Source organism: Aplidium turbinatum, chromosome 11 (genome assembly GCF_918807975.1).
Source record: "Aplidium turbinatum chromosome 11, kaAplTurb1.1, whole genome shotgun sequence".
NCBI lineage: Eukaryota > Metazoa > Chordata > Ascidiacea > Aplousobranchia > Polyclinidae > Aplidium > Aplidium turbinatum.
Genome location: NC_137482.1, coordinates 5874645 through 6018823, shown reverse-complemented (window position 1 = coordinate 6018823; position 144179 = coordinate 5874645). Strand labels below are relative to the sequence as shown.

General features: G+C 37.7%; 7 protein-coding genes and 1 long non-coding RNA gene across 9 annotated transcripts in view; 6 read left to right on the top strand and 2 right to left on the bottom strand.

Moving 5' to 3' along the window:
• LOC145779977 (chondroitin sulfate N-acetylgalactosaminyltransferase 1-like) overlaps nucleotides 1-12752 on the top strand; it is a 14962-nt gene extending 2210 nt beyond the window's left edge. Inside the window, exons 2-12 of the mRNA XM_082591669.1 lie at nucleotides 526-575; nucleotides 1349-1438; nucleotides 1740-1835; nucleotides 2874-2950; nucleotides 4343-4527; nucleotides 5015-5225; nucleotides 6244-6428; nucleotides 8301-8417; nucleotides 8654-8827; nucleotides 9280-9432; nucleotides 9841-12752. Of these exons, the coding sequence (XP_082447795.1) occupies nucleotides 526-575; nucleotides 1349-1438; nucleotides 1740-1835; nucleotides 2874-2950; nucleotides 4343-4527; nucleotides 5015-5225; nucleotides 6244-6428; nucleotides 8301-8417; nucleotides 8654-8827; nucleotides 9280-9432; nucleotides 9841-9953 (1451 nt within the window). The 3' untranslated portion in view covers nucleotides 9954-12752. The remainder of the gene's footprint in view (nucleotides 1-525; nucleotides 576-1348; nucleotides 1439-1739; nucleotides 1836-2873; nucleotides 2951-4342; nucleotides 4528-5014; nucleotides 5226-6243; nucleotides 6429-8300; nucleotides 8418-8653; nucleotides 8828-9279; nucleotides 9433-9840) is intronic.
• Nucleotides 12753-18248: 5496 nt separating this feature from the next.
• Nucleotides 18249-20111, bottom strand: LOC145780118 (uncharacterized). The gene is made up of 2 exons (XR_014290602.1): nucleotides 19623-20111; nucleotides 18249-19366 (listed from the first exon to the last, which is right to left on the bottom strand). It is a non-coding gene; the product is annotated as an uncharacterized LOC145780118 (long non-coding RNA).
• Nucleotides 20112-24865: 4754 nt separating this feature from the next.
• LOC145779687 (uncharacterized) lies at nucleotides 24866-42505 on the top strand. The gene is made up of 15 exons (XM_082591323.1): nucleotides 24866-25037; nucleotides 26357-26611; nucleotides 30221-30350; nucleotides 30944-31073; nucleotides 31460-31594; nucleotides 31762-31925; nucleotides 32136-32265; nucleotides 33191-33377; nucleotides 33863-34041; nucleotides 36147-36336; nucleotides 39187-39322; nucleotides 40092-40228; nucleotides 41151-41316; nucleotides 41742-41877; nucleotides 42100-42505. Exons 1-15 carry the CDS (start codon nucleotides 24892-24894, stop codon nucleotides 42279-42281), a joined length of 2403 nt encoding a protein of 800 aa, XP_082447449.1. The 5' UTR covers nucleotides 24866-24891; the 3' UTR covers nucleotides 42282-42505.
• Nucleotides 42506-54150: 11645 nt separating this feature from the next.
• On the top strand, nucleotides 54151-58044 carry LOC145779255 (natural resistance-associated macrophage protein 2-like). The gene has a single exon (XM_082590795.1). The coding sequence runs from the start codon at nucleotides 54487-54489 to the stop codon at nucleotides 56311-56313; it is 1827 nt and encodes a 608-aa protein (XP_082446921.1). The 5' UTR covers nucleotides 54151-54486; the 3' UTR covers nucleotides 56314-58044.
• Nucleotides 58045-61646, top strand: LOC145779256 (AP-4 complex subunit mu-1-like). The gene has a single exon (XM_082590796.1). The coding sequence runs from the start codon at nucleotides 58070-58072 to the stop codon at nucleotides 59381-59383; it is 1314 nt and encodes a 437-aa protein (XP_082446922.1). The 5' UTR covers nucleotides 58045-58069; the 3' UTR covers nucleotides 59384-61646.
• A 20762-nt stretch (nucleotides 61647-82408) lies between these two features.
• On the top strand, nucleotides 82409-88500 carry LOC145779565 (NEDD4 family-interacting protein 1-like). Of its 2 annotated transcripts, none has more exons than XM_082591181.1 (7): nucleotides 82409-82445; nucleotides 82693-82783; nucleotides 83701-83776; nucleotides 84842-84996; nucleotides 85782-85979; nucleotides 86344-86413; nucleotides 86747-86887. In XM_082591181.1, exons 2-7 carry the CDS (start codon nucleotides 82763-82765, stop codon nucleotides 86848-86850), a joined length of 624 nt encoding a protein of 207 aa, XP_082447307.1. In that variant the 5' UTR covers nucleotides 82409-82445; nucleotides 82693-82762; the 3' UTR covers nucleotides 86851-86887. The 2 variants fall into 2 exon arrangements, with proteins under 2 accessions (XP_082447307.1, XP_082447308.1); XM_082591182.1 differs by lacking the exon at nucleotides 82409-82445 and adding an exon at nucleotides 87529-88500 and having other exon boundaries at nucleotides 82650-82783; nucleotides 86747-86898.
• An 8468-nt stretch (nucleotides 88501-96968) lies between these two features.
• Nucleotides 96969-121786, top strand: LOC145780131 (protein diaphanous homolog 2-like). Its single transcript, XM_082591840.1, has 21 exons — nucleotides 96969-97067; nucleotides 97461-97568; nucleotides 99734-99879; nucleotides 100704-100848; nucleotides 101189-101319; nucleotides 101656-101938; nucleotides 102229-102347; nucleotides 102646-102762; nucleotides 102991-103068; nucleotides 103238-103343; nucleotides 103472-103597; nucleotides 103679-104195; nucleotides 105038-105231; nucleotides 105731-105867; nucleotides 105974-106076; nucleotides 106597-106738; nucleotides 107570-107694; nucleotides 108462-108626; nucleotides 109039-109177; nucleotides 109524-109622; nucleotides 118879-121786. Exons 1-21 carry the CDS (start codon nucleotides 97062-97064, stop codon nucleotides 119142-119144), a joined length of 3252 nt encoding a protein of 1083 aa, XP_082447966.1. The 5' UTR covers nucleotides 96969-97061; the 3' UTR covers nucleotides 119145-121786.
• Nucleotides 121471-122212, bottom strand: LOC145780132 (uncharacterized). The gene has a single exon (XM_082591841.1). The coding sequence runs from the start codon at nucleotides 122180-122182 to the stop codon at nucleotides 121721-121723; it is 462 nt and encodes a 153-aa protein (XP_082447967.1). The 5' UTR covers nucleotides 122183-122212; the 3' UTR covers nucleotides 121471-121720.
• Between the last annotated feature and the right edge of the window lie 21967 nt (nucleotides 122213-144179).

Below are 144179 nucleotides of genomic sequence, written 5' to 3'. Positions count from 1 at the left end.
TAAGTTAAAGAAAGGATAAATATTTTCCATTTACCAACTGCTGTTGCTAGACGCTTTTTTGATTTCCTGCACGAGTGTCAAAATTTAATTCATTATTTGAATGGTAACAATAGCACGTAAGTAAATCAAAATATACACAAATACTATATATATCATATTTATTAACTAAGAGTAATACTCAAATTATCAACTAATACTAGCGATATTGGCTACTAACAGATCGGCTTTTAGTCAAATTTTAACTGCACGTTGTCATGGCCTGTGTATAAAGGTTGCCATGGTTTGAAATAATAAGCAATAAGATTTTCCTTTTCCACATGCTTCATCTTATGTCTTTTTTTTGTAATACCATTGCTTCCATATCTGATTATTACCCAGACAGCAAAATTTGTCATTTTTATGTTGATTCAACATCTGCAGACATTGCATCAATGTAAAAATGATAGTGTGAAATGAATGCATGTCTGGGTATTGGTTATTAAAGCTCTTTATATTGATTTAAGGTATGTTGATGTGTGTTTTCAGATGTAATGGATCAAGCAAACATTCATTTAAATAAAGACAATGCTGACAGGGTGAGAAAAATAAAGTTTGTTTTTTTGTTTCAAATTTGATAATGAATTTATGTCGTGGCATGTATCAGGGATATCTAAAGAAGGGGATACGAAGGCTTTTATTATGTCTGACAATAGAAGGGCTTTTGTTTATCGTAAATAATCTGTGTTTATCGTAAAATGACAATTGGCACCGATAGTAATTTAATAAATCTTGTTATGATAACTTGCATTGCGCTATTAGCATCAGGCCTGGATATTCACAGCATGCTCATGGTTGCTTGATAATTCAACTACCCATATACTTGCTTTACATCCAGCCTACTGCAAAGGCTTTGTTTAAAAAAAACAGCTTACTGGTAACTTTTCAACTGTCTTTGTAAACAAGTATTCTTTAAATATGCTCTACGTAACATTTGCTAACTGTCTTCTGTAGCTCATTATACCAGCTGCACTACAAAACTTTCTATGATTTAAAAAAAAACACATGTTTAAAGCACTGCAAACTACCGCCCTGGTAGTGTCATGAGAATAAGGCAATCGCTGTGAGCCTTCATATCCCCTTCTCTAGATATCCCTGGCATGTATTGTATATTTTAATTTTGGATTAAAGTTGGCAATACTGATGATGAAGAGATATAGTGATGAACTTACTTCAAAATATAGTTCTCTATTATTGGCACATAAGCATAATATACGTTTGTGATTGAATGTAAATTGGCAGTTGAATTTGATGTATTTTTTATGGTTGCTAGTTTTTCTAGCTTTTTATGATTTTTCACTTGACAATACAGGTGGTTCGAAGTTTGCAACATCAAGTCAAAGATTTACAAAAATTGCTTGATACAAAAACTCAACAATTGCAAGAAGTTAAAAAGTGGAAGGTGAGAGAAATATGAACATCTTATGAGACAAACTTAAACTAAATATGCCTGGTCTTTGTAGGCTATGGAATGATGGTCTGTAGTGTATACACACATTGCACCAGTTGGATTGTGTATAAACTATTTCATGAAGCTTTGGCAACGCTTAATCGCTTCAAACAATTGCAGATTTGCTTTGTTTTAAAATTCGTGATCACTATGATTGATTCTGATTGTGTTTAAAGAAAACTGACTTACTGCTTTTTGTGAACAAATTTGCACAGTTTTTGTATTGTTACTAAGGATGGTTACTTATTTGCAGTCAGACATGGTGAATGGAGCTACAGTCGAGTTACCTGAAAGCATATTGCATCTTGGTGCTGATGGGGATCACATTATTCATTTCTTAAATAAACAGGTAAAATTTTTATTCAACGGTGAAGTGACATTGTGCAGCTGGCTCTTACATGTGTCCGAGCAATTTTTCCAAAAATCAAAGATTTGCATCTTTAGAAGTCCCTTTTTTTGAAGTAGATGAAACTGACGTATTTTGAATGATATATATACGTGATTACGTATGTTGGTCCAAAAGTTTCTTTTTATCAAGGAAAGACATATCTTATGTATATATATAGGCTATTTAATATTATGTAGGCTATATATTTAGATTATATTTGAGTTTTTATTAGATTCTATTTGAATAAGAACTTCTGATGATCTGTATAGGTGAAACAGGCTGTTAAGGATTCAGATAGGATTTAACTATATTTGATGTAGGCTATATAAATGTTTAATACTATTTTCCCAATGGTATGCTTGCGTTGCAACGAAATATTCCAGACAGGTTAAGTTTTATGTAAGTTGCCATAGATTTCTCAGCTTGTTATGTATGGTTTGATTTAAATGTAGCCTAATATCTTTCATAGCTTTTTATTACCATACAGATTTTATCGTTTTCTTCAAATGTCGTGGATATTAAGTTCTGGATTTTTTGCATTACTACCGTATTAGTTTTGTTAGTATCGTATTGTTTAATTGAATCTCTATCCTCGGACTGGAAAAGCTTCGTTGAGAGCTTAATCCTGGCAGTTGCGCATTCTTGTGGAGGCTTTGAAACACTGACGGAGACCCGCTCACCGAGATTGACAGAATGAAGTTTCCGATTGTTGAAGCGTTGTTGCCGAGAAATTAATCCATCCATTAGATGCCGCTGAATGGAAGCAGTCCTTAACTCTTTAACGTGCGTTTCTCAAGCGCACATCCCGAGGGTCGAACCAGCGCCGCTTGGTATTGAAGCTTCTTCGTTCACGAAGTCACTGAGTCACTAATCAACTGAGCTATTGGGGCGGATTGGGATTTTGTTAGAATTTGCATTTGTTAGTAGCCTATTGTTGTTTAACTGACCAGTGACCAATTATTTTGTTGTCAATCGTTTGTATATCTTGTTTTGTCTTAGCTTCAAAGCTCTGATGCATTGAAAGGAACGCCATTGAAAAGTGAATACGATGTGAACCACTTCTCAATGTTTGACAGGTCAGGACATGTTTGAAAGCCGCAATTAATTTATTGCGATTCATCATGGGTTGCTTAATTGCTGTTGTATTATAGCCTAGAGCTTTGGTAGAGAGTTTGTCTTATTGAACCATAGGCACACGAAGCCAAGTAACGTGAGCAAATTTAACATCTTCAAGTTTATGTGTATTACAATCGTATTTTAAAATATATGTAGTTGAATGAGTTTCGCTTTTAGCAGCATGATCGTTGCTTACTTCACAGTGTAGATTCAAACGATCTGTTATAGCCTGATGCTGCGGGTTCTTTTTGGCAATATCAAATTACACTAGCTTTCGGAACACAGTTCCCTAGTCATAGCACATGACTAGGGAACTGTGTTCCGAAAGCTAGTGTAATTTGATATTGCCAAAAAGAACCCGCAGCATCAGGCTATAACAGATCGTTTGAATCTACACTGTGAAGTTTTAAAATATAGTTTATTACAGAAGACTCTTCAGGAATAACAGTACGCTTCCATCTTAACAAAATATAATTGACCATTGGACCGGTTGAATATTAAATTTATCAACAGGAAAAAAACAAAAACTGTATGTTACAGTGCTTCTGACTAGCTCAACACTCAACAATAATCACGAGAATCGCAAAGGTCACTGTAACCGGCTCACATGATGTGAAATCATGATATGTTCCCATAGGCAAGATGCGAAAAGCTAATTTTAAAACACACAGAGTAGAAAAGACTAGCCGCAAGCATACAATTGTCTGTATAAAGGTGATTTATTGCGTTTTATTTCCAGGGCTTCTAAAATCTTGGTTTGATACTCAGACCTGAATTTGAATTGTATACAAAGAAATGCAGTTAAAGATCACATTTTTTCGTGTGCAACATGTCGAAACAACGTTTAAGCAATTTGAGATCATGTCCAGGGGCAGGTCTGAGTATCAAAGCAAGGTTTTGGAAGTCTTACAAATAAAACGCAATAATCCACCTTTAAACAGACAATGGTATGCTTGCGGTTCGTCTTTCGTTTCTTAATTTGTTTCAATGTAGTTTTCTTGTTTGAATTCTGTAAATATGTTAAACTTGATAACGTTGCTGGGCTTCGTGTGCTTGTTACAGCCTAGATCTGCCAATTTGTTGATGTCATTAGTAAAAAGTGTATTTGTATGATTCGTCACTTTGAATATTTGTGGCCCTTTCCAGAAGGAGTCTATCTGTATAGTGGCATTGTCTAGAGTAGACAAAGCACGAACTGATAAAGTCTATTCAATTTGTTGAGCACTGATTGTGGTTTTAAGATAAAAGCTTAGTTTTTAAAACCTTGGTCATTGCTTACGATTTTATCTTAATTTTACCTTGCCGCTTGTGTTATTGCGCATCTCACAGTGAATACTCTATTCATCCGCCAGGCAATTTATCTACCAAATCAATGTTGGGTTGAAAATGAGTCCGCGAGATAGCATTGCCAATCGAAAGGATTTGTCCCAAGAATTAGTTGAAGTTGTACATGAAGGTGTCAAATTTCTCAACGCTGGCCTCAATAATCTCAAAGTCAGTCCCACCTACCGTTTTACCAGCAATGATTTCGTTTACGGTATGACTGTGCTTTCATTTACTAATATGGTGATGTTCTGCTGAAATATTTTTTGATAATTTCAAGCTCTACTTTATTCTATTGCGTACCTGGGATTTCTTGACTTCAAAAACACGACTTTTCTAACTAACAAATTTTGCGTTTATCTACGTTGAAGCGATATAAAATACAAAGTATTATCGCTGTGTGAATTAACAATTGTGAAGTGACTTCAATGCTTCAACCCACGTTTTTTGCTATCCCCAACGGATGTCATTCTAGAAAGTGATTAATGCAACGATTGTGGCTTTCCGACCTGTTTTGCCATAATTGTATAAATGCAGTTCACTGAATAAAAGAAATAATTATTTTTCTGGAAACCTTTCAGACCTTTGAAAAACAAAGCAAGTGGTTTAAATCGGCTAGTTGCAATTGATTTTAGTGCATGTCAAGTATATGCAATGCATGGTGTCCGCGTATTATGTAGAGTGCCGGTTTATTTCCAAAGGGTTGAAAAGAACAGAGAGTGGCACCGGGACTCACTACGAAGTTGTTTATAAACCAAGATCAAGCGAAAACATTGTGAACAAGGGACAGCTCTTCAGACTGACTTTATTTCGTCCGTTTGCCCCGCTTCAATCAATAGCAACCTCTTCACTGCATGAAACTGAAACAATACATTTTATCGTTCCTCTACGCGGAAGATCAGATACTTTGAGGTAAAGCCTGCGATAATTTGTTTTGTGAGTTTTTCATTTTGTTTTCATCATTAACGTCCATGGAACGACGAAAGTGCACCATTTGACTTCCAACTCGCAAATGAACGAGGAAAGATGGCAAAACTTTGTAGGTTTAAAAAGTATGCGGTTAAAACCTAAACACCTTTGCGAACATTGATTGGGCAGGTAGAATGGCGCATGTATGGTTTCTGCTCGCGCAGCCACAAAGTCTTAACTTTGTTGATACAAAACTTGGCCATTGAATAATCCGCAGCCTTTATAATTAGGTAGTTTTCTCATAATTGGCCTACAACAGCTTGGGCGTTTCATTGAATGTACATGTCATTGTTTTATGACGTGTTTACGACGTATATATAGTTATATACATTACTATCCCGACTTATTACCAGAATCTATAATCATTGTCATTTTAAAACTATTTTCCATGACCAAAAATCGAACGTCGATCTAGCAGTCCCCGTAGTAGGGAGAGACACTAGCCTGGTGTCTCATCTAGAAAATCAGTTTTTGTTTACTTATTCTTTCAGCCGTTGAATCGATATATAATTTAGGCTAATTTTCTGAGTGGGCATTTCAGCCACTAAGCTGCTGGCAAGGCTCCATTTGTGTGCGTGGTTTTTAGTAGCACACCGTTATTCCAAGTGATTGTTTCGTGGATATTATACAGTACAGTAGATCGAGACATCCGTGAGTCAAGATAGTCATCTTTGTTGGACAAAGTTTGCTTTGTTCTGTAGCCAGCTTACTGTGTGAAAGCGGATGAAATGTGTTGTATACGGGGCCATCTATATAACGATTGACAGAGCTACGTGTAGCTTGTGTTTCTATGTGAAAGGAAGTTGTTTGCACAGCCGTCCACCGAACTTTTTCGATTTCTGTTATACCAGCAGAATGTAGACTTCATTGCAGTCATAGTAACATTAACTGACCTAAAAAACCTAAAAAAATCAACGGCATTTGCTATCAACATACATTTTGGTAAACTTTATGATTTCAGAAGTTTTCTCGAATACTTCAAAGACTTTGCAGTGACGGACGGTAATGTCCACCTCACTGTGGTATACTACGGCGTAGAAGCTCTCGCTGAAGTTGAACAAAGTCTTCGATCATTGGAAAATGCGCTGCACTTTCATAATTACAAATTAATCAAAGTTGTTGATGAAGTGTTTTCAAGAGGTCGCGGTATGTAACCAAAAAATGTGATAATCACCTGAACGAATTTGTTGCTGATTGTGCATTTTTTATTTTACATGGTGCACAGTTATGTAAAAATTTGTCAAACGAAAAAGCACAAACTAACTTTGTGCTGAGTGGATGCACTAAAAGTGACTTGCAATTTAAATTTAAACAACTGGTAAAATCATTTCCACTTTCACATACACCAAAACAGTAACAAACACCGTTTAATGTTCATGGCACACTTAAACTTGCTTATTGAATATGATCAGGTCAAGTTGTGGTTTAATGGGTGACAACTCACACTGGAACTGGAGGGCAGCATTTAGAATTTCAGTTGTAAGCCGTTTTTGGGAATTCAATTTGTTACAGTTGAAAAGCCAGACCCACACATGTATGTGACTTCTGGCACAGCGCAAGGCAAGAGAATTGCGATGACATGCTCTGATAATGAAGGGCATTCTTTGCTAGTCTGCGACAATTTGGTGCAGTCGATTCGGAGTGATCTCTATTCGGCCATGGCCTTTTTTTGGAGACAACCGATTCGGTGTGGACGGCTTCTGTTTCTTTGAAGAAACTGTAGTGACCATTTAGGTAGGCGTTTTCCACGTTTCCTTCCCATAGCCATACAAATGAAACGGTTTATTTTGTAATTATTTCACAGTGAGGTAAATGGGAATTAGCTCTCCCTGGTATCTTACGGGTATGTCTAGCAATGATTATAATAGGTTAAGTAATTAATGAAATCGTAATAGTAGATCATGCTAGTAACGTTAAGGAGAAGGGGCGATTTCATACACCTGACAAAGAAAAGTAATAACGGTGAATAAGTTAATTTATTACATTTCAGAGGCGCTTGCCGGATTTGCCTCTGTTATGTCGTCCGCGGTGATGACTGTGTTGTTATGCTTGTGCTTTGTGCTGTTATAATCTTAATTACGTTGCAAAACTTTAATTTATAAAGGTGCAAAATACGGCACTTTACACTACTTGAATAACTAGGTTTAACTTGCGAATGAATTGTTAGAGTGTAGACTGTAGATCAGTCTCCTGAATAATTTTTAAAATTCTTTACTGAACAGATACTGTGTTGGGATTTTCGAGAACTTTTGTCTGCATGCAGACAATTATGTTCTATAATCGTGAAGCGTTGTTTGACAGCAATATCATGGAACTAGGTCTTTACTTAGTTGATGACTCCCTTGAATAATCTCTGGTTATAATTTCTTAATATAAACGGATGCCGCCGTAGGATTTTAGAGAGCTTCCATCTCTATACAAATAATTGTTATTTAATCATGAAATGCCGTTTGACAGCGCGTCCGCACTGAATCCGTCGTCTCCGAATCGCCATACTCGGGTTTCACCCTGGTTTGGAATCATCAGTGCTACATTCCCATTACCCATGTGGAATCATCAGTGATACATTCCCATTACCCTTGTGTATTGGTTTTCTTCCATTTTTGTTCGATCGGAACCTTTACGCTTTGTAAATCCCCACATTCCCTTAATTCTTAACATCTTGTTGGAGCCTGGTTCGTAATCGTCGGAAGAACGCAAAATCATTCTCCAAATTCTCTTACATATTTTGTATTCAAATACCTGGTGAACAGACTTATTCTCTCTTAACATGCTCAGCTGCGTATTATACAATTATACAATTTGCGCATAGACCAGGATGAACATGCGAGACAAAAGTTTTCACTGATTCCGCTATGCCTATATATTTCTTCTTTATTAAACTCGTGATTTGTCTTTCTGTGTTGAATCTTAGCATCATCAGCAGATGCGATTCAATTGCATTTAAACGTCTTCACAGGTGAAAGTTGCCTATTTCTGTAAACAATACTTCCGGTTAAAACAAAATATTTCATTCAGCTCTTCAGCACGGCGTTGAGTCGCTAGATGGCGCCAACCCACTTCTATTCTTTTGTGACGTCGATATCGCTTTCACGGGAGAGTTTCTAAACGAATGCCGGGCCCACTCAATTGCAGGTACGTATATGGCGGCAACAAACATTAGCGCTCGATATATTAAGCAGATTCAGCAGACTTGGTAAAACCAATAAATCTGGCAAAGAATTGAAAATCTTCGATTTCTTGCGTCAGGGCTTATTGACGTTCGAATCATGGTTCTGACGACAACATGGCTTATGAAATGCAATAAGTTTCGTTTTGGTAATGTATTGGTATAGTTTTTTCTGCACAACAGCCATGTTTTTCTTCTTCAGGAAAATCTGTTTTTTACCCAATCGTGTTCAGTCTTTACAACCCGTCTCTGGTTTACAAGAACGCGCCAATACCATCTCTTCGTGATCGGCTTAAAATTAAGAGAAATTACGGCTTGTGGCGGGACTTTGGCTTTGGAATGTCGTGTCAGTATCGTTCAGATTTCAAGTACATAGGTAAGATGATGCCAAAGTAATAGAGTCGAAGTTTATTTCCTTTTAAGATGAATCATATTTATGATGAAAAGAATGGTTTTTTTATGCAGTAGGAAGACCGCGTGTAGCATTTGGTTATCTAAACTTTTCTTGCTTGAATACGTAAACTAGTTTTAAAAGACGCTTGACAAGGGCTTAATGTATAGCCGAAAACGTTCATATTTTTATATCATGGCGCGTTGCTGCTTGATTTTGTTTGCTTAGTGGCGAAAGGTTTGCAAAAGTGTAGAATTTTATCTTGAAAATTGCATAGATAAGAGGCATGAAAGCTAATCGAGAATTCTTGTACATTACTTGTTCAAAGAAGCATTTTGCACGAAAGTTCAATGTCCAACATGTACACTTAATAAAGAACCAAAACGTAACGTACTCTGATAAATTACATCAATTTGCTCAATGTCTTTCCATTGTAGGCGGATTTGATCTTAATCTGGACGGTTGGGGAAGCGAAGACACGGACTTGTATCGAAAGTTCGTTCAAAGCAGAATCAAGGTTGTTCGGACACCTGTGGATTCGCTCTTCCATCACTGGCATGAAAAGTTCTGTGATGCGTCCTTGGCTGGAGGTGTGTTTTTCTTACGATAGTGTTCCGGATAATCTCAAAAATTTGAACAAAAGTTGTTTTAATTTAACATTTGTAGCGACATGCTCTGAAGAGGTTTGGTGTTGGTGAGGTTTGCTTGACAGCCAGAGCGAGCATCTTCGACTAACTTTATCAATTTTATGCAAGGTTTTCAAGCTTAACGGAATTTAAAGCAACACTGTGTTGTTTGCAACAAAACAATTTAACGGAACATTTTTGTTTCAAACTACTTCTACTACAGTATCATAGCCGATGCGGCCTTTGATGAACTAGATGCTCAGTTCTTAAATTTTTTCAATGTTTTCTTTGTTTCAAATACTTCATTCTAAAGATCTCTAGTCGCAATATATCACTGACTTTGTCCAATAACATGTTGGCTTTTTTTTACAGAGCAATACAAGGCTTGCTTGAAATCTCGTGCGAGAACAGAAGGTTCTCAGGTCGACCTTGGTTTGCAATATTTTAAATTAAAAAAAAGCTTAGAGAGTCGTGAAAAGACGTGACCATGATGATGATGTACTACAGTGATGTACTGGGCGCCAATCAATCTATATAGAGAAGAGTGCGTTCAATAAGTGTTGACAGGTGTTTCTTTTACGCAGTTTCTTTTTCTTATAAATTACACAGCTAACTACAGTAAGTGACTACCTTTTTTCTGAACAATTGTTTCCACTGTGTATTTGCTTAGTTTTTGCGAGAATAACCTGTTCAAGTTTACTTTCATGCTGTTAATGCAATAAGGTATTGTGTGTTTTTTCAAGATCAGCAGACCGAACCGGTACCTCTAAATGCCCATTGTCAGGGTTGCCAGCTATAATTGGACCGGTTTTGAGGATTACTGTTTGGGTTCTCGATTACGGGCTAGGTTAAGATTATGGTGTAATAATCTTTCAAAAAAATGCCAATTTCTGAAAATGCCAAGCAATGCCCGACAATTCTCAAGGGTTGCCAGATCCGCGAGTTTTGCCCCGAAACTGGCTACATTTTCTTCCCAGTTGCGAGAAGCGTTTAGCAGTTGCTGGTTGTGTAATCGTAGATTTCTTTGATTTTTTATTATATCAAATCAACTTTAATAGAATAAATACTATCTTCAGTTAAAAACATCCGGCAACGCTGACAATGGGTATGTAGAGAGGTACCCGATTGAACAAATTGTTATTCTTACAAATATCTCAATTTCGAAAACGGTTTTATTTTTCTTGTTCTTTTTGCATTGAAACGGTGTATGTTGCGTTGAATCGTAATGTGATAACTTTCTCTCAAAACTGGCGTTGCTAAAAGTGGTGTCTGCAAACATCAATGTAAACTATTTCTCTTGATGTGCCGTTGTAAAATTTATTAAGTGTAAATTTATTTGAAAGGCCAAAAAATGTCCTCACGACATCTTCTTTAAAGACAGCAACGAATGATGAGGTTCGAAAGGAAGCAGTACCGCTCTGTCTAAACTCTAAAGGGTCTACTGTACAGTGTACACTCTTAGACTTGATTTGAAATCAGGTTTTTACCTTACCCCTGTTTTCAAAAGTCTTCACCCCCTTGGTCACTCTCGTTTGAAAACCCTTATTCTTTTTGGGCAGTAGTGGTAGTAGTCCAGTTTTAATCCGGTGATGTCCCCGTTACCGAGGGTGGCCGGATTCACCTTCAAGTGCCGCAAGCATATTCACATCCTGCCTTCACATCGTTCTGTCTAATGCGTCCTCTCTTGTCAAGCTCACCTTGCTGCTTTCCTCCTCAACTTGCCTTTTTCAGGTTTTCTTAGATTTTCCTTTTTTATCTTCGACCTTCCACTTGCAACTCCAGCGCTCTTCGCAAAACACCATCTTCATTCCTTCTCAAAACATGCCCATACCACCTCACTCCATTCGCTTTTGCCAATTCGATCAGCATTCTCATTCAACCCAAGCAACTTTATAAGTTCTTTGGTAATCATCTTGTCCATCAGCTTCACACCACACATTGTTCTCACCATCGCTCTCTCAGTTCTTCTTAAAATCTCCAATTTGTTTTTCCGTAAGCACCATGTCTCACTTCCGTACAGCATTACAGATCTCACACAACTAGTATAAATTCTTCCTCTCATTTTCAACGGAAATCGTCTACCACATAACAACTCTCGACACTCTCTGAATTTCACCCAACCAAACCTTACTCTTGCACTCACTGTCGCTTCACAACCACCACTGACATTCAATCTATCTCCTAGGTAGCAAAAGACATTCGCTGATTCACTTCGTCATTCAGCTTTTCAACAGGACCAATCAATCTTCTTCAATTTTCTTGCATCTTTCACATTTAAAATCATCTCCGGATCTGCATGTCACTCTCTTCATTTTCGCACATCTTTCATGCACCCACTTCCCGCATTTCGTACACATAACAGAATTGTCCCTTACTCTTTTTCCACATACACCACATGGGTCAATTTTGCTCATTGTGGTTTCCCCTCTCGTTCCACTTATTGCAATCTTTGTCTTTTTGATGTTGACACGCATACCTTTACATTGAAGCGACTCCTTCCACTTCTCAAATTTCTCTCTCAGATCTTCCGTTGAGTCACTCAACAAAACCAAATCATCGGCACACAGTATGAAAACCCTTATCCCTTTTGGGCATGAAACAAACTTGACATTGCTATAACCTATTTGTTTACTGTTGACACAAACTGATAGTTCCGCTTTTCACTGTTTATTAACAAAGCTTTCTGATTTCTGTGAATTTGCGAATTATCTGTTTAGATGTGCGTTGTGCATTATATAGAAATTTTATGTTTGTATGCGTTTTGGACCTTTCGTGTGTTTTGTAGATGCGTTTCATTGAACATTCGCCGAACATTTTAATGTAAATACTCCTACCAACAGTGTAATCTGCACTTTTTATTGCAAGCAATATTTTCTAAACGCACACAACCTGCAGTAACCACAATCATCAGCTTCTGTTAATAGACTCACGTCTAAATCCCGTGTAACGTACGGTTTTTGTACTGCCAACGTCTTTGTATGTATGCTTCTACACTGTAGATTGGCACAAAAGGAAACTTTCATATTGCTTTTGATTGTAAAGATGTCCTTGTTTGCTTTTAACGACCTGCGCGGAATTTGTACTATTTTCTCTTTTTTTTGAGCTTAGTATTGGTGGCATTTTTTGACGTTTAAAGCATTGGACACATGTTTGGAAAGCTCTTTGTGTCTTACCTGTAACACGGTATAATCATAATCGTTGGTCTACAAACGTGTTGTTGAATGAACGTGTTTATTCTTGTTTTGAGGTAAAAGCAAATAAAAGATGTTACTCATGTAGATGAACTCTATTTGTCTTCACTTCCAGCTACTGTGCAGCAGTGTGGTGCCCATACCTACTTAACTGTCTGGTGCCCATACCTGCTTAACTGCCTGGTGCCCATACCTGCTTAACTGCCTGGTGCCCATACCTTCTTAGTGCTTAACTGACCGCCTTATCACTGGAGTATTGCGTTCACTGGATTTCTGCATTCTACTCCAACGAACTATAACTGTAGGCCAGTTACCAACTCATGTTGACATCCAACCTGCTGAGGTTTTCAGAAGCAGCCCATTGCTCGCCATGGAAAGGAACTGAGGCCAACCAAATACATTACCGGTGACTGAAGTCAATACCCTTTACCAGCTGCTTTTGAACTGATGCATTCAGCCAGCGGTCACGGCACTGGCACACAGGTTGATGCAGCAATTGTTGTTTCTACCCATAGCTTAAGATACACATTGAATACTCAGAAGTAGACGCTGATGTCTCTTGACCTTCGTTTCGATTTTTTGATGTCACTGAGAATAAAATTTCAAAACCAACCAAACCAATCACTTCGCTGTGCTCCCCGCGCAAAACGTGTTGAAGTTGCTCCGAAACAAGACCATGGATTCTTCCAAGGCTGTGCAGTCGGAGTCGTGAAGTCGGCGAGATTTTGATGTGTCCGGAGTCGGCCAGTTATAAACCAAAAAGTCAGAATCGGATATCTTTCGCTGGACTCCACGGCCCTGGATTCTTATAGTTGTAAGATACCTTCCAATACCAAACGGTACATAATCCTCAGAAAAATATTGCTGTAAAATTTTTAGCTGAAGTTTAGCTACAAAATTTGCAGATAGAAAAAATTTTTAAGATGGAATGAAAATTTTTATGATAGAAAAAATCTCAGGATGGAAGGTGGAAAAAACGTTTTCTATTTCATTCCATACGCTGTATGCAAGGACAAGATTACAGAATTTTTTTATAAAATCAAACTTAACATGAATCAAAAACACTTTCGAATTTTTGAGGCTTTTTGTGTTGAAATTATTTCGGCTATAGGCTAGGCTAGCCTACATGGTAATTTGTTTGTTTTGTTTGTTTGTTTTATTATCTTTATCCTGCATTGCGGGAAAGCGGACTTGAGCGCTATGCATCGGTGTACGCCTTCCGACGTACACCTGACCCACGCTGCGGCCGACTGCAATGTCTGTTTCCGGTTGTCTACTCTACTTATGACTGAAATTTGGTAGGCCTACTATCCCTTCTTTTCTCGTCCCATCATATATAAAATTTTTATGGATTAAGCCAAACATTGGAAAAATACACCTGTGATCAGGCTTCGATGCATGCATTTTTCATTTTCATTGGTATTCGACAACTGGACCCAACTACCGTATCTTGGCTGCACGAGGAGGCATTGCCAATCTAAGCTACTACAAGTCAAACGAGAAAAGAAGAAGATGCATGTACTCTGAAATGGTAGTGGGAGGACATGCTTTGTGAAATTGATGATTAAATTGTCACTGACAGTTAGCCCATCATACAATTGGATTTTTTACAGTTTAATATTAAACACAATCACTACGTTGCATTTGATTAATTGTAATTTTTGCTTGGATTTTGTAGTTCAGGCTACTATCCTCCCCGGATAGCTCAGTTAGCGCGTGGCTTCTGGGACGAAGAAGCTTCAAGATCAAGCGGCACTGGTTCGACTCTCATACTGTGCGTTTGAGCAACGCACGTCAAGGATTGCTCTTCATTCAGCGGCATCTGATGGATGAAATAATTCCTCGGCGACAAGACTTAAACAATCGAAAACTTCACTCTGTCAATCTCGGTGACCGGGCCTACTTCAGTGAGTGATTCAAAGTCTCTACAAATATGCGAAACTGCCAGAATTAAGCTCTGCAAGAAGCTTTCCAAGTCCGAGAATAAAGATTCAATCAATCAAACTTTATTTATGTGGGGTTAGACATAAGCTACACAGGTCTATTACTATGAAAATAGTTTGAAATCAAACCACCAATTTATGCCTGCCACCAGAGATGGAGGAACCATTTTAAAAGTAGGTGGGCCCAAAGGCGTAGCAGTCAAAGTTAATTAAATTTCTGGGGGGCTTCGCCCCCCAGACCCCCCATAACATTGCTGCATTCCTAATACTTCAAATCGCTTATACATTGTGATTTCATGATTGCCTTTTGTGCCAACTAAGCGAAAAATTTCCGTTTTTAGGTCCGATTTGGCCAAACAAGTCACAAAATTGTTAAATTGCTCTATATGCTAGCGCTGTACAAAATATGGCGATGTAGCCTACACACAAATAAAAAGGCAATATACACACACAGTTATAATTCCAACCTGGGAAAAATAATCTGCAGCATTATACAGTAGGCCTACGTGCATGCACTGCATAGTATGTAATGATATCATCGTTTTAACTTTGGAGAACAATTAGATTGATTTATAGATTACTCCACCAATCACACGCAACCACACCCACACGTGCTTCCCATCAACAGTGGGCTCAACAGAAAAGTTTGAAGATTATATTTCATCATTGAGCTATCAAAGATAACACAGCAAACAAATTTTTTTTTTTTAAAGGCACGGCATGTGAGAGTCAGTTTAGGGTATTTCGAGGCTCCTGATTCCGAAAATGCACATTTTTTTCGAATTGGCTCTAGTTTTTAAGATAGCCTACAGCAAAAAATTTTTTTGCAATTCTGAGCCCCTATAGATTTAACATCGTGTCGTTTATTACAAAGACAAAACTGAAAGTAATCCCAGGCACATTTCTGAGTTGTATAAACGCCATTTGAAACCAATCACGTTGATTACAACCCAAACAAACGGCTATTTAACGTTTACTGGCCTAGTAACAATCAAAATACGACGTGAAGCAAGCCTTATGGGGTACAAGATGTAGAATAAACAACTTGTCCTTTGCCTTAATATATTTGTTGACTTCAACAATATCAGACTTACCAACTAAGCTACTAAGTACAAATAAAATACATACATTGTTTTTGCCAAACTAGACGAATAAGCAAAACAAAGCCATCGATGAACAAACGCAAGTCTTTATTATGGTGGGCTTACTCAGGCCCGGATTTAGGGGGGGGGCAGAGGGGGCAGTTGCCCCGGGCCCCCCGACTTTTGAAGGGCCCCCTTATGTGGAAAAAAATGTGATTTTGTGTAATTTTTTTCTTTTGGCCTTTGAAGTTTCTGCAAAATGCTGTGCAGTAGTGGACTAATGCTACTGTAGACGTAGAGATGGTTTTTCGCGCCGTAGGCGCGAAAAAAATTTTTGCACGGGGGCCCCCCGATCTAAAAGTGCCCCGGGCCCCCCATCAGCTAAATCCGGCCCTGGGCTTACTATAGGCCTACTGAGCAACACCCATCAAGGTACGAAGGCCGTTTATATCAATAAAGTAGCTGCTTGAAATTTTATCCTTGTTACGGAAGAATGTAATCTTGGTTTGAAATTCAATTCCTGGTAGTTTCGAAAATTCGAAAAAACTAAGTGCATTTTTAGAATCAGGGGCCCTGAAATACTCTAAAATGACCCTCATCTTTTGTGTCAAAATTGTTTTGTTGGCCTGTGTAATCAAACTAGTGTGCATCAAATGAGTGAAGATCTTTTTTTGGAACTCCTTCTCAAATTTGCTGTTTTCACTACCTTTTCAAAGAAATTTGGCTTTCAAAAGTGGGTGGGCCAGACCCACCCAGAAAATAACGTAGGTGGGCCCAGGCCCACGAGGCCCACGTGGTTCCTCCATCCCTGCCTGCCACTCAACTGTTGCTGGCAAAGCTGCCAAAAAATCATCTCTGCTACTATTAGACAAAGAAAAAAACAAGAACATGGAAAGCAAATAGGCTCATGGATACGCTACAACCAGGTTCCTATTTTTATTTTTAGCACCGGCACATGCACACTGTGCATAGGCCTACCTAGGCAATCGTGAGTTCCTACGTGTTTGCACGGGTGTTGGTTGAGCTTTTCCGCTCAACTGTGTGCCATTGAGAGTTTTTTCTTCATGTTTCAAGTGTGGTGGTAAGGAACAAACTGCAGACCGTGTCAACAAAGACTACGTCATATTATTTGTCCTCCAAATGGAACTGCAGGTCTGCCTGTCTTAATTATTGCACTGTAATACCACAGACTGACTAATATTATAATGACCTCTGAATGCAGTCCGATGAAACATTCTTAATTACCGAATGGTAAGAGGTAAAAAAAGGATAGAGCGGTAATTCCAGAGGTCCAAGTGAAGGCGATGTCAACAGTAGGCTTACCATAAAATAAACGAATAAAATCTTAATTAATTTATAACTTGAATTTTTATGTGTGCTTGGTGATCTTGGGGCCTTGATCTTGGTTAAGAAGTCTCCCCGAATGACTTAGCCCCGCTACTGCTAACTAGTTAATTAGTTTTAAGTTTTCATAAAAATAAATAAATTAAACAATTAACCATAGCCTATAGCCTACAGTCGATAAGCTTTCAAATAAACAATAGAATGAGTTATTCCATAGTTTGCAGTATTGCGAAAAAGATGTCTACTTCTACCCTCTTCATGAAAACGGTTGGAATGGTCGGCTTCGTTGTTGTTGTTGTTGTTATTGTTGCTGTCTCTCACCGTAAAGTCACAACAATAGCAACGTGCAGTTTGCAAAAAAATATATTTACTGTTTTGACCTTTGCTTTGTTTGTGGAAATGATGCTTGTCAGAGGCTACATATATGTTTTGGTCAAATGTTGTTGACGTGGCTATACATACTGAACCACTTTGCTGGACTTTGTCTTCTTCGTGGGCTACATCTGACTACAGTCAGAATTCAGACAACGTTTGATAATGTAACTTTGCAAATCATGTAAACTCAATTCAAAAGAAATTTTTAAAGCTTTGATAGCTTTTTTAGTTGGCAGTATTTTGCATTGGGTGTTGTGCTTATGTGTCGGTTAATCATTAAACTGTTGCAGGCCAGTCTAATCAGTTTGTTTGCTGACTATTTCACTAAAGTGTTTGGCGTCGTTAATTCTTCTTTTTGGTTAACTTCTTGTTTTTGGTAAGCGTAAAAGAATATGTGTGCTGATTCAGCCCGATCGGATGCAATAGTGTTTAGCAAGCTTGCTGTTTGTAATGCGATAAGATAATTTAGAATGAAATCAGGACAGACAAAAGGAGGTTGTTGAACCACAACTCTTCTTTTATGTGTGAGGTCCCAGCAGTGATTAAATAAAAAATGAAAATACCACGTGATATTGTTTATTGCTGATTCAATTATCGCACTGTCACACAAGTTTCGAAGGTGGGAAATAGGTTGTTTGGAGTTCGTAATTCTTCTGTCTACCCGACTGTAGGCCTAGCTGTCTTTATGAGCAGAATCCAGGGATATCTACAACTACGGGATTGCTAACTAGAAAATAGCTATGACAGGAGCTGGCCGACGCCAAAATCACTACATTGTAAAAATAAGAAGCAATCAGGAGGCACTCAGTCATCTATGTACAAGTACAAAAGTGTACCATGTGACTATAACTGTATATTTATGGAATATTCAAGCTTTCGTCGGCATGTAGCCATCAGGTTAAAGAAATCTCTATCATAAACGTTAATTATGAATATGGTAAGCAATAAGAGAAAACAAAGTGGGTATGCATCATAACAGGAGTATAAATTCAAATTAAAACGTGTGCAGTAGATATGAAGCAATAGCACAGATAGGTTTCTTTTAGTTACGGTACACAAAATAAAGCATAAAAAGACTACCCTAAAACACAATAGAGCAGTAGCGTGGTTGGAATAGCGAATACAGTAAAGACGTATAATAATCAAGCACACACAGACATTAGTGTCAAAATAAGCGTTGACAGTGACTAGCTCGTCTGCAGACCACTGATAACCGAGTAGCCTGAAAGGTGTGATAATATTGCGTGAACTCCAACTTTCATGAACCAAACACCTGAAAGCATTCTCGCTAATGTGGATATAATGCTAGCTAAACAAGAGCCGAAAAAGTACCGGTATCGACTGAAATCAGCTTTGAAAAGTACTTCAGTACTCCATAGGCTACTTGGCTCAAAATGTATTGTTGGTACCAGTAGCGGTACCGGAAAAGTACTACCCACCTTTAATCGCAGTGAACTATAACATTATGCACAAATAATACTGGATAAAAGTCTGGTGACAATTATACGCATTATACATATAGTGTGAAAAAAATGAAAAATACAAGTTCAATACAAATGACATGTGAAGATATGTAAGCATATTTCCTACAACTTAAAATTAGCTGTTACTAGAAGCTTTTGATGTTAGTTTTCGGATTTTTCGAAGCAGTTTAGGTTGTGGTGTATCAACAGTTGGTTGACTGTTAAAACGTTTAAGCTGATTTTTTGAAAAACAATTAAAAGCACATTGCACAATTAATTCAAAATTACAATGCCCAGTAGAACATTTTGTATTTAGTAAACCAACAAGAGTCTTTGATGAGCATAGCATCTTCCTGAGCATCAACAAAGGCACGCTGATGACTGTTTAAAGATAAAAACTTTGTTGGTGATAGAATTGATGTATCGAGCAGTTTCTGAAAATGCTGAACAAGCTGTGCTGTAACGTTCCAAGCCAAGAACAGTTGATTCATTGAAAACACCTGCATGCCAAAAAATAACTGGTCAATAGTCACACAAAAATACTAGTAAAGCATTGACATGAACACAAACACACACCTTGCACATGAATACATAAAATTTATCCCCAACTATGGCTGTGTAATACAATACAGAATTAGGCTCTTTGCACTTGATTACATGTTCTTCAAGTTTTTGAAGAAGTTACATTGAATGCACTTTCTACCACTGTACATTTGTACAATAATACATTTATAAGAACACTAACCAAACACCTACTGAGAGCATGTAGTGGAGATGTCCGTGAAATGCTGCTTGGATTTAATGAGGATTTCTTCAGTTTGTTAGCAACCTTTAATGCCTTGTCTTCTTCCATAGCATACAGGCGAGACAAATGACGAAATTCTGCAATTTACATGACTGACCAAGCAGGTGCTCATGGCCAGTAGGCTACAAGGGAGATGCATCAGTTTCCTTTTTACAAAATTGTTGTAAATATTCTTCAGATTATGAGTAAAATAAAAAAATAAAAACAGCTTTTTCTCTTTTCTCAATGGATGCTCTATGCTGTGCGAAAGTTTTCTAGGCTACCACACAGATCAACAAACAATTTCCTATAAAACAAAAAGTACAGCTTAAAGTGGTGAAAATGGTATACAGTATACAGCAATAGATGTCACTTTTTTTTAAACAATATTTATAAAAAGTTTCAAAAGCAACAGGCAAAAATTTGAGTTTTTATTTCATTCAGATAAGTTAAAGAGACTATCGAGCATATGAGAATGAAAGCATAATAAAACATTTTATTTAAACAATATGAATAGCTTACGTAGTAAGTACCCAAACAAACTACTATGATGTAATCAGAAAAATGTTATCTTACCTGTTGCAGACATGATTGTCTGCAGATACAGTAACTACAAAAAAGACATCATCGAGTGCAAGCATCACACGTTCAAACCAACTCTTTAACAAATTAGTGTCAAGTTTTTCTACTGGAATGAAACAAACAACATCTTTTGTACTTTCCACTTATTGATTGGACCATAAATGTCAATACCGGTACAGTTTTTGCAGGCTGACCTTCTTCAGTCAAACCAATGAATGAGCCACTAGTATATATTCAACACGCTGAGCAGTAGCCTATACACTTCGTCCATCATTAAAACGACAATTCGTTCCCGTTGAGAAAATTCAGATGTTCGTAATCTTAAGTATCCCAAATCCAGTTTTGCAAAGTCAACAAATTGTTGTTGTTACCAAATCATTCTCATCAAAATGCAGGGAGCGTACTCTGGATTATTCTGTGACAATCCAATCTTTCCTCGGAATTACTTGTATCCATTTTTGTTTTAGCTCATGTTCTTTAGGAAACTTATATAGGCTAAAGCAATTTTCTCTTTACTAACATCCGTTTTATAACCAGTTTTACAACCTGGTACACAACATTTATACACCATCTTTCAGTTTACATTAAATACAGATAGAAACTTAACGCTGCAATTTAGCTGAAAGCAATATACATGGATCGACAATGGTAGGCTGCAAGCAGTGTAAATATTTTTAAGGTAGGCTGTCATGAAATATTTTTACCGCTACCGGTATTTTGAGTAAAGTGACAGTTTCACTTTACTGGTGACTGTCACACAAAATTCTTGAAGTGTAGTTTAACTAGGCCTAGCCTACTCCAGAAGCTGAACTGGCCTTTCCTGTCTGCTCAAACATAAAAACAAGTAATACGTACTGCCATGAATCAAACTCGTAATCAGGTCAGCATCTTCAGTGAAACTTGCCTAGCCACTTGATTATCAAGGTACCGTAGCTGGTGAAAATCAGCAACAATGTTGGTAGCCTACTGGTAAGCCTAATAACCCCATACTGTGAGCATGTACTGATGCAATCTGCCATCAACTTAGTAGAGTAGCCCACGGCTAGTAGCCTACATGCATAGGATTGTTGTAGTAGTATAGGCTACCATACAAAAAGTTAATGGCATTTAATGCCGTATAAAGGACAAGGGGAAAGTCCATTTGCATTGTCAGATTACAAAAATAGATGTTTCTACATAGTTATAAATAGCCTACACTCAAGTTTTTAAAATTTTGACTCAGCAGAAGTATCAATGTTAGTTAGCAGGAAAGTTTATATCCTAACTTGCATATAGGCCTATTGCTTCTGCTGAACCCCTAGCCTAGCACACCATTTAGTAACCAGCCAACCTAAGCGAAGAAACATTACAAAGCTTTACATTTACCTGCTTTACTTAAATTATAACCAAGAAACAAAACTAATTCTGCAGTGACAATTTAATAAGCACAGAGTTATGAATTCTCTGGCCAGTACACTGCAAACTTGCAAAGGAATTGAGGAAACACTTCAAAGTTTAAAAATACCGTCGGCCCGCTTATGACAAAATTGCTGAGTCATTAAACGTGAGTTAGCAATCCCGTAGTCGTAGATATCCCTGGCAGAATCTTTATGAACTAAACACAATCTCTTGCTTGCTCTCGGAAAGAAAGTAACTCAGGCTTTGAAACGTAAGGTAGCCTAAGTTGCAGCCGAAGCCAGCAATTCCACATCACAGGGTAGGCCTATAGGTTTGAGGTCTACATAGAAATAATGCGGCTAGTTGGTAAAAGACATTTATGATCCGATACTTCTTGAGTTTGATATTTGTAGGTTGTTTGGGTAGTGAGGTAGCTTTTTTTAACCATAAACAAACATAGCAGAGCAACACCACAACATGTAACATTATAACATATTAAAATACAGCAAGAGACTGTTCATCAGGCATTTCATAAATAAAATGATTTGCGAAATAAAAGCTGGATATCTTTATCAACATCACGTGGCAACCTAACATAGTCACCAGAGGAACGCAAGTCATTTTATTTTTGTTTGTTATAATGTTAAATGTTGTGGTGTTTCTCAGGTATGTTTGTCTATGGTTAATTGCTTTTAGGAGTGAAGTAGGCTACGCAAGATTTAGCAGAGGATTGCCCTCAATGAGACTTAGACCTAATAATATTTTTTAAATAGAAAGCCTATTAATAGTGAGACTGTAGGCATCAATTGGCGAAACCTATAATTCCTTATGCTCCTTGTGCAGTTGCATTACAGATAGGCTATTTGAATACAACTTTTGGTTAAAGGCTTCCAGATTAAAGTCATCTCATCATAATACAAACAGTTTTTGGTCACAATGTAGAGTAAAATTTGAAATTATCACAGCCTGCCTATCAAACTAACTCAAGAAGTTTAGCCAACTCAGTGGCCGAGTGGTTATCGCCTTTTACTCTGGAGCTGGTGGATTTGAAATGGATTTCAGGTCGGGTCAAACCAAACATTTTGAAAACGGTAGCCTACAGATTGTATTCTTTCTTGCATAATGAAGTGAGAGTAACTCGAGTAATAATTTGATGACAATATTAATCTAATGCAAACTTAAAAATGAACCCTGTTGCTAAAAGACTCCAGCACTTGTTGAATGAAAATAAATAAACCATAATCTTACTATTGTTAGCTCAATAAGTTTATCATTGAATTAAATGATATAAACTTATTGTGAGAATTTTTATACCCGGACTGAGAAAGCCTCTTTTAGAGCTTAATTCAAGCAGTTTCGAATAGTTGTAGAGTCTTAAACTACTGAAGCAAGCTCTTCGCCAGGATTGACAGAGTGAAGTTTCTGCTTGTTGAAGTGTTTCTGCCAGCAAATTAGTTCGTCCATTGGGCGATGCTAAATAGTGAGTTGTCTTTGATGTGCGTCACTCAAGCGCACATCGCGGAATTGAACCATCTTTGTTTGGTCAGAGCTCTGGAACGACAATCGAAAGAGCGCCGGTTCGATACCGCTTGCAGCTGTGTCTTTGGCAGGACACTTACAGGCATGCCTGAAAGTGGACACGAAGATTGGCTTCCTTGTCTTCCCATCCACTTAATCTAAATCTGCAATCACTGGACGTAAGCCTGGATACGACAAACAAACAGAGTGAAGTTTCTGCTGGTTGAAATATTTTTGCCTGCAAATTATTTCATCCTCTAAGTCTAGGGCAGTGGTTCTTAACTTTTACTAACCTGCCGAACACTTACTCTAATCTGCAAGCTTTCGTTGATCCCCAAATTTTTGCTGAGTCACAAAAACAAACATTTAGCACATTTAAGTAATACACCACTGTATCAATGAAACTTCTGATGTTGTTTTTCTGAGACCAATAGTGAGATTCGTGGCTTTGTCTGGAAAACAGCAATGTCATTTTCGCATGCAAGCCGGTTTCGTTTTTTTTTTTTGCTTTGACATCTACCATAATAAAAAAACGTATCCTCGCATAAATACGTGGTTACGAATGCTATGAGAACTTCAAGGGTAACTTTTGTAATAAGAGGATAACTTTTCATTTATTGGCACCAATACGTTTGAAGATTTGTTGTGTTGAAGTTTCTTTTTGCACCTCGCTTTCTTGAAGCTCGATAATGTCATCCAAGTATGGACTGTTTATATCTGCTGTTGTAGAATTATAAGCAAATGATTGAGTGTTCATGCAGGATATTGCGTTTGCTCAGGAAAGTAGTTTTGAACTGAATTTTGTAACTTCTGCAAATGCTCAGTAAATACTGGCTTAAGCCTCTGAACTTCTGCAACTTCTCCATTAATTGCTGTATCGGAACTACACAGAACTTACTACCTCGTTCAGACGTGGAAAGTTAGCGAAGTTGTTATTTTCCAATCGCTGCTACCACAACTGCAATTTCCTCTGAAGAGCACTCATATGCTCTTCAGCTTCTACGTTTATATTACATTTTTACCACTCAGACACATTTTTACCGTCAAACACACAGATGTTTATTTTGTTTGTTTGTCGTATCCAGGCTTACACCTGGTGGTTGAAGATTTAGATTAAGTGGACGGGAAGGCAAGGAAGCCAATCTTCGTGTCCACCTTCAGGCATGCCTTTAAGTGTCCTGCCAAAGACACAGCCACATGCTCTTGAGCGGTGTCGAACCGGCGCCCTTTCGATTGCCGTTCCAGCGCTCTCACCACTCGGCTATGCAGCCGACGATGAAGATGTTTATTAACCATCACGTAAGTCGCAATCAAGTTTCGGCTGGACAATATTTTCCAAAAATATTCACTGATATGTAGCCTACCATTCAATAGGCCGTGTGTTAATGTTTCAGAGGACGTTTGCGCCGAACCCCTGAAACGGCTTCGTCGAACCCCAGGGGTTCGATCGAACCCTGGTTAAGAACCACTGGCCTAGGGAATGCTAAGTAAATAATTGTCGTTGATTTGCATCACTCAAGCGCACATCTCGGGAATTGAACCATCTTTGCTTGGTCAAGTCGTTTGTGGTGTCAACGGTTATTTAACAAAGCTATATTGGCCTGATATGTAGCTTCTAATTAGGCCTACCCCTCATACCAAAGTAAATTTGTAATAACAGTGACAACTCGATCACCAAGTGTAGAAGTTTTTGAACATTGTTACTCCAGTTGTTAGTCTTTGTGCTTCTCACAGGAATGATTTTTGGTAGGATATAAAAAAAAAATGAGTATTACTGAATTCAGTGCGATTGCATTCATATGTTTTCTATCCAACACGGCGTTGGTAACTGAAGCTAAAATCATAACTGATGTGCTTGATAATGGATGCAGCATCACAAGGAATGTTGGAAATGGAACTGCACCTAAAATGTAACTACTGACCAGTGGTGGGATTCTACCTAGTCAGCAACCGGTTTGCTTTAACTTAATTTAGTCGCATCTGGCAACCCTGCGTGCGGTGATTATTATTAGGTCCTCTCGAACAAGTTGGCTGGAAACAGATCTGTAAACTTTTTTATTTCTAAGATGCCGTTTGCGTAAACCGGTGCAGACAAGCTGAATTCCACCACTCAATGTAATATACAAGCAGGTAGTCTGTGCTTTGGACATTAAATGTAGTCACTTAAGCTAGGGATTTCAACAGACCCTTGCGTTCAACATGAAAATGAAAACAACAGGATCAAAGCCTAACTAATTTTATAGTCTAATAATTACCGTATGTTGTCAATTTTTAATGGATGCGAAGTTTGATGGGGGGTGTCGCTCAGCAGTAGGATACTATAATAATGAGTTGCGTTTGTTCATCGATAGCTTTGTTTTGCTTATTTGTCTAATTTGTTAAGCAAAACAATCTATTCATTTTGTAGGTAGAATAGCCTACCAGGTCCGATATTGTTGAATCAACAAATATACTATATAAACGCAAATTAGCGCATATATTGTTTATTTTGTATTCTAAGGCTTACCATCGTATTTTGAGTGTTACTGGGCCAGTAAACGTTAATAGCTGTTTGTTTGGTTGTAATCATTTGATTGGTTCCAAATAGCGTTTAAACAACTCAGAAATGTGCTGGAGATGACTTCCAGTATAATTGTCTATGTAATTATCGACACGACGTTAAGTCTATGAGCATTCGAAACAGCGAAAAAAATATTTTGCTGTATCTCAAAGACTAGAGCCAATTCAAAAAAAAAACAAGTGGATTTTGGGAATCAAGGGCCTCAAAATACCCCAAATGACTTTCACATGTCGTGCCTTTTAAAAAAAGTTTTTTTTGTTGGCTTGTGTAATTTATACACTAAAACTACACAATGCGATGCGTGGTGGCGTGGGAATCATGTTAAGCAAAATGAAATCTATAACGTGATGAAAACTGGTGAACGAAGAACACGCCATTTTTGTTTAACACTTTTATTAATTTAAGAGGGAACCGTGGAATAATATTTTGCAATAAGCAATTAATACAAACATTTTAAATTATATAAGCCAGTATATTTATAATAGAATATTCTCGATGAGTGAAATAGCCTAGAATTCAAGAAACCCCTTACTGTAACCGATAGCCTACCGTACTTTACTTTATTATCATTTTACTTGGCACCCACTTTAATTGACTTGTTACAGTGTGGTACTGGTAGTCTAACTAAAATCCGCTGCTAGTTATACAAGGCTTCTATTTTACTTTCAGACCGTGGTATGGCATGCCGCTACCTCATCTGAACTGTTCTGGGTCTGGGAAACCTCGTTTTGAAGTAGCTGGCGTAATTTCCGACACACAAAGTATCAGTTTGTCATACAACAACATGATTGAATTTTATCTTGAGGACATAAAAGAATTGACTGAACTTGTAAAAATAGACCTCGGATCTAATCAACTGCAACGGATCTTTCCACCTTCTGACGACAATGTCGTCTTCATTTCTGTTGAATTCTTGTCGTTGTCGTAAGTTGCCTATACCTAAGCTATATTTGTTGTGTTTTTGTTTTCATTAACTTTTTTTGGTTTTCAGGTGCTTACTGGTAATGAATCACCACATTGATGAAACTTACGTTACCATACATTGACAAAATTTATATGATCAACAACCGTATGAGTATTGAGTATTTGTAATTTGCACGTCGCTGCAGCAGATGGAGTGTTTTGACCGGTTGACGCTTTAAATCAGTGATTCTCAACGTGGTCCAGGTGGACCACTGGTGGTCCACCAGGAATCTCTGTTGGTCCACAGAGAGTTCTATAAATCCTTTATAAAACATTCTTCAAAATTTACTACAGTAGCCTAAATTATGTAAGGACTGCATACAGGTGTAAGAAATTATGTAGCATGTAGGTATGTCAGCGTGACATAATAATTAATCATGTTTACTTCGTGATTTTTGATCAATTTTTCTGGAAGTGCTAGATTAGCATAAGCTCAGCAGTTTTTGAACTTATTTTACCAGTTGATGAGTAGGTTATTGAACTGTTTAAGGCATAAGTGAAGTGCTGGCAGGCCTAATCAATAAATCATATGTTGCTGTAGCCTAATTGCTGTGGTGTCGGTGCACGAAGATTGCGCTTCTTCATGGTAGGCTACAAAGTTTCTATGGGGAGAGTAGAGCTATTTGCTGTTTCACTGAATGTAAATTAAATTATTTTATGAATGTCACATGTTATATGTTTTCAAACGCTAAATTAAGTAGGCTACTGTATTCTGCAGTGCTTTCAAAATTAACAAAATGTCAAAAGCTCATGTTGCTAAGAAGACAAAACTAACAACTGAGACATTACCAGACATTTCTATTTTATTGAAACAAGATGTGCAATTGTGCATGATGTTTTGTTAGAATAAAATTTGAAATTAAAATTATGTGTATTCAAGTAGTTAAGCTTAAGTGTGCAAATTAAGAGGGTTTGCTTAATTAGTTTATTAAGTATTAGTTTATTAAGGATTAAGATTGAACACGCCCTTGAGTTTTCTGACCTATGTGCAATACAGTTTCGGCGAGTGGCGTTCATGAGACGTCAACATAGCAAAGTGGTCCATCGGATATTTTTTATAAAAATATGGTCCATGGGCCAAAAAAGGTTGAGAATCACTGCTTTAAATAATAGGACAATTTTCTCTATGAACCATCTGACTGTAGTCATTGTGAGCCTTCTGTAACAGTCAGCTAGAAAGTTAATTCCTGCTTTGAAGTTTGTTTGGTAATTACTGTACTAGGGCAACCAAAAGTCAATAAAGTCAAAAATTTTCTGCCTTGCTCAAACTTTACAAAACGTCCATAAACTAAATTTCAGGCTGACACGAAAAGAGGTTTCAAAGTTATTAAGTAAAAAAAAAGTCAAATTTCATGGTTAGGTCAAAATTTTCTTTTAACGTAGTTTTTCTTCTCTCTATTGATATTTTATTAAAGCTACACAGATACTGATTTTATGTTGCTATTCTGACGTAGTAATCCATTTGTTGCAATTTCTGAGGTACCGTAATAATCTTGTTTCGCCCACAACTGACGACAGGTAACGTGGTCTTTGTTCTTGGTTAAGTAAATGCTCTAATAACCATTATATTTATATATATAGTATTGAGGTTTAGCTTCCTGATGTTCTCAAATTTATCTTTAGCTAAAGTATAATACTGCAGAACCCTCTCAGTAATTTCGAGATATTTAAAGACACTCCATATTTATCTTTTGCAGTTTTTCGAGTGACTTTCATTACCTGTTTGTTAGCTGTGGTGTCGTTGAGTCTTTCACATTTATCTTTTATTTCATTAGAAAAAGAAGATATCCTTAGTTACCTAACGGTTTGATTTCTAATATGCTTTGTATTTCGCATTTGGGTTGCAAACGCAGAAAGCTATTGGTCAAAATTAGGTTAAAATTTGTAAATTATAAAGTCAAAATTTCAAGTATTTGGGTAAAAAAATTGGTTACCCTAGTAATTACAGAAAAAAAACATCTGCCCCGTTAGCTCGGCGGTTACGCTCCCGCCTCAAGATCACGCGGCGCTGGTTCGACTCTCGGGGTGTGCGCTTGAGCAACGCATTTCAGGACTGCTCTCCATTCAGCGGCACCTAGTGAATGGAATAATTCTCCGGCATGAAGACTTAAACAAGCGGAGAACTTCACTCTGCCAATCTCGACAACCGGCCCTGCGTCAAGAGCCTCTACAAGTGTGCGAAACTACCAGAAATAACCAATCAAGGCTTTGTCAGTCCGAGAATAAAGATTCAAAAACCATCAAAAAAACAAAAACAAAAAAGAGTAATAGCAGGGCTGGGAATTGCACTCACACTATCGAAATTACTATTCCCTAGCCCTCTAGGCCAAGCTAACTACGGCGATACGTTCAGTTGCGTTAATTTCTAACGTGCATAAATCGCATGACTGAATTCAGCTGATTTAAATCTTGCTTCTGATTGGTTAATACAGCTCATCTGCTGCAGCGACTTGCAGATTACAAATACGTTACGGTAACCGTATAGGCTGCTTCACCTGATGTTTAGTTTTTAGACAGTGATCGCTATGTTTGTTTTTACTTCGATCTGTTTGGATCTGAAACAATATTTTCAATTTTAAATGAAAGGCGAGAATGCACAAAATTCGATGAAGAAATGAATTCGATTTTTCATCGTTCATCCTTGCTGAAAATGATGAAAAATCGAATTCATTTCTTTATCAAATTTTGTTCATGAAAACACAATAGCTTTCGACCCGGCTTTCGACTACCAAAACTAAGCTTAGGCTAATGCTCAAGATTACACTGGTCTACAAAAAAAGAATTTTTTTTTTGCTCCATGAACTTTGAAGACTGATTTAGAGTAATTTTGGGGTGCTGAATCCGAATCTGACCTCAGATTTATCCTATCACGTCAGGTTTGTGAAATATGGTTCAACAAATTGCTACTTTTGTCAAAAGTGGAAGATTTGGCGTTGCGTTTACCACCAACATATGCAGTGCTGTAACGAAAGGTTAGTGTTAGACAGGCCAAAACAGCCTAAATATGGTTACTGAACAAGCATTGCCATAGGCCTGTTTAAATCTTTGTGGTTTCATGCAAAACATTGACGGGGGGAGGGGGTCAGTTACACTTATAGCCTCCCTTTTAGCTTGTTATTACTGCCTTGTTAATAATGTTGCTTAGAAAACAAATTGGTATCAAAATTATAATTGGTAGGTGTATTTCAGCTACTTATGCACCACATGGCCTGGATTTCTGGATCTTGCACAATGTGTATGTGCAATAAACGCAACGTCAAATCTTCCACTTTTGACAAAAGTAACAATATGCTGTTATCATATCTCACAAACCTGACGTGATAGCATAAATCTGAGGTCATATTCGGATTCAGCACCCCAAAATTACTCTAAATCAGCTTTCAAAGTTCACAGAGCAAAAATCGTGTAGACCAGTGTTATCAATTCTAGAAATATATAGTGTTCCAGTTTATTTTAAATGCAGAATGTGTTGCAGAATTTTTATGTTACTCTTATTAAATGATATTTTGATTAAACAATCACTTGGTGTTTCAAACTGAGTCCACAGATTACAATTTTTTGTATTTACAGAAACAACAAACTAAAAGCTATTCCAAACGAAGCTTTAAAATCTTTTCCTACTTTGAGATACCTACAAATTTATAATAACGAGATCACCGCAATTGATAGCGACGCATTCAAATTTAATCCCTTGCTTGCAGTAAGTATTAAGCTACTTTGTAGGTTGCTTTCCAATGCATTAACTTTTAGAGCAGGGGTTTTTAACCAGAGTTGTACAAACCACTAAGGGGTGCGAGACCTATTCCAAGGCGGTGCGGGGATGCTGAATTGTTAAGTTTTTTTTTTATAATATGACGTAAGAAGCAAAGTTGTTTTACCAGGTTTCAACAAAAATTTCGAACTGTGGCGACTATTACTTTTCAGCCAATCTTAGGAGGGGGTGCGAAAACTGGTTGGTAATTTCAAGGTTGTGCCGACAAGGCAAAAGGTTAAGAATCGCTGCTTTAGAGTGTTACAAACAGTTAACAGGTTGTTTGACCCAACTGAGAAGCTCTTGCTTCCGTTGGTTTTGTTGCTGTATCTCCACAATAACGTTTCTTTTGCATTCTGACAAAAAAATCAATTTAATTGTAAGAGAAAATATACGTCGTACATCGTGAACCCCAAGTCTTAAAAAAAGCGAATTGAAAAGGAACTTGTCCCAAGAAGTGAAACGCAATGAGAGAAGAGCAAATGTAAAAACTAGGCTACTATTTTGTAAAAGTTTCTAAAATGTTATTTTTTTTATTGCAGAGCCTTTATCTTGGTCCAAATCCTATCGCGGAATTTCACGATGAATGGCTATCAAAGTTACAAATATTTAACCTGAATTTGCGAGGATGTGGATTAAAAGCTATACCCCCTCGAATCGCCAGCTTGAACGGTAGGCCTACAGTTGGTAGAACGCTATTCGAAGTAAAAAAATTTAGCAAAATGAAGCAAAACGAAATTTTAATCCTAAGAAAGAGTTAGTTTGAAACGAAAGAAAGAAAAGTTGTGTTAAAAAGCAGTAAACATTATTTTCGTTTCGATCAGCCCATAACAGAATATCATCACGAAAACAAAAGCAGAAACAAAGATTAGGCAAGCCTGCATTCAAAAAGCTCAATTTTGCAGTCTTACTCTTGCATGTTTGACAAACTGACGTGTTTCTATGCTTTGGTTCGCAATAGCCTAATTGATTGTATAAATGAAACCCCATACAGTAAATGGTTGAATCATAGGCTACAAAGAAAATTTAAAATAAGGTTGTTGATGCACTGTTTTTAGGAACCATCCGCATTGACCTTTCTGACAATGCAATTACCGAGATTCCAGCGAACTCGTTCACTAACTGTGGTGCGCTTTTATGGTTGGAGATGGCATCAAATCAAATTGCTAGTATACATGACGATGCATTCAAAGGTGAATGTTTCTAAAATCGTATGTTTTGCTTCCAGGCTTTTCAAAGTTGCAATAATTATGAGGCGGTTTGACTCATTCAAACGTTATTGGACCTTGGTAACACTCATTTTTGTTTTTTTTAAGTAGCCTAAAGATGTAAAACAAGACTTACTGAAATGATTACCCAGGCGCCAGAAAGTTGTCGACTTTGGATTTGTCAGACAACCGTCTTGTGACTTTATCGCCAAGGACTTTCGACAGCATCTCTAAAGAATACGTGGAAATTGATATGTATGAAAATTTGTTCAACTGCAATTGCAACATGACTGCTTTCAAGCAGTGGGCACTTGATGTAAGTTGATAACACTTAGCGGCAGCATGAGAATGATGTAAAATGTGAAACACCTGCAATGGGTTTTCTAGCATTTGACAAACTTAGGTTTGTTTTATTTTATGGCTTTGTTTGTCAAACCTGCGTTTGTTAGTGACAAGTTATGTACCCAAATCATCCCTCTGCTTTGTCATCACTTTTGACAAGTATCAACTTAGTTTTATTTCTCAGATGGAAGCCCTTGACATGTCTACAGAAATTCGTTTCAAATGCGTTCAGCCACTGAGAAATCACGGCAAATCCTTCAACGGGCTCTCGATAGCTAATTTTACTTGTGAAGCTGATGATGTGTCCTGGAAAGGTAAAAGCTGTTCATATTTTGTTCATCTGAACTATTGTGTCCGAACAAACTCAAAGAAGCTGAGGAGCTGGGGTTGTTGTATAATTGTTACGACATCAAATTACAATCTATTTATCTCCTCTTTAACTTGATAAAACAGCAAACAATAGCAGTAAAGAAATGTAGGCTAGTAATACACTGGGAAACACCGTGTGTTTTAGAGTAGACCTGGCCAGACATGGCTGTCACTCGGTTTGACAAAATATAACGTTTTGAGTGATATCATCATTCAAAGGCGATTGTTTGACATTGTTTAGTATCTTCAAATTTGTGATTTGTTATATCTGAAATGACATTTTTACAAACCATGAACAATATATAACACAACACAGGGCATTAGTGTATGTACATCAATTTAGTTTTTTCAAGATTAGTATTTTTTGTTGTGGACACGAAAGCTCTCACAATATCTTCATATTTTTCTCCAAAAAAGATTTGTCTTTGTATTGAGTTTTGGATGAACAAAAAGAAGTTTCTTGCACTACGGCAAAAAAAAAGAAACGATCCAGAGAAAAATCAAAACTCCAAATAACGTTGAATCCGTTCCGATTGCACCACGTATGGTGAAGGTATCGAGACACAACGCTAAAACCACTTATTTTTAATTTAAAACCGCGTTTAAAAGCAGTGAAATAGCCTACAAACGTTCAAAGCCAAAGTAAGATATACTTCTGCTTCCACAACTTTGTAACTTTTGTGTTTTATTGCTTCTTCGCTTTTAAAAAAATTCTGTTGTGTCATGACCATCATCGATACTGTATTGGTTTCGTTTTTATAGAAATAAGACGCACGAGACTCACGCACTCCAGCTGGTTTAAATCAAAGCGTAGAAACTAAAACAAGAAATACGTGTTAAACCAATATATAGGTACATGTTGTTTTACAGAATGCGCCCCAGATAGTCCTGATGTAGTACCACCAGTAATTTCTACAACTACAGTCGTTACTACAACTACTGCAACTACTAAAAGTCCGCCACGCACTTGTCCTACACTTTGCACCTGCTTCGACGAAAAAGGAGACATTTACTTTCCTACCCCAGACATGCCTCCAAACAAACAATCTAATACCAGGTAGGTGCAATTAAGCCAATTATCTTTTCTCATATGGAACAGATCTTGTTCGAACCTTAGAGCTGGATGGCAGCAAAGCAGATCAGAGCAGTTTTATCCAATGTTGCTGTATTTTGTACACCATGGAACCTTTAGCTTACTACCCTATGTATCACGCTTGGTGCTTCTGAAGTAATCTAGGCAAAAAAGCTAGTAGCCTATTCCCATGCAACTATAATGATATGTTTTAGAATTAGATTGCCTTTGGTCTAAAATGCAGTAAAGTGCATAATATCCTTCATTAAGCGATCCACTGGCGTGACCTCAGAGATAAATTGAGAAAAAAAGCAATTTCATGCTCATATCGGGATGTCTGGGTTAAGTCGACTTACCTTTGTTGTTGTTAAATACAGTCGTGGCTCGTCTAAAAATTATATTGAATAAAAAAGTTCATCTTTTCGTAAAATATTAAATTTTTATTCACGAACTGATGTTCTTATCTGAAGGATGCACTGGATTAGATACACTTACCCGCGAGTAGACTGTGTGGATACGACGTACACAAAGCTCCCTATAGATATCCCTGACGATGTGGAAACGTTAATCGCAAGCGGAAATCGTTTCACTAACTTCGCCATCAAGCAATTGGGAAAATTCAAAAACTTAAAGACACTCATTTTGAAACGTAAGTTTGTCTCGTAAATTCGCAAAACTTACTACCGTATACCTAACTTAGAAAAAATAAGTTCAAAAAAGGTGATTTCTATTTTCTTTGCTCAGAAGTTTGTTGTACCATGATACCAATCACATTCACACCACTAGAAATTGAATTTTTTCAGATCCAATTACGTGACGCAGTTTAGACTACAATGAAAGTGGGCTGGTTGGGGTTGGTGATTGTCATGCATAGCATATGTCATCTTATTGGCCAAAACTTTATATTAACTTCACTAATCAATCTCGGAGACAGACAGGGTTTGGTAATGTTTCAAAACCTCTGCAAGTATGCCTATGCCAAACTACCAAGATGGAACTTTCAAAAGAGATTTTGCACTCCTAGGATAATGATTACCAGTGGTCACAATAATAAATGACGTCATTTTGTTACGATTTTCTACCGTAGAATACGTTAATCCAGTTTGCTTAAAAAAACATTTTTGAGAGTAGGCTACAGTAGCCTAACTTTACCGTACCCAAGTCTGTGTCATTTAAAATCTAGTGGTTCAAAATTTAAGCTTAGATTAGCAGTGGTTCCCAACCTTTTTGTCTTGGTGACCCCCTTTAAAAAAATTCGTAGATACCGTGACCCCCACATATATTCTTTCCTAAATGCAAGTATAGGCTGCTATTAACAAATAATACAACAAAAGGCAGCACTAAAAATGTTTTTCTTGCATTTATTGACAAATCAATGCGATGGTTGACCTTGTAGGTCTGCAGCTAACCGTGAAATTTGAGGTTGCGTGCTAGACAGAGCCAGTCTCACGTCGTCTTCCACATCCATTCTATTTCTTTCGTTTTCATATGCAGAAGAGCTGAAAAACTACTCTCACTTAGAGTTAGATACGTCGTAGTGAAGGGCAGTAATACTTGAAAAGCCAGCTTAGAAATCTGTGGGTGTGAATCATACATTTCACACCAAAATTGAGAGAGTGACTTTGTATTGTTGGTTCGCAATTGCTAATTGCTCACTTAAATTAAACAACCAGCATTCCAGCCCCAGTTGAAAATATCTATCATTATGATTTCAAAAACACAAAGCTATTGCATTGATGTAGGTAATGTTCAAGTTCTCTCTTCCTTCTACACTACAAATAAATACTTAAACAGACCACAAACTACTAGCACTAGGGCTAATAGGATCTCATTGCGGTGTGTTTACATCACCCGCAACCGCTTCATTTCGGTTTCATTTCTGTTGAAACTACCGACATGAAAGCCAGACCGCCACGAATCTCATTTCGGTCATCGCATGCAAACAGACTACGAGTCTGGCAGACTAACCGAAACGGAAAATTTTCATATTGGGCGCAATGAAACGTCATGTAAACGTAGCCTGGCGGCTGGCACATACTACTAGCGGACCGGTACCTCGTCCTACTTACATTTACTTTTGTTGTTGCATGAGCAACAGCTTCGCGACCCCTTATAAAATGCTCTGCGACCCCCAGGTTGGGAACCACTGGATTAGGCTAAGTGAGCGGAACGACCGGAAATCCAGTCTTTGTGTCTATCTTTACAAAGTTTATTTTAAGTGTCCTATACTGACGAAACACTGGCCTTGTCACAGTGTTTATCAAACTAAAATCCTCTCGCCTTTCGCCATACGCCTTTTTAGGTCCTTATACGGTCTTTCGCACTTTCTGAATGGATGCAGACTTTACGCTTTTGATTTATGTACGTTTTGTTTTGTATTGCATCCACACAAAAAATAAATGACCATCCATCCACCCTTTCCAGGGTCTTAAATACAGGTCAACTTTCTTAAAACGTTAAATTCGTAAAATTAGAACTACAGTTGCTATATTTAACAAGTCAGTAGCCTAATTATAGCCGCTTTGTTGTTAAATTGGTAACACGTCTTGTTTGAAAGTTATTTGTTTTGACTTTAAAACGACAAAATAGGCAAAAAGTAAGACCTACTTTTCCTCAAACTGAATAATGTGAAAAACGTACTTTATATTGCGTTTCATCTCAAATGGTTTTCAAACCTCTGGTAACTGACTACTTCTGTTAACCTTTTGGTAGTGATAGGCTACTTTTTGTAACCCTTTATGCATATTGCTTTAGGTAACAACATAACGTCATTGACACCTGATCCTTCAACAAGTGTTGCCAACTTAAAGAGGCTTGTGTTATCTTTCAATGAGATTGCAACTATCAACAAAAATCACTTGAAGAGCTTCCCCAACATTGAAATTTTCGCGTTGCGTCATAACTCTGTCACAAAGATTCCAAATGATCTATTCGCTGTCAATAGGTAAATCTACTCTCTATATTTGCGGCTGTTCAATGGCATGTGTCTTCTATTTGTTCTACCGTGCGTTGGGGACTGTTGAGTGTTGATGGAATGCGATCATATGCAACAAACATTGACTTGCAGATTCCATCACGTCAAGTCACTTCAAAACAATTAATTAATTGTGAAAATATCTACTCTCAAGTTTCTTTCGAAGCTTGATGGTGATGGTTTAGCATTGCGGTAGCACAAGACTGATTTATTGGCGGCATCTTTATGCTCGGAGTAAGAAAGCGTCATTGAGAGCTTAATCCTGGCAGTTGCGCATACTTGTAAAGGCTTTGATTGCTTTGAACCACTGGGGCAAGCCCGGACATCAAGACGGACTTAATATAGAGACCTGTCCTTGATATGTGTTGCTCAAGCGCGCACTTCCAGAGTCGCTTGATCTTAAAGTTTCTTCGTTTACAAAATCAGGCACTAACCAACTGAGCTATTGATTGATTGAATCTTTATCCTCGGACTGGGAAAAGCTTCTTGCAGAGCTTAATCCTGGCAGTTTTGCATACTTGTAGAAGCTTTAAATTACTGACACAGTGCCGGTGTAACGGTCCAGGAGTTACTGCGGTCTGAAAGTTACCGTAACTTCTGGACCGCATATACGCGGTCTGAAAGTTACTGCCAGTCCAGAAGTTACTAAAACAGGGCTGTCAGATTTGACGCTTGCAGCAGATTTGTAGCCTATAGCCTAAATGATTTCAACATTGGAAACATGTTGAACTTGAAGACTTATCCACCATTGCATCTTAACAACGTGGTTTACAGCAGAAACGTAATTGGGAATGAAGCGAAAATAAGATGAAAGTTAAAAGATGAGTTTTGTACCAGAAATTGTTGCTGTATTGGAATGAAATTTTAATTTTGTAACCTAACAATTTTCGTACGGTAGGCTATCATTTTAACCTGATTTGTTTGTATTATACCATTTGAAGTTGTGTCCGTGCCTTACGTGCGTTGGCAAATAAATTTTCACAGGGAGGTGATTGACTAGATGACCACTTAGCCTATAGTCCTTTGCTGTCATTCTGATTGTGCTATGATGCAACCTACGATTCACAATGTAGTGTTATGAGTGTTTTATTGACTCGTTGTAGGCTATATGGCGCTGTTGAAACAAATAATTTAATTGATCATCGCTCCAAACATTTCAAAGTTTGAATCGTGGCTACATGAATCGGTGGCATTTAATAAGTTACAGGCCTTAATATATCGTGCAAAGTTTGCATTTGAAAGCTGACTTGTTAGCTGCTGGTCTTGAGTTGTAGTTGACGAACATAGTCTTTGAGACTTTGAATATATTTTATGTATTTTATGAAAGTTAAAACCAAAGTTTTCTAGTGAATGAAGCACTGAGCTTATTTTTGGTCTGGTTTTTCATAACTACCGTTTTGAAGAAATATAAAGTAACTTAGGCTACATGTAGGCCAACCGCCGGTAGTCAAAACGCCATCAACCTTCAGTGAGTAGGCTATCAGCAGTCTCACACGCCGGGAGGCTTTAACTTTTACGAAAGTGTTGAACACTTTGAGATTCCAATGAACTTCTGTTGGACTCCCATCGAAAACACGTGGCACGAAACTTACAGTCAATAATAATGGTTTTGTGGTGAGGATATTTATCCTTGGGATTCATCTTTCGCATAGGCCTACTTGCAGAGGGTTTAATCTACTGAGTACTGACCAAGTGAAGTTTAAACTGTTTTTTAACTGCAAAATTTTCAGTCCATTTACAAGTTTTCCCAAACGAATTTCAAAAAAAGCACACCCACTTACAATAGCAGTAACTTTTGGACTGCTTTTGCGGCGTTGCAGTCTGGAAGTTACTGTCAGTCCACAAGTTATCAGGGGTGCCCGGCGTTTTCGCAATCGATAGAAAAGCGAAAATTGTTTTACCTAAGAGTAGTGAATTCAGTGCTCTCAAACTAATGCAAGCTTTTTAGTTAACATTACAAAATACTTATAATTATTAATCTGACCTTTTGAGAGGTTAAAAATTTAATTATTTTTCAAAACAAAATTAAATAAAATTGAAATGAAATATTTGGCAACCCTTGTAACTTTTGGCCTGCAGTAGCTTTTGGACTGCTACACCGGTCACCGAGATTGACAGAGTGAAGTTTCCGATTGTTGAAGCGTTGTTGCCGGAAAATTATTCCATCCATTAGATGCCGCTGAATGGAGAACAGTCCTTAAAACGTGCGTTGCTCAAGCGCACACCCCGAGAGTCGAACCAGCGCCGCTTGATTTTGGAGCTTCTTTGTTCACGAAGTGACGCGCTAACCAACTGAGCTATCGGGGCGGGCAGATGATGATTGTTAGGGGAAAGTTTTTGAACCGCTGACTAAGGCTGCCTAACTACAGTTGACCACTTGTGGTTTTCCATTGCAGTTTTAGTGCTAACATTTCGCTGCCCAATAACTTAGAATCGTAGATAATAGGCTATAGCTTGATGAACAAAAGCATAAATCATTCTATCAAGCTATGAGTTTTAACTAGTAGCTTGTGTTTGAAACACATATTTATCAATTAAGTTTTCAAGGAAATGCGATAGCTATTGTTTTATATATTTGCAAATTAATCCAGTAAGTTTTTCTTAGGTTTTTGTAAGAACATAATCCATTGAAGGTTTTGAATTCACACTTTTTCAAACAATGTGGTAAAAAATTTATTTTTCATGCCTTGACTTCAAACAAACATAACGATGAGATGATTTACGTAAGAAGCTAGAGTGACTTGAACGTACTTCTCCAATGTAAATTTAATAATTAACCATTTGTTTCCCTGTCGTCTAATATTTAACTATTTATTTCAGAAATCTGCAACGTCTTTATCTTGGTCCCAATCCAGTTGTAGATTTCAAAGAAGATTTTATGAAAACATTGCGTTTGAGAAGTTTGTCTCTGAGAAACATGTCTCTGAAGGCTGTACCAAAGTCGTTGAGAAATTTGGTTGGTTGTACTTTAAAAAATATATTATACAATTTAAACTGCTTTCATTTGACAAAAGATATCACTGGCTTGCACCACCGGCTGATAAGTGAGAAGACATTAGTTCTTCATGTGTTACTTTAAAACAAAGCAAAATTTCTAAATTCATGACAGGCGTTTCCTTCTAACCTTCCTATCGAAAGTTTAATCACTTAAAGCAGGGCTACTAACAGGGGTTCCGAACATTTTTACACCGTGGCCCCCTTTGAAAATTTTGAAAGTCAATGGCCTCCCTATTTTTTTCAACCTTTAGAAAAAATTAACAAACGTCATTTTACAACTTTACATAGAAATCTTATATTATTAGTTTTGAAACAACGGGAATTAAAGACCATTTCATAAAAATTTGGGCAAAATGTACTAGTAGCCTAGTTTTATTAAATTTTAATTTATTTCGTTTGTTATATAATGTGGGAGTGGACTTAGAGATGATAAATTAAAAAAATTATAATTTTTCAAATTTTTCCATGGCCCCCTTGAAAAAGGCTCATGGCCCACTAATAGGCCATGGCCCCCAGGTTGGGAATCTATGACTTAAAGGCTGGTCTTCTTCATTGGGATTTTTTCTTCCTAGGCATAATTTGTAATCAAGCTGTAATGCCAACTCCTATCATTACAAGCCTATTTTGAGATCGCCACTATAGCTTGTTTGCTCTTTTTTGGCTGCTAAGCATAGGCTATTGAAAAAATACTTTGCAACAAAATTTGCAGGTTTATTTTGCTTTTACAGGTGAACTTAACATACGTCGATTTAAGCGACAATTTAATCACCACTTTGGAAAATGGCACCTTTTCAAAATGTACTTCGTTATGGAGAGTTGACATGGAAGATAATCGCATTTCTACAGTGGGTGTAAATGCCTTCAAGTAAGTTAGCTTCAAGCAACTAAGAGGCTCATAGGCTTCTGAAAGTCTTCAAAATTATTTCACCCCCATTCGAAAAACCTTAAGCACTTGAAACTGAAACTTTAAATGTCGTCAAATGAAACGTCAGATGTCGTAATGAACTATAGTATTGATTGATTGATTGAATCTTTATCCTCGGACTGGGAAAGCTTCTTGCAGAGCTTAATCCTGGCAGTTTCGCATAGGCTACTTGTAGAGACTTTGAATCACTGACGCAGGCCCGGTCACCGAGATTGACAGAGTGAAGTTTCTGATTGTTGAAGTCTTGTTGCCGGGTAACTATTCCATCCATTAGATGCCGCTGAATGAAGAGCAGTCCTTAACGTGCGTTGTTCAAGCGCACACTCCGAGAGTCGAACCAGCGCAGCTTGATCTTGAAGTTTCTTCGTTCCAGAAGTGACGCGCTAACCAATTGAGCTATATTTACCTAATACTTTTTGCTAGGATGGTCAAAAATATAACGAACTATAGTTTGAAGCATTGTTAACAAAGCTTATGTATGTATGTGTGGTGAGTTTAATTAATCAATTATAATTAAAACCATACGATTCATACAACATAAAAAAATAAATTTAAAACGAAATATCATGCTTATCAAACCACTAACTCGTATAAGAAAATCAAAAGTTATGAATCGATGACTGTTGATATCTCCGTTGTGACATGGCTGCCATCAAGTGTAGGTAACAATATGCATAGTCTTATTGCAACGAAACAGGTAGCTTGATTTACCATAGCAGTCAACCTCACTAGGCGGCAACAACAAAAAAGAACTCATCAGAGGAGCAACAGTAATCGATGCAGTTGGAAACCATTAACAAAAACTAGGCCTATGTCTGGTTCATCGTTTCATATTTACTTATATTTTCTATCTATCTTCCAGCGGGGCAACAGGTCTTGCCAATATTGATTTATCAGAGAATGAGCTGCAGATGCTACCGGCAAGCGTGTTTTCAAACGTTAGTCAAGAAAAGTTGATGGTGGATTTGTGGGAGAATCCATTTGTATGCGACTGCAAGATGAAAGGCTTCAAAGCGTTCATAGAGAAGGTAAGCTACCCGCAAACTATTTCACTACCACAGTAGGCTACAGCTCACGATTGACCAACGTACTGATGGTTAGACCTATTATTATTTTTATTTCGTGCTTCTGCTGGCTACGAACAAATCTCAAGTAATTCTCTTAAAACGGTTGTGCGCTCCACTTTATTGTTGGTAGGCATTGGTTGATAGCTTTTTTAGTTCCTAACAAGACACGTGTTGGCTATAGCAGTAGGTTAAGTAAAATGAAAATAATTTGCTTCTTTGTTACTGATGGTCCAGTTTTTAGTTTTCAACTTAAATGAAAACACTTAAATGCTTGTAAGAACATTTACCTTACAGATCACATGTAGGTTTACAAATTTATGCTTCTTGAAAGCATAAAGTATGTTTCCAAATTATGCAAAGTTTTATGACTGATTCTTGTATTTTAGTCTGAAGCTACCAATCCAAATACGGACATACGATTTCGATGTCACAACCCTCTTCGTGTACACGACAAAACGTCAGATAAACTTTCGGCCGATCAATTTCTTTGCCAAGATGGAGACACTATCTATGTGAACCACGGTCAGTTGAGTAATAAGCGATTTTATTTAGAAAAATTTAAAATACATTATGTTTGAGATTGTTTTTTATAGACTCTAGATATGCTTCGATATAACCTGATACATTCCAAGTTGACTGACACGGAAAGTTTTGAATATTTTTCTCAAATAAAATACGCTAACCTTGTTGTGAAATAACGTTAGACAGTCTAGACTAGAGACTAATTTATATTCATTTTCGCAGAATCTATTTGTCCAGCTTTGAATCCTGCTGGGAAAATTGCGCTGTCGGTCATTCTAACTTTTTTGTGTACCGTTGTGCTGTGTGTCGTAGCTTGGAGGTGTACATTTAAACACCGCTACGGTGAACTACTGAGCTATGCCAAGCAAAGAACGGATTATGCAGACATGGAAGAATTACAATAGCAACTTCTGTTTGCAATTTGCATTTTGTCTCTGAACAATGACAAGACTATACTAGCCTGATTGTTTAGGCCTATAACGTGTCGTTGTAAGCAAAAGCTTTTTCGTAGTAAAACATTTCAATTGTGCAGTAAATTGAATCGTTTCGTTAATGGAGTGGACCTACTCAGTAAGCTAGTTATTGTCACGGTACCCGTAGGCCTATTCTTCATTTAAATTTAAACATCTTTCGGTCTAAGTAGATTTATTTTTCTGAAAATTTTTACTGTAATTTTTTTTTTCAATTTCATCCTCCAATTTCTCAAACAAATCTATAGAATTCATGGTTTTCTTGGGAGAGACCATAGGCGTAGAGGAAAGTTAGTTTTTGGTGGTGCGAAAAAATTCTTGCCTAATATAATTAAATTCGCCTAAATACGTTTTGCGACAAAGCATAGACCACCTGATTAAAAATTCTACACTGCTCCCAATTGTCTGGTATGCGCTTTAGGAAGGGTTACTCAACTAATATTAACAAAGGTCCAATTTGACAAATTGAATAATTTTAACGGTCCGGTGAATAAGTTATTTCACACGCAACCACAAAAGTTAAACAATCTATAGCCTACCAAACCACTTTTTTAGGAAAAATGTAACTCGACTTGTATTTTTGAGAAAGTGTTGGGGAGTCCGGGAGTCGAAGCCCCCAGCAACTAGGATATTCACAATAAAAATTGCTTCCTCCCAATAGAAATCTGTTTAAAGAAGCCCCGAAACGTGGCAATGAGGTTATTCTTCCAAAAGCTCAAGGTCCACCAGCAACACCCAGAAGGTCCGGATTCGGACCGTGACCGGCCAGTTGAGTAGCCCTGCGTAGGCCAAAATGTAATTTGTCAACTACCAGTATTGCCCAAAAATGCGAAAGCATCATGACAATACGAAAAACTAAATAACTTACAGAAAATAAATTCACATCAATAAGACGATAATAGCCTACATGCAGTGGCGTAGCCAAATGGGGGGAGGGGTTTTGGGGTTACAACCCTCCCCTTTGGCACGCGTGTGACGTCACGATAATGATAATGATGCTTTTAGTCTTTACCCACACAGCAAAATTTGTCATTTTTACATTGAATCAACGTCTGCAGACCTTAAATCAATGAAAAAAACGACACATTTTACTGTCTGGGAAGTGTCTCTAAAACAAACTTTGCCTAATTTTAAACGAAACTGCATTAAAAGAGCGAGTTTTGCCAATACCAAACATTCAAATATCTCAGCCAGGAATTACCAACAAGAAAACGTAGAGACTCAGCTTTATTACCAAAAAATGCCGAAAAAGCATGATCTTATCCTTTTGCTATGCCATCGGAGAGCAACATTTTATAGGAATATTTATACTCACATTGTTGTTGAAAATGCTCTCAGAATGCACCAAGTTCACAGTAATTTTTCAACATTTTCTGGGGGAGACCCCCCGCCGCTGGGTGTCGCCTTTGGCAAACACGCCGTCAGGCTTCGCCCGCCGGCCGTCAAACCCCCCCCCCCCCCCTTTCAAAATTTCTGGCTGCGCTACTGCCTACATGTACTTCAAAATACAAATTCTCATGATAATCTAAAATCTTAACAAGTTAAAAGTTATTTCAAATTTTTTCATAGGGCCTATATAGGCCTATTGAACTTGCAGACTACGTTTTCAGTTGAGCATTTTGATATTGTAAGTTATGTATTTAAAGCAGTGGTTCCCAACCTGGAGTTCGCGGACTCCTTGGGGGTCCGTGAGAAAGCATTTGGGGGTCCGTGATTACCTTGATGAAAACGAAAAGAGATCTTTTTACTTTCATTTCTCTCTTTAAATGCAGATGTGTCAAGCTCAAGCCCGCAAGAATAAACTGTACCGGTATGCATTAAGATAAATCTATGCTGCTGCCTACAGTGTGTACATTAACCTTAAACTACATCTACCACAATACATCTATTACCGGTACCGTACATCTTACCTTTGCGAGGCAGGATTCTCAGCTCTTGTTACAATAAAAACTAAACATCGAAATCGCCTGGACGTTGAAGATGACATGCGTGTTGCATTGTCAAAAACTCAACCACAGTTCAGTCGTTTAGTTCAGGAAAGGCAATAACAGCCCTCTCATTAAATTTGCTTAGGTTGAAAAAGTTTCAGCATGACACTTTGGGTCACCTTAATTCAAATACTGCTGACATATTGAAATATTGCAAAAGGGAATGAGAGCTTCATCAACACCATCAGGACATCATCATCTACCAACTCATCCATTCCATCACTCACCAGGACAAGAAACAAAAACTTAAACTGGATATCAAACCTCAATCGTCTTAGGCTACTGTGTGATGTGCAGTCTGACCGTAGAAAGAGCTCAACACCTGCTCTCCCGGGCCACATCAAAACGGGCTTTTGCCCCTACTATTATTATTATTATGACTGCTCATCCACATCAATATTGGAACTGGCAAATTCAATCCACAACACTTTTCATTAGGCTGTCATTCATTTCTACATGTGTGCTTCTCTCTGTTTTTGTTTTATTTTTTGCTATTTGTTTTTTTGGGTTTTGTGGTCGTGCTAACTATTGATATATACATAATTTTTCATTCAGGCACGTTTTAAACCTTTCAAGGTTTTGCCACCTTTTCCCGTTCATTAACGTGCTGGTAGGTCTATATCGGTTTTTGTAGTTAGTATCTTTTTCGTCCCGGACGCGTTAATGACGAAAAATAAAATGATTGATTGACATTTCTTGAACAATTCATTCATTTTCTTATTTGAGCAACTGTTTAACCTTATATTTGCCGCAGGAGTCATAGCGGCAATGCAATATGACACAGTACAGTAGTTGAGTAGCATAGTTATTACAATAGTCAATAGTAGGCCTATGTTAATTGAGTTTCAGGCAAAATTCAGGTAGGGGTCCGCAGACTTAATTTGTCTAAAGAGGTCCGTGACAACAAAAAGGTTGGGAACCACTGATTTAAAGCATCACTTTCAATATTGGAGCACATTGAATTGAGATAAACTTTTCATAAAATTTGTAAATCTCTGAATATTTGAACTTAATTTGGAGGTTATTCTTCCAAAAGCTCAAGGTCCACCATCAACACCAAGAAGGTCCAGATTCGGACCACGGTCCGCCAGTTGAGTAGCCCTGATGTAGCCTATATCAATAAACTGGAACTTTAAATCGACTTTTCTTGGAAACATATCATGCTAACAGTAGTTTAATGTTAGTAATTGCCACTAATTACTTTGTGCAGTACGGTAGGCTACGAGTTCTAAAAAAATGCCTCTATCTGGTAAGAAAACTTCAATTTTAAAGTGGTCTTGATCTTATTGTTCTTCAAGATCAAGATCACACAAAAAATAGTGATCTTAGTTTAAAATTACTTTTCTTTTCGACTTTACTATAGACTATTGTCAGATTTAATTAAATTTGGATTTAGCAATGCTTATCAACTGGATTTGAACTTAATTTGGATTTTAATTTAAAATCTGAAAGTGGATTGAGATTCGAAATTCTAAAAGACTGCATCTCGCTGAAGTTTGAACTTTTATTCTAAATTCCCGGGCAGTTTCAATTTGCTAATCCTCCCCTGTGCACACTAGTCCCTTTCGCGTCCGCTATATAGCCTATAACCAGAGGTGGGCAGTAGTGCGCTACTGTTGTAGCGGCGCTACTTTTTTGGTGAAAGTAGCGGTAGCGTCGCTACTTTTTAGTTGGAGTAGCGGCTGCAGTGGCGGCGCTATTTTTATTCCAAAGTAGCGGTAGCGGGAGAGGCGCTACTTTTTTTCAGTCGCACTCTACTTTTTAATTTAAATTGAAAAAAAAAATGCTTGTTTTTTTTGCAATACTGGCGTGGGTAAGCAGCTATATAGCCTAATCGGCTTGGTTGCAAAGTTTCGGTCTTTTCTAGCTGACGTCAACTTCTTCGGCTAATATCTCCGACCCGTGTGATGAAGCCTATCTGCCAGGCTTTAGACATTCTACAGGGCGAGTCCAAGGCATATTAGGCTACGGAGTCTTGCTTCCAACCATCACAATTTGCGGGAAGAAGTTGACCGAGATCATTGATCTTGTGACCTATGAAGAGGTGAAAGTGAAAGTCCTTGAAGGGGTGAAGAAACGATTCAACAAGTGCTTCAACAACATGAAATGCGTTATGGCATCATGTCTTCATCTCTCCTTCAAGACGTCGTGGCTACAATTTCTGCACTACGTTTCCACGGATGATGCTGACGCACTGCGAGAAAAAGTCAAGACAGATGTAATTAGACTGTTGCGGGACATCAAGCCTGGTTCATACCGAAAAGAATGACACCAACACCAGTCATGACTCCGAGGATGTATTTTTGGAGTGTTTGCGCCATCCCGTGAAACGTCGGTGCAGAAGGAAGCAACAATTGTGGACGCCTTTTTTTCGGACAAGAGCAAGTCCTTGAGCTTTTCGAATACCGAGTTAAAACATCTGTTCATTAAATGCAACACCCCCATTCCTTCCAGTGCTGCGATAGAGAGACTTTTCTCTGTTGGAAGAGATGTGCTTAAGCGAAAGCGGGCAGGACTTAGTGACTCTCATTTTAAAATGCTCGTGTTTTTGAAAGATGCGTAACAATAAATTTCCCTTAGAATGTTTTTCTATAACGATGTCAAAATGACAGCGTAAACGAATGATAACATTCGTTTTCAAGGTCATTTTTGCGTCACTATAGGGACTTGAGTGTCATTTTAGACAAAAGTAGCGGAAAAGGTAGCGGTAGCGCGCGCTACTTTGGCCCAAGTAGCGGTAGCGCGCTACTTTAAAAGTAGCGGGTGCCCACCTCTGCCTATAACCATAGGCTACATACCGTAGGCTATGTTTTTTGGTGCTTCTCAATTCTAAAGTGTAGATTTTTATTGAAAAAGTTATGCGTTATACTCTTTGCATCATTGCACTACAGGTAAAACTATCTTGGCTCCTGGATTACAGTAAAATACGTTTTTTTCCATGTCAGAATTTTTATTCAAGAAAAAGGCTTTGTTGGATCAGTTGATTAGTAGATTTCGTCACCTAATCTATTTAACGTCACCTAATCTACTAATCAACTGATCCAACAAAACCTCACAGCAATAACGCCTAACAGCACAGAAACTCAACAGCCGGCAGCCTCAAGCTAAACCAAAGAGCCACTTTAAAAAAACCACTCACTGACTTTAACACCATTCGTCATAGCACATGATTAGGGAACTGTGTTCCGAAAGCTAGTGTAATTTGATATTGCCAAAAAGAACCTGCAGCATCAGGCTATAACAGATCGTTTGAATCTACACTGTGAAGTAAGCAACGATCATGCTGCTAAAAGCGAAACTCATTCAACTACATATCAATACATTTTTTGTCGTATAGGCTACATTTTTTTTTAAATTTATAATTAGGCTATCAGGCAGTGATGAGGACCCATAATCGGCTTTTTCTCTAGCACCAGCTTGATGGACATGCGGTAATTGTTCTCTTGCGCTATAGCGCTATGCTTGCTGACGACTTGCTGCATATCGCCTAGTTTGTGTGGGTTACAAAAATTGTTAGATGTTTGCCACAAGTAGACTATGCTGCTGAACATGAAATTATTTTTAATTCTAAAAAAGTCATTTGGTATGTTATTCTCCCCCCAAAACTTTTATCTTTCACGTGCTCCTCTGCTATATCTAGGTAGACCTACCATACGTCCCGGTTTGGCCGGGACAGTCCCGATTTAAACGTCTGTCCCGGTGTCCCGTCCCGGTTAGCAAAATGTCCCGGAATTTTACTTTAGTGAAATTTTCAAAATTAACTCCAACCTGATGCAAAATTATGAAATAATTTCGTCCCAAAAGGCATAACTTTGCTTTAACTCGAGGCTTATTTTAATATCTTAATTTTTTAGCTTATTAGGTTGAGTAAAATATCGCGCATAGCTTGAGAAATCCTTTAGTTAGGGAATAATGAGTGACGTTTATTGCGTCATTATTCTATTGACTTCAATGAAACGATGAAGCCAATGGTATCCGAATGCATCCCCCTATAAATGTTTGATTTGTGAGTTAGTGTTATTTCTTTGTTCTCGGTGTTTTTTTTTTCTTATGAATGTTTGATTTGTGACTTAGTGTTGCTTAAATTAACATGTATTTTCCTTTAAATAAAGTAATAAATTTTTTTATTCAATCTAAGTAGAATACTTTATTATGCAATATTAAAGCTTATAAATATAAATATGGAATAAAAATTTGCCAAGCTCAGGCCTTCGGCCTTTCGTCCAGTTATTTTGTTCATAGTTTTGAGTTTGTCCCGGATTATGCCCAAGAAATTATGCTAAGTCTATATCTAGGTAAATCTGAAATTGTGTTTACAGACTCTGTAAAATACCTAGGTGTATTTATAGAAAGTTCTCTTTCAAATGAAAATGATATTTTAAGGCACGTAAGTAGCCTACGCTCTCAGTAGCCTACTGTGCTGCAAACAATGCAAAATCTCATTTTGCCAAATGCTCACCCGCTGTAAAAAACATTGTATTTCGCTCTTATTGTATGTCGTTTTACGTACCGTATCCCAGTTGTGGAACAAGTTTAGATCTTCCAGTATAAAACTATTACGTGTTGCTTACAATGATTCTTTCAGAGTATTGCACAATTTACCTCGTTATGTCAGTGCCCGAGAATATCAAGTAATGAATAATATAACAACATTTGATGCTTATTGAGACTATTGCATACACTTCTCAAATCGCTTTATTTCAGACCTGATGTCATCTGATTGTTTTTATCGTTCGGAATACTTTCAACTCTTCCAACGCTCATTGTATGTAAATTTGTAACAGTAGATATTTAGTGAACTCTGAAACTGACGACATCCAAAGTGGCTCTATGTGACCTTTGTGCATTTGCAATGTGTGTGTATTATTTCGTTATTTTGTTTGTTTTGGATGTGGACAGCTTTGTCTGACGCAAATAAATAATAATAATAATTGCATTTCTCATTACACTGGTCTACACAAAATTTCAGGTTTGGGTTTTGACAACTCATTTTAGCTAATTTTGGGGCGCTGAATCCGAAAATGAACTCAGATTTTCTCTATCACATCACGTTTTTGAGATATGAAATATCCCTAATTTTTGCCCCACATTTGCTCTGTTGTCAAAACAAGGAATTCTGATGCAATAAACACTGTTTTACCTGCAATAATCTAGCTTTAATTAGCAAACAAGCATTCTATATTATATTCACACAAATTTGCGTTGTCTTTATTAAAATTTCATGCCTTGGAATAAAAAATAGGCATGCAAAAGAGCAACCATAATAACATCAAAAGCTACATTATGCTGACGAACATGTCGATAGGACAGTGACAAGGTATTATCTGAATTATAGCCTACAGTTCACATAATATGCACATAGACATTCCAATGGAGTGCAGAAATTCTGAAGACACACATAGAAATAGCAAAGTGCCAAAATAAAGATTGACTCAAAGGGACTTGGGCAGGGCGAGTTCAGAAACAGGCAAATACAAATCTCTCAATACCGTAAATCATTTAATTCCATCTGATTAAACTGGGAAGGCTTGTCTGACAGATCCTCGGGTGCTGGTTGGAAATTTTCACTTTCTCCTTCACTAAACGATGCTTCTGAAGAAGAAATAGCCTCTTCGTGTAGTTCTGGAAGTGATGTAGCCTAAATACTGGCAGTGGCTTTTCATCACTGTGAGGAACTGGCCGCAATGCCGAATCCAGATTTGGATATTTCAAACGATGTTTACTCTTTTTGCTATGACTTTTCACACTAACAAGACAAAAATAACAATCGTCAACATGATTTCGTTGCTCTCGCCAAATCATGGGTATTCCAAATTTCATTTGTGAACCTTTTCCTTGCGACCAACTTCTCAGACATTCAACGCAGGTCTTGCACACTTTATGAGGAGCCCAGCTTTTGTCCTGGTCCCCCAACTTGACTTTAAAGTAAGCAAGATAGCCTATGCCTTTTTTACAAACGTGGTAATATTGCATTGTTGAGACTTCAACATGAAGCATCCACAAATGTAACAAAATATATCAGGATCATAACAACATTTTCTTCTGTCTAATGTACATGGTTTAACAGCAATTAAGTAACTTCAATCATCACTATATCTCTATGTATTAATCAATCAATTGTTTCGAATTATCTTACGCTGCCTTCGCCTTGTAACGCTGTTCTTGCCCGCTCGGATCAACCTCGCTCTGCTTTCAACGCATTGATCAACACGATCCCCTGATCAACTCGATGCAGCCTCAAAATTTCTACCTCAATTTTCTACTTTTTCCTGGTAATGTAGCCTATCAGTGCCTCTAGTTTCAATCGCTAACCTCCCCGACCCAGCTGGGCGAACCTGCGTCAACGTCTGGCCAGTGCACATCCGTGCTCGCCGAATCAAAGCTTACTCTTCTCCAGTGAGTATGTATTACAATCCCACCTATATTTTTTGTTTCTATTGATTAATCGAGCCTCTGCTCCACATTTTTATTTGAATTTTCTTTGCCACGAGAACCAAATTATCCTTAAATAGTTGACTCTCTTCCTCGTGGTAGACCCCAATTTTATCCGCTCTGCCTACTGGCAGACCGGGTATAAGAGTCAAGTACCTGCGCCGAGGTCGCGTGAGGGAGACGTGGGCGCCGCCCGGCGGTCAATTACTGCCGGTTCCAGCGTCCACACGCGACGGGTCGCCCGGCCCGTCGCAGGCCATCTTTCTGGGCAATGCAGAAAGAGCCTGTCTCCCTGGCCCGCTCCGCCATTCTAAATTTGCGGACGGGTCATGTAACGTTTTCGATCCACACTCTCCCTCCACAGGTACCTCGACTCCCCAGCCTGGCCCCCGCGACCTAAGCTGGTGGACTTACCCCTCCGGGTGCATCGTCACCCCTAAATCACGCCGCTCCCCGCCGCCGCGGGGTGTGGCAGGCCGGTTTTGTAAAGTCTTCGACCTGGCTATGTTTGTTTGTGCTCTCTAGCCGTGTCAATTATTTGTACCCGTGCGCTGTTGATGCAAATAAAACAGTTTAACACTAGCTTGAGATCAAATATAACCTTTCTTTGTTAGTACAGTAGTTTTCTAAAAGCAAGTTTGTCCACAGAAACACCGCTATACCAAAAACTCTAACCGACTTGAACTCAAACTTATAAAGTATGAAAATACCTTTTCCTTCTACAAACCATTTTTCAGCTTGAACTCTGATGTTGGTCTGTACAATGTAGGCTACAATACATGACTTTTGTGCTTTATGAAACTTCTAAATAAATCTTCCTTACTAAGCAAGAATTTATTACTAAGTCAAATCTACTCCCACCAGCTGTCTTTCTACGATATTCCATCTGCAGTGCACAGAGACAGGGGCGGATCCAGAGGGGGGCGATTGGGGCGATCGCCCCCCCTAAAACCCAAGAAAGTAGCTTTATTCTTCATTTATATGTATACGATTTGGAAAACAACATATCGAAAGCAATGCTGAATAAGTCTTTCGCCATGTTCAAAGATTAGGTTAGGCTAGGCTATAATAATAACATAGCATAAGCAGGGCCGGATTTAGCTGATGGGGGGCCCGGGGCACTTTTAGATCGGGGGGCCCCGTGCAAAAAAATTTTTCGCGCCTACGGCGCGAAAAACCACCTCTACGTCTTCAGTAGCATCAGTCCAGCACTGCACAGCATTTTGCAGAAACTTTAAAGGCCAAAAGGAAAAAATAACACAAAATCACATTTTTTTCCACATAGGGGGCCCTTCAAAAGTCGGGGGGCCCGGGGCAACTGCCCCCTCTGCCCCCCCCTAAATCCGGGCCTGAGCATAAGGCTATTATTTCTTCGCAGAGTCTAATTACCGAACGAAATTACTAAAATTTAAAAAGTTTCTAAACATCTTTCCGGCACTGTAGAGCATAGCGATAAATCCCTTAGCCTAGATAAGTTGGTTGACAGAGCAGGTTATTGGCAACTTTGACGGTCAGCCGTGGAACTAAAACCATTGAAACTGCATCTAGAAACAGCAAAGCTCAATTTTTTTCAATGAGACTTTATAGCATCTTGACACCTAACATCATTGCTACCACGAAATTGCTCAAGTACCAACCCGATAGCATTGACAAAAGTCATTTGCAATGCCTACAACGGCTTGTTACGTCATATATATAGTGTGGAATCTGCTCTAGGTTCAGAGACCCAACTATGGAAGGAGAAGTGGGAAAATAAAACTGTTCCGGCGACTGCTGCAGTCTTACCGATGACTGCGGAAGAAGCTTTACAACCGTGTGATGAAAATGTGTACACAATCGTAGACTCTCTTCTAAAAATATTATTAACCTTGCCAGTCAGCGTAGCATCAGCTGAAAGAAGCTTTTCATCTCTTCGGTCGTTGAAAACCTGGCTGAGGAACAACATCGGGGAGGAAAGACTGAATGGATTAGCCTTACGATACCAGCATCGGGACATTTTAATTGACGCAGACTCCGTGATAAATCGATTTGCCAACAGTAGAAACCGTAAACTTGACTTAGTGTTGTAGTCAAAGGTACGACACCTGTTAGTATTACTCGTACCGGCAAAGTAGCTTTTTATTTTCGTTTTATTTGTGAAGTCCACAGAAATAGTTGTTTCTGTTATTGTTAGTTTCTTTCTTTGTCTGGTGCAGCGACCGTGCATGACACGTTTTAAGGAGGACTATTGCACAAATTGTAGTGTTTCGCTGGTCCAAAATAAAAATTTACAATCTATATCTAGCCTATAGTGGCGATTCTACGGGGGGTGGAGCATAACCCAGTGTTTTGACCTGGCTCCCACTTTTGTTGCTCATTATGTTGAATGTATGCATAACCTTTCCTCATTGCTCTTTGTAACAATTCAAAACTTGTCAGAGGAATAAAACCTCGAAGTTATACAGTAAGTCTGTAACCTCAATGTTTGCATCAATATTGGGAAAACAGAATTACCTGTTATTTCTTTCCGAGGTCAATTTTTAAATTGCTGTGAAACAATCAAGAGTGAAACCTTCAGTCTCAACTATAAATACGGCTAGGTTGCTCAGGCTTCAACTTGACATGGCAAGGGCATATCAGCTCTTTATCCCTCCCTTTGTTAAACAACAGTATTGTTGAAGGTTTTTTAAGTTATAGAATTTCAATTTCTCATAATTTGTGTTCGAAATGCTCTCAACGCATCAAACTCGATCTAAATTTTCTAGGGGAGACCCCGTCGTTTTTTGTGCCTGGCTGATCACTTGCCTGAATGTCAATGACATCGCCCCTCCTAACGTGAATACCTGGATCCGCCCCTGCACAGAGATAGCAGCTGACCTACAGATAACGCCTGAGAAGCCAAGACAGGGAGTTCAAGTCAGCATGGAAAAACTCAACGCTACCAATCTCCACTATGTCCCATTACGATTATCATAACAGGAATTTTTTTTATTTTAGAGGAAATCTGAACCAATTTATGAATTTAGTGTAAAAATATCTCTATGTTTGAAAGTTTATAGCTGTCAGAAAATAATTATATTTGACATTTTACTGCACTAAAAAGGGTAAAAATTGGTCAATTTCATAAAATAATTGTTGTATTTCCGTTTGATTAACTTAGATATACTGTACCACACTTTAATAGATTACACACAGACCACTTTATTGTACTTTCTCTCAGCTGAATCTTTTTCATGCTCTAGTCTCGTAACAGCCGCACGTAGTACAAACGATAGGCTAGTGAAACGTAACAATGGTTTCTATGACGAAACACTACAATAATGGCAACGATAGAAAGAAAACTGGATGTGATAGAGAAAATCTGAGTTCATTTTCGGATTCAGCTCCTCAAAGTTAGCCAAAATCAGTTGTCAAAACCCAAACCTGAAAAAAAAGTTGAAATTTGTAGACAAGTGTTATTTTTGAATCAGAATTTATTGTCAGAAAATTGAATTTGCTTCTGGCAACTCTTCTTTTATGTAGCTAATTTCATGAAGAAATCAACCAACCGCAGCACTGGCCTAACTGCAGTTACATAACTCATTAACTCATCGTTTTGTGTCATGTGTCATTGCATAACGAGTTCAATAAAAGCATGCTGTGAGTGACCTTTCACCACCGTACACTAGTCAAACATTTCGGAGCCTTTTTTCTACCATCCGTTGGTGTATGTGTGCGTTGTATCTGCCTTGACACAGATTATGCTCAGTCATAATCGCGGAAAAGAGTGTAGTGATCAGAGCAGCGAATCAATATTGTTTCAAGATATTCAGCCTGCTATTGTTGACACCACTGAACCGAGCATGGAGACGGAGATAGAGAAGAAATATGATCATGAAAATATGTCCTCATCACCAGAATTACAAGAAACATATGACAGCAACTTAAGACCTAGAGCAACAAACCTTTCAGGTGAAAGTGTTGATATCACTAGACCAATTGTTGCCACATATTTTGAGGAGAAAATTTCTGTTCCCAAAGCAAGCGAAGATACTGAAGAAGAAGATTTTACATGTGGAAAGTTTTATTCTTCAAATATGCCTCCTTTCAGTTGGAAGAAGTTATGGGCTTTCACAGGGCCAGGATTTCTAATGAGCATAGCATATTTAGATCCTGGAAACATTGAATCAGATTTACAATCAGGAGCTGTGGCTGGATTCCAATTACTTTGGTTACTTTTACTTGCAACAGTTATGGGACTTTTAATGCAAAGAATGTCATCTAGGTTGGGTGTAGTGACAGGACTTCATCTTGCAGAAGTTTGCAATAGACAATACAGAAAAGTTCCTCGTATTATATTGTGGCTTATGATTGAAATAGCAATTGTTGGTTCTGACATGCAAGAAGTCATAGGATCTGCCATCGCATTTTCCTTGTTGTCAGGAGGCCGGATTCCTCTATGGGCTGGTGTTTTAATAACAGCTAGTGATGCGTTTGTCTTCCTCTTATTAGACAAGTATGGTTTGCGAAAGTTGGAAGCTTTTTTTGCATTTTTAATAACAGTCATGGCTATAACCTTTGGTTATGAATATATAGCCGTTGCACCAGATCAACGTGAGGTTGTGTTTGGTACTTTAGTTCCTCACTGCACAAATTGTGGTTCAAAACAACTTCTTCAAGCTGTAGGAATTATTGGTGCTGTGATCATGCCTCATAACATGTATCTGCATTCAGCACTTGTAAAATCACGAGATGTAGATAGAACAAAAAGACGTCAGGTGCGTGAAGCCAACTTTTACTACTTAGTTGAATCCACTGTAGCCCTTTTTGTTTCTTTCCTCATTAATTTGTTTGTTGTGTCTGTCTTTGCTGAAGCTTTCTATCAAAAGTCTTATGTAGATTTGCATGATAAGTGTGAAAATGTAACAAATATACCAAAAGCGCAACATATATTTCCTCTTAACAATGCAACAAATGAAACTGCTGTTAATGTGGATATCTATAAAGGAGGCATTATGTTGGGTTGCTTTTTTGGTCCAGCTGCATATTACATTTGGGCAATAGGAATACTTGCTGCTGGTCAGAGTTCTACAATGACAGGGACATACTCTGGACAATTTGTTATGGAAGGATTTTTAGACTTGCGCTGGAGTAGATCAAAACGTATTCTTTTAACTAGATCAATTGCTATTTGTCCAACTTTGTTATTGGCTGTGTTTTCTGATATTAATCATTTAACAGGGTTGAATGACAACTTAAATGTTCTTCAAAGTTTACAGCTACCTTTTGCTCTTATTCCCGTGCTTCATTTTTCAAGCATGCCTTCGTTAATGGAAGAATTCGCCAATAACATTGCATGGAAAATTATTGGCGGTCTAATTGCTTTTATTGTTGTTTGTGTCAACATGTTTTTTGTTGTATCATTCATAGGGGACTTACCTTATGTTTGGCTTATGGTACTTGCTTCATTAGTAGTTGTCCTCTACCTAATTTTTGTAGCCTACTTAGCTATTCTAATGTTTCAAGCTGTATTTAATAAATCTGCCAGAACACCACCTGAACAAGGTTATGTTATTCAACAAAACTAAGGTTTTCCTAAGCTGTAAAGTGTAAAGTCTTAAAAATGCTGATGCTACTTTTTCTTGGAATAAGATTTTATTTGTGTGCTACTGGTACTAGTTAGTTACACATTGTGTTTTATGAAATTGTGATTTAAACCATTATGTATGGTAGGCTACCTTGTTTCTAGAAAAAAGGCTTAATAGTTAATATAAGTAAATACCAATTGATACTACTGTATTATAATTTTAAAATCATTTTTCTACCTAATCTTGCATTTTGTAGCCGTGCTTTTTGACAGAAAGACATTCATTCAGACATTCTCATGCCAAATCCATCCGCTTTACATTCACTGAGATTGCATTACATACTTATACTGCTACAAATGCTCAGTAGACTGTAGGGCAGACAATTGTAGTAAAGTTTCAAACTTCCAATGAACTGTCATGTTTGTCAAATCTGTGTTCATGAGCAAAGAACACAATCAGTAACATCTCAACTGAGAAAAGACTTAAAAGTTGAGTTCAATGTGTATGTTCTTTATTATATGCTATGAACGGGGCTTATTATTTCCTGATTCCTCCAATATGCATCATTGGTTTGTGAAGGATAGTTTGCATGGTATAATATGTAATTGCCCTGCTGTTTTGTTGAACCATTTTACATTGAGTATTTGCAGGAAATTTAATTATGCAAAACTTTTAGTATTTTGAAAACATATGTTGAAGAGAGTATTGAGATGGTGAATTGTTTCCTGCGTTCAACAACAGATCTTGTTAACTACAATTCTTAAGATTTTGAACACCACATGTGTTGCTTTTTACACGATTTACAAGACTAATGGTTAGCATATATATATGTATTTTCAATTTATAAATAGTAGTCTGCACATTGACTTGTTGTTTTGAAGTCAAGTAGAAGTCAGTACAAAGTTAGCATTCTTCATCATGAAAAGCTTATTTGTTGACTTCCAATAGTAGTTTAAAAAATATCTCTCAAGTAGGCTAGTATCTAAGTTTTCGACTAGATAAGTGAGTTTAATTCAAAGCAAGGATTAGTGTCAGAATTTTAACTGAAATTGGTTTCCTTGCCAATATGTGGTTCAGTATATCACAATCAATTAATGATTTACTTTCAGTTACATTCAGGACAATCCACCACCATCAATATCATGTGATGACTTACCGACCATGCATTTTTTTGATATTAAAATGTGTATGCAAGACACCTTTTCTTATGTCAGTTTTGCTTATTACAAAATCACCTCTATTCAAAGGAGTCACCTTTCATCTGTTTCTAGAAAATATCACATACTCTAATGTGAGATGTAACAAGCTTGAGAACTTTTTTATGCATTTTTAATATGTTGCAACTTTGTGTTGTAAATAATTTTCTTTTTTACTGTTATAAAATTGTCATTGGTGACTTGAAACAAATTGGAGCACTTGAAAGGAAATCGCCGTATTAAGACCCCGTTTTGCAAAGTGAGAAATGATTATCGGTTTTTTAAAAGAAAAGCAATCACAACTTTTTGTGGATATGTTTATGCGTAGCGGTCAAAGCTACTGTTTTTTTAATTGTGGGTTTGTTAATTGTTTTTTTCCTCTGCGTTTTGTTGAGGTATTTTTTTTTGGCTTTATACTGTGCATTTACTGTCAGATGTATAATATGTCATTTGAATCCGTGTTGCTTGTGTTTATTTTAGTTGTATGCTCTAGTGCAGTTGCCTGTTTTAAAATTGTAAATTTTACCGCATTGCAGGCATTTGCTTAGGTCTTAACCAATATGCTCAATGGACTGTTTATTTTAAGTGAAAACGGAGAAGTTTTGGTTCAGAAGGAATTGCTTTCTTCACAGCAAGCCTTCAAGCCTGATCTGTTTGGAAAATATCTGAGAAAGAATAAAACTTTACCAGTATGCGTCACTATAAACAACTTTTATTATTTTCATGTTCTTTGCGACAAAGTTTTTCTGGTGGCTGCGACTGAAAACGATAGCGCATCGCCGTTCATAATTTGCGAGTACTTGGAGTCGCTTTCCCGGATATTCAGAGACTTAATTGGAACTGTGAACCCAGATAACCTTTTGACTAACATTGGTTTGATTTATGAGGTCATATGTGAAACCGCAGATGGTGGGTTTCCAAAGATTACTGATTTTGCGAAAATTAAACCTCAATTGTGCAATGCAGTTACTCAGCCGAAGACAAATTCTGCTGACATAATGAGTTTTTTTCCTGATAACATATTTGGTGTTGTGGACAAAGAAAAACGCCAGTTATCTGGTGATGCCTCAAGAAAACCATTACACAATGCGATGCAAAACAACGAAGTATATGTCGACTTGATTGAAACGTTGTCTGTGATTATAAACCCGAGCGGTACTCCAGAACTCTGCAATATATTAGGCAAGTTAAATGTGAAAAGCTATTTAGATGGGCTTGCTGAAGTGGAAATAGCTTTCCCTCAACGCAAAGCTGAATTTTCTAAAGCAGTTTTCCACCCGTCCGTCATAACCAGCGGATTACCTCAAACGGTCAAAATGACTGTATCACCCGGAAATCTTGAAGTAATGCGATACAACGTCTCTAAGTTAGGCGAAGATACTTCTTTGCCCTTTACATTGTATGCTAACATTATTCCGCATACCAGTGACAAAATGCTTGCCGTTTCCTTGAAAATATATTGCGGCTTGCCAGTACGCCATCCTGCTGTGAAACTAATTGGTAAAATTCCTTTGCCAGAATCGACTGTTAATGTCACCGGGGTATCCAGCCTTGCCAATGTAACCTTTTGTCGAGACGAGGTCAGTCATGAATACCATTTTATGAGTCCGTTATTTCCTGGTTCTTCACACCATACAGTTAATATCAAATTATTTCTTTCGTCTTGGACGCCTGCCATTCCATTTGAACTGACCAGCGTATGTCTTCAGTTTGAAGTTCCAATGCTGTGCCATTCTGACATGAAAATAGCCGGGTTGAAAGTTCAGTCGCTAAAGCAATTACCTTCAGGCCAAGCCATTAGCAAGTGGATTCGTTACTTGACGTACTCAAATTCATTTGAGTTTCGTCTCAAAGACGACTGGTACCAATCCTAGTGGACTTTGAGCTTTCGTAGCCCGTAAAATGAAGATTTCATAGTATGATGTCACGTGACTTGTTCTTTTGCAATCTGCATTCTTTGCTCAACTGCGTGTTGGGCACGTGACTTATCATTAGCCAGATGTATTGACCGTCGTAAAATAATTTATTTTCATTTGCACTTCGTTGTTGTTGCTGCTTGAACTTTGAAGTTGAGCAATTCTGGTTACGTCATAATAAGTTTTGTGCAAGGGCAGCAACATGGACGGTAACTGCTGCTTTGGTTTGGTTTTGAATCTTTATGTACCCTCGGACTAGGGACAGTAGATACCGGGACGCGCAACTCCGTTGTTGCTTCAACATTAGAAGGGTAAATTGCCAATTTGACATTTTTTTCACGCTTTGCTGCTGGCTTGCTTTCAACTAAATAGTTTAAATTACTTCAAAACCAACTTCACTCTTTTTATATAACCCATAAAAAATACATTATTTTGTAAATAAAATAAAAATTACCCTTCTAATGTTGCGGATGAACGAAAAAGCGGATGTAGTTACGCATCCCGGTATCTACTGTCCCTACCTCGGACTGACAAAGCCTTGATTGGTTATTCTCGGTAGTTTCGCATACTTGTAGATGCTTTTGACGCAGAACCGGTTACCGAGATTGGCAGAGTAAAGTTTCTGATTGTTGAAATGTTTCCAGGAAATTATTCCATTCACTAGGTGCTGCGCAATGGAGAGCAGTCTTGAAATGCGTTGCTCAAGCGCACACTCCGAGAGCTGAACTAGCGCCGCTTCATCTTCAATCGGGCGCGTAACCACTGAGCTAACGGAGCCTACACATTTAAGACCAACACAACAGCAAGGTTAACAAATGATTGTAATTTGTTTATCCTTAAACGCTTAAGCTGTCACTTCCTTCCTAGCTAACAAACCAGCCCAACGTCTGCATACGTTGAATTAATGTAAAAGTGCTGATTTGTTGGTTGATTAGCTTAGTGGTGTTATCCACTTCTAGATGTTCGCAAAAGTGCTTTTTGAAAATTCACGAAGATTGTTTACTTGCAACTCCTTAAATCTGTGGTTTAAAAACAGAGAGAGACTGTTCACCAGGCATTTGATAATAAAAGTAATTTGCGTTCTTCTGGTGACTATGACTACTGGAGCCACCTTGATAAAGTCAGTCGTGCTGACTGACGAAACGTCGGAAATACAAAAGCTAGTTATCATCTTTAACATCAGGAGGTAACCTAGTAAATAGTCACCAGAAGAACGCAAATTACTTTTATTATCTGTGGTTTAATTTGATATTTCGTTTCTAATCAGATTTTGTGCCAGTAGCTGAGCTAGTTTGTTTTATAAACTCTAAAAGTAACTGAATCAATACTACCTAGCCTACATGTCTTTATCGTATCACACCGATGGTAGCGGTCCCAGGATATTGGACAATCCGTTACAAAAGCTAATTCAGTTCATGACGAGTCAGACATCCCAACGACCGTCATCGTTCTGAGTGCAACATATTTGAACGTTCACTTATGAAACCATGTTTTTTGTTTCCAAAGAAAAAGGTAAAATAAGTTCAACAATATTATTGTAAACTTCGAAGCGAAACGGCTCCTTCCGTACTACACCATGGTTGCAAACTGAGTAGACTTTTATTGGCTTCAAATTTGGTGTGCTACAACCTACAACATGGGAAATATCGGTCTTGGACATGACGTGTTTAACAGGTAGCTGCGACAGTTCTCAGTCTCGCAATTGCTGATAGTGTCTACACAAATTTTGGTCCATTGTTTTTGAGTTAAACAAAAGAATCGAGTTCTTCGAGTCGAAAGTTCAAGTTGGCGACTCGTCTTCAGAAAATCCGTTGAAAATCACTGTGCTAGTTTCACTTTTCGTTTTAACCTTGCATTTCCACTCCGTTTATTCCAATTTAGTTTATTAATTATATTTTTTTTCTGACGGCATTCCAACGACAACGCATTTAACCATCATCCTGGTTTAACACACATATTTTAAAACAAAATAATACAAAACAATACCCTACAGTAGCCTTGGCGGTCACACCCATCGGATTTTCCTAAAGGTTGTTTCTGCTAATTTTTCTTCAATGTAGTCAACTGCACAACAGACTAAGGCGTTCGGTGAAGGTAAAGGAAGGATGTGTTGAAAAATAAGAGTGCATTTTGTTTATTTAAACTTTTCTTTATGTGTAAATTTTTTTCCTGTTTGAATGTACTATTGTACTGTTATTTCAATAAATAGCCTATTTGTCTACACTTGGTGTGATCACCCTGTAGAATAGCCTATGTTCGAAAAACAAGCAGTAACATGACCATTTCTGAACGATTTTTATTTCGATCGTGACAAGTTCTAAGCGGGAAAAATGTAGGCTAACTGCAATATGTGCGATGAATGCATCGGGAAATTGTGTTCTCCTTTTTTCATATCCTCAAGGAAACGTATGGTTGCATCATTATTAAATGGTTTTCCACAAAGATCAAAAGGCAATGCATCAGGATGGACTGATGAAGTTTATTTTTTGGGTGGTTAGTTCACTTTCAGAAAGTCACAAATGCTTCGGGGAACAATATTTTGCTGGTCATTGCCATGTTTATTTGCCTGCAATAAATTATGCATGGAACACACGTAGGGGAAGGATCATCACATTCGTTAACGCAGCACCAAACCACCGTTCTGAAAAAATGTTTAAACTTTGCCGTAGTTCCTCAAGATTTCTACCGTAGATTTCATGTGTAGCGCCGAACGTGGTCTAATCACATTAGAAAAAGCAGCCAACCTGAAAGTCGCCGATGCTCGTTCAGAAATTTCTCACATTCTGAAACACGCCAAGATCCCAAAAAAGAACCTATCAAACAAAGAAGAAAAGTCTCCAAAATAACAAGGACATTACAATTTTGAAAGGTGACTGCAGGCTACGGTTATATTGGATTCCAGTGACTATGAACAAAAAGTTAACGCTTTATTGTCCGATTCCAAAACTTACTCAATTTGTAAAAAGAATGCTCTTCTGGCAACCGAATTTTATCTCTGTGAATTCATTTTGAAATTAAAAACTGAAAATAAAATTGATTTTTTGACTTACAGGCTGGACAGTTAAAAAATTCAAACGGCATTGCTCCAAATTTTTTCGGTTTAGCCTACCTAAAATTCGCAAACCGGAAGTTCCTCTTCGACCAATTGTTTCGTTTATCAGCTCTCCTACTTATTATTTGGCGAAACACTTGACCAATATTTTCAATCCTTTGGTTGGGTGCACCGATTTCTCCATTAAACATTCAAAACAGTTCTGTGATATTATAGCCGATTATAAAATAAATCCCAATGAAGTTCAAATTTCCTTTGATGTAGTTAGTTTGTTCACTTCCGTAGCCTAGCCTACCTGTCATCGTGGCCCGCAGTATCGCTTTTAAGTTTAATTTAAATAAACTTTCCCAAGATTGCACTCTTTCATACAGATCTGATTGCACAATTCCGGATATTGAACGTGCTCTAGAGACTTGCCTTAATGCATCGTTTTTCCCCTACAAAACGACAACTTAACGGCAAGTTTTTGGAACACCGATGAGGTCGCCGGTTTTGGCCAATTTAGTCGTGAAACACATCGAAGAATTATCTCTCATTACTTTTTTTTTTCATCGCCCCCCAAAATTTGGCTTGGATATATGTCGATCTTATTTTATATTGCAAAAACACGCATTAGATCAAGTGCATTAACACTTAAACATCATATCAGACTTCATCCAGTTCACTGAAGAAGTTGAAAGCAGCCAAAGTATCGCATTTCTTGATGTGAAGGTCACCAGACAAACCAGCGGTTGTCTATACATGAGCCACAGAGATTTACAAAAAACCGACACACACCAACATAGTCTACATGCAGTAGCCTACGCATCACACAATCCACTTCACAAATTATCTATTCCCAAAAAAACTTTACAACCGCGTCAACAACTCGGTCACCTTCTCAAATAACAAGAAAAACGGGGCTTTATGAGGACGCCCCACTTTAGTAGTGAAATATTTCACAGAAGGAAATATGCTAGAAATGTGAAATTTCTTGACTTTTAGTTCTTATTCTTTGCAAATCTTCTAAACCTACACTGGTCATTTTTCTACCTTCCTGCCCTTCACAATAAGCATTTCGTCTCAGGTGGCTAGACATTTTCGTGCAATGCTAGTTAGCCTCAGTGGCGTAGCCAAAGGGGGGGGGGTGGGGGTTACAACCCCTCCGTTGGCACGCGTGTGACGTCACGACATTGAGAATGTTGCTTTCAGTCTTTATGTCTTTAAAACAAAGTTTGCCTAATTTTAAACGAAACTGCATTAAAAGAGCGAGTTTTGCCAATACCAAACATTCAAATATCTCAGCCAGGAATTAGCAACAAGAAAACATAGAAACTTAGCTCTATTAGGCTACCAAAAAATGCCCAAGAAAACATGATCTTATCCTTTTGCTATGCCACCGGACAGCACCATTTTACAGGAATATTTATACCCACATTTTTGTTGAAAATGCTCTCAGAATGCACCAAATTCAAAGTAATTTTTCAAAATTTTTTGGGGGAGGCCCCCCAGACCACCTGCCGCTGGCTGTCGCCTTTGTCAAACACGCCGTCGGGCTTCGCCCGCCGGTCATCAAAACCTCCCTTTTCACAATTCCTGGCTACGCTACTGGTTAGCTTATATGTATGTTAATGTTACCGCAATTACTTTGAAATGTAAAAACGCCTAAAAATGGCTTATATTTATGAGAAAAAGTAATTTATGTTTAGTTTAGTATTACTTTATGTTATAATTTAAAAATTTCAGTTTTGAAGCTATTTTCGGAAAATTAGAATAAAAACCGACTTTCTGACGTGTTTTCATCTCAAACAATTTAGTTCAAAAAATTTGTTGGATAAAAATATAATTTCTATACGCACAATACACATGGCTATTATCTTGTAAAATATTTTGGTTCTGTGATTTTCATAGCTCCAGTTATTAGCGATTAATTAGCACGGGGCCAAGATAGCCCGTAACGTGCTTTCCGCGTACGAAAACAGCTCGTAGCCTATTAAGATAGGGTTAAGAAACGTCTTTAGAGCTTCAATTGCAAAAGGATAATGTAAAGCATTGGGTTTGACTGCACTACGCCTTGATTACCCTCTCGAAGTCAATTTTCTTTGCAAGATGATAGGACAGCTTTGTTTCTCGGCAGCCGATTTGTAGCAAGAATTGACAGCGATAGACACCGTGTTTCGCCCATGAGGCTAGGCTCGTCAGTACCGCACCACTAATTCTTCCACAAGAGCATTCGACCGCCGCTTTACCAGTCACCAGTCGGTTTAACTCTTATCTTTGTGGAAAGAAAAGAGCCAACAAAACCAGCAGGCGCCAGGACAGAGGACATTGTGAAGAAAGGGGCGTTCTTCCCGGCTATCAGCACAAGGCTGAGCACTCACTCGTACAGCGAGCAGTTGCGATTCGCTAACCATAACGGCTTAACGGTGTAGCTTCCACGCTAGCCATTCAGACCATCCAATCAACAATATGTTTCTCCGCAGCCGATTTTTAGCAAGAATTGACAACAACGCTGTCTGTAGGCAACACTATGAACTCCAACTAGATTTAAGCAACAACATCCATAAACAATAAAAATATACCGTAGCCTACTGGATTTACTTCCTTTAATCGTGCTTGGACTGACACCTTCAAATTTCCCAGATAACTTATGTTGGATACAACATCCTATGCCTGGCCAACGCAGATTTTGAAGTTAAGGTTCAGTTGTCAAGCAAAAATAGTTCCCGCTTAGCTAAAACAGCACCAGTTTTCAAGTTGAAACTATCAGTACAATCGAAACCGTTCAGTGATACAGAAACCATTTCAGCTTCAGATTTTACGTCTTGAAGCTGTTCAACATCGCCTACCTTAGCACGAAAATGATTTGTTCTTGATGAGAAGCATCGAGAGTGACATTTACAATGACTGAGAAATACTTGGAACTACGCACTTCATTTAAGAATTGAGAGTGGTACATTTTTATTTTAGTACTAAAAATGGGCCCCCCTCAAAAGTGGAAAAACAAAAAACTACTCGTTTTTCCTTTAGGGGAGACTCGGGTAAGTTGGCCCAGCAAAATGTAAAATTGAATTTGTGAGCTAATAACAAAACATATGTTAAAGCGAATGCTATTGAAGAGTCGAGAATTTATCCCTCTAGACGTGTAGCCTACATATTCTTGCATCAAACCAACATTTTCAGGTGTGTAATTTTTCAAGTTTTCCGAAAAAAAAAAAAAATGGGCCATCTTGCCCGACTGTGCAAGTAATTTGGCCCACCATGGAAGGTAAGTTGGCCAACGTGTCCATTTCGGTATACTAAACAGTGGAAAAGCTCTCTTTCTCCTCAATTTTACTTTCTTTTTAATTATTGCTTGGTTTTATATAAGCATGCATAGCCTACATTGCATGCATTCATGTAGTACCGGTATGGATTACAATATAATCTACTATTATAATGCAGTATTTCAACGCACCTCAGTAAATTTTTTTTTTACATGAGTAGGCCTACACCAAATAAACTTTCGAAAATAACGAAGGCTGTATCAGTGTATCAAATATCATGTAGGGGAAGACGGGCAAAGCGGGGCAAAGCGGGACATCGCGATTTCTCACATTTTGTATTCTTTGGCTCCCTCTAACCGGAATCACTAGTTAGGCAACTATAAACTGTATTTGCTGTGAAAAAAATGGCGACTGGCAGAGCACAACGCGTGTCGTGAGGAAGTAAAATGTGTTTTGGCATGGTTTGTTATAAGAAAGAGATGGAAAAGTAGCTACCACATTCGTTAGCATAAGCGAATTTGTTTGTAGCTTTGTTTTTATCTTAGACATTGAGACAGTATTTGTTTGTAACAAAAGCAACTTTTACCTAAAACTTTACAGGTTTCAGCAGAGATGTTATTTTCTAAAGGCTATACTTTGGGGTAAAGTGGGACAGCTGTATTAGGGCAAAGTGGGACAGTGCATTAGGGCAACATGAGACTCTAGAAGTCTAGTTTGTATCTGTGGTTCTTCTGTTGATTGAATTTTTGTTTATACCTCTTTTAGTCTTCAAGATTGTAAAATATTTATCAGCATTCATTTATATTGTACCGGTAGGCCTACACAATTTAATTCTGACAATGGTTCGTCGCTACAAGAGAAAAACTGAAATAGGTAAATGGACGGATAGGCTATCAATATTAAGAATGCAATAGAAGATGTGAAAAGTAAGAAGTTGTCTTTGAGAGAAGCGGCTAAACAGTAGGCTACCAAATCATGTAAAACTGAAATGTCCCGCTTTGCCCCATGGCTGGGGCAAAGCGGGACATTTCAAAAAAAAAATTTTTTTGATTTGTAGGCTACTATAACAGTAGAAAGATTCCGCTTGATCTTCGAACCAAATATGCTGACCAACTAAGGCTTTCGATTAAAAAAGAAATTGACTAAATCCAACCTTCACTGTTGCTGAAATTACGTTTTTACGAAAAGTGTCCCGCTTTGCCCCGTCTTCCCCTAGTTGGAACGGCATACGGTACCTTTATTCCTAACGATACTGATACGTAGGAGTTTGTTTGCAGTTCAAACCCTATTTTGCATTGGTAGCCTACCAATATCGGAACATTTTTTAATGTAGCCTATCTCCGAAACGAGGTAGGCCTACGTTTTAGAGATCGTCGCTTGAGAAGTGGTTGCATATTTTTCTTTGACTCACACCATTCCTCAACATCTTTAGCCCCTCTTCATCCACCTGCTGAGACACATTTCGGCGATTGGTTTTCTTAATAATTAAATTACTTACCATTATTCAATTTTTACAATACGGGTTAGAAATAAGTTATCGCAATCTGTGGAATAAAAACGATGTTAGGAAGTGAATTATTATTATTGATCGCTTTATGCTGATGAAAAGCGGCAATTTAGGCTACTTAGCCTACTTTGGATACTTGATACTTCAATCTTGAAAAAATAAGTCATCGTATTATTTAGTCAATTATCATTCTATATAATACCTCATGAAGGCAAGTTGGCCATGGTGGCCAACGTAGGCTACCCACCCACGAAATGGGCCAACTTCCCTGCATGGCAGCCATATTGTAAAAACTAAAATTTATGTCAAACTATCGAGCTTCTAACAACGATTTCACCGTCAAAGTGAGCCTTAATACCTACCCTAGCGCTGCACTCACCCAATATTAACCTTTCTTATATAGTCAGAAAACATCTAAAAAATTCTAAAATCCAAAAATTTTAAAAATCATAATTTTTCATACAAAAATCGTGCTCACGTGTTTATACTGCTTGCTAGAGCCTCCCAACCTGGTGGTAAGGTAGTTTCAACAGCATTTTCTCGGTATGCGTATGATACGTCACAATAACTATTGTACTTAAAAAAATATTTAGAGTGGGCCAACTTACCTGAGTCTCTTCTACAATGTTTTGCTAGGGGGAAAACTGGCCCGACTTCCCCCCCTCTCGGAACCCCGGCATACAGAGAGTTTCTGAGTCGATAAGGCAATATTGAATCGCGCCGGAGTTAAGAAACTATCAAACCGTTTCGAACTAGGCCACGGTTTCGAACCATCGGCAATATTTTATCACTACCAAAAGACCCAACCCCTTTTCACAATAAATGTGGTATTGTTTATCAAATTCTGTGCAATGATTGTGACGCAGTTTGTATTGGCTGAACTAAACGCAGCATAAATTCTCAGGTCAAAGAACATCGCAGAGCTGTCAAAAATATGGAAGATGAAAAGTCAGCTCTTTGTTCACACATGCTGAAAGAAGATCACAGAATTAACTGGTCAGAAACAATTTTTTGAAAAATGAAAACAAATTATTATCAACGCACCACCGCAGAAAGTTGCTTCATCAACACAGGGATATCTAGAACAAGATATATGTTCTAGATCAGGGGTTCTTAAACTTTTTGAGCCGCGCCCCCCTTTGACGTGCCATCCAAACTTGCGCCCCACCGAACTACAAAATTAGCAAACATTAAAGTGTAATGACTACAGGAATTTATATTTAGCTTTCATCAATGTGAGGGATGTAATTGTTTTTCGGAAACCAAAAGTTTAATTCGAGGCTTTGTAGCTGATAATGCACACCTCAGATCGGCTTCACAATCAATAAGTTTGTTTCGATGTTTTGTTTTTATGTTCAAAAGTGTAGAAAAGCCACTTCCGCACAGATAAGTGGACGACAACGGAAGAAGTGTGCGTATCGCCACGCTACCCACTCCCTTGTATATGTGCAAATATTTAACCCAAAAATCAGTTAGTGGCATTGCTTCATAATCGTCTTTTGCAGTGGAGTTACACTTTATTTCCAAGAATTCCTCTTGCAAACCGTCGGGAAGAATGTCCTCGTTAACCCGAAAGGGATTTCTTGTCATCTTCCATTCTGGAAGGTCGGTGTCACCCAAGTCTGGGAAATAGCGTTCGAATTCTTGTTTCAAAAGCTGAAGGTGAGCCTCCACTTCAGCCTTAAGCTCACCTTCCAGTTCAAGTTGCTTTTTGTCAAGTGCAGTATCTAGGTTGGGAAATGAAGCTGCATTTCCTATTTGTATTCGGCGGTGCCACACCCCAGCTTTGCCACAAATGCTCGAATGGAATTATAGCTATTAATCCGGTTAGTATTTCTGCCCTGCAAGAGCAGCAAACTTAGTCTAGGTTCCTTCAGAAACTAGTTGCTAGGCTACTTTGAAATCATACTGCGAGCGGTAATGTCCGTAGTTACTTTTCATAATGTCTTTTTACACATTCTTTTTGGGTCAATAATGTCTTTTTAGACATTACTTTTAAAGAAATAAAAAAGAGTCAAAAGGCATGTAAATTTCACTCTGTGTGGAGCTACATGTAGTTGAGAGGTTAACTGTTATTTTTTTATTCACTTGCGAGCGGTAAGGTTACTTTTGGTCAGCACGTTACAGCAATGATAGCGTAACAATGCATCAATATTGTTGGTCACAGCGGTAAACCATAATTCTTCGTGGGAAAATTGTAACATAAAGTTCCCGGATCCGTTTGTCTGTACGTAATGACCGAAAAATAAACACACCTTCGAAACGTCTATTCAAAGTGTATTCCAGTAAAATTAGCCCGAGGCTATCGAAATGGGGTTGCAACTCCTTGCACCTCTAAAACTGTCACTACGATACAGATTACTTGGATAAAAGACGGAGAGTTTGTCCAGCTAGCAAGCACCAAATAAACCAGTTAAATGTGCGACCGACTTCCAACACACGACTTCAAGAATGAATCAGAAAAATTTGTGATAACTCAAAGGCACGCCAGCAGTTCGTGACGCAGCATTTCATGTCCAAACAGGCCTCAAACTGAAACAGGTTTAAACCAGTCTGACACGAGTCTTACGGACGATGGTGCAATTTTGGCTCATGTTTTAGGAATTTCCATGACGTAATATTCAGTAGACCCGAACGGTTTCTACATGACGTTTGACCAGGCGAACAACCGTCTGTAACATAGCGGCCCCTAGTTATGACAGTCTGACATGGCATAACTAAAAAAGAATTGACGACAATTGTGAGCCAATGAATAAAAACACATGATACACAAATTGTTTGAATCACTCACGTTTAAGTTAATACGCAATTACAAAGGGCATGCAAAGAATGAACAGCAATAAGAATAAACACGACGATACATGAAATTGGTACCATAGGTAGTAGGTACACGCAAAAAAATGACGCTATATACCATGGTTGCGATAATAACCGACTGTTCTGGGCTCAGACAAGTGTCGGCCACCGCAGACAAAACCAGGCTCAAACCCTAACACTTAGGTGTTCTTTACGGGGGCGAGGCACGAAATATCCCTCAACACATAGTCTACTTTCACTTTCCCCGTACTCTCATCATAGTTGCAGACGGCAACTTTAGCTCTACGAACCACAGGCTTCCCTTTCCTAATTTGTGGAACTACCTCATGCACCCTCCCAAGTTGATACTTCCCACGTTTACCAATGTCCTGGAGAGAACCTACTACTACAAGTTGACCAGGCTCCAAATTCTCGGCCATTTTTAGCCATTTTTTCCGGCCCTGAAGACCTGGCAAGTAAAAATCGATCCATTTACTCCAAAACTGATGAGAAAGTGACAAATTGAACCGATAATCTCTTCTTAATTGGTCACGATCATGTGGTTGCCCAACAGCACAGTATGGGTCTAAGTATGGGGTCAAAAGTGAGGCAGGGGTGATGACAGTAAAATCCCTAGGGTCGTCACTCAAAGGTACCAAAGGGCGTTCGTTCACGATCCGAACGGCACTGCCTGTGTACGTAAGCAGTTCAATAAAATTGGGCTTACGAATTGAAGAGTCTAAAATGTGAAAAAATGCGATTTTAAATTGTTTAACCATTGCCTCCCAGGCGCCACCTTGCGCCGGAGCATACGGAGGTATAAATTCCCAGTTTATCTCTCTCTGTCTCAGGGCATTGTGAAATTCAGCTGATTCTATCAACTCGGGTAACTTCTTAGATGCTGCCTGAAAGGTGCTTCCATTGTCGGAATAGATAGCATTAACCTGCCCACGTAAATCTGTAAACCTTGTAAAGGCAAGTAAAAAATCACTCAGCGACAATGACGTAACCAGCTCAACATGAATAGCGCGAGATGCCATACATGTGAATAAGAGTCCCCAAGCTTTTTTGTGACTCCTACCTTCAACAAAGGTCAATGGTCCAAGATAGTCCAAGCCGCAATCAAAAAAGGGTTTCCTATGGGCAGTTGTGCGAGACAAAGGTAAATCAGACATGAGCTGCCTTATAGGCCGAGCTTTCTCAATCGCACATACACCACAATCATTAAGATACCTCTTCACGGAAGCATTACCATTAGCGATCCAAAACTTCTGTCGCGTAGACAACAAAGTGTGCTGTACTCCACAGTGCGCATTTCCATTATGATGCGACAGTACAACAAGCCTAGTGAAGGGGTGCTTCGAAGGCAAAACAATCGGATGCTTTGCTTCAAGAGAGATCTCGGGAGAATTACTTAAGCGCCCTTCAATGCGGATTACACCAGCGTCATCTACACAAGGTCTGTACTTTTTAAGTGAACGTAATTCTTTCAACCGTTCCTTCTCACGTTGCGAAGCGCCAACACTACCTCGCTTTATCACTTCCTCAAGGGCATCCGGCGATCGTTTGGTCATTAAATGTACCACATCGCCATACACGCTCTTCTGAACAAACTTCACAGCCAACTTATCATTGCGAGACAATTCACAGGTTTCATTTTGCAACGTCAAATCCTGAATGACTTTATTCAGGTCTGCTATTTCCATATCACGAGACTCAATTTTACGCTGAAAGCCAGAGATGACATCCGACTCTGAAGACGTCTGCACTCTGCACACTTTAGCAACGCTTTCATCTAAGGGTGACTTACCACCACAAGCCAACCAACCGAGAGGAGTGAGCAAAGCATGTGGTTCACTACGATTTTCACCAACACGCTCTTTTTTTGCACACATCAAATAAGCGTTGTCGTTGCCAATCAGTACATCTACAGTACTACAATCATTCAAATGAAACATATTCACGTCATGAAAATGACGGAAACCATTTAAATCTTGTTTATGCGGTAAAGTTTTAACATCATCAGCCCAAGCTGGGTTAACCACCGAGGTTATATCACAAAACAGTTCATCTGTCTCTAACGACTGGATGTTGAGTTTGACAAGGTCAGCACAAGTAGCTTTCTGACCAGCCAGGGTATCCATTTTAAACGACGCTTTATCGTACGGTTTAAGATCAAGTTCACACACCAAATCACTCGAAACAAACGTCAACTGCGAACCAGGATCATGCTGACAATACACCAACTTCGATTTGCCAGTCATTGGATTCAAAACACGAGCAGCAGTAACGCGGTTAAAAGCTGCTTTAACATTTCCAATCTTAACATTACGCACAGGAACTCTGGCACGAGCATCATCTTTCCCAACCGAATCCAGAGAATCACGTGACGTCACATAAAAATCATGCAGAAGAAAATAGTGTTTCCTATCGTTGTTAGGCCCACACTTACGACAGTTATTTGCATGAACGCAATCCCTAACCATATGCTGGCGCAAACAATTCAAGCATTTGCCAGCTTTCACAATGACATCTCTCCGATCTTTAGGTGTCAAGCGCAAAAATTCTTTACAATTAGACAAAAAATGATATTCAACTTGACCACGTGACGAACAACAAATGCATGCCGGTAGGTTTTTACGTCTGGCTTCACCACCGCGCGGTGCGCCAACAACAGTCGAGTACTGCGAACTCCCTGACATCACATCATCATGGGGTTTTACGGACGTCTGCCTAACCGGACATGAAGGCAATTTTCCTTTGCCAAACTTTTTAAATTGCTGCGACTCACCAGAATCGCCCATTAGCAAAATGCTAAAATCAGTCGACTTACGCGTTTCCTCCCGTACTACAAATTCAAACAAACTCTGAAAAGTAGGCTCATCAGTGCCACCATACTGATCACCTAAAAAGTCAAGATAACGCTGCTTAGCGTCAAACGGGAGTCGCTTAGCCAAATCCAAAACAAAACGTCCTTCTAATTTATCACGCTGACCATAAGCTTGCGCGTAAAGCAAACACTGCGATAATTCATCTTTAAACTCTTTCAGATCACTGGAAGAGGTCGAAGTCAATTTGCTACCATAGCGATACTTTCTAATTTCCGGTTCTGCAAAAAGACCTCCACGAACCCCAAAACGCTGGGACAAGCGAGCTAACGACATTTCTATCCTGTCTTCCTCTGACAAGCCAGGGGTGTCAGAAACCAAATTAGCAATCGTTTGCGCAGCTGTCCTAACACAAGCTGCTTGTAACAAAGTCAAACGAGTCCCCTTAAAGGGCGAAGCTGCCATTAAGGCCGTAACACGATTTTTAAAGAAGATAAATGGCATATTATTACCATCGTAACCAATCAAGGCCGCCTTATCGAAAAACGTCCTACTATTTTGGTATTCAAAAAAGCAATCCTGCTGTTGAGAACTCGATTTAGCGGGAGAAGACAAGCTATATCCCTTAAGGGGCTGAGTGGGCTCAGTCACGTGCACAGTTCGATCACGATCCTCACACACGTTAAAATCAGGAGACGCGATACGCCTCTCACAACCACCCAAATTACGTGTAGCTGGGCGATCAAAACTTAGCGGCGCAGAAAACTGTGAAGGGGGCAAACCATTACTACTAATGGCGGCCCCGTGACCTGTACGCTCTGGGGGAGGAGTTCGGTTGTAATTCGCAGGCCTTGGCTCTACAGCATTCGGAAGACCCTTAGCCGCGGCCCCGAGACCTCCTGAAACAGCTGGAAAACGTGTGGATTGCCCTGGTCCACTCACAGGTTGAACGGGCGTTTGGAAAAGGTTATGTAAATTAAACTGCGATTGATGTTCATTTCTGGAATGCCTAGAAGAGCCCTTCTTAGAGCTACGCCGAGAGCCCACCTCTGATCAATATTCAGCTAAAATTACCTCTTTACGTTGTTCAGCCCTCAACTGAGCGTCTTTGAGTGCGAACTCAGCAGCTCTCGCGGCTGCCTCAGCTCGAATGGCCTCAGCTCTCGCGGCAGCCTCAGTTCGTATGGCCTCAGCTCTCGCGGCAGCCTCAGCAGCTCTTGCTTCGGCCTCAGCTCTCGCGGCAGCCTCAGCTCGAATGGCCTCAGCTTGTATCTGGAGCTCCTCTCGTCTTAGCTGCAAGTTAATTTGTGCCACTATCCGAGACGAAGTCCTAGACATCCCAGTGCTTACATTTGAGGCGCTATCCTCAGGATGTATGTCAGCATCCAACATATCTGAGAACTCACTTTCTTTTTGTTCAAAGTTATTTTTTAACGAGTTAAATTCGGGATCTACCCTATCACGAAGTTCTGCCAAGATTGCAGAGTTAAAGATTTTAGTCAAAAGAGCATGGAAATGCCGTAATTCCTCTTCTAAAGTAGATAACTTAGATCTAAAAATTAACAGTTCCTGCTTATCACTCAAAGAACCTAGGGCTACAGAAAGTTTCCCAATTTGAGTCAAAATATCCCGTCTAAGATGCCGGGCCTCTCGAACTGACTTAGCCTCATCGTTAATGGGTCCCTCCCCAGAATGGCCTGCCCGACCGCAAAGAACATCATCAGGCTTAAACTCAGTCGAGTCTACGGCGGTCGAGTCCTTGTCGCCACCGAGTGTAGACATATTAAATGTTGGGGCTAAATTTAACAATTAAAAAAATTAAGTTACACAAACACACAAATTATTAGGCTACAGTAGTTATAAAAAACTTAACTGCAAAGACCGTAAAAATACAAAAAAGAAGTTAAATGCACGATACCGTAGCTGTACGAGTATGAAGTCCTAAAGTCCACAAAACTTGCTAGGATTCTTCCACTTGAATCTACAAGCACAGATGGATTGTCTTTTAATCTTCTTTCTTGCCAATGAATGTCAAGGTTATTTTTCTTCTGTACCAAACTGAGAAGAAATGTCTTTACTTTTCTTTGCTTCTGTAAGAGTGTAGACTACCAACCAACAAATCTTCTTTTATTATTTCTTGTACTTCTAAGTAGTTCTTCTGCACTAGCTGACAACAAACACGTCGTTTATTTTTATGCCTTCAAGTGCTTCTTGGCCTACCAGCTAACAAATTCGTTTTTTATTTTTCTTGCTTTAATTTCTTCTTGACCTACCAACTGACAAGAACTCGTCTTTTATTTTTTATGTGCTTCTAGTGCTTCTTGGCCTACCAGCTAACAAGAACTCGTCTTTTATTTTTTATGGTCACAGCGGTAAACCATAATTCTTCGTGGGAAAATTGTAACATAAAGTTCCCGGATCCGTTTGTCTGTACGTAATGACCGAAAAATAAACACGCCTTCGAAACGTCTATTCAAAGTGTATTCCAGTAAAATTAGCCCGAGGCTATCGAAATGGGGTTGCAACTCCTTGCACCTCTAAAACTGTCACTACGATACAGATTACTTGGATAAAAGACGGAGAGTTTGTCCAGCTAGCAAGCACCAAATAAACCAGTTAAATGTGCGACCGACTTCCAACACACGACTTCAAGAATGAATCAGAAAAATTTGTGATAACTCAAAGGCACGCCAGCAGTTCGTGACGCAGCATTTCATGTCCAAACAGGCCTCAAACTGAAACAGGTTTAAACCAGTCTGACACGAGTCTTACGGACGATGGTGCAATTTTGGCTCATGTTTTAGGAATTTCCATGACGTAATATTCAGTAGACCCGAACGGTTTCTACATGACGTTTGACCAGGCGAACAACCGTCTGTAACAATTGTTACGATTGGTTATATTTTATCGTTCGACATTTCATACCGACGGTTGCGGTCAATTGACATCATGGCAAGACTACAACCTACCGGCACTAGACTAAATTAAACTATTTCATTACGACCCCAAAATTTCATTACGCGACGTTTAGTCACATGCGTTTAGTTACATAGTTTGACATCGCTCGCGCCCCCCTTGTGAACCTTTTGCGCCCCCCTTGGGGGGCGCGCCCCCCAGTTTAAGAACCGCTGTAATCTAGATATCCCTGCATCAACGTTACATCAAAGCATTGCAAAGTAGGCTACTCAACCGGAACGATGGAAATCTATTACCAAAAGCTTATAAATCGTTATGTTCTTGACAGGCAGGCTTTATGCCTATTTGAACAGAGAGAGAGAGAGAGAAACCTTTTATTTTGTCTGCTGCGAAAAATAGTTGGAAACGTTATAGTAATTTAACTTTGTCTCGAATTTCTGTTAGTAACGCTCACGCATCTTTGACCAATCTTTAAAATAATGTGTGTTTCATTTTTTCTTGCCTAATTCAACCGCACTGCAGTAGGCTATATAACTTTGTAAATTTAATTTTGTATGTTATTCGCTATGTCACTTAATTTAATCGGTAGCATAAATGTCCTGTAGAAACATGCCGTTCTGCCGCTGAGCTTTTTGAATTGTTGCAAAGCCTTTATTCATGGCTCGTCTCGTCTACTCCTCGTTGGCAAGTCCATCGAAAATTCCTAGTTGGTTTGCCTGTTTTGAAGACATTATCTGATACAAGATGGTCAGTTAGATATGATGCAGTTCTTCTTCTTCTATCGAGTCTTCTAAAGTTCGTTGATACACCACAGATTGACACATTCTTCCGCAACGGAGTTATACACTAACAGGTCCCACCTACTGCACCGGGTGGCAAGCCGAGGGCAAACAAGAAGGTGATCCGCTGCATAGGCGTAGCCAGGGGGGGGCGAAAGGGACTATGCTCCCCAAATTTTCCAAGTTTGGATTCCGAAGTTGAGCCCTTTGTTGAAAATATAATAAAGTTTGTAGAAATTAATATCGTTTTCCAAGACATCTTGCTATTAAGACTCCAAGAACCTCCAAGGACTTGTTTTATACACACAGAAAGACACCAATAAATTTTGCAAATCGTAAATCGCGCAAAATTTACGCGATTTACGTTTCTTTGAACTAATTTGTGGAAGCAATTTCAGAATGGCTTACTCTGTTGGGTTTTTGTGTAGTTATTGAGTTTTTGTGTAGCTGAGATTTTAGTGTTCTTTAATTTAGCCGCAGTTTTTGCCCGTTCGTGTGTAAGAGCTATCTTTAATAAATTAATAGCTGTTTATCTGCTAATAAATTTCATACAAATATTACCCTAAATATAATTTTCAGAAAGCGCTATAATCAATTATTTGAGTGTAACTTTTCAAAAAATTTCCGGGGGAGCATGCCCCTGGACTTCCCTAGAATACGCGTGCCTTCGGCACGCTCTAACCCCCCTACCACTTTTATTGCTTCAACCCACCAGGATACGCCACTGCACATCAAGTGGAGATGGCTTCAAATCAAACACTTTGTTGTTCTCTTCAATTCATCAAATATTTGGCCCCCCCCCAAAAATTTTTCTGGCTACGCTACTGGTCCGCTGTTTGGGGCTCGGTGCCACAGATACATGCAACTGGGCCCGTGTCGTAGCCCCACTCCACCATTAATTTTTAGCAAAAAATGTCACTTGATAAGGGCCCCCAGTTTCAGCTCAGCCCTGGGCCCCATAAACCCTTAATCCGGCCCTGAGAGGTAGGCTACATTTGATTCACCGCTTCGTGGCAATATCCAAGATCTAAAAAATACGAAAGAAATTTTAATTACCGTAAAGTTTCAAAATTAAATATCTTGCTCTTCTTTGCTATGAGCGAAACGCATCAAGATGTGTTCCCCTCACGACCGTCAGCACTTTTGATAGCGCACCATGGCCGATCTTCATATCAAATGTTTATTTATACAATTCTTAAAAATTTCAGCTAAAGCTATAACCAGTGTTGTACGCGTCATTGAAATAAATTGACGGCGTCAGCGTCAGCGCGAATTGCCTAAAAACTTTACGGCGTAAAGTACTGCGTAAGCTCTTAAAGAAATTGACGGCGTCAGCATCAGCGCTAATTTCTAGCGCTATTTTTTGCCAGCGTCTCATAAAACGGAAATATTTCAACCAAGTTTAGACTAACAATAGCTAAAAATAAAGAGCAGATATTATGTTTTGAGACTGTATTGTAATTAGCTGCTTAGCTGCTTAGCCAGCTTGTTATTTCCTTACAGAAAAAGCAAGCATTTCAAAACGTTTGTCTGACAATTTGCTGCGTTTGGGACGCATAGCCTAGGCTATTGTCCTTTCCAAGTGAAAACATGCGTTCCACAGCAGCGCTGGTTGGTATTGGTGTGTTGTATTTCAAAAATAAATTGAAAACGTTTACTCGGAAAGGTATCACTGTTCCTAACGTGCTGTGATAGTTTAGCATGTATAAATCTTTTAACCAGGTTCACTGCACCAACATCGCTCTTTTCAGAGGCATAAAGCTCTTGAAATAAAGTATCTTCAACGTTCCGCGAAGCCGATCATGGATTTTTCGCTTTCTGTCTCTGATCTCTCGTTCTCAATACATGGGTGATCACTAGGGCCCGCAAAAGTCAATAAAGTCAAAAATTTTTAAGGACCTCGTCTATCCACGAATCCAAGAATAAAGTTATTTTTAGCACCTAGGGGACTGTTTCTAAGAAGTTTATAGGTCAAAATAAAGTCAAAATTGACAATAAAGTCAAAATTTTCAATAAAGTCAAAATTTGTCAAATTATGGCTTTTGACAAACTTTTTGTGTTTTTTGAAAGTAATTTTTGTCAAAATCCTCGTGGAAGCATTGTAAATCAGGAACTGCGACACAATTAAACCATATTAACCTATAAAAGCAGGAAATATGTCACAATGCTGACGGATCAGCAGTAGGCTACCTTTTATCGCAAATTGCCTATTGTTTATTCATTGTTACGTATTTAAATATTTTTTTATAAAAACTCCATCTTCACAAACGTAGTCTTTTCGAAAATCAACAGTTTGGATTTTAGGAATAGCCAAGCTAAATCGTCTTCAGCAAAAGTTAGACAGATTTGTGGAGATTTTCCTATCGCCGAAAAACACGACGCACTTTTTAGGCCTATAATCCATAAAAACCTTGACTTTTCGACAAAATATTACGTTTGGGTCTGAAATCGACACAATATTATGTTTGGATAACTAGTATCAAATCAAGGAAGAAACGTGACCTTTTACAAATAAGCAATTTCGTTAGGTCAAAATAAAGTCAAAATTTGGTAAAAATAAAGTCAAAAAAATTTTTTTTTAGGTCAAAATAAAAATGGCCCTAGACTGATCACCATTTGGCGAACTTCTTCCGAGTGTATTCCAGGGAGCCATTCCAACCAACGCAAAAGCCGGTAATTCGGATGAGTCGCGCTGGCCAGAATACATTGTGAAACCATAGGTGAAACTCTAATTGTGAAACGAGATTTTTCATTTTTTTTCCATGAAAATAAAAAATGACGCATAGCGCTTGACGCTTAAAATCGACAAAATAGTTGACGGCGCTATCACTTCCGTCAACTGAAAAATAAATTGACGGCGCTAGCCTCAGCGTCAACAAAAAGTTGACGCCGTCAAATGACGCCGTCAAATTGACGGCGTCAACGTACAACACTGGCTATAACTTAATATTATGGGCTGTTTTTTTTAATATTTTTGTTTGTAACATTTTCTTTTATTTCCCTTTCTATCTTAAATTTTTTTCTGAAGATGTTGCGACCGTGCCAAATCCTTCAACTTAATATCTTACTTTGGTCACAAGCACGTTTTAACTTTCGCGTTTTGTCGCTTCTACCTTTTTCTCAACCTTTGCTATGTTGACGTCTATTGTTTTTGCTATGATGTTCAGAAATAAAAACAATTCTTTCTAAACTCAACTTGACTCAACTCTAACCTCAACTCAAACGATGCAACATCTACTCGAATGCTCTGACCTAAAAGCAAGGTGCTCTGGACAGGATTTGGCCGAGCTCAACGATAGAGCAAGAACTTGCGTGATGCTCTGGGCTATGGCCAAGCCGGGCTACGGCCGTGTGACACATGATGAAGAAGAACTCAACTTTTAGTCACCTGAGGGAGCTAGACACAAAGTTACCACTTGCCAGTTCGCGATTCCGCAATGGCATTAGTCTTTGGGCTGGGCTAGCATAAGTAAGGAATTAGGGCTGGGCTAGCATAAAGCATAGTCAGGGAAAAGTTTTAGCAGTCACATTTTTTGCTTTCGTTTGGTTTTTACTGAAATTTCTTTGATTTTGACTACCGTACCGTATATTTTGCGTGAATTTGTCATATTTTGAGCTATCGTACTTTTGGGGTTGTTTCATCATTTGTTACGATTGGGTTAGCCTACCGTACTTTAGGGTTGCAATTGGGTAGGAAGTGTTAAAAACATCCATCTGGCAATCTTTGAGCTAGTGATAGTCATTGTTTCAGAGAGTTGGGTTGTTCTTGATTAGGTAAGGGCTAAGCTAAGAGTTGGGTAGGTCTATTCTTGTGCTAAACCAATTGAATTCAAATAAAACTAGCTCAGAAAGTGTGCGATGAAGACTCCCCAATCCCATAGTGTCTTGAAGCAGAAATACTTTTACTTTTACAATTATTTTGCTACTGTAAAAATGTGCTAATTTTGAATGCTGGACATGTACAGTCGCGCTCAAAAGTTTAAGACTGTCAAAATTTTGGATTCTTACAATAATCTATTGAAATCATTTTAAATGTTATGTCATATTGGGTTTTATACCATTACTGCAGTGTTATGTAACAGAGCCTGCTGTTTAAGCCATTATGAATGAGCTATTTCTTTCAGAAATAAAAAATTTAAACTCTTTTTCAAGATTTGTTGCTGAAAAAAATGGGCAATAAAGGAGCTTTTCAGCTGTGGAGAGGTCAAAAATTGTTATATCAAAGGAAGAAGGGTAGCCTACTCAGAAAGAAAAATATCCGAAAGACTAAAGTTCAGCAAGACAGCAGTCCATCAGGCAATAGTTAAATTTAAAAAATTTGGAAGTTTAGTGGACTTGAAAAAGGGTAGTAGACCCAAGGTTACCAGTCCAAGAGGGTTACCAGTCCAAGAGAGCAAGAGCTTTCACATGATCTTGATGTACGTATTAAAGATAGCCAGTTAGTAATGTCATGAAACATTACACTATGTATGTGTAGATTGCAGATACTTTTTTAACCTGCGCAACATACCCTAGAAAAGAACTGCATGCAAAGCTGAGAAAACAATGTAGGCTAAGTTTTCAATACGGTACAGAAACAAACTTTAGGGCCATGTCTGCTAAAGCGCAATTTCTTCCTTAATTTTGGCAATAGAGATAGAACGGTCCAGTTGTCTAAACTGAGTAAACAGTAGCTGAGATTTACATATAATTTCTTGTTTTTGTACTGTAATATGATATTTGTTGTATGTTATTGTGAAGCCTAAAAACATATATATATATATGGCCAGTCGCAACACAAGTTTGCTAGCCTGTTAGACTACATATTGATAAAGGTTGTTACAGGCCTTAAAACTCGTGTTTTTTTCCGGCAGCCATCGTGGCCTACCGGGAGCTCCTTCTCGGCGGCCAAATCTGCGTGCTTGGAGGCCAAAATACAAACAACGATAGCACAAGTAAATAGAATTAAACTTGCAACAATGCCAAAATGATCACTTAGTGTTGTTGAAGTCTTGGTGGCGTCCTGCTATAGAATAGTTGTACCACGCAATAACTGCTTTATCGGGATTGTAATCCGGTATTGCGGGACCATCTAACGACACTAAATTGTTTCAACTGCTCGCTGCTCAGTAAATTGTTTCAACTGCATACCGCCTTTCATAAAACCTGACCATTTATATTGTTATGATGTCACCATTGAGAGTGTGAAGTCACTAACCCACAGCGGAAACATTTCTCAACTCTGAAGACACGTATTTACCCCTCGGATGTCAAATAACCTACCCAGACAACAAAATCTGTCATTTTTACATTGATTCTACGTTTGCAGTCGTTAAATCAGGTTAAAAATGACGAATTTTGTTGTTTGGGTAGTTTTCCTTTTTAACAACGATTCAATGTCCGACAACATTGAATCGACATAAAAACGACAATATTGCCAACCGATGTAAATTAGCACTTCGCATTAACACTTTGTTAAAATAAACGTCGGGACTCGGGAATTACAAACAAGACTTATAGCTGGTGATCACAGTTTTATATTTTCCATACAATAGCAAATGTTTCCGCACAATACAACAGTGGTGATTATGACGTGCTGACCTAGTTCTGCGTCACTCTTTGATACTAGATATTTTCAACAGTTAATCCACAATCATTCTATTGCGGAATTAAATAATTAGCTGGAAGAAACCGGCGGCCAAATTAGTTGACCGAAGAGGCAGCACCGGCGGTCATTCAAGCACTACTTAGCGGCCATGGCCGCCGGCTGCTTTAAGGCTTGTTGTTACATACATTCCAAACAAGCTCGTTACTCAATGTTAAATAGACTAGCTAAAATTTCCACAAAACGACCCGACTCGCAAGCTTTGTTGCAACAAGACATTTACCGAAGCTGACTTTTTGGAATTTGAACAAAGGTAGCTTTTGCATTTGTGTAAGCAGCGCAAAACTGGCAGTTTTCTGACAAAGTTGTTAATATTAAAAAAAAAAAAACAACGAGAAGTCAGATATATTTCGCCCTTTTTTATCTCGGACCCAAGGAGGCGCCCTGCCTCAATGTAATCGATGTCTGTGTGCAAAAGTTACTTTTTGTTGCTGATAATATCTTTCCTGATTACTGCAGAAAGTACCTTAGCTAAATAATGTGCATCATTTTATTTTTAGTACGGTAGTTGTCTGATTTAAATAGCACTGACACAAGGATTGTGTTGTCCCATCATTGTTGCTGCAAAAGATGATACAATCTTCTTCCATGGTAAGATAATAGCTCAAGCAATTTTTTAGGGCAGAAGTTATAATTACCCTATAATAGTAAATATCGGACAACTGAGGCTATGTTCGTCTTATGTCACTCCAACATAACAGAATGCATGCAGGTATAAGTTCGTGAATGTGCTATGAACTTAAGTAAGTCATGGTTTGGCACCAATAAAATAAAAAATAACTAAACCTAAAAGTTATATCTCTAGCTATTAATCAATATCGCACTTTCTTTAGAAAACATTAACAATATCATTAATTTGTACAGCCATCAAAGCTTGTTGTTAAAAATCACAGTGTAATGTATGTTCAGTCTTTTCCTAAAACGACTACCCTAGTTATATACTGTTTGGTGTACGGTACTGCAGTTGTGGCAAGTCTTTGATGAGATGCCATGAGAAATGCTTTTCTGTCATAATTCATGAAGTATTTTTGCATAGCTAATAACTTCACTTGTGCAAAATTTGATTTGAATATTTAAACTGGAGCCATCAATTGTGTGGAAAAGGTATCTTGCAACTTTGTTTGGAAAACGTGGCCAGTGGCCACACCTCCTTTTGGAAAAATGAAAATTCACCTTAAGAAACAAGCAATTGAAAAAATTAAACTTTATAACTCACAATTGAAAAAGCATAGAAAGCCATCTTCATTCAGAAAACACGAAGAGCTTTTAATTGATATTCATTGTGACAACTTGAAGTACAATGAAACATCCCTCGCAAAATACAGCTGAAGGCAGTGAAAAAGCACAATCATAAAATTAACTGCTTTCAACTTGAATTATCAAGTTTTCCAAAAATAAGTTTATCTGAACTTTGTCGTATCAAGATCTTATTGAGCTAGGAGTATTAAAAGCAACTTTGCAATATATACAATTATATCATACACAAGCCATCTTATTGTATACATCAGATTGCTGAAGATGATGACAAAGAACCCCCTCCAGCCTACGAACCTGCTGTAACTTCACAGGAATACGAACTGGAAAGTAAGTCTATGTTCTGGTATTTTGTTTGTATGGTTAAAGTTTGAGGTAAAAAAAAAGCTTCTGTAAATGTTTGACAAAATTTTAGTGAATTATGTCTACCATAGTTCACTAACTGTGCACACCACCTGAAAAAAGTTTTTATATTTGTTTTATTTTGATGGATGAGTTGAATGTTAATAAGTAGTTTTTGCTGAAATTTTGTGATATTTTTGAACTATATAGTTTGGGTACACACTTCCACCATCCCACATTTTCAAGCTACTTTCAATAGTCAATACAGTAGTCTCCACTTATTAAGGACAATTTGTTTAGATCCGGAATTCTCCGATTCATTCCTGTAATAAAAAATCATTTAACCAGCCCAAAATCTTGCTCAGTGAGCCAGAAACGAAGCTTAATAAACTTAATTTTTGTTTACATTTGCTTGAAATTATATTGTTTTTGACATTGCATTTGCCTGAAGTTATGCAAAAAGGGATCTAAATTAAGTATTTTTTGCCTTGCTTTCCACAATTTCACGCTTTATGATGCTGCTAACTCAGTTCTTAATGTTCTGTGATTGTTGGCTTGTATACAACACGCGTCGTTACTGATTGGTTTGTTTTTGTGATGTTGGGTTCAGTCGTGTTCTCATTGCTTTAAGAATTGGCGCTCCAGTTGTTCCAGGAACGAGGAGGCGACTGATTCTTAACTAATTCATCAACTTATTTTAAAGTATCAGGGTTGAATGCTTAACTATATTTATTGATGCATACCGCAATATTAGATCCATTCATGCACATCTTAAACCATTAAGGTTTTGCCACCTTTTCCTTTTGTTAGTTTTGTTACTGTATTTCTTTTTCACAATATCATTTCTTTTGCATTCTGACAAAGAAAAATAACTTGAATTGAAAAAAAAAAAAAAAAAATTGATACAACTCGCAAAGATTTTTGCAAAAATATATGGCGTCTACTGCAGGGTACTTTCCTTGGCAAATTTTTGCTGTAGATTATTTACTTTCTTAGTTTAAAGATTGTATTATTGGACACATTCTTGGTTTTATCATGTGTTTGTTACATTAGGATTACAGCATTGTGATAATGGAAACAATAAAATGTCCCAAGAAAAGCTCCCGTCATATCAACTTGCAACATCTTTACCATCTTATGACGATTCTCAAGGACTTAAGAACGATGAAGTGATACATGAAACTCCAACACCATTTTCCAACTCATCTGTGAGTGTTGTATAGCTTTTACAATCATGTAGACTAGAGCCACGTGGTTGAACTAGAAGTCTGTGCATGTGAAAAGTATTGCTTGCAGAATTAACCGCATTTTACCATAATTCACAGGAGCTCGCCAGTTTCTATCACAATTTAGATTGATTTTAGCTTGACATACTAGTTTACAGTGGCTTATCAGTCAAATTTATTGCATTACGTGCCATGACAACGCAAAAGTGGCAATTTTTGTGATTATATGTTTTTTTTTATCTTTTATCATTTTTGTGCATTGAATCACAGTAGTCTTTGTTTTTTGTATTTCAACGTATTCTTCTGTGGGAATTGATTAATATTTTCATATTCAGTCTTGTTTCACAATGTATTTTTGTCCAGTCCTTGGCCAAGATTCACTTACACAGGTCATGACTTACAGTTTATTAACGTCTTTGCATTGCATGCTAATAGGGCTTTCATACCAAGCTTACCTAATTGCATTACAAACAAGACACCACGGAGCTTCCCTACTGGATTTTTTAATTATATCTTAAGTTCTTAACTATGTTTTCGAAACATAGCTAGCTGATATAGTCCGAAATTATGTGAAATTACACTTTAAAATCTTTGCTTTGGTGCACTGCAGTTGCGGCAAGTGGGTGATGAATATATGCCAATGGGAAATGCTTTCTATTATAATTCGTAGAGTATTTTTGCATTACATTTAAAAATATTTTAATTTTGTACACCTAAAAATGTATTATTATTTTAAATTGTTTATGGGCCTCTTGTTGAAATTGTAGGTAAACAGCAGAGAAGAAAGCGCATATGGATATGCTATTGGATCAGATTTTGAATTCATATTGGCATTTATTGTCTCGTTCTTCTTCAACTGGTTTGGATTCTTCATTGGCTATTGTGTCCTGTCTAGCCTTGCTGGGCGGTATGGAGCTATTTCAGGATTTGGGTTGTCCATGATAAATTGGCTTGTGTATTTAAAGGTAAAATGTAATTACTTCACACTGAAAGTAGTAGTTGTAGAAATTTATTGGTTGCCGCTAATAAGCTGTTAGCCTACTATTAAACACAAACCTAACATAGTCGCAAAAATGATGATTATACGTATATATAATGTAACACGAAAGTTTAGTTTAATATGAATGTATCTTGTTTGTTTTTTTTACTCCTAAACACAGTATGCATGTCATTAATAATGATGAAAACGAAAAAATATATTTTGACACCCCTGTAACAATACACCCCCGGTTTGCTCTTCCACTTTTGTTTGTTTGAATTAAAGTAAAAAAAAACATTTTTGTAAAGTTTGTTAGATACTCACTGAATTCCTTTTTTGTTTATTGTTAGTATGCCAAGGTTAGTGACGCCTATGTATCTGATGAACGACTGCTTATGTGGTGGCTTTTCCTTGGATTTGGTAAGGTTTATATTTGCACATGAACAGTAACATAGTCTACGATTAGATTTCATTTCTATCACATATCTGGTCTGGTTGATCTAGAATACAACACGTAATATCAGGAATTTTTACATTGCTTCAGTGAACACATTCCTATATTTACAGCACTGTAGACCTGCGTTCTTAAGCTATGTTATCTTTTAAAATATCCTTATTAATCCACACGTCTATCGGTCAAGTGTGTCGCGTGTTTGGATTGCAGTTTACAACATAGTAAGTCCACGACTTGTAATAGGATTGGAAAAGTTATTAAACAAGTTAGCAGTTTTTTTAATGGTTTTCTTTCTGCAGCTACGTTTGTGAGTGTGCATGGGCTACTCAATTGGGCGAAAGCACGCCGTGTCAGAGATTCAAGTCACGAAGAAAGAGAAGACGAAGCAGTGTTATTGTATTGAAAATCACAATCAAATCGGTTTTTCTCTGATGTTTCATTTTATAAATGTAGTAGTCCAGTTTTAATCCGGTGATGTCCCCGTTACCGAGGGTGGCCGGATTCACCTCCAAGTGCCGCAATCGTCTTCACACCCTGCCTCCACATCGATCTGTCTAGCGCGTCCTCTCTTGTCAAGCCCACCTTGCTGCTTTCTTCCTCAACTTGCTTTTTCCATGTTTTCTTTGGTCTTCCTTGTTTTCTACGACCCTCCACTCGCAACTCCAGCGCTCTTCTCAAAACATCATCTTCATCCCTTCTCAAAACATGCCCATACCACCTCACTCCATTCGCTTTTGCCAACTTATCAACACTCTCATTCAACCCAAGCAAGCTCATAAGTTCTTCGGTATTCCTTTTGTCCATCAGCTTTACACCACACATTGCTCTCACCATCGCTCTCTCAGTTCTTCTTAAAATCGCCAATTCGTTTTCCCGTAAGCACCATGTCTCACTTCCGTACAGCATTGCAGATCTCACACAACTAATATAAATTCTTCCTCTCATTTTCAACGGAAATCTTCTACCACATAACAACTCTCGACACTCTCTGAATTTCACCCAACCAAACCTTCCTCTTGCAGTCACTGCCGCTTCACAACCACCACTGGCATTCAATCTATCTCCTAGATAGCAAAAGTGTTTGAAAAAAATGACATCTTTAGCTTTATTGTTGTTGTTGTTGTTGTTGTCAATCGTCCTTGTATTACGTTTACAACTATTTATGGTTTTAAAATAATTGCGATTATTAAGCCTACATGCCGTTTTTGAAGTTACAATTGTGACCATTAAAAATTCTTCACCTTAAATTTTAATTCTACAATTGTCATGTAGCCTATCCTGGTAAAATTCTTCTGATAAATCTTCAAGCTTAATCTTGTAAGTTTAAAAAAGTTTGAACGATTTTATTTCGACCCGAAATCGGGTGATAAAAATTCAAGTATGGACCATATAAAGTTGAGGCGTAATTTTGCTTTCATGAGTTTACTTATATCTAATAGAGTCTGGGTGTAAATATTGTGTTTTATAATGTAACTTGTTTTGAAATAATCAGAGCTTGTGATTGCTTTATAATAGGCCTATGATTACAATTGGATGAGCGTTTTTAATGAAATCAATTACCCCATGTCCGAGGCTAGATAAATGGTTGCAATTGAATCAAAATTTACATAACTATGCCACATAGGCTGGGATGCTGCAGCACTGCGATTCAGTTTCGCACGTTTGAAACAAAGATTGTTTGCACACATGTTCCTGGTTAAGCGTAACTTTTTGGTGATACTTAGGGATGAAATATTGAGTTCAAGCAATTTAACGTCCCCAGTTATGTTACAGTAGTTTTCTCAGCACTATGTAAAAAACCTTCACCATGTCCATTTGCTGACAGAATGCGCAGTTTTTGCCGAAATACAACCTACCGGTACCTTTCTGGTGTAAAACATTTGTGATGCAGCAGTTTCAGCTCATTCGTTCATAAACTGTGCTCGCGCTTCGTTGCATCAACACAGAGTGGGCAAAAGCTACTGGACGTTCACAGCGGTATTTTTTTTGTTGTTCTCGCACATAGTGTTGATCAAGAGACAAGGAAGCGTGTCAAGTCAAAGCGGAGATAATTCAGGCATTTCCATGCAATACTATGTTCCCAATCGAATAAAAATTTCTCGATGATAAAACATAGGCTATAGTCGAACTAACACACCTCGATAGTTTAGTTATTGGTGAAAATAAAAATGGTGAACCTCTCTCGACTTCGTAAACAAAGAAACGGCAAGATCAAGGAGCGTTAGTTTGACTCGCGTTGTGTGCTTTAGCAAGGCACTTTTGAGAACAGCTCTCATTTCGGCCATCGAGTCCACTGCTTCACGTGTTCTTAATATGACAGATGCCAAATATCGACAAATTACGTTTTACCTAAAGATGTTCATCGAAAATTGGAGAAAGAAGAACAATCATAGCTAATAGGCTACTGTCAATTTTTCTTTGAAAAAAAAAAAGCCAAAAACATGTTTACTTCAAAAAGACAAAATAGACTCAACATGCTGGGTGTAAAGCACTAGAGAGCAGGCTTACCTCGGCACAATCCCAACACGCACCGCATAGAAAACATACAAACAAAAAAATCAACACTCCTAGCTCTGTCAATCCGAAAAACATAGATATGACACAACACAACGGAAGGCATCGCAAAACCTGTGGTTATCATACTTCTACTGCGTAACAGGTAGCAAACAAACCAAAGAAAAAATAAAGCGATTTAAATTTTAAAATTAATTTTATCGTACGATGCTGATTATAAAGTTGCATCGAAGATGACTCTATACCCGAAATCACGATATGTAACACGATATTTTGTTATGTGGAATTCGTCATACATTTACTTTAAACATTAAATTTTGAAACTATTCAAAATATTTGAAGTTGATTTGGTTGTTTTGTTAATGCATCTGCGGTTCAAATAAAAGAAGTGTCTTCAGTTGCTAGGCTTAAAATTGTTTTCGCCGCTGGCGGAGTTTATCATAATTAAATAGCAGCGCTTGGTGTCACTGTGAAAAATAATGCGCAGATCAAATTTGCGCAAAGGCGTAAGCAACAAGCTCTAGTCTTGCAGTTAAAATTTTGATGAAAATTCTTCAATTGTTAATTTTTACGATTTCACACAACAGTTGTTTCTAAAAATGGGAAGTATATTGATGAGGATTATTAGGTCAATCGCTTGGTTCAGTGACAATAATACTGGTAAATAGGTTAAGCTTACACTGATAAGTGCAGAAAGTTTCGAATCGCAAGACAAGGTATCAGTGAGTGGTGTATGTGTCGTATGTTCTTGAGAGTTGAGACATAAACCCATTTATTGCTAATTGGAAATTTTATTTATTGGTGGCAACTTGAACCAGGCACATAGATTGCATATTTTTGTCTATATATGTGTTTCGTCGACTTAGAAAAGGCATTTGACAGAGTACCAAGGAAAGTGATGGAATGGGCAATGAGGAAAAGAGGTACGGTATACCGGAGGTATTAGTGAGAGCTGTGATGTCTATGTATGAGGATGCAAGAACAAAAGTGAGAGTTGGATCAAATTATTCAAACGAGTTTTCTGTGAAGGTTGGTGTACACCAGGGATCAGTTTTGTCACCTCTGATATTTGCTATTGTGGTTGACGTTGTAACTGAAGGAGTGAGGGAGGGCTTATTGAGTGAAATTTTGTATGCAGACGACCTGGTCTTGACAAGTAATAGTATGGAGGGAATGGAGAGAAAGTTTGAGAAATGGAAAGAAGCATTTGAAACCAAGGGTACTATGAAGGTGAATCTTGAAAAAACAAAAGTGATGGTGAGTGGAGCAGAAGGAACAGTTGTTGAGAGCAAATTAGATCCCTGTGGAATATGTGGCAAGAGAGTGATGAGAAATTCAATGCAATGCAAGGAATGTGGAAAGTGGGTACATGCAAGATGTGCTAATGTCAAGAGAGCCGCAACAAGATTGGCGAAGTGTTTTGTTTGTGGGAAATGCAGTAAAGGAAGGAATGAAGTGGAAGGCCATGATGATGAGTTCTGCCATGGCATCGAAACAGTGACAGACTTCTGTTATCTGGGTGATCGGATAAATGGAAGTGGTGGATGTGAAGCAGCGGTGACAACAAGGGCAAGATTGGGCTGGGCAAAGTTCAGGGAATGTGGGGAAATGTTGTATGGCAGAAAATTTTCACTAAGGATGAAAGGAAAAGTATATCGGAGCTGTGTGCGGCCTGCAATGCTATATGGTAGCGAGACATGGGTATTGAGAGAGAGTGAACTGGCAATCCTGAGAAGAACGGAAAGGTCAATGGTGAGAGCAATGTGTGGGGTGAAAACGAGAAGGGAAAAAAGGACTGAAGAATTGTTGGATATGCTAGAGATGAGAGAGACCATAGACCAACTGGCAAGGGCAAATGGAGTAAGATGGTATGGACATGTGATAAGGAGGGAGGAAGGAAGTTTTCTTAGAAAGGCACTAGATCTAAAGGTGGATGGGAAGAGGAAACACGGTCGTCCAAGAAGAACGTGGAAACAACAAGTGAAAGATGAGTTTAAAAAAGTCGGACTGAAGGAGGATAATGCAAGGGACAGGATGTAATGGAGAAAAGGGATTAAGACAATTGCTGCGCGGAAACAATCGGCCACCCCCACTAGTGGGGAACAAACCGACGATGGATTATGATGATGATGTCCAAGCAAATTTAAACCGGCATTCCGGCCTGGCAGCTAAGTTGGTTAAGCTCTTAACTTTTTGCATGAATAAATGGTGGTTCAGCTATCTGGATATGCGCTGGAGCAATGCATTTTTTAGGACTGTTGTTTTAACGCCTGCATCAATGGTTTAAAGCCTCTACAAGTAGTCAAGTACCATGTAAAACTATCAGCAATAAGCTCTCAAAAAAGCTTTCTCAGTCTGAGAATGGTCTAAAGATTTTTAAAATTCCATATTAAGCTATCGATGTTGAATCAATGGTGCACGACTAGGATAAATTAAAATATTATTTGCTAGATGCCGTTTTAATATGATTATATATCTGATTGATGCGTTTAACTAAATTGCTTTAAACAGAAGAGGTTTAGAATGGGCACAATTATTAGGAATGTGCATGTGTAATTCAGTTGCAATGGTCATTATAGCTGTATGATTCAATCTTACAACTGTTCACAATTCTGATGAAACTTGGGAGAGTTTATTAATATCTACCACACTGCAATGCATTCCTACACTACAAAATGCATTATTAGCATTCATTCTAGTGCAGGGGTCAACAACTTTTTTCGCACTAAGGACCGGTTTAAAGCAGGCCTTATGTTATAAACCGACTTACAATAAAAGTGATATGTTTGGTGCATGTACAATTGTACATATATATTCCTACTCATTCAGTTATTGTAACGACGCTTTTGCGAAGGCACTGGGAATTTTTGCAGGAATAAGCTGCTCTCACCTTGCGATTATGGAAGTCAATGACACTCACAATGAGCTTCTTATGTCTAACCTTTTTTGTTATTTTGTCTTGTTGGCTGTTGTTTTGCTGTTTTGAAAACTTAATGAAATTCTTTTGTTTTTGGTTTGAGTATTTTTGGCAACAAACATCCATTAGGTTATACTGCTAGCGTAATCCACTGCAAGATTTTTTCCTTTAGCATCTCTTCAGTCTCGCAGTCTCACTTAGTATAGCACGTAAATGGTTATACACGATTGCACGTGTCATACCCGCACGCAAATACATTTGTCAGTTAGGAGCGAAATATGCAGGTTACCAAGTGTTTGATGCCAAGCGTTAGAACTTCAATCAAAGCATTTTTCCACAGTGTTCAAAATGTTCTTCTGGAAGAGAACTCCTTGCCATAAATATACCGGCTTTTTTCATCTGTATATCTGAACATCGGGTCGGAAACTAGGCTGTTGCCTAGATGTAAAAAAACTTTTATAACAAGTATCCAACAGAGTCATTTTAACAGTGCAATATTGTTAATTGGCTCATATGGTGAAATACCAACTGGTATAATAATATAGAGTAGACGTTGACAACTAAAAGTAGTCTAGGTTATTTGATCTATAAAAGAAACCTGCTGTATCGATTAGCATGAAATGTGTATGGCGAAATGTTTGATGCCAGGCGTTAGAAGTTCGATCAATTCAAAGCATTTTCCGGTAGTGTTCAAAATGGCGGCGCAGACGCCTTGGGAATTTCTCGCGTAAGCATCGCTTTTAGATGCCTCGAAGTAGTACCTGGCACAAGGAAATTTACATAAGTTGACACTCTTATAATTGCATCACCTGATGCTCCCCCCCAATTGTTCTTTGACCTAACTTGACGTCCTCTCTCAGTTTTTTCCCCAGTGAAACACGGCGTTTGTCGAATAGTGACGGCGCGTGTCGAACGGCATTGTCGCCGAAAAAGGCAAAACTCACAGCCCTGATTCTATGTTAAATTTTTTTTTTTAATTTTTAAATTTTATCAAAAATTTCAAGATGTGTGACCGATATTCTGCCTGTTATTGGTTCCACGTCCATGGATCATTGTGTCTTAGCAACACTCAATGATCCCAGACCACAAAACAGTTGATTTTTACATTGATTTGCTGTCTGAGACATACCAAGGTGAGAGTAGCTAGCTTTGATCACTGTATTGTTTTGGACTGTTTCTTGCTATTTTGTTGCATTTGCTATTACATTGTACACAATACACATGCTAGATATATATAATGTTGTTAGAATAAACAACATATTGTGTATTTTCAGAATGGATGATGGACAAACAGTGTTATTTGAGTGCATTGAAAATGTTATATCATATCATATTATTTATTTAGTGAAGCTAAAGTAGCATTTTGAACAAAATTTGGCTTTTAAGAAATAGTATTTTCCAGGCTTGTATTTAGAATAAACAAAACCTTTTTTTTTACAAAAACACCTTGTGTGAAATATTTCTGAAAAAAAAGTATATTATATATAAAGTTTAAGGGTGGCCCAAAGCGCACAAAATTTTGATATTTTTGACAAAACCCTGCAGATATAAAATAGCAATGTTATGAAAAATCTTGATGCAAACATAAGTGTTGGGGCTCATTTTCATCAGCATTGTGAGCACTGTAGTATGGTGCAGATTGCAGAGTAACAGTTAAAAACATCTCCATACAAAATTTAAAACTTGAAAAAACAGCTAAGACATATTTTTCTTTGAAGTCAGGAAAGCTTTTCTTTCAACTTGTGATCCTCTGAATTTGCTTGCATGTAGTAGGCTATATAAATACTGTAGCTTTTAACATCTTTATCTCATCAAAAGATTGACGCAGTATGTCTATAATATATATAATATATCCTGTATTCTGTAGTATAGTGTGTTACTGTGTAGGCTACTGTACAATGTACAGCACCTGTTACCACCTGCCATAAGTTTTATTTTTAAATTTCTATCTGGTATTTTTGTGATTTAAATAATATTTTTATAGCTTTTAATATTTTAATGCATCATTATAATGATGAACTAGTCAATCAAAGTTGTTTGCTTCCATTCAACTTATTTAGTTTATGTAATAACGTGTTGAAAAAGAAGTATTTAATGTAAACGAAAGGAAAACAAGTTTTCAAGATGTCTGAGATCACTCGAAATCGTGGAAAAACTAAATTTGTAAGTTGTGTTATTACATTAAGAATGAAACTATGATTTAATTATTAATACAGTATAGACAAACAAAACAAAGTAACCTTAGCGAGTTTAACATATTAATGAATTATATACACACAAAAATATAACATGATAACTCAAATGTTTTCGACACGTACGTGTGTCCTCATCAGGAATTACTTAAATCTGCAATATAGCCTATATACATAGGTGTCGGTTTTTCTTAGAAGAGAGGAATTCTGAGTGGGCAAGAGTTTTCAAACATTTCATTGTATAATATGTAGTATGTTCGCAAATTCGCAGTAGTTAGTCTTACTCACAAAGACTGCGTTTAGCGTTGCTGCAGCAATTAAGCTTTAATAGGTTTGACGTTTACTTTCTTGCGCCTTGACTTTGCTTTATGTTTAACTTTTCAATAATAAAATGACAACATCGCGCAGTGTCCCAATTTATACCCAGCAACAAGTTTGTGAGGAAAGATTTGTAAAAAGCGATTGTTTCAGTACGTCTTTAGCTTGTATCGGTTATTTTATTGTCATGTTCATTATGATGTCATATTAATATTCCCTTACGCTTACCCGGAACTGAAGTTTGATTGTGACGTAACAAAAGTGAGACCATTCGGAGAAAAGATCAAACGTGGCTTTCTCTCACTAGGAATTACCAGCATGTGGCAGTTGCCGTAGCAACAACAATGCAGTGAGTAACGCCTTTTTTTCAACGCAACGTTGTTGCAGAATTGCTTTGTTCTGTCCGATACCTAGGGAGAGACATAGCGTAAAACAAGAAGTTGCGCTGCAGTTGGTTGGATAATCCGGCGTTTAACAAAAACGAAAATAATTGTAACGAACACTTCATAAGTGTCATGAAAACAGGGTGGGCGAAACGTATTTTGCCTACCCTCGTTTCACGGCAGGGTGGGCGCCGCCCACCCGGCTCACCCTATTTCGACGCCTATGAGCCTATATATAATATATACATAAAATGAAAGTTGTGAGATAAATTTGACTTTACACTATATATATCTGCCAAGATTACTTTGTTTTGTTTGTCTATGGTTTGACAAAGCAAACTCTTTACCAAAGCTTTATAATTATTATTATAATCTAATTCATATTGTACGCTTACCTGTGCTTTTAAGTTTATTATAGATGCTTAGTGTATTATTTATTCAAGTATAATCAGAGGTGGGCAGTAGCGCGCTACTTTTGTAGCGGCGCTACTAGCGGCGCTACTAGCGGCGCTACTTTTTTGGTAAAAGTAGCGGTAGCGGCGCTACTTTTTAGCTGGAGTAGCGGCAGCAGTAGCGGCGCTATTTTTTTTCCAAAGTAGCGGTAGCGGGAGAGGCGCTACTTTTTTTCAGTCGCACTCCCGCTACCCGCTACTTTTTAATTTAAATTGAAAAAAATGCTTGTTTTTTTGCAATACTGGCGTGGTCAAGCAGCTATATAATCGGCTTGGTTGCAAAGTTTTGGTCTTTTCTAGCTGACGTCAACTTCTTCGGCGAATATCTCCGTGTGATGAAGCCTATCTGCCAGGCTTTAGACATTCTTCAGGGCGAGTCCAAGGCATATTACGGAGTCTTGCTTCCAACCATCACAATTTGCGAGAATAATTTGACCGAGATCAGTGATCTTGTGACCTGTGAGGAGTTGAAAGTGAAAGTCCTTGAAGGGGTGAAGAAACGATTCAACAAGTGCTTCAACAACATGAAATGCGTTATGGCATCATGTCTTCATCCCGGTACACCCTTCATCCCTCCTTCAAGACGTCGTGGCTACAATTTCTGCACTACGTTTCCACGGATGATGCTGACGCACTGCGAGAAAAAGTCAAGACAGTTGTAATTCGACTGTTGAGCGTGGTCAAGCAGCTATATAATCGGTTTGGTTGCAAAGTTTCGGTTGTTGCGTCAACTGTTGCGGGAGACAGCAAGCCAGGTTGTTACCGAGAAGAGTGACACCAACACCAGCCACGACTCCGAGGATGAATTTTTTAGTGTGTTGGCGCCATTCCGTGAAACGTCGGTGCAGAAGGAAGCAGCAATTGTGGACGCCTTTTTTACGGACAGGAGCAAGTCCTTGAGCTTTTCGAATACCGAGTTAAAACATACCTGTTCATTAAATACAACACCCCCATTCCTTCCAGTGCTGCGGTGGAGAGACTTTTCTCTGTTGGAAAAGATGTGCTTAAGCGAAAGCAGGCAGGACTTAGAGACTCTCATTTTGAAATGCTCGTGTTTTTGACAGATGCGTAACAATAAATTTCCCTTAGAATGTGTTTTCTATAACGACGTTAAAATGACAGCGTAAACAAATGATAACATTCGTTTTCAAGGTCATTTTTGCGTCACTAGGGACTTGAGTGTTTCCTAGTGTCATTTTAGACAAAAGTAGCGGAAGAAGTAGCGGTAGCGCGCACTACTTTGGCCCGAGTAGCGGTAGCGGGTAGCACGCTACTATTGTAAATTGGTAGCAGGTAGCGGTAGCGCGCACTACTTTGGCCTAAGTAGCGGTAGCGGGTAGCGCGCTACTTTAAAAGTAGCGGGTGCCCACTTCTGAGTATAATGTATATCAGATGTTCTGAAAGGGTACCATACCTCAATTGGCATCACCTTGGTGGTGGTAATGTGATTAGTTTTTTTTAAAGCATGTTTACTGTCAAGGGCAAAGTTGGTCATTTTAAACAATTAAAGAACGGAACTTAAACTAACAGCGTTGCCAACTGTTTTGTTGCAAAGTTCACTTGATATAAAAATAAAATATTTCATTCAAACTCATGGATAAAACAACAAAACAACTTTATTGGCATGAGAACAGTTTTTATATACGTAATGTAAAGTGGTTTGCAAATTTTATATTTACTAGCTGGATCGATTTACATCAACCAATGCAAAAGGGAAAAAGCCATTGAGACGACCTGGTGGGCAAGGCTTAGGAGAGGATGACAATCCTCCCCTTCTCTGGCCCGATGCCGTGGCATCAAAATTATCAGAACATGAAATTCTCACTTTGTTTGAGAAAATGCTGGTATGTATCAACATGTATCTTTAGAATAAAATTTTGCAAGTCTTTGTTTTTATTGGTGTAAGATGTTTACGACCATGCAAGCATATCCTGAATGTTAGCAATGCGATTATTTCTTATAAAAGTTGTTTTGTTGTGCATATGAAGTTGTCAGTTGTTGGATATTTTATTTTAAGATCATTTTTGTGAAGCAGATATACTGTAGTTTATTTTTATTTTAACAATTAGGTGAAATGCATCATGCAATTGAACATATTAGTGGGAATAGCAAAATAATTTTCATAAAGACAAAGAATAAAATTAAATCATAAGCACTGCTCTGAGTAGCTTTACTTTCATCACAGATTTTCATACGAAATAACTAGATTCAAGTTATTTTTGCTTCGTGTGTCTCAGGATGATATGAATTTGGCAGAAGACAGAAAGGAACCACTTCGCAGCAAAGATCTTCGCTTAAAGAGGGATATGGTGGTGCAGTGGTTGAACAAAACAGCAATGGTCAAAGTAATTAATGATTTTATTTCGATCTGATTTTGCAGTTATTATTTTTTTTTCAAGTTATGTATATACGTAAATATATATCACTAATATCAGTATGCAGTTGATGCTCATACTTTATACTACCGGTATATGTTATATCGTCGATGCCGGTATGTAATAAAGGTATTTTACAGTAGGTTAACCTGTAGTAAGACCGAAATGGCCCGTTTCGGTGAGTTCCCTATTCGGTGAGAGCCTTTTTCGGTGAGAGCCCTATTCGGTGATTTTTTTTTTAAATTATTGGGTACCGTAGCCTAATTATCATTGCCGTTATAGGGTTAGGGGGTAAGGGTTAGTGATTAGGGGTTAGTGGTTAAGGGTTAGTGGTTAAGGGTTAGGGGTTAGGGGTAAGGGTTAGGGGTAAGGGTTAGGGGTAAGGGTTAGGGGTAAGGGTTAGGGGTAAGGGTTAGGGGTAAGGGTTAGGGGTAAGGGTTAGGGGTAAGGGGTAAGGGTTAGGGGTAAGGGTTAGGGGTAAGGGTTAGGGTTGTGGTTAGGGGTTAAGGGTTAGTGGTTAGGGGTTGGGGTTAGGGTCTTATTTCAACGTTTAGCGACGTTAAAACGATGTAAAAGCGCAATGATAATTAGGCTACGATACCCGATAATTTTCAAAAAAAATTCAAAAAAATCACCGAATAGGGCTCTCACCGAAAAAGGCTCTCACCGAAAAGGCTCTCACCGGATCGGACTCACCGAATAGTAGCAGACCCTGTTTGATATTGCAAGCTAAGTTTGATATGTGTGGTATGTGTAGAGCACTCTCTATAGGCACCTTGTTAACCCCTGATGTAAGGGATTGTCATGGTTATTCAAATGTCATTCAATGTCATTTCCATTCAAAATGAGAAATTAACACACTTAACAATAACCTTTTAACTCTTATAATGCTACACATAGCAGGCTGTCTTACCAGGGGTTAACAAGGTGCCTATAGAGTGCTCTACACATACCACACATATCAAGCTTAGCTTGCAATATCAAACAAGCGCGACAATTTAATGAATAATGATCAACACTGTCAATGGACTGATTGAGTGGATTTTTATGTATTTTACAGTATATATATATTTTTGTAGGTTATTAATTGCATAGCCTGTAAAGTACCGGTATAGCTAAACTGAAAAACTGGCCATTATTAACTTTTTTTCATTCATGGAATTTGAATATTCAGAAGTATAATTTTTTTATAACATCACTTCAGACTTTACGTGCCAGGAGTGCTTGCTTAACATCTAACTTAGTAAATGACATCATGGTGTATATATATATATGATATGGCATGTTATCTCATGCGTGCTGCAGCTAATTCTGACCATTTATTGAAGCAGCACTGCACAAATGTTCTCGTTAAAACGAACGTCTTATTTTGTGCGTTGCATAGTCATGCGATATTTCAGCACGTTTTATTCCGTCTTTTATATCATTGACCTGACATGCGCAAGGCATGTGAAGGAAGTGCTTTACAATTACCTTTTGCTTCCTGCCTACCACTACATGCCTGTTTGTGTGGCTGGAAAGACAATTTTATCTTGCTACTTGAAGTTTTCAGCTGACAGTCTCGCCTTACTTTGATTTTGAAAGTATTGCGCATTCATTTATCGCGTTGCTATTTGGCTCTCCAAATTGCCTTAACGTGTAATATGAACTATATATACTTTTGGGATCACGATTATAATCTAAAATTGCCATTTAATGGCTTTTGAACTGCCTGACCTCAAACTAGTTAGCGTATGGTATATGACAATCGATATATGATACTTGAAACCAGTTAGCTTCATCAATTGACATTTGGGCTTATTTGGAAAGTTTACATTTGATTCTTGATATTCAGCTATGAGAATAATATTAATCAATAATATTAATCAATAGTATGATTGCAAACAACCAGCATTTTGATAGTGTTCTGTTCTGTGTCAGTGCGAAACCTCAGATCATGCTTTGGTTATTTTTACTTCATAAATTAACCGAAAAACAATGTTGCGTTAGTGAACCAAGCACGTTAAGACACCCGTCTTTTTCATACCTTTTTTGGGCTGTCTATATTTATTTTGTTTTGGTAGTGCTTTCAAGCTTAAGCTTGTGTGAAAGTATCAAAATCTAATAACTTTTATATTTGTTTGATTGTGCTACAGGGGGAGCAGGCAAAGACCCCTCAACAATTTGTCTTCAATCTTCAACACCTTGTGAGGAAAGAGGGAGCTTATCGTGGCGAAAGCAACAGACAACTTTTACAAGTTCTCGAATCCTTGCGAGTTTCCCTCAACAGTAACCCGCTCAGGTAACCTCGTTCATAAGATCAAAGAATAATTGATTTCTCTTTAAAACACTCTTCTGATTATGACAAAACCTAAAAAATGGTTAAAAATAACTGCAAATTTATAACAGACAGAACTCAGTCAGCAAAACAGTGGTTATTTACATTGATTCAAGTTCAACGTCTGCAGACAACATACACATCAGACGTTTTTTACATTGATTCAACGTCTGCAGACGTTGAATCAATGTTAAAATCGACTGATTTGCTGTCTGGGATGTGTGAGGTGGAAATGGATAGAAATGGCTAATTTATTTTATACTTGCAGTTAGCTGCGCGAGATGATTGTGATTTATTGCTTCATCACAAACTCAACCTGGCATAACTAGGTGCTGGCTGTCAGCCCATAAACGGTTTCAATCTTGAAGCATTCCTGCACTTCGCTGTGCATTGTTTTGTAAACCTACTTCACCCTACACTTTATTGCAGGCTTATATTAACTTCATGTTAATTTGAGATTGAATTTTTCAGAGCTGTGTATTTGCAATTTTCATCAGCATCAGCTAAACCTCATTGTTTTGTTGTTTGGAATGATTTTTCTTCATGATTGACATAGAATACATTTAAGCATACTTTGTGCTTGAGTTGTTCTTTGATTTGAATATTATATAGTCTACTCTATACCGTACTAAACAGTCTTGTTTTTTAGTACACTCACCATATCAGTTAAGTGTTGCAGCTTTTCTTGCTTGCATAATGCAATGATTGGCTTGTAGAAACAAATGACTCTTGCCAACTGTTGAATATTGCTTCATCATTCTCCTACTCTAATGCTTTGTTATTTTCAGCTGGGTTCAAAACTTTGGTAGAGAAGGTCTCGATATACTTCTTCGTATTCTCAACGATATTTACGATCATGAACGAAACTCAGACATTGACAGCAAGATCAAACATGAGATCATTCGGTGCATGAAGGCTTTCATGAATAATAAGGTATGATGTCCATTGCGTGTGAAATGTTTTTTTTGCAACGGCAGATCGTGTAGAAATCACCTGAAACAAAAGGATACTGATGGTTGTGCAGTATTTATTTAATGATACTTAGTTACTTACCGTACCCGTCTATCTTTCGGTTATTTAGCTGCATAAGTAGAGGACTACTGGACTACTACATAAGTGCAGTTTTCCTGCTTAAAGGACCACTGAACCTAACCATATTTAAAGCAGAATGAATTTTTTTTGAATCTTACAAGCATATTGCTTTGTGCTTTCTAACATAACTGCTTGACATGCGAAAACGATAGCTACATTGTTATACCTTCCTGTATTCCAGTACGGCATCCGGGACATGTTCGACAAGGAATACGGGATTGTAACGTTGTGCCGAGCTATTGATCCAAAAAATAAAATCATGATGACAGACACCGTGAAGCTGGTAGCAGCTGTTTGCTTGCTTGAAGATGGGTTAGTGACGAGTGTCTAAGGACAGCTCAATTTTGTTGCAATTGTATCAACTCCCTGGCTTGCATTCGTTTCAAATTTTGAAACTTTACTTTGCACTTATGGTTGTTCAGTTTTATGTTGACTGTTGAACTATTCCAACTTAAAAGTTAATGGTTTGTCTTGAGGCTGTGAGGTTTGACAAACAATACTCGACGGCAACTCTACAAGGAGCGAGAGCAACTTCATATACGCTGTAATCTTTCCCAACTCCACTGAGCTGCTTTGTGTGAAGCAAATAAACTTTTCATGTCTAATTATATTTGTGCTGATTGTAAATTGACATGTTGTTTTCAATAGCCACGATAAAGTTCTGGAAGCTTTCACAATTTGCCACGAAAACTCGCTGCTGAAGCAACAGCATGCTTACACCGAAGAACAGAGGACCCATGCTGTCTTGCCAGTAGGCCCCACTCGTTTTGATTCCATTATCGAGGGCCTAAGAGGAGGAGAAATGTGGCCCCAGTTGCGGGTGGCCTGCCTTCAACTTGTTAATGTCCTTGTTTGCACCCCTGATGAGCTGGATTTTCGGATGCATCTTCGAAACGAGATCATGAGAGCTGGACTCATTCACATACTGGAGGTTTGTATTATTCAAACTGGCATATATAGCGTGTGCGTAAAACACAAAGGTCTTTGGAAATTACTTAAATCTGTTTTATTGCTTGAATTAATACAACAAAAAAAAAAAAATTTGTCAGATGGCTATATCTCTTTTTGCAGCACATTTCACTCTGAATTTTTTTTTCTTCCACTGGAACGCATTAAGTTCAAAGATAGCATGCATTGAGACGACAATAAATTTGCGCGCATGTGTGTAGAGTTGCATTGCTTATCTGTTTTGTGATCCAAAGTTTGTATCGTTGTCCACAGGATTTGAAGAAAAGTCAGAACGACGAACTTCAAATTCAAGTCCGAGTCTTTGAAGAACACCGTGATGGCGACTTTGAGGAACTAGTCGGCCGATATTATGACGTCAAACAAGAATTTGAATATCCTTTTTGGTTTTAAGCTTGCGGTGGCATTGCGTGTGTTTTATCACGCCTTCGCAAGCTTTCTTAAAGCTTTATGCATTTTAAAGCTTCTTTTGTTTGTTATGCTTGTCTTCTTTTTAGTATTGTGTTAGATGGCAATTTTGAAGAAAATTTTAAAATTTCTCAATCGGTGTTTAATCAGTTCGCCTTTTTTAACGAAATGCAACGCAAAAAGTCTAGTCTGGTGGATACTCTGCTTTCGTTGTGTCACATCTACTTTGGAAGTTTCTCTTAACCATGTTTCTGTTCTTATCACGGATTTCCCTGATATTTTCGACGTTCTGACCAACTCGCTGACCGGCACAGCAAGCGAACCGTTCTTCCTTTCAATTCTACAGCACCTGCTCAGCATTCGGGACGATGAATGGGCCAGGTAGTGTTACCTACGTACAGCTGTTGTTGAATACCACACGTTTCTTATTTTGAATGTTTGAAAAACTATTTGCAGCCATTTGTGATTAAGTCACCATTGGAAAGAACTATTTTATGTTGGGCTGACTACAGATGTTGTATTGATTGCTTACAGACTACAGAGCTTCAATTTACAAAGGCTTTAAATTAGTGATTCATGTTCTGAATTGACTCATCTTGTGCTTTGCAGGCCACAATACTACAGGCTAATAGAAGAATGCGTTTCCCAAATCATCCTCCATAAAAGCGGCATGGATCCTGATTTCAGGTACAACGCACATATCGCAGTCAACGATTCTTTGGGATGTGGCATGCGTACAAATAAATCTTTGTCGCAATCCATTACTAAGAACAACTAGATCGCCAACCGCTACATTTTTTTGTGTCTTTCTGTATAACTTAGAGCATTGCTGGATGAACTCGTCGTTATTTTTCAGTTACAGGAAGAGATTTCAGGTGGACGTTGAACCTTTGATCGATCAGCTGGTAGACAAAGCCAAGGTTGAAGAATGTGAGTACAAGGCCATGGAAAGTCAAAAGCAGGTAATTTGCTTTAAATTCCTTTTCCTATTAATGATAACTACAAGTTTTCAGAAAATGTGTGCAGGCTTTTAAGGTAGTAGTGGTTCTTGTGTTGAAATGTTGAATTTATCATTGCTTTAATCATTCAGCTGGACCAAGAGCTGATAGCGAGACAGGAGGCAGAATTAAAGCTGAACAAAAAGACCAACGAATTGATTGAAATAGAAAAGAAGCTGCAGCAGCAAGATGCAATTATAAGCACTCTTCAAAAAGGGGTATGCGAAAACTATTTGCCATTTACTTTGTGCACAATTACTATAGTTACATGAAGAATCGTTAAATGTTGACATTTTTAGGGTGCTCTTCCACCCGGGACTATTCTTCCCACTGTCGGTGGATCCACAGATGTTACGGAACCACAAGGTAGCGCACCTCCACCCCCTCCGCCTCCTCCCCCACCTAGTGGAGGACCGCCGCCACCGCCGCCCCCTCCAATTGGTGGGGCTCCCCCTCCCCCACCGCCCCCTGGTAGTGGACCACCTCCCCCACCCGCGTTTGGTGGCGCTCCTCCTCCTCCGACGATGATGACATCCCAGTTGCCTCCTGGAATGTCCCAGAAGAAATCCTTCAATCCGGACACAATGATGAAGAGACTCAACTGGGTCCAGTTGAAACCGAATCTCATCACGGACAATTCATTTTGGGTCAAATGCAATGATGAGAAATATGAAAGTCACGACTTGTTCACTCGCCTAATGGCAACTTTCGGTCAAAAGAAGGTGGCAAAGAAAGTGACTGCAGAAGCTACAGACAAACAGCAAAAGAAAGTTAAAGAATTGAAAGTTCTCGATACGAAATCGGCACAAAATTTGTGTGAGTGGATTTAGTTTTAAGTCAGTTCTAAAAAAATGCAAATAGTTACACTAATTGCGTGGTGCATGTGAGTATAATATATTTTGTAGCATACAAAAAAATTCAAAATTGTCAAAAACAAGACATTTCATTCACCCAGTCACTACGTCATTATTGACGATATGCATGAGGAAGGAATTGTGTGTGGTGAAAGATGGTTTGAAATTACCAAAATTTGTTTTGATACGTCTTTGTTTTTAACGGTAACATCTGCTGCTATAATACTGTATGTTCCATCTACTCTATATTTTGGATGCATTTCTTCTGAGGAAGTCATCTGTCATCAAAGCTTCCATATTCATTGAAGAGCGATCTCCGTGCTAGATATAGCGAACAGATCAAATTATAGCAGTGTTGGATTCATTCCAAGCAAGCAGATTAATTTTTTACGTTGAAATAACGTCTGAATGCAAAAAAAAAACTGATTTGCCGAATAGACTTTCTATTCTGTCCTTGCAATGTATTTGTTTGAACTTTCCAGTTTCTAGCACTAGTTGCAACGTTCATCAGATGAAAGTGAAAGTAAAAACAACGACAAACAGGTTGATTTATTGCTTCACTGACGTTTTGCGCGCCATGACAATGCGCATCCTCAGAGCAAATAACATACAAAATAAAATTTACAAAGTTAAATACTGCAGTGCGGTTGAAGGCAAGAAAAAGTGAAACACACATTATTTTAAAGATTGGCGAATATGTGTGAGAGGTTACTTTCCACGTTAAATTACGTAAAAACTTCCAACATTGCTGGAAGTTTTAATTCATTTCAACCATCTTTTCATCCATCTTTCAATTCATTTCAGCCATCTTCCTTGGCACTTTGAAGATGTCTCATACTGAACTAAAAGAAATCATTTTAAAAATTGATGACGAGCTGACGGAATCGCTGGTGAACAATTTACTGAAGCAGCTGCCTGACCAGGAGATCATCAATGCGATGAAAGAGTTCAAGAAACACTATGACGACCTGTCTCTTGCCGAACAGTTTCTCTGCACCGTAAGTGAGCGTTTATTTCATTGTGGAAATGCGGTAGTATGAGTCTGTGGCCGTGTTTTGTGGTCTTTGCAAAGTGGATCAGTGACGGCTTCTCAGTCGTTCAGTAAGACAATGCACTCGGTTAATAGTTTCCGGAATCATTTCATAATGTACTGTACACTAATAAAAAAATAACTTAAAAAATTACAAAAATTGAATTTCGCGCCTTTCCTTTCACACCATCTATATCTTCACCCTGGGGGTAAAAGCTAGCTCAAGGATTGCTGACAAGCGATTGGTCTTTTCAACTAGCAAAAGCCGCTCTTTTTACATCGCAATCATTAGCACTCTTCAAATGGACAATACATAAACCGTCGATGGAAAAAGGGGACTTTTGCTGGTCGAGTTGAATTTTCCGTCGCCATAAAGAACTTTAAATAATATAAAAACTAACAATTGCACTTGGGCAGCAAGACTAAATTTTTTTAGCCAACCAAACCTTCTTTATATATTTTCGTAGATGAATGAGATCAGTAAAGTGAACACAAGGTTAGGACACATCAAGTTCATGCGACAGTTTGATGAATACGTCGGCGACATTAAACCTGGGATCGTTTCAGCCACAGCAGCAATGCAAGATATTTTGAAAAGTAAAAAGTGAGTGCATTTGCAAGACCAGTAACACTTTTCACATGACTTTTCAAATGTTGGTGCACGCAGCAAAGGTCAACCTCGGAAGATAATAAGAGATTTTTTTATTCAGGTTCAATAGGTTTCTTGAGTTGGTCCTAATGGTTGGAAATTACATGAATTCTGGCTCCAGAAATGCACAGACTTTTGGCTTTGACATCAGTTATTTAACCAAGGTAAAATAACTTTATGACGACCGAATACGATTGTTACATCATCTAACTAGGTAGAACAATCATTTCAAATCAAGGATTTATTCTTACGAGATCCTAGTCTACAACTTTGCTCATGGGAATTGTTTGATGGCTGATATGCAAGTGGTTGTGTCGTTTTCTCAATTTGTTTTATCCACATTTCAATATAACTTTTCCTTTAGAAAGTTACTTTATGACACGTTCTCAATAATTTTGACTGATTAATTAATTATTGGTTCGATGCTCTACAAGTATGCGAAACCGCCAGGATTAAACTCTCAAAGAAGCTTTCTTAGTCCGAGGATAAAGATTCATTCAATCAATCTGATAAAGTTGAAAAGACGCCTATAAACTGTTTTTTTTTTTCTTCTGTCATGCTGTTTGAAATATGCCATACTAATATCGGAGTTATTTGCCTAATTGGCAACATCATCATTTGCTTTGTGTTTTTTTTCACTAGAACCTTTTTGCATGATTTTACATACGCTGTTTAAACTTTCAGCTGAAAGATACGAAAGACACAATGAACACGGAAACAATGATAATGTTCCTGGCTGATATGATAGACGGTCAGAAGGACAAGCGATACAGCGATGTTCGCGGCTTCATCGACGATTTCAAGCACATTCCGAAGGCAGCCAGAGGTACAATGTTACGTTTTCATCGTTGACGATTGTTTTTACTGGCATGATTTCATGCAGCTGAGTCATTGGAGAGTCAACCTGAGGCTTAGAAGGTCTTCGGCAGATGCTGACGCAGCGGATAAGGCGTTGGCTTCCCAATTATGCGAGCCTGGTTCGATACCCGGCTTAAGCTGGTTGTTAATAAACACGCTCACCTCCCCCAGGGTGTATAAAATCCCTGACAGCAAAATTCGCCATTTTTACATTGATTCAACGTCCGCAGACGTTGAATCAATTTAAAAATGTCAAATTTTGCTGTCAGGGTTAGGTAGACGTAATTGCTGAAAGAAAGGCGGCCGAGAGAAAGGAACTGGTCACCCTACTCTCGTTAGTGTCGAAGGCTTACTATAATGAACCTTATCTTATTCCCCGAAGCTTAGTAACTGAGTATTGGACTATCTTTGACCTAAATGTCTTCTATGAAGGTAGATAGTGTAATCGTTTCTTCGCTTTTCTTTTCACTTAAACGAAATTCCTATAATCAGGTTTAAACCTGGTGATAGCAACAACTTGGCGAAATCGATTGCTTGCGAAGGTTCAACTTAGAGTTTCCTGAGCAATTCTCACGACAAACCACATAAACCTGTTTTTGCATATGTGTACAATGTACAGCGATTGCACAGTTGCTATGGTTTCAAAAACGTCACTTTATACATATAGAAAGTTGCAAGGTAAAGTTACTATTTAATAGAAAATAGAAAACGATTGTTTTTCTAACAAGTACAATTTGAAGTGGAGTTTTATCAGTACGCCTGAAATGCACGCCGTTTTCATTCATATTGTTATTTGCAGTTTCTGAAGACCAATTGAACAAGAATATCAAATCTATAGAAGTTACCTTGAAAAACATTAAGAAAGACATTGAAGTGTTTTCCAAAAAGAAGCATCCGCTGGACAGACTTTCTTCGGTGTTGTCGATATCCTTTGCAATGCTTGATTGCTTATGTATTATGTAATGATCATCATACCCAGACAACAAATTAGTCCTTTTTCACATTGAATCAACGTCTGCAGACGTTGATTCAATGTGAAAAACGACTGATTTTCTGCCAGAGTATAGCTACCACATGCAAAGTTTCTGTTACGCCACGTATAACACAGCTATTCTGCACCAATTGCTTTCACAATGCACTATATTTAATGTAATATTGCGGAGTTGTTCCCACTCTCTTACATACAGTGCTTGTAGATTGATTTTAGATATCGCAGCGTAGGCGTAGTTGTTTATGAAAACATATCCTAAAGAAGCTTGCTTCTCTTACTCTCGTTTGTATGGTAGGCTTGCTTGATACCCCAGACTAGCGTTTCCGTTCTTGCTATCGGCTGGTGCTATTCTACCACATGCAACATATAGTGCCCTTTCTGTATGTTCATTGATGAGGGCTGCGTAGCTCAAGCATCAAGCAAGCATCAGCACGACAATGTGATATGTTGTGCTCTGAGGCTTGGTTTTCATGACCTCGGTAGTTAGACCGAACAATGGTTACTCGGCACTGTTCGGGTAGTTCAATCCAGTTAAACAATACTGCTCCAAATTGATGGCTGGACAAAGTGTAACAAGAACACACTTTTTTCATTATCACCCGCAACAATAACTAAGTAGGAAACTAACTTTGACTATCATATTATTGTTCTGTAGTTAACGTTTATTATCCTTAATTTGACGGTTTTATTCGATTCTTACGAGTTTTTCAAGAAAGCGAAGGAGGAACTGACCTTGCTTCAAGAGATGTTTGAGCAAATGCAGTCTCTGTTCAGCAAGATCTCTACTTATTATTGCTTTGATCCCAAGAAGAAAAATATGGAAGATTTCTTTGGTGAAATGGACATCTTTCGCACAGACTACTTGGTAAAGAATTTTTTGTGCCCAAGGCCCTTTTATATTTGCTTTACCTTTATTGTAGATGTAGACTGTTTGCAAATGTACAAATATTTATCAATTATTATTTTTTAGAATTACAATTCAAAATAACATAAGCCAGAGCGCCTAATGTTAGAAGGTCCATATCGTCACATGTAACTGCTAAATGTCACTTTGTTTATACGTAATAAACTTTTGCACTACCAAGTATAGTTTAGCTTGTACAGTGTACACTTATGCCTACATCAAGGAAGCATATCACTAACAGTAATATACAAGAACAGAATAGATCTTTTCAATATTAACATTAAATTTCATAAGATACGGATTGAGTTTGTTTATAGCCTAACTAATGTTTTTTCGATTTTCTTGCACTGGAATTGGTGTTGTTTATTGACAGGATGCTGTCAAAGAGAATCAACGAAGGCGTGAACTGGAAGAGAAGCAAAAGAGAGCCAAGCTTGCCAAAGAGAGAGCAGATAGAGAAAAAGAGGAACGAAAGAGAAGAAGGCAACCGGCTGCCGTTGACCTCAATGCTGGTACGTCGAGCATCACCCAGACAGCAAAATCAGTCATTTTCTCATTGATTCAACGTCTGTTGAATCAATGTAAAAATGCCGGATTTTGCTGTCTGGTTAGGGAGTATTGTAGTAGTTTCAACTTCCCATTGCTGTTTTGCGTAACGAAAGCGTAAATACAACTGTATGCTATCTAGTTCCCCTAGGTTGAGAGCTATAGAGGGACCCAGTACCAATCAATCACGATGAACTCTTGTTGGACTGCACGCTTTTTCCGCTTACGGGTTTTGTGTATCCCTGAAAGGTTATTTTGGGGACTTGCCATTGAAGTTTGCTCCAATAGTCATTGACGCTATTTCATTTTCAGAGGGGGACCAGGAGGGTGTGATGGATAGTTTGTTGGAGGCTCTCTCAACCGGACAGGCTTTCAAAAAAGAAGGTAGAAGAAGAACTCCGAGGGAAAAAGGTAAAAAAGCTGCAAGACTTGATTGCAAAATTCACATGTGCTGCTCAGGGATGTTTTTTTTTTTCCTTTTACTTTGCAGCTCGGTAAATTTTTTTGTTAGTTGGTGATCATGAAATTTTAAACTTTGTTAATTTTCTTTAAAATAATTTTGTTCTTTTTGCAACTGAAATACGATTGCAAGTGTAAACGTCATAAAGTTTTTTTTAAAGATGCAGCTTTGTTTTGTGCAGGATTTAGATCACAGTTGATTACACGCCTGCAAATTATAGCCTATTATTATATGAAAGTTATTTACTCAACTACAATTTAACGTTGCACATTCAGCTTCACAACAACCCCGATAGCTGACGGTAAATAGCCATCAATATCTCATCAGTATTAGTCATGCTGTTTTAAAACAATTATGACTTGAAATTCATTGAAGTTCCTTTCACGCATTTTGTATCGGGAACGAAACTTTTTCTTTGAAGCATGAGTTTTCATTGTATTTTTATGTGATTTAAATAGCGTCATGATATGTTTTCATTTTCGGTCATTGATTAGACCTAGACTGGCATTCGTGCATTCGTTTCAAGTCGCTTTGGGCGTAATTCTTAACTTTGAATAACGACTTTTTCAAAAAGTAAAGAGCCCAAAATGAAGATACTAAATTAACTCATGTTCAGCAAACGTTTCCAAAACTTCAGTGCTATAAGTGTGTATGCTTCATTGCTTCATGCTGCATGCCATGTCGACAATTTCAGAGATTTGACACGTTTATGGCACTGAAGATGAAGACACTATAGTTTTCGAAACGTTTGCTGAACATGAGTTTAGAATCTGCATTTTGGATTTACTTTTTGATACGACTTCTTCAGTTTAGTTTTCAAGGATTTTAAACGCAATGGGCTCGCAGTCACCATACTATGTAGCCAAAGTCAGGGCAATTTGAAAGATCTACTAGCCCCAAATATCAAACCTTCTGTACTCAAACATGTAATTGAACCGGTCTGGATTCTCTAACTACAGACAACTCCCAGCTTAAACCAACCTATCTTACATAGCTTTTCAATATAAACATTTAAAACAACCAGATGAAGGGCGTCGGACGTTGAGCCCAGGGCAGACAATGGCCCAGTGGCGTGCCCAACAACACGAGGCGTCAAAACGGGTCAGTGCGGGCTCATCTCGTACCCTCGACCGTACCATCACCCCTGCCATGCTGCATGCCATGTCAGCAAACCAAGAGATTGGAAGGAAAAAGGAATCGAAATCTCGTCGTGGTATGCGTTGGGTAGTTGGAAAACTCCGCTATTTTGCATTCCATCAACGTGTTTTGATGGTATGCAAAATTGGTAGAACTTTTCCATGTGGGTTTGATGTAACAACAGCATGCCGTTCTTACCAACGTTTCACCGTTGGAATACAAACGCCTCCTCTATGTTCTAATCTGTAACAATCTTTCATTAAACACAATAAGCGCGGTATCATGTTTAACTCCAACAATGCTCACCTAAATAACATTGAGGTAGGAAAACGGTATGTGAAAAAGCCAACCACCATTTTGAAAGGACATCTTGATGTAGCACGCATGGACTGATGTGACTCTCATACGGTTCTAAAGTGATTTCAGTTAAAACTAACCCATTAACAGTTTTTTATCAAGATATCCTTGGTTGCTCTCTGGGATGTTCAATCGTATCAAGGGTGCCTATTTTTTCCGTGTACCATCAACAAGAACGCTTGGTATTAATTTGTCTTCCTTTTGTTTTTGATGCAGTATACGAAAAATACGCTTTTCATGAAACTTTGTGATATATTGCCGTACTACAGATCTTTGCTTTCATTTTATTTGTTCCTTTGCTTGTTAAGTTTATTTTTCTCCTATTTATTTTTTTGCAACTGCGCAAGAAGAATTGTTGGCATTAGACCGGTGGAAGACTGGAAAGGCAGCTTTTGTATTTTATAACTTGCAACCCCGACAATCAAAAGAGAGCGTTTTTTTGCCTTTATGAGATTTCTATTGATGTGTTGTCGTTTTTTTTTGCTACGAAGATTAAAGTCTTAAATTAATCTCAAACCTCAACGTAGCGAGAGAAAAAACTTATACATCGGTTACGTATAACTGGTGTTACCCAAACAATCAAATCAGTCAGTTTTGCAATGTCGATGTAAAATGACTGATTTGGCTGTCTCGGCATTTGCTTGCATCGTCAGTTGTAGCAACTTTCACACATTTTGTTTCATTGCTTCGTTGTCATTGTACAAGGTTTTTGTTTGTCGCTATTTATTAGTTTGACGCTTCATGATAAACTCTTGTCCAAAAACTGAACCTGTTCACGTTACAAAAACTTTTTTTTTCTACTGAAAAATGAAAGTTCTGTTCTCAAGTTAGTGACTAGGTTTTAGATAAACTGGAAACAAAACTTCTTTGCAAACTGGAAAGAGTTTAATGTTGCCAGGATTATAAAATAAATGTTTGTATTTTTGATCAAAAAGCAATAAAAAGCGTTAAGAAATTACGGGTCACCTAGAGATGACTCATTAGCTCTGTCTCATTTCGCTAAAAAGTTAATTGGTGGTTCAGCTTGTGGACTTGTGGAACTTGGTCAGTTATTCCGCTGTGCTTCATGATCTTTGTATATAATCATCAGTTTAATTCATCAGTGTCCATTTAGTTGTTATGGTCTATTGGGACTGTTCAAGACGATTTTTCTTTCCTCAAAATGAAACCAAACTTTCTTTCATAAACCGTCGTTTCATATGAAACGAAACCCATTAAGAAACTTGATTGGTAAGAAAACGAAACGGTTTTATCGAAATATTCCTTCGAGTGAATCTCAGCTCTACTAGTTGCTATATTTTTGAAGATCTTGTCGCAAGGCCAAGTTCACTTTTTGCGTTTTAAGATTTTTATGTTTCAGTGTTTAGTGCAACAACATTTCGTTTCGAAACGACAACATTTCGTTTCGAAACAACAACATTTCGTTTCGAAACAACAACATTTCGTTTCGAAACGACAACATTTCGTTTCGAAACAACAACATTTCGTTTCGAAACAACAACATTTCGTTTCGAAACGACAACATTTCGTTTCGAAACGACAACATTTCGTTTCGAAACGACAACATTTCGTTTCAAAACGACAACATTTCGTTTCGAAACGACAACATTTCGTTTCGAAACAACAACATTTCGTTTCGAAACAACAACATTTCGTTTCGAAACGACAACATTTCGTTTCGAAACGACAACATTTCGTTTCGAAACGACAACATTTCGTTTCGAAACAACAACATTTCGTTTCGAAACAACAACATTTCGTTTCGAAACGACAACATTTCGTTTCGAAACGACAACATTTCGTTTCGAAACGACAACATTTCGTTTCGAAACAACAACATTTCGTTTCGAAACAACAACATTTCGTTTCGAAACAACAACATTTCGTTTCGAAACAACAACATTTCGTTTCGAAACGACAACATTTCGTTTCGAAACAACAACATTTCGTTTCGAAACGACAACATTTCGTTTCGAAACGACAACATTTCGTTTCGAAACGACAACATTTCGTTTCGAAACAACAACATTTCGTTTCGAAACGACAACATTTCGTTTCGAAACGACAACATTTCGTTTCGAAACAACAACATTTCGTTTCGAAACAACAACATTTCGTTTCGAAACGACAACATTTCGTTTCGAAACAACAACATTTCGTTTCGAAACAACAACATTTCGTTTCGAAACAACAACATTTCGTTTCGAAACGACAACATTTCGTTTCGAAACAACAACATTTGTTTTTATTTTATTTCAAACAGTTATTGCACGCAATTTTAACATTTTTAGTTACATTGTATCATTTTTAAGCTAACGTTTATCATTTTTATGGGTTACCAGTTTGATGCTTTGTGTTATTGTTCAATCCAAAACTGAAGAACAGTACAACGAGTTGAATGAATCATTTGCATGTTTATGTTGACTCCAATTGCTTCTACAGTTGGCAAAAATTGTCCTTGTGTGGAAACGGCCGTTTTAGTAGCTGACTGCAACACGTAACATGTTTTTGTTTTGATTACTTTGTTTGATGTTATGTCACCCATGGATGCGATGTTATGTCATAATGTATGACAAGAATGGACTTGCTGCATGGGGTTGCGCGAATCATTTGTTGTTGCTTGATTGAAATTATTTTTCTAGTTTTTTTTGCTAAAAAGTTTTGCTATGTTTGAATTTTTAACTTTCTAAGGATAAAGTTTATTGAAACGCAATTTTGTGATTGTACACTGTTTGGCTTGTGGGCCATTTCTAACTGTTTGTTAAGACAATTAATTTAACCAAAATTAATGTCAAGTGACTGGTACAAAAAACGAAACGCAGTTGCAAATACGCCAATCACTGTGATTAATTCTTGACGCAACCAACAGGGGTAGCCATGGTAACCAGAAACCGCTCGCGGTCACGTGGGAACACCGCTACCGCCGCCCTGGTGGTGCAACCCGCCGACGATCTTGAGACCGCTCTTCTTTCTACTGGGAACCAATCCGACCATCCTCCGGATATCTACATAGACTCATTGGAAGAGGCTCAAGACACAGGGGACAGGAGCAAGCCTCTGCATTATCGCATGCTTCGGGGCTCCGATCTCCCAAGTTTGCATTGAATTGGTTGCGCCCACTCGTTTGCTTTAAGTTACGCGCAACATATCAGTTTTGTATGTGCACTATTCTATGTTAATGAATGTCTTATTAAACGACTTGATTAATGTTGATTCAGCGAAAATTATTGTGCCTTTATTGCGCGTTATAAACAGCTCTTGCTTTTTGTGTTTCATGTTTAAGTGAAAATCCAGCGAGCGAAATTGGTTGAGTTAGGTATAAATAACAAAAACAATTTTATTTGCTGGGAAATCGTTTGCCATCTTGTGTAGGTCAGCTTGGATCGCATTAATATTGCCAGCGCTGATGTTTCTTGCGTTTGCCTCGACTTTTGACAACAAACTGCCGCAATAGTTTCTAGCCTTTTCTTGTAATTATGTTAAAAATCCCAATTGGCAACACTACGCCTTGAATGCAGTGTTACTTCTCTGTAGTTTACATTCTCTACGAAGTGAAATTACTATCAAGCATAACTGTTCTCAGTTTATGAAGGACATGTGAAATCATTACGTTTTTTTGCCTTTTCAAACCTTTAGAATGATGAACTGTGCCTTTACAGCTATTGCCTACTTTAGGCCAAACTTTATATTTGTAAGCTCTTTATCTGTTCTTGTATGTTAAAGTGACTTATCATTGTTAATAAGTTGCCATGAAAAAAATGACTGGTATTTTGTTGGTTATCAACGTCTGCACTCTTTGATGCTCATTTCTGTTAAATAACGATTTATAATGCATTTTTTTCGTCTGATTTCAGTACCCATCTCGTATAACACGTCACAGACCACATTCTTTATACAAACACAACATTTCGTCACTTTTGTGTATCATTGTGCAATTTCAATTCTTGCCAGCACGAGAATTTTATCACTTTTTGCTCATGTATTTTTGTTCGTATTGTTGTCCCATGTTGCTTATATTTAATCATTATATAGAAGGGCAGATATATCTTTACACCAGTACATTCCTACTTTGTATTAACATTACTTGCATTTCTGCTCTTGTTGTTTGCTATATGTTCATTATGCGTCACAGGCTGAATTTTGTTTCATATCACAGATCAACTTCAAATGAGCCATCTTACAAAAGTTGTCAGCTTTACGTGGTTTCATCATTTGAATAAGGCAACTTTTGCTGACTGTAAAATTATACGGTACATAACATCTGGGCGAAAACATGTGGGCGACGGCAGCGAACGTTTAGCCGTTCGGAACGCTGGTGACCTATAGAATTGACCTACGCAGCGTCTAGAGCATTTGGATTAATAAATATCAGTTGACGTTTAGTAACAGAAGACACAGCTTGTTGTACTAACCACACGCAAATCTGTAGCTATTACTACAGTAAATGATTTTATGAATTTATGTATGTAAATGAGGTCACCACCGTTCCGAACGGGTCTGCTACTATTCGGCGAGTGCCCTATTCGGCGAGTTTTTTAAAGGAAATTATCGGGTACCGTAGCCTAATTATAATTGCCGTTTTTACATCGTTTTAACGTCGCTAAACGTTGAAATCGTGCAGAAAGGAATAAAAATAAAATGTTTAAACTATTAAATTAAAATTCGTCATGTCAGTTCAGTTATTTTTATTTTTGACCATCATATCAAAAATAATACACGTCAACATAGCAAAGGTGTAGAAAAAGGTAGACGCGACAAAACGTGAACGTTAAAACGTGCTTGTGACCGAAGTAAGTTATTGAGTTGAAAGAAATTTGGCACGGTCGCAACACCTTCAGAAAAATTTAAGATATGAAGGGAAAATAAAACAAAGAAAATGCTACAAAAAAAAAAAAAATCAGGTTTATGTCTATAAGTTAGTACTTTTGAATAGTTAAAGTGATTAGTTTGGATCAACAAATGTGTGGCCTACAGCTTGGATTGAAAGGAAATTATCGGGTACCGTAGCCTAGTTATCCTGACCAGCAAAAATTGCCGTTTTTACATCGTTTTAACGTCGCCAAATGTTGAAATCCTGTAGAAAAGAGAACTTTGCTGACTGGGATACTTTGAAGCTGAGAAACATTCACAGAAGCCCTGCGATTCGTTCCAAGAACCCATTTAGCATAACATTTCATTTGTACATTGATTCAACGTCTGAATACATTATCTTAAAAATGCAACGTATCGTAGGGCTTCTGTGAATGTTTCTCAGTTTCAACGTATCCTAGTCAGCAAAGTTCTCTTTTCTACACGATTTCAACGTTTAGCGACGTTAAAACGATAGACCGCACATTTGGTTATCTGTTACTACAATGTAAAAATGAACTGTTAGGCTAACTGGGTTCTTGAAAAATTTTTTGCTGGTCGGGATAACTAGGCTACGGTACCCGATAATTTCCTTTCAATCCAAGCTGTAGGCCACACATTTGTTGATCCAAACTAATCATTTTAACTATTTAAAAGTACTAACTTATAGACATAAACATGATTTTTTTTTTGTAATATTTTCTTTGTTTTATTTTGCCTTCATATCTTAAATTTTTCTAAAGGTGTTGCGACCGTGCCAAATTTCTTTCAACTCAATAACTTACTTCGGTCACAAGCACGTTTTAACGTTCACGTTTTGTCGCGTCTACCTTTTTCTACACCTTTGCTAAGTTGACGTGAATTGTTTTTGATATCATGATCGGAAATAAAAACAACTGAACTGACATGACGAATTCAAGCACGTTTTCATGTTCGCGTTTTGTCGCTTCTACCTTTGCTATGTTGACGTGTATTGTTTTTGATATGATGGTCAAAAATAAAAATAACTGAACTGACATGACGAATGTTAATTTAATAGTTCAAACATTATATTTTTATTCCTTTCTGCACGATTTCAACGTTTAGCGACGTTAAAACGATGTAAAAGCGGCGGTACCCGATAATTTCCTTTTAAAAATTCCAAAAACTCGCCGAATAGGGCACTCGCCGAAAAAGGCTCTCGCCGAATCGGACTAGTCGAATCGGACTCGCCGAAACGGGCCATTCCGGTTCCGAACAGCTAAACTTTCGCTACCGTCGCCCACTTTGGCCGTCGCTCACTTGGATCGTCGCCCACATGGTCTCGCCCAAGAGGGTTTCGCCCAGATGTCGTGTAACGAAAACTATATCAGTTAGGTAAACTCTAAAAAATGAAAATATTGTTATTTGGATATGTTTTCCCCAATGTTGCCTACAACTTGCAACTCTAGTCATTGCTGAAGGATAAAGTTTTGATTTTGTTACAAGGCTATTTTTATTATACTTCTATAGTACATTGTCAAAGCTAAAATATTTCTAATTCAGCTCATAACTTTTATCAATTTAATATTTCTCAACAAAACTTTTAAGACGTGAGGCAAGACAATAACTAGCATTAATTACTCCATATTGGACTTCGCTTGAGTTGTTTACCTAAATTTCTGAACCTAGTTCAAGGTGCAACTTCGGGGCATTTTTGTGATGCTCTCCAGTTTCATAATCAAAATATATTTTTCAATTTTACAAATTGTAAAACATGGCTTGTCACGCATAGGTGTATTGTTGCTTCGATAATGTTTGCAAGATTTTTTAGTTATATTTTAAAGTGACGATGCTCTCAAGCCATTTATTATATGTCCATTGCCCAACTACACCTTAAAACTTATCGTTTATACGACTGTCAACTTTACAAATACCGTTGCAAGTTGAAAAGTCGTAGAGACGTTTCAAATTCTGTTTCAGTTGGCGTGCGGGGATTAAAACGAGCTGCATGATATAAGTGTCGATTAGTGTTCAAATTTTCTGCTTTTATACGCAACTGCACTGAAACTGTATGCACCACACAGTACTGAGTGCAATGTATGACTGATTTGGCTACCTGCTCAGTAAGGCCGTGGCTTATAAGCGCGTCATTAAAACTGCAGGAACACCAATAAATCTGTCGTTCGACTACCCTTCATAATGACTGACCCAACGTTTCAGTAAATTTCAGTTCACAACAAAATATTGCACCATATTTAGTCACCACGTCAACTGAACCATAGCTTATGTAACATTGTATTCATCCATTTCTCAATGTGTTGTCACTGGGTTTTCTGATGGTAGGTTACGTTGATATTGCGTTGCAGTTTGATACACCTATTGCTTTTACTTTTCACATCTTAACTTTTTATTTTGACTCAACTTAAATCGTCACGACAAGCTTTGTCATAAAAGTGTCATTAACAATATAATCGCCCTTGCAAACTTTTTTTGTGTTTTAACAACTGAAACAAAACAATAACTGCTTGCAGAGATGATCTTACTGGAGTTATGATTTGAGATAACAAAGTTTTGTCTTTCCCTATAGCCTTGATGCAACAGAAAAGCAAACTAAGTCGGCTGAGTGAGAATACCGCGTTTGTACGAGATTGATTTTCTGAGAAAGTTATGGTGTTTAAAAGTATATATAAATATTGCAGAGAATATTTATGCATCTTAATAACTGCATGGATGAGTGTTGTAAACGCCGTCTTTTCTCTGTGGTTACAATTTCACCAAGCATCTTGAAACGTTTTTAAAATAACATTTTACCAGTAGGCCAAGTTATTTTATAAGTATATGTTCAGACCGAAATTGTTCGTTCATTTAACTTTCACAACGTCACAAAAAAAAATCCATTTACAGGCGAACATCGAGCCATAGAACGATCACGCTCCCGTCGTCATTTAGTTGGACAAATATCTCCGCTGTCTCCTGCGAGTCCCCTGGATTCGATGACTGCAGATGATTTTGGAAGCTCCCCGGCGTTCAAAGCTTCGAACGGGCGAACAATATACACGTCTATGGAGGAGGCCACCAGAGCAAGTGGAAAGTCGAGCTTCTACAACCAACGAAGGCCTCGCAAAAACACCAGCACAGAGGCTTTGCTTTCTAAGTTAAATGTCGTTTGATATTAAGTCATTATAGTTGCGGTTATTCTGGAATTTTCTTGATTGTTGAATAATGTTTGGCCAGGCTGTACTGGAAAATTATTGCATTAGGCCTGCCCTACATGTCATTAAAGTTTATGAAAAATGAAATGCTTTTTTCTTTTAAGCTTATTTTTTATGAACTAAATTTTACAACGAATGAACTTCGCTCTGGTATTTGTTATGGTAATTTAATTTTTTAAATGCATAGTAGTATTATGACTGATACGCTTTGTTAACAACACCTCCTTATTGTTGTTGCGTCAATTTTGTCTGCTGACTTTTCAACGAAGGTATTCCGGTCGTTAAAAAAGAACTTGATTGTTTCCCAGATGGAAAATCAACCATTTTTTTACATTTATTTCAACGTCTTGAATCAATGTAAAAAAAGAGTGATTTGTAGTCTGGGTTCCGTCAGTAGCTGGAGATAGCATTCGCTTTTCTGGAGCGATTTGTTAATCCAAGGAAGAGTTTGACTTCTCAAGCTATCTTTTTTCCTATGTTTTAATTGGTCGAACAAATAACAGTTATTCCTCTCCTAACCATTGTGTTACGTCATCATGTGCTCTATTTTATAATTGTAAACCGATCAAATTTCTATTTTCACACAATAATTGTATGCTTAGATATGTTTGTTAAAATGACTGATCAGCTTTCTTTCTTTTTTGTTACCGATAATGCATTATTCCCGCCTTTTTGTAAAATTAAGTCAGAAATAAGCCTTTTTTCTAGTTAGGACTTTGTCTGCTTGTAACGTTTCTCTCTTTACTTCTGTAATGACCGTGAACAGTGTTGCCAAATGAGAGGATCATAATTTCATATCCTCGGCATGTAAAGCTCCATTTTGTGGACACCTCAAGTTAAAGTACGCATAGGATTGGATACTTTGTTGTGTTGGAGAAATTTACCGGTGGGCGTCTGGCAACACTGTTATGGGTTTAAGATGACGCAAGTAAAGATACAAACAATTTCGTACTTGTGAGGTCCTTTCATTCAGCTGAGAGACCATTAAATCGTTGCTGCTCGTATCCAAAACACAAATCAATGTTGGTGCTCTTAATGAAATAAATTGATATTTTTGTACCTTAAACTGGTCCTTGCCTTCAAAACTATGTTGAGTAGTTATGTATAGCCTCCTACCTGCATTTGAAATATCGAACAATAGCCGTCTGTTGCCAACTTGTACATCATATAATGGCATTGCAAATCCAACTTGCTTCAGTTTTACCTTATCAATGTTTTTCGTACTCACAATAATTGGAAATTTCAGACTACAGTAGTGTACACGTACAGTGTACACTGTTCGTATTGTAATACAATGTGTGATCTTTATAAGTGAAAATAACAGTGTTTCTATTTTATTATTCGAAGTCTAATCGTGCCTGACCTTTGGCTATGTTGTTCATTGTTTTATATCCATGTCATTAAACCCACTGCCTGCAGTTGTTCATCATCTCACACCATTACTCGTGATACTATTGCTAGCAAATATCTTACCACAAACGCTTGCTAGAACGTGGTTAATCTAATTCCCAGGCACCTAAGGTTGCCCTAAACCGCAAGAGCATCGTAAAACGGCTTTTTTACTGGCTGGGTTAGCACCAAAATATGACGTCACTTTGACACGTACAATTTTGCATAGCCCAAGTTTCCGTTTTTATTCCAGCTTGATTTTATTGCGTTTTATTGTGTTCTTGCTCAATCGTTACTTAGTATTTAAACTTACACATTGTTTTGACTCGTCTTCTGATTCTTCATAATATTTTATATCATTTTGTGACAATCAAGAGTGTTGCATTGTAACTACGATATACTCAGCAAGATATATTCCTTAGTTTTGATTTTCAATGCGTTGTAACTCAACAAAACTATTAAGGGAACGTTCAAATATTATGTAACGCTTTTTTTCCCCAATTTTTGACCCCCCTCCCCCATGTAACGCCAACGTAACGTTTTTTTCAACCCCCCCTCCCATAACGCTTTTTCACTACGATTTCAGCACAAAAAAACTACCATTCCGTACTCGAAAGCGTTACGTAACGTTTTGCTTGAACCCCCTCCCCCTCGAAGGAGTTACGTAATATTTGAACGTTCCCTAAACGTTCGCTTTGCTTTCGCAGGATGTTATTGTTTTACATATATCGTTATTACTCAACCGCGAAGTCGCTTGGAATATTGCATGAGTTGTCAGAAACTAAACGTACGACATCTTGTAGCTTATGCTGAGCTGTAGAGATACGTCCACAAGCGTAGCTGACCATATGAAGATACATTTCACAAAGATATGTTGCTGTATGATTACTCAGAGTTTCGTTCAATTTTGTAATAAATTCAGGTTACGTATATTGTAAACAGTATGCAAAACACTCCCAAAAAGAATACCGGTGATGGCAACCACATATCAGCCTATTTCATTAAGTTAAGCCAAAAATTGGATGTGAAAAGAATATTGCTACGTTGTCAATCCGAAGATTTCTGTTAAAGCACAAATACCACTCAATTAAATTAATCAAAACGTCGCACTCAAAATATACTACAAAGTGGTTGTAATTTTTTAATTAAGCCATCATGCCATTGTTGCGCTTGCATTGTTTCAGAGCGTCATTAAATCCTTCGCACATTGATATGTCTTGTTGATTTTGCGCACAGTTCAAAAATTGTTGCATTTCCCAGCCACAAACCTGCGGCTGTTGCTGAAGTTGTTGTTGCTGTGGAGCATATTGCTGCTGAGGTGGTTGTTGCGCTGGTGGTGGTGCAGCTGCTTCAGTTTGACTCCCTCCTCCTCCTCCAAATAGAGCATTTGATACTCCATGACCGACGACACTGCCAATGGCAACACCACCAGCAGTGGCCGCCATCTGACCCATGAGACCGGGTCCTTGACTGGCAGGAGCTTGCATCGCCATTGGTTGTTGACGAACTGGAGCAGGTTGTCGACTAGTTGCCGGAGGTGGGGAATAGGATCGCCTTTCTGGAGCTGGGCGTCGAATAGGAGAAGCGCTTCGGCGTGCCCTTGGCATATTTAGTTTTTAAGTATATAATGCTTAAAAAAATCTAAAAAAAATTGATAGTGTCAAAAGCTATTGTAAAAGTATTAATAACACAGAATAGGCAATGAACATCGACTTGTGATGCTGTTTGAACTGGCAGAGTGATCTGACAAAATCTATTACAAAGTTTTACCTATGAACTCGTCAGTTAACAACAAAAACAGTGCATATGCCTGTAGTTAAGTTTCATCATTTCATGAAATGTAGAAATTTTAAGTTAGGTACCATGCCGGTAGCTCAATTAAAATTTTAATAAAACACAATGGAGGCATATTAGGTATGACATAAATCAGCTTACAACAAGAAACAGCTACTGTTACAAGTTCCTTAACACCTTTTGCAGTTACCTTAGCTTTGAGCAGATTACCAAGAAAAAGTATTAGGTTTGGCCAAGATATGCTTTATTGCAAATCCTTTATTAAAATTTCTAAACTCCTTGAAATTACAAAATACCAAAAAGTAGGTAACATGTAATTAGACTAAGATTGTTCAAAACAAACTTAGAACAAATTCATTGCACTGTGAACAAATTTTTAGCTGTTTTCCATGTTTTTAAATTATAAATGGTGCATTCAGTTTCTGCGTCTACAATAAAACAAATTTCTTGATGTCAAACTAGATTTTAAGATTTTCTTGATGTCGAACTTGAACTAGATTTTATGTTAAGAAGCTCTACTAAACATACTAGACTTAAAATAGCAGGAAAAACTGTCAATAACACATAATTTATATTAAACAAAGTGGCTTTATTTCCATGATAGTTGCCATCATTGGAGTTGATTTTTCACTGAAGTAAGCTAATCCACTATTTGTGGACCCACACAGATTTTGTCGCAATTGTCATGCAATATTTTGTGCACTGTTGAATTTGGCTGTAATTGTGCAATGTTGACTAAATATCCAGGAAGACACTTAGACACACAGTGAAAACCCTCGCATGCTTATGTAGGACTTAATTAAATACAAAGCAGTGAATGTCTTTCGTTCAGAATTAAACTCTTTGGTCAATCAAGCAACAACATCACCACAAATCGAAAGAAAGAACAAAATGCACAACAGCTTCTGTTACCGGTAAGCCAACTAGGCTACTCTAATAAACTACTGCAATCTTATGATGCCTCGATAGTTGAGTCTCTACGGTAGTTTATAATAGCCCACCATCACAATAGATGGATGCAACCTAGTTCGTACCATGAACAGTTCGGACCGTCAGTTCGTACCTTGAAAAGATTGAGAAAAAAATTAAAAAAAGCCGAAGTTGCTGATTGCAGTTTCCGGAATCATTTTATAATTTTCCCCCTGAAAAGATCGTGAGAAAAAATAGCTCAAAACCGAAGTCCGCTGATCGTAGTTTCCGCAAACATTTTTCCGCAGTTTCCGCTAAGTCTAACCACAGAGTAATTTATGCTCTAACCCAGTGGTTCTCAAACTTTTTTTTGTTGCGATCCCCTCTAGAAAAGTTTTCTAGACTTGCGACGCACCAGCAAATAAAAGTTAATGAGGAAACGTATTAATAGGGCCCGCCATGGCCAACTGGAGATGCGGCCTGATTTGTCACATTTTGCAGATTTTGATTACAGCTACTGCTAGTGTTTGACTGACATTTTCTGATATTTTTTTTACTTTTTGCTGTCTCCTAATGATATAAAAGCTTTTTGTTTCCTTGGGAAAGCAGTACAAAATGAGAAAATGTAAGTTGAAAAACGCTGAATCAGACTGTTATTGAAAAATTAACAGTCTGACTAAAATCTTCGAAACCAAATTTTCTTTGTTTTTCAATATCTGAGGATGTTAAAACCTATTGTGTCATCTGGGGAAAAGAGAGAGAGAGAGAGAAACCTTTTATTTTGTAGAAAAGAGTAAAGAGAGCGTAAAAATATAATTTTTAGAAAATTTTATTTAAACATTCGCCCAAAGGTAGCAAAACCTGGAAATTTCTGCAAAATGTGACGAATCAGGCCGTATCTTTAGATAGCCATGGGCCCGCAAAAGTCAATAAAGTCAAAATTTTTTAAGGACCTCGTCTGTTCACGAATCAAAGAATAAAGTTGTTTTCAGCACCTGGAGGACTGTTTCTAAGAAGTTTATAGGTCAAAATTGACAATAAAGTCAAAATTTTCAATAAAGTCAAAATTTGTCAAATTATGGCTTTTGACAAACTTTTTGTGTTTCTTGAGAGTAATTTTTGTCAAAATTCTCGTAGAAGCATTGTAAATGAGGAACGGCGACACAATTAAACCATATTAACCCATAAATGCAGGAAATATAATTATCACAATGCCCACTTGGATCAACAATAACTTTTATCACAAATTGTCCCTTGTTTATTCATTGTTATGTATTTAAATAATTCTTATAAAACACTTCCTCTTCACAAACGTCCGTAATCTTTTCAAAGATCAAGTTTGGATTTTAGGAATAGCCTACTGACATTCTATAATACAAAAATGCCAAGCAAGCTAAATCGTCTTCAGCAAAAGTTAGACAGATCTTTCGAGATTTTCCTGGTGAATTTAATGCAACTGCCGGAGGTGATTTAAGGTGCTATTTTTGTGAGTTTATAGTGAGGTGCGATAAAAAATATTTTATTGAAAGACACTGGAAAAGTAAACGCCATCAAGCTGGATTGGAGCGAAAACAAGCATTACAATTAAGGCAAACTTTTACTGAACAAGCCCCTTTTATTGAACACGTTTGGGTCTGAAATCGACAAAATGTTATGTTTGGATAACTGGTATCAATTCAACGAAGAACTGTGGCCTCTACAAATAAGTAATTTCGTTAGGTCAAAATAAAGTCAAAATTTGATAAAAATAAAGTCAAAAAAAAATTTTTTTAGGTCAAAATAAAAATGGCCCTACTTATTATGAAAGTTTTGTTTGTTGATACAACAACAAAAAGCAATGCATATTATTTAATGTGACGTGTGGGCTTGTTTGTTTTTACAAAGTTCATTAAATCTTGGGAGAAATTTTGAAATTGCCACCCGCATTTCTTTTTCAGTGTTTATTGGTGATCGAAATTTGCTTTTTATCACCGCCAAGGCAGAAAATCCTGCTTCACATAAATATGACGTGACAAATGGGATAATAATTCGTAGTGCTTTCTTCACCAAAGCTGGATAATCGTCATTCATTGAAATCCAGAAATTTGCCAGATTTCCTGAATTAAACATCCTTTTCAGGGAATTGTCACAAGAAAAGTCAATGTAGGCTTCTTTTTCTTGTGCAGTAAAAGACAGTGGAGTAGGTTGGACGAAAGGATCACAAATCCATTCGTAGTTTGATAAATTTTTCGGGAAGTATTTTGCAAATTTCGACTCGAGCTTGGACAAATGTTGCCCAAATATGCTTCACAAATTTGAAGGCAGCGCCATACTTTTCTTTTCAAGCAAATTGGACAAGAAAGTGAAGTATCGAGAGCTTCTAGACAGGTTTGCTATATCTTCCTTCCACAATAGCAGCTTTTTAACAAATGCTGCAATTTTATCTGAAATGTCATTTTTATTCGGACCTTGCATAGAAATGTTCAGTTTGGCAAAGATATCACACAAGTAAAGTAAGCCAATTTCAATAAAAAAAATTTCTGAGCTAAACAATCTGCAAGTGGATTATTTTCTTGCTGCAAAAAAGCCTGAAGTTCATCCACCAATTCGTAGAAGCGTTCAAAGAATTTTCTAAGCGAAAGCCACCTGGATGAAAATTAAAAGAGCAAACTCCGATGCGCTGCATTCATTTCTCCACAAAATTTTTTGAAAACTCTTGACTTCAGTGGGCGTGTTTTAATGAAGTTAACAACTTTGATGACAACTGAAACTGCTAATCAAAGGATTAACCTCATCTTTATAAGATAAACTGAATTCAGCTACGAAACAAAACTCTTCTGCGACGCCCTTGGAAAATTGAAACGACGCACCAGGGCGTCGCGACGCACAGTTTGAGAACTACTGCTCTAACCCTAACCCTCGCTGATCGCAGTTTCGGCAAAATTTTTTCCGCAGTTTTCGTTAACCCTTACCCTAATTCTAACCATAGAGTAATCTATGCTCTAACCCTAACCTTCGCTGATCGCAGTTTCCGCAAACATTTTTCCACAGTTTCCGCAAACATTTTTCCGCTAACCTTTACCCTAAGGGAACGTTCAAATATTACGTAACGCCTTCGACGGGGAGGGGGGGTTTATGCAAAGCGTTACGTTAGCGTCACATCGGGGGGGAGGGGGTTCAAGCAAAACGTTACGTAACGCTTTCGAGTACGGAATGGTAGTTTTTTGTGCTGAATTCGTAGTGAAAAAGCGTTACATGGGGGAGGGGGGGATTGAAAAAAGCGTTACGTTGGCGTTACATGGGGGAGGGGGGGTCAAAAATTCGGAAAAAAAGCGTTACGTAATATTTGAACGTTCCCTAACCATAGAGTAATCTATGCTCTAACTAGGGGTGTTCAATTTCGATTTTCGATTCGATTTCGATTAAGGTGGTATTCGAAATTCGTTTTTTGTATCGGACATATTCGAAATTATAGCAGCCCTTTCGGCTGAACGCGGTTGAAAGTAACGCGAGTGGCGCGAAATCTGTCTTGTCGCATTTTGCAAGCGAAAAAAGACTTCGACGCATGCGCATCGTCGATCACGTGACTATCACCCGTTTTCGCGGGTTCAACGGCCAGGGATGCCAGGTTGGCATTTTTAATGCCAAATTTCTCTCAAGAATGAAGATAGCTAGGTTGTGCAATAGCAGAAAGTGTAGGCTGAGCTTTCTCGCAGTTTTATCCATTTTTTACCGAATCCATAGGCGCCTAAGCCGTGAGGGCAGGGCCGTAGCCAGACCGCAGAGCAAGGGGGGCAACTTTTTTTTAGGGGGGGGGGGCCGAAAAAATTTAAATGGGCAAAATCATTATAATTGTAGCTGGGTCATTCCATGCCAAATGAGCAAATGGGTTACACCACATGTCATAGATTTTATCGAAATTTGGCATACTTGTAGACGTCAAAGAAATATTAAGAATGCAAAAAAAATTTTGGAAAATTTTAAATATTAGTAGAGTTATGGTCATTAGAAAAATCACCATTTTAGCCTGTTCCGCTACAGTGATTTTGTCCAATTTCTTATTATCTTTCTAATTTCTTAACCTGTGATCAAACAAAATGGTTGAAAATTGCTAAACATACATTTAAAGACCCAAGGAATCCAAAAATGTAAATTAAAACGTTGACAGAGAACTTCTTGATATGATTATAAAGGTTTCAATTTGATACATGCATTTTTTGGAGGCCAAACTTTGGGGGCCTATAAAAAAAATGGGTATAAAAATTAAGAACCGAAATTCACATATTTTATACTTATATCAATACTCTTTCATTTCAAATAAAAAATATGAATTAATTTTGATAACTACTATGATAAAAGCTAAATTTTCTAACTTGCAAATTTTGTACTTTTTTACACTCATTGTTCAAGATTTTTGTCTATGACATCACAATTTACATTATTGCTTGTTGATGACATCACAATTTACATATTGTTTGTCATGACAATTGTTATGTAGCTCATGAATGAATTAAATGCTAGTAATGCATTTAGGTTTAGTGTTCAATTTTAGGTTGTCCTATTAGCACTACATTAGTTTTACTTCTACAATAACACAATTATTCATCACAGCAATGCGGCATTGCAAAAAAATGGAGAAATTGTGCCATAAAATTCACTTTGCTAGAAGCAGTGGGTTTGTGGGCATTGGTGGACTTGCAGAAACAGATGAACATGTTTATTATGAACATTAACATTTCTCTGCTTCAAGCAGATAGATGGGCTTTGAACACTTGAACAGTGGGAAAAGTATATTTCCTGGTTGCAAGATCTGTCGAGTATGTTAGGAATAATACATTACTAATAGGACAACCTAAAATTGAAATCACAATTAAAAGAGTACGGTAATTAACTCTACAAGTTACCACTAATATTACTATGGTGCATGGCCTACAACACTAAACCTAAGTGCATTATATTTATTCAATTCATTGATGAGCTACATAACAATTGTCATGACAAACAATATGTAAATTGTGATGTCATCAACAAACAATAATGTAAATTGTGATGTCATAAACAAAAATCTTGTACAATGAGTGTAAAAAAGTACAAAATTTGCAAGTCAGAAAATTTAGCTTTTATCATAGTAGTTATCAAAATTAATTCAATTTTTTTATTTGACATGAAAGAGTATTGGTATAAGTATAAAATATGTGAATTTCAGTTCTTAATTTTTATACCCATTTTTTTTATAGGCCCCCAAAGTTTGGCCTCCGAAAAATGCATGTATCAAATTGAAACCTCTATAATCATATCAAGCATTTCTCTGACGACTTTTCAATCTATATTTTTGGATTCCTTGGGTCTTAAAATGTATGTCTAGCAATTTTCAGCCATATTGTATGATCGTAGGTTAAGAAATTACAAATATGACAAGAAATTGGACAAAATCACTGAAGCAGAACAGGCAAAAATGGTGATTTTTCTAACGACCATAACTCCACCAATGTTTAAAATTTTTCAAAAATTTTTTTTGCATTCTTAATATTTCTTTGACATCTACAAGTATGCCAAATTTCAATAAAATCTATGACATGTGGTGTAATTTTTCAAAAAAATTTGCTCATTTGGCATGGAATGACCCAGCTGTTGCTTGAGAATGTTGAGATTTTGCCGAGGGGGGGCAAGGCCCCCCTGGCTCCTGGCTGGCTATGAGCCTGCGTGGGTGCCAGGCCCCCACGCATATTTCTGTGTGGGGGCAACTTTTTGTGCTGTATTGAATATTGATACATAAAACAATAGATGAACTAGCAATCGGCAGCAGGAAAACACTTTTTGAATGCAAACCGCAATAGCTTCGCGATAAATAATCATTAATCACTATGAACGAGTTGCGATGCTACAATCCAACACCAGACAACAAAATCTGTCATTTTTACATTGATTTAATGTCTGCAGAATGTCGTTTCTTTCACTAAAATCTCATTTTGCAGTTTGGTGAATAGTTGTGATATTCGAAATCGAAAACAAATTGAATTTTGAATATTCAAATAATCGAAATTGAACACCCCTAGCTCTAACCCTCGCTGATCGCAGTTTCCGCAAACATGTTTCCGCTAACCGCAGTTTCCGCTTACCCTAACTCTAACCATAGAGTAATCTATGCTCTAACCCTAACCATGCCCTAACCCTCGCTGATCGCAGTTTCCGCAAACATTTTTCCGCAGTTTATGCTAACCCTAACCCTCGAGTTTGTTTCAAATTGCTTGGGAAAACTCCATCAGCGACTTCGGCTTTTTCTAATTTTTTTTCTCGATCTTTTCAGGGTACGAACTGACTGTACGAATGGTTCAAGGTACGAACTAGGTTGCACCCACAATAGATCTACTAATTAATATAAATCAAATATAGTAATAACTATATATATTTGATTTAATTTGCTCTGCTTTGCTTTTTTGCTTAGCATTGAGCACTTTTTGTAGTATTAATAGTTTTCATTGTTTTTACTAATTAATCTAGGCAGTGGCTATTTGACCGGCGCCGGTCTTTGAATCTGAAACACTATTTGACCGGTCATGACGTCACTTTATAGGCATTTTTTTATTTTTCTCTTTCAAAGCAAAAGACGAGAAGAGTGCCTATATAACTTCTAAATTCGGCAGTTATGTTCAACTGATTCGGTGGCGCGTAGCATAAGTCTCCGGCTGGTGCTCCAGAGGAAATGAGTTCGATACTACGCGGAAGCGTTCTTTTATTTTTAATTTTTAACTAAATTTTGACCCGAATTGACTCAATCGTTAGGCTGCTGCATTTTTGTGGTTAATTTTTAATTTGAGTAGTCTACAGCCCAATTTTTTATGTCTTTTCAACTATGAGTAATAAAGTTAAAGTTTTTAATTTTCTGGAATTTAAGAATTTCTCTGGGTAATTTTTCGTTCGTCATAAAGGGATGTGACCGTGTTTGCCGAACGACGCATTACATTTTTGCGTTGTTCGGCAAACACGGTCACATCCTCTTATGACGAACGGAAAAGTATCCAGAGAAATTCTTAAATTCAAGAAAATTAAATAATTCTACCGGTAACTTTATTACTCATATTTGAAAAGACATAAAAAATTGGGCTGTAGGCTACTCAAATTAAAAATTGACCACAAAAATGCAGAAGCCTAACGATTGAGTCACTTTGGGTCAAAATTTAGTTAAAAATTAAAAAAAAAAACGCTTCCGCGTAGTATCGAACTCATTCCCTCTGGAGCACCAGCCAGATACATATCCTACGCGCCACGGAATCAGCTGAACATAGGTGTTGAATTTAGAAGTTATATAGGCACTCTTGGATGCAACCTAGTTCGTACCATGAACAGTTCGTACCCTCAGTTCGTACCTTGAAAAGATCGAGAGAAAATATTAAAAAAGTCAAAGTTGTTGATCGCAGTTTCCGCAATCATTTTAAAATTTTCCCTCTGAAAAGATCGTGAGAAAAATTAGCTCAAAGCCTAAGTCCGCTGATCGCAGTTTCCGCAAACATTTTTCCACAGTTTCCGCTAACCCCAACCATAGAGCAATCTATGCTCTAACCCTAACCCTCGCTGATTGCAGTTTTCGCAAACATTTTTCCGCAGTTTCCGCTAACCTTTCCGGTACCCAAACCATAGAGTAATCTATGCTCTAACCCTAACCCTCGCTGATCGCAGTTTCCGTTAAACGCAGTTTCCGCTTACTCATGGATCACGGAATTAGAAATTAATAAAAATTAAAAATACGACTTAAAAATCTAATTAAAAGAATTAAAAATCTAATTCAGTGATCCATGGCTTACCCAAACTCTAACCATATAATAGAGTAATCTATGCTCTTACCCTAACCCTCGCTGATCGCAGTTTCCGCAAACATTTTTCTGCCGTTTCCGCTAACCCTAACCCTCGAGTTTGTTTCAAATTGTTAGGGGAAACTCCGATTAGCGACTTCGGCGTTGTGTTATTAAACTGCGATCAGCGACTTTGGCTTTTTTTAATTTTTTCTCTCGATCTGTTCAGGGTACGAACTGACTGTACGAATGGTTCAAGGTACGTTGCACCCGGCACTCTTCTCGTTTTTTGCTTTGAAAGAGAAAAATAAAAAAATGCCTATACGAAATCGGTTAATCGAATCACCTATTTGCCAGACATTTTGATACGATTATACGATTCATTTGTTTAACCAATTTACTAAAAAAAAAGGTTTATTGTGAATGGGCGTAATTGTTGGTAAGATGTCTGTGCTGACTAGGCTGCAACGCACATTACAACTGATGCTTCCTACAACTGTTTACAATTCTGGTTAAACTTTAAAGAGTTTACTAGTTCTGTGTTACATAACACTATGCTGTATGTTCCAGCCAGCAAAACTGGTCCTTTTTACATTGATTTATCATCTGCAGACGTTGTAACAATGCAAAAAAGACCAGCTTTGCTGACTTGGCTGAGCAGGTATGATCAAAGCATTTTTCTGCAAACGGTGGCAATCGGACTTCTTTTAATCTCACCTATCTCTGTGACGTCAAACGCGAACTTTGACATTGACGTTTTTGATTCAAGCGTGCTATTTTTAGCTCGTACCAGCTGTGTAGTTTTGAGTATGGAACGTGGCCTACGAAAATAGTGGTATATATGGTAGAAAAACACGGCTCACACACATTGTTTTGAAATCGCAAAGTTTTTTTTCAAGTCTTTTGCGCTGTCTGGTAATGTTCTTCAACTGAACGAAACTGCAGAAATAAAATTATGCACTGCATTTCACAACAGTAGGCTACTTTTTTTCAGCAATTTAAAAAAAATTCTCCAAGGTTTTCTGGTAAAAACTTGTGGACATGCTTTCCAACACTTCCCTCTTAAGCCGAAATAATTTGTCCATGTCCATTCCTTGGAAGGCCAGTCGCCGACGGATGACATCAAAAGCATTTAAACTTCTTTCGTGTGATTATTCCTTTTGTGTGCTCTTCTGTTTTAATGAAGCCCAGCTGTGCGAAAATTGGTTCTTTGTAGTGCGATGTCTAGCACATAAGATTATGGCCCGGGATTACAGACACTTGTCTTTGTTTTGAGCGCATGCGTCTGTTTCACCTTTGCTTCATTTCGCCTTTGAATATTGCAGACAATAATGCGAAGCAAAAAAGAGACATTCTCTTTTCGCTAACAGATATAATTATACGATTAAATGAATGAAGTATGCAAACTAGAAGCAAATCCTGATGCTTTTATCCGACTTATTCTTTTAAGCGGTATGCGCTTAACCAATGTTTTTACTTAACATCAGATTGGATTTGGTTTGGGATTTCAGGTTTTGATTCAAATAAACGATTGATACGTTTAAGCAGTATACTATTAACCGATTTCGTCTAGGTAGTGACGTCATGACCGGTCAAATAGTGTTTTAGATTCAAAGACCGGCGCCGGTCAAATAGCCACTGCCATTAATATATGTATATACAATTATACATAATGGTTTTAGCATTTTTATTTTGGCTTTACAACTGCTGAGATATTTAGTGACAGGGTTCAGGTTATGCATCCTATTTGCAATGTCATTATTACCCAACTTATCTTCACTGAGTTATGCAAGAAAAACCCCAATCAAATCCACCAACAATGAAGCGGTTATCCACTCAGGCACTCAACTACTGAAATGGCCTCAGAAATCACAACAGTTCTAATTCTTTTCAGTTTCACCATATACTTCCTTTTTCACAACAAATCTGTTCCTCGTGGTTTTAACTAATAATTGTTGAAAAAAGCCTCAATTTTAAAAAAAAAACTCTAATCTTGTGTTTGTGTATCAAAATGCTGAAACTAAGCACATCATACTGAAATGTCAGATTGTTAGGTAAGGTTGAGCCTGAGGAGATTTAAGGTTTTGTTGATCATGTTTCGTATTGTGATCACATATCTGCGCCAAACGTTGATCATAAGTCTGCTATGATAATTTTCTCTGCATCATCAAACCACTCTTTCTTAGAATCCTAATTTCTTACGAAAACCTTTGTAATATCACGCAGCAAGCCTTTCTCACACTGTGAAATTCGCAGTCACTTTGATTTGACATATTGAGTAATCAGAGTTTCCGTGTGTAAAATTACTTAAAATAATACTGCTTTTGACTAACGGGGTTCCGATTTGTTGGGAATAAACATATTCATGCAGTTAATTTTTGAGATAACTAAAAATGAGAAGATTGCAGATTTTCTAATTCAAAATGAAATTCAATAAATAGCGTACATTCAAAATCAAGGTCGATCAACATAGCAAAGTCTTTTTGTCTTGTTTTTTTTTTCTCTTTTTTCTAAATTTATAAAAAAATTATTGAAGTGTTGCGACCGCGCCATATTTTAAACTGACTGTCCTGCTTTGGTATCATGCACGTTATAACGTCCGCGTTTTGTCGCTTCTACCTTTTTTTAAATCTCTGCTATGTTTGTCATATATTGTTTTTTTTTTTTCGTTGTGATGGTCAGAAATAAAAACAATCTGAACTGAACTAAATTGTATTGGCACTGTAGGTTAAACTCAACGGTGTGCAACTGCACATAATTCAACTTGCAAAATGAAAATAAAAGATCGGAGTGAAAAATTTGGGAAAATACACTGCAGAAACTCAGAATTTTATATCCTGCCAAGCTTATTTAAAGTTCCTGAGATATAAAAATGAATCTTCTAAATTTTAGAGTAGGTTTATGCTACCTTACAACAGATTTCTGCTTAAGCAGGTCTTTGATTTTAAGCTTCTGCATTTTTTTGAACTGCAACGTCCAAAAAAATGCAAAACATAAAAGTTGCTGTATTTGTTAAAAGTCTTTTCGAATGTCTTTACAAATATGTGTATTTTTTCTAGTAAATGCTTTAATAATTAAATTTTCTAAAAAACTACAAAAATTCTTGCTTTTTTTATGTTTAAAAACATCTAAAAAAAATCTTCAAACAGCATTGAACTTCCACAGATGTCAGGTAGTTAGCAGTGACGTTCGGTGTCGTAAACCTTTGGGAAAGCAACTTGGAGATATGCTGCAGCAAGGTAGTAGTCGAAGAGGTCGGGTGAAACCTGAAAGCGTGTTGCCGAAGTAACACTACTATAGCGGGAGGTGTAGCCTAAGGGGCCTTTCCCAGAAATTTTTGAAAAACAATTCCAATTTGGTGCGCTTTGAGAACATTTCCAAAACAAATCGAAGATAAAAATCAGTCAAATTGTGCTTAGTCCATGGCGTGATCACACGCCCATAGTGTTTAGAATTGTCATGAACAATTTTAATTTTAACGTTATCGGACCAAAATCCAGTATTTCTCTAGGCTTTCGACCTACACATGACATATGAAAATAGTGTTTTTATGTTACAGCATAGATGACTCTCTAACCTCTGGTTATAGTAAGACAAAAGCAAACAAGCTATGGTACATTACGCAAAAGAAAAAAAATCTGTCAAAAATTGAAAATTGCAGAAAAAATTTAAATACAAACCTAGTAGACCAAGCTTGTTTTTTTCTTCATTTTTTAGAAAATGCAAGTCTTCATGTTTCTAAATAATTAAGACTCTTACATTTTGTCAAACAAAGACCACAACAGTGGTAACTCATGACTATTTTTAATAGATACCGTACGGTAGGCTGCAAAATGTTTTAATGAAACAGCTTAAAAACTTACAGATACTTCCACACACCGCTGAAAAGCGTTATCCTATTCTTTGGTGTAAGACAGCACAAGCAATAAGCATTCAATCAAAGGATGTGAACTCGGAAAGAAAGAGCTCAACACCTGCTCTCCTGGGCCACATCGAAACGGGCTTTTGCCTGAGGATAGGTTTCTTTTATGTCCGTTTTTTTTTCTCCATCCTACTATTATTATTATTATGACTGCTCATCCACATCAATAAGCCTATAGTGGAACTGGCAAATTCAATCCACAACACTTTTCATTAGGCTGTTATTCATTACTAGGCCTACATGTGTGCTTCTCTCTGTTTTTGTTTTATTTTTTGCTATTTGTTTTTTGGGTTTTGTGGCCGTGCTAACTACTGATATATAACCTACTAGGTTACATGATTTTCCATTTCAGGCACGTTTTAAACCTTTCAAGGTTTTGCCACCTTTTCCGTTCATTAACGTTAGGGACAGTAGAATACCGGGACGACTCACTTTACTGATTTTTCTTGCGAAATGGACAGCTGGAGGGTTACTAAAAAGTTCAAAAATTAGCAGAACTGCACAACGTTTTCTTTAATGTTTGGTAAATTCATTCTCATCAAATGAATTGCTATACTTGGTTAAAATTTTGGGTGCTAAAAAATCTGCAAAACCTTACTGCAGCAGTGTGAAGCTACCTACCGTTACCGGTGTTGCGTGAAGTCTACCCTTGTATTATCAGAACTTGAATACTATTATATAAACACGATATCACATATTTCCTACATTTATTTTGACGATACACACTTTGTACACACGTAGGTAGGTCATATAAAGTGCACCTGAGTATGCGACATATGGCAGTAGACCTCAAACTGTAGTTGCATCAAGTTTTGTCATAACATTGTGACCCTCCAGTTGTCCACCTTAATTTTGAGTGAGCAATCCCCTACTTCTACCATCCCTAATTAACGTGTTGGTAGGTCTACATCGATTTTTGTAGTTAGTATCTTTTTCGTCCCGGACACGATAATAACGAAAATTAAATGAATGATTGATTGAAATAGGCAACACAAGAGTCAAACAATAGAAATACATCTGGTATGGTCATCGAATAACACTGCCTTCGTTTGCCCCAGAAATAAATGTATCCACCATATCCATAGAAAGCACTATATTGTCAACCGCAAAGTCAATAAACACTGTTCTTAAACAATGATAGCCTACTTCTGCCACAGCTCACAGAAAACATACTTTTCCTTTTTGGTATCGTTGCTTAGCCTATTTAGCTTTCGTCAAGGTCACATAAAAATAAAACCTTGTTGAAAATGATAGCAATGCAAAAAAAGGACATTTGAGCATTTTCAAGTGTCCTCGGAAGACAATTCATTTTTTATGAAAAAAGAGGACAAATCCTCCTAAAAGAGGACATGTGGTAGCCCTAAGTTTACCTATACCGGTAATGTTAAACTATTAATCAAGGTTGTTATTTTACTCACTCAACAATCAACATTGTAGCATGACAAAGTATGGCAGCGCCAAACTGTCAGTCATTTGCTCTCCTCATTTGATGATCAAATATGAAGCTGATCTAATGGTTACAAATGTAGTTTTGTGTAATTATTGCAGAAGCAGTAGCGGATCTAAACACAAAATGGAGTTCACCATAGTTACAACAAAGCAAAAATTCTAAGAGACTAGACAAAATAATGTGAGACTAAAAGTTGAGAACCGAAGAAACAACGTTTTTAGCCTGGGGTCTGAGAAACTGGTCCAATTTTTTCACCCAAGAAATTTTACAAACTTTTTCCGTGTTTTTTGTTGTGTTTTGATTATTTTGTAGCCCAGTATTAATTCTTGTTTTTTGGCGTACAGTTTTAATTTTACCATATTTGTGAAGACTAAATTCCTGGAGAGGTGGTAGTTATCTTTGATATAAAATTACAGCTAGGCTAATGTTTAAGTACTAGGTGCCAAATCTTTGTAGCCTAAGTATTTAGTAAATCATTTTGGTCTCAAAAACGTTTTAGGCTTACGGTTTGCGTTTTATCACAACTACCTTTTTCAAGACTCCCCTTATCCCAGACAACAAAACTCGTCATTTTACATTGATTCACCGTTAAATTAATGTAAAAACGACAATTTTTGCTGTCTGAGATGTTATGGCAAGTAGACTGTTTTTCGCTTTGGTGATCGGAAAAAATAAATAAACTGAAACAATTCTTGATACGCACGAGACAAACCTAATTGATTTCTTATTGCAACGACTTTTCACTTGGTGGCGCATATGAGCTAGCTTTATTACTTAAACAGACAGGTGAAAATCATTTGGTTCTTCTGTCAATGGGCAGTAAACTTGTGTCGGCACAAAAAGCACTTCGTTTAGCAAAACAACACTTTAAAAAGAACTTTACCGGTAAAGCTTCGACTAAGTGATGTGTACAGTAAGTATATCTGGCAAGGGTGTTTGCGTTAATGTAAAGGTATACTGCAATGTAAACTTTGTAAAGGTATACTTGATTCAAGCGTCGGGTATGAGAAGATAAGGTTCTCATTGTAAGATACGCCTTCGGCACTAAGGAGAGTAGGGTGACCACTGGCCAGTTCTTTTCTCTCGGCCGCCTTTCCTTCAGATGCTCATCCAATTTATTACACCCTGGGTAGAGGTGAGCTTTGTTTGTCAACAACTAGCATAAGCCGGGAGTCGAACCAGGATTGCGTGATGGGAAAGCCGACGCCATATCCGCTGCGCCATCTACTGTATATAGCCTACTGTAGGCTATCTTACAGAATATTAAATAATCTGATTTATTCATCCTTCCTGAATCCTGATAGTAAGTCTACAAAGGTGCAAATGGCCTCAGCTTTCAAATCATATCTTTGCAGTTGTGAAGAGCATTACTGTAAGTTATTGTATTTTGAAAAAATGTAATGAAACATTAAGATGATGTTAACTACACTATGAATGTTTGAATTTTGCCTCTAATTGCTATCATATAGGCTTTGTGAAGAGTGCGTAATGAGTGGTTTTTAACCTTTCTGTCTTGGCCGACCACTTTTGGTGCCTCCGAAGCTGTCGTGGATCCTTAAAAATTTTATCCGAAAGTTTGTTTTCTCGCTTCTCCGAATGGAAAAAAATGTTTCATAAGTTTCGAAGCGACACACTAAGAAGGATTTTCTGAACTCGCGACGCACTTATGACAATTGATGACGTTGACGACGTTATGTTATGAGCTATATGTTGGCACACACAGAGGCGGATTTAGGGCAAAATTTTAGGGGGCGCCAAAGAAGTATGGAACAACCTTGCTGCAAATGGCTTGGGAAATTTTTTTGCGTTTTTATCAATAAAATTGCCTATCAATCATGTTGCAAACTCGGAAACTTTTGCAGATCCTTTTACATCGCTCCGCGAACTCCTGGTTTTGAACCGATGACGTAATAAAATAAAAGCTTGTAGCCTACGCTAAAATATTTAAAACTGGCACTGGCGAGTAACAATGCGTGCGTGAAGTTAACACGAATGATCTTATATGGGGTTTGCGTTTAAGGCAAAAATAGCTGAAGAATCACTGTTTATCTTTGGCACTCAAGCATTTTGTTTTCATGGTACATTTTTAACTCTTGCTATAGCCTAAACAAAGAAAGTAGGCTACTCTGTGAAATTTATCGTTTATTGTAGAAGAGAAAATCTGCCCTTTTCTCTTGTGAGTTGGCCTACTTCTCTGGTATTGTACGTGTTGGTGAAATTTCTATTGCTGATGAAACAGATCCTTTTGTTGTTTTTGCAGATTTTTTGCAAAAAGCAACTTTGTTTTTAAAACGAGGTCGAAAGACATTCAAGTGCATATGATCTGAATAAGTTTTTTTTGTAAAATTGTTTTCAACAGCGGCATTGCCATTGTATTCTTATGAATGGTTTACCACATTTGATTTTCACCACTTGATGGGCGGTTAATCAGAACTCTTCTTACAGGTTTGTATTGAAAGCTCCACTTATCAATGAGATTACAGCACTTCTTCGACCACAATCTGACTACTGAAGTGCATAAACAACGTGAAAACAGTTTGTTCTTTGTATTTTATTTCCGGCCGAGTTAAACCTTTACAAAAAATACAAAAGCGCAGAAAAACAAGCAGATATTTTCATGAGTTTGTTAACATAGCATTTAAATAACGATAAATAACGTTGCAAATCACTTAGCCTTGATAGCGCTTTCATTCAGTGCCATCTTTCAAGGTAAAAAAGTCTTAGCTAACCATTGAAAAGCATAAAAGAAACAATTCCAATAAATGTTTTCAAATTTTATGCAGTAGATGCTATTTAACATCACATTTTGTTTTTTAGTTTTTGGTTGAAACAAGCAAACAGTTTCAAATTTTGTCAAGTAGGCCATAAATTAAGTGAAAAATGCCAATAAAACATCGTAACAGAAATGAAAAAGGTTGCAGATGTCGTCTTTGTGAACAAAGTTTGAATTGCAACAGACGAAACGAGAACAAGCAAAAAGTTTAAATGTAGGCCGACAAATAAATAAGTTACTGAATTATAACTTAAAACAAGAAACTAGTTGCAAAACATAATATTAACAAATATGTAGAAAAATAGCTGTAGGTTACGCTTTCCGGTTTCGTAGAATAAGTTTTTTCGTTTTCATAGGTAACTTTAATTGACCAGTAGGTAGCCTACTTCAGTAAAACGATTCAACCGCTTAACTATAAAACACAGTGATGCAGAACCCTAAAGCAAGCAGCAATCAAACATGCAAAAGACCTATCCAACGCACAATATCCCATTTTGTAGTCAGGAAGAAGTGATGTGTGAAAGTTGTCTGAAAACATCAAGTATATCATGTCCATCAAGTATACCTTAACACACAGGCCTTGGTTTTGCCTTGAGTGTCATACAGTATATTTAATGCGTAATTGGTATATATTGTAAAGCGTATTTTTAATCCGTGATTGGTCTCAGTTGAATGTTTAAAGGTTTTGCAACTTTTAACATTCAACTTTTGAAACTTTTAACATTCAACATGAAACTACACACATTTACCATCAACTCAAAATTAATCACGTGAACTTAAGTGGTCTCAATCAGGTTTTCAACTTGACTTAATAAGCTCAATTTCATCAATCAGTTTGAAGGTAAAACTGAGCGAAAACGACGTTTTGTTGTTGCAAAGTGGGTGCCAGTAGGCTACTATGCGCACTTAATCGAATTTTGAGCAATATTCCTATTCAACGACATGGTACTTTCTTCTGGTGTAAAATATGTTAAACTCTTACAGGGTGTTTGCGGTGTGGTGTTTCAGCTTTTGGGCAGCTTAGTTTATTTAACTCGAGAAAAGCGTATGACGCAATTGAATTAAGTGCCAGGTGAATGATCTTATTCAATTTTCAACTGGCAAAGACTTTTCCCGATTTTCTTTCCTTGATCTTTTCTATTGTTTTAATGGATTTTCTTTTTCTGTTTTGTTTTTACACCAACTTTTATTTCGGCGTCGGGATTTGTTTGACTCCATGCACGCATTAAATTCTTTGGCGTATTTGCACATCCACTTGTAACCGGCTAGAGGACAACCATCCCTACAGCATTTATGTTCTTGATACGCGAAAGGATGGTGTCTCTTCTTTTCAGCAGTCAACGCTATACGCGTCTGATACACTGCAAAATAAGAACATAAGCTTTTTACAGGAATTGTATAATATTTTATTATGTATTGTATTATATCAACCGTTCTCCGACGCGTTAACAACTAAAAAGTATTTTTTTAGAATGTCTTACTAGCTGTACAGCCAGAAATAAAACTTTAAAAATTAGAAAAAACAGGTTTGTTTTGTAGTACAACCTTCATATGGTTATTGAAACAAGTTGTGAAAGCACGATTTTAGCCTTAAAAATTTAACGCAAGCATATTTCTCCTCATGTGAACTGCCGGCAGTATGATTTGAGTGATTTTACACTTGATACAATCTGTGTTTCATTTGAGTTTGTTAACTGCTGTGAATCACCCAAGAAAGAACAAAGCCAGCAAAATCTGTCATTTTTACATCGCAAAAGGCTACGTTTTCCAAAATAGCGTTCTGTGAAGGGCGCCAGCTCATTGGAAGAAAGAATACCGTAAAAATATATAGAATCATTTTCTTTTACATTTACTGTCACAAGAATTACAAATTCAAACGTTTTGCTGCCAATCAGTTTAATACAAGTTGTGGAAGATGTTATTTATTTTCGAATTAAGCCTACTTATTTTTTACCGGTCAGATTATATAAACGTTACAACAATGATACCATATGTTTACTGCACACAAGTTTTCTTTGATGCGGTAGTTGAACTGTTGTATTATTTTTTTATTATTTCAAAACTAGCTATAAATAAAATTTTACTTACGTTGTTTTCGTTCAGGTGTGATTTTCAGGTTTAGCTCCACATTTTTACATATGGTATCCATGTACGCCATAACTTCCTTTTTTCCGCACAATTTTATAGCACCTGATGATGGATATGCCGTTGTATCACTCACTTGCAAGGAGGCAATAAATAGGAAAAAACAAGCGAGAAGCATCTTTGAAGCAACAGTTCCTTGCAGGAGTGCGGTCAATGTACCTTGCGTACATTTTGTATTTTGAAAACCAAATGACTTTGTGAAGAAATGCATTTTGAAAACGTGTACAGTCAAGCGATAAGTCGGCTAATGTAGGTAATGTTAACTTATTATCTTCTGAAATATAAAAAAGATTAGTGATAAAAAAACTAAGTACCTGTATCATAAAGGCTACACCTCAAATTGCTTTTTATCGTCTAAGTCACACAATCTTTTTATTCAAAAAGAATAACATATTTGAATAAAATTAAGGAGTTATAGCTTTTGTGGAACTTTTACCAAACAAACATGTCAAAACCACAATGGTGAGATAAATGCTAATCTAAAAAAATTACTTTCCAAATAAAGAATTTTCTTCATTGCTGCATTTTGCGCTGCGGTTTTTTACGTTTTGTTGCTCTGTTACAGCATGTGATAAAACCGTTCAATTTGATTGACAAAAAATATATTCCAAGCAGTATTGTTTCACTTGTTCTTATGAAACTTTTCGTTTAATTTATCCCCGCTTGATGGTTAAAGCTTTGCTGTAAAAAGTTCCGAAAAAGTATAAAAAAAAATATTGCAGAGAGCTGGCAACCAAACACAAGATCAACGATCAGGGTTTTGACCACCTTGCTGCTAGTTGGTCAAGTTTGAACAAATTTACTCGAGCACCGTCTTTTATAGCCGATTTCAACCTGTCTGCAACTTTTTTCTGTAAAGTTTTTTGTTTTGACGTGACGTCATTTCATTTACGCGCGATGCCTCAATGTTGCGTAAGGTGAAGGCATTCCGATTACGTCAACCTGTTAAACCCTTTTCAAGCCAGGTAACTGTGGGTGCCGGGTCTAGGCTAATCTAAATGGCAAAAAGTAGTTCACCAACTGGGTGACAATAATTCTTTTTGTATTGTTGGGATATTTTAAATAACAAACCATTGGTTGCTGGGTCGTTTCACAATTGTTGTTTGAGTAGTTTCACGTTTTTCATATTTCGTTTTGCAGTGACGTTTTAACCAGTTCTTTGAAAATATTTTAAATAATCTTTTTGTAGTTTTCAATTCATAACTTAAGGTTAAATTCATTGAAAAAAGAACGTAACCTCTTTATTAATTGGAACCAAGTAATGCGCTGCAGACGAGTTGCAAGCCGTTTGAGTTTGAAATCCAAACTTTAAAATGCAAGCTCAAAGGATGAATTCATCCCCCAGTTGTCTATGGTAACCGCATTTAAGCTGATGTTGCTTATGGTTTAGTAGAAATAATTCGAATAATCATTTTCTTGATATAAGAGGGAAAGGATGATATATTCAACAACAGAAGACCTTTAGTTTGCTCCATTTTCACACCAATGTTCTGTTCTCTTCTCCATAGTTGCTTCAAGACTTTTTGCGACAGGAGACAGTAAAAAATTAAAAACCAAAATCCTTTACAATTTCTTATTCCATTGGCCAGTTTAAAAATAGTGGCACCGGCAATAAGCGGTTAGCATACGTCGTTTAGAGTTTTAGACAACTATGCCATTGTATTACTAATCAGTTAACGATCGCGGTTTAAATAAACAATGAAATAATATGATAACTGCTACGTTTTTTCTCAGAAGATCGATTATTTGGGAGACATTTTATGTAAAAATGTCTATTATTATTTGCAAGGAAAATGATGTAAATGTCACGGTCAGCTGCGTTCTAACTCAGGTGTGCGATATTATTTTTCATTTAAGCAAACCTTATCTTTCAAAGGCGTCAGTAAAATTCGAAGGTGGGCATTTTGAAAACCAGTAATCACGTTGAAAGCTGTCATCCATTGATTTGTAATTTGGTACATTCAGGATTTTGGGATCAGTTGGCTTGTTTCCTGAAAAATCAACACAGTGTTGAAAACACGTTTGAAAATTAGGGTCAGCCATAAAAAATGTCAATCATACCATGTCAACATAACGCATCAGGTAGTTTTGAGCTTGAGCAAACAAAACCTTTCTTGTCCTTGTGAGGTGGTCAAAGCATAGATGTCAAAGACTGACGTAACCGCAAGGTCATGCAAGTTAAACTTTTCTCGGAAGAACAACATTTCAAGATCAGGAAGTATTATTTTGGCTAAAAAATATTAGGTTGCAATGCTAACGTAACAAAGGAAACATCTTGCCTTCTTTACTCAAACATAAACATTGAGACTTGCACCTGAAATCTGGAAACTTCAACAGGAAACAAGTAACTTGGCGTTCTTATCAGTGGCAAAACTTTCATTGACGTCACTAACCTGGAAATTTGTTTCGCTTGATTGGCCAAAAATAAAGGTAGCTCTTATCTTGTTCGATGAATCAGCTGCAACTTGGAAGACCTTTCACCTGCTAGTATAACTTTGCAAGAATTGTTTATGACTATCGCACTTAAAAGCGGACACTAAAACACCACTTTAAAGCCTTCGTGAAGACATTTATTAATGTAAACGTCTCGAAAAAACGATGAATTTTACTTTAACTTAAGGATTTCCAAATTTTTCTGTAAGGTTGATATCTGTTTCGACACCATGGTGCTAATTAACCATAACTAGACCATAAAAACTACGCATAAAAAAATCAGCTAAATGTTAGGCCTATTTTCCTTTTTAACGTAAGAGATTTTCTAAAAATTAAAAACGGTATCTTGATCGCGTTGTCAAAACACACCCAATAAAAACGTTGGAGGCTATATCGGTTCTGCATCCTT

What these genes read in the sequence shown, in the direction of transcription:
- LOC145780132 (XM_082591841.1), bottom strand. Translation starts at nt 122,182, where the DNA reads ATGCCAAGGGCACGCCGAAGCGCTTCTCCTATTCGACGCCCAGCTCCA.
- LOC145779256 (XM_082590796.1), top strand. Translation starts at nt 58,070, where the DNA reads ATGCTCAATGGACTGTTTATTTTAAGTGAAAACGGAGAAGTTTTGGTT.
- LOC145779687 (XM_082591323.1), top strand. Translation starts at nt 24,892, where the DNA reads ATGAGTATTACTGAATTCAGTGCGATTGCATTCATATGTTTTCTATCC. An exon ending in AATGGAACTGCACCTAAAAT is followed by an intron (nt 25,038 to 26,356) that starts GTAACTACTGAC and finishes TTTTACTTTCAG; the next exon opens with ACCGTGGTATGGCATGCCGC. An exon ending in GTGGGTGTAAATGCCTTCAA is followed by an intron (nt 40,229 to 41,150) that starts GTAAGTTAGCTT and finishes TCTATCTTCCAG; the next exon opens with CGGGGCAACAGGTCTTGCCA.
- LOC145780131 (XM_082591840.1), top strand. An exon ending in GATATTTTGAAAAGTAAAAA is followed by an intron (nt 105,868 to 105,973) that starts GTGAGTGCATTT and finishes TTTTTTATTCAG; the next exon opens with GTTCAATAGGTTTCTTGAGT. An exon ending in CATTCCGAAGGCAGCCAGAG is followed by an intron (nt 106,739 to 107,569) that starts GTACAATGTTAC and finishes TGTTATTTGCAG; the next exon opens with TTTCTGAAGACCAATTGAAC.
- LOC145779255 (XM_082590795.1), top strand. Translation starts at nt 54,487, where the DNA reads ATGCTCAGTCATAATCGCGGAAAAGAGTGTAGTGATCAGAGCAGCGAA.
- LOC145779565 (XM_082591182.1), top strand. Translation starts at nt 82,763, where the DNA reads ATGATACAATCTTCTTCCATG. An exon ending in TGATACAATCTTCTTCCATG is followed by an intron (nt 82,784 to 83,700) that starts GTAAGATAATAG and finishes TGTATACATCAG; the next exon opens with ATTGCTGAAGATGATGACAA. An exon ending in CACCATTTTCCAACTCATCT is followed by an intron (nt 84,997 to 85,781) that starts GTGAGTGTTGTA and finishes TTGAAATTGTAG; the next exon opens with GTAAACAGCAGAGAAGAAAG.